Source organism: Canis lupus, chromosome 14 (genome assembly GCF_003254725.2).
Source record: "Canis lupus dingo isolate Sandy chromosome 14, ASM325472v2, whole genome shotgun sequence".
NCBI classification, from domain to species: domain Eukaryota; kingdom Metazoa; phylum Chordata; class Mammalia; order Carnivora; family Canidae; genus Canis; species Canis lupus.
The window spans coordinates 47,061,388-47,205,566 of NC_064256.1; the positions used below are offsets into that span (position 1 = coordinate 47,061,388).

A 144,179-nucleotide genomic window follows, 5' to 3' on the forward strand; every position below is an offset into this window, starting at 1 on the left:
CCCAGAGGGCCAGTGAGCTGAGAGGTAGAGGAAAGCCACTTCCCCAGGCTCACCAAGAGTTGCTGTCCTGCCCTCCCTATCTCATCACAACAATGAACAGTCTGACTTGCTGTGGATTTATGGAAGAAAATATGTATTTCCTAAAATGTTATAAACATTAAATAGAAGAATACCATAGCCCAGGGATGCAGTGTTCCAGTGATTCTCATCAAGACAGGCTTCCACTAAGCCAAACAAAGCAGCATTGGCAGAGCACATACTCTATGCCAATGCTGGGCAGAGTCCTGGGCGAATAGAGACCCACAGGAACACGAATTCTGGGTACTGTCCGTGTGGAGGGCAAGCAGGCAAATGAATCATCACCTGCCATGCTGGCTACGTCACAAGCAGGACAGAGGGAGAGAGAGAGAGAGAGAGAGAGAGAGAATCTCCAACAGACTCTCCACTGACCAGGGAGCCCCATGCGGGGCTCCATCCCTGGATCCTGAGATGATGACCTGAGTGGAAATCAAGAGTAGGATGCTTAACTGACTGAGCCCCCCAGAAGCCCCCCAAGTGTTTCTTGATAAGACCTGCAGGTTGTAGGAAATCCTGACATATTCTAACATAAGATATGATGAAGGAAGTAAAAAAAGCCCCCTGGGAGTCCCACCATCCAGAACAGTCACTGTTAGCGTCTTGCTTACCTGTTTCCAGATGTCTCTGCCCAGCCAATTTTAATACATTATTGACCCTTTGCTTGGCACCTTGCTAATTTTATCTTCTGTACAGCAAGTAGAATTAGAAAGAGAGGCGGTAATACGGAGATTGGCATGAATGTCAACCTCATTTTACAGGTAAGGAGACAGGGAGGTTTACAGGAAGTAATGACTTGCCCAGGCTGCCCAAGTTGCTGTGTCAAGAGTTACCTACCCCCTGGCCTGCCTGACTGTGGAGCCTGGGGTCCTAACCTCCAGCCTGGAGTCCAGGGTGATCTGGAGGGTGAGGGTGGAGAGAAGCAGGGTTATGACTGATAGAAGTGAAACTGGGTGGGGAAAACAGAGTACTCTGCTGAAAAGTTTGGACTTCAGCCTGAATGCAATGAGTGTCTTCCAGGATTCCTAAGCATAAAAATGATGATATCCATTTCATGTTTTAGAAAGATTCTGTTGGTAGCTGTGGCATGAGGGCATAACCGATAGCAGGGCGAGTGGTTACAAGGAGACCCTCAAGCGGAACAGCAGGCTTGAGGAAGAAGAGACAAGAAATCTGTCTAGGTGGAATCACTCAAGGCTAAGGGAAAAGATGTGAGGGACAAAGGAGAAAGAAGAAATCAGGAGGACTCTAAGCCAGGGTCCTGGTGTTTCAGTGACTGAAGGGACACTGCTCATGATGACCCCTTCCTGTGCTGAGCGCTGAGCTAGATACTAAGGCACAGAGCTGAAGTAAAACTAACTGTGACTTTGGGACGACAGTAATTAGCACTCTTGAGTGGATCCATGGCGGGACCACCTTCTGCTAGATTCTACTTGGTGGAGAAAACTGGAGTTTTGAGGCCCCGTGTGTACATTTCAACTATTAACATTATTAGAAATAAACATGCTACAGATTTTCGGGAGCAGCCTTTCTCCGTGGTGAAGCCAGAGGGTTGGGCTAGAGTTGGTTTTTAATCATTTCCAAAATACCTAGATGCCGTGATGAATTGGGGCGGGGGGGTGGGGGAGGAAGAAAGAAACCATTTCTCTTCATTTCCTTAATGTCATCAACATGAACTTTGAGTTTTTATGACCCAGACCTTGGTGCCATGCAGGGACACATTCAATCATATTCTCTTACAGGGTTATGATTTAAAACTCATCTAGACCTGAGCTCTTTGTGTTATTAGGGAAAAACGAATCTTAGACATACCTTTGGCAGAATTGAATACTGGTATTAATGGAATTAAATCTAACTGAAAAAGATTTAATAAACTCTGATATTTTATATAGAGTGACTTGGCCCCATGGAAGTGGAGCTTCCATGGTTGGAGCAGCTTTCAGCTTTTGGGTATCTCCTGGCCTCATCATCCTATGCAGTGGGAATTCTGAACCACAAACTCAGGTAAGCCGAAGGCTGCTTGCTTTATTTCCTACCACTTCCCTTGATTTCTGACTCTCAGTCCCATTCCAATGGGATGGCACATCAGTCTTTCTGGGCATTTCTCATTCCCTCCCCTTGCTCTGCACACCGGGCACATGCCACAGGACTCTCAGCGGGACAAGGTTCCCATGTATTCCTCACCACCATGCACAGGTCTTGTGCCATCCTGCTGTCAGCCTGGTCCACGTGGCATCTGAGTGTGGAACTTCCCTGTCTGCCTGGACCCGAAGCCCCAAACTTAGAGCCCACAGACACAAATATGGCCTACAGGGGTACAGAGGTGCTTTTTTTTCCCTTTGGCATACACATTGATTTTTTTAATCAGGACTTTTCACATTTGTGAAAACTTACATTTCCAGCTCCTCTTAAAACCTGCAAGATGGAGGAACTCTGGACCCACATGATCTCTGGACTGATCAGCTGTTGCTCAGGTGGTAGATGTCTCCTTCAGAGAGAACTGAGTCCTCTAGCCCGTCCTGTTCATAAGACACCCCAACCACCACCCCCATATCATTGTTTGGGTAAGTGGAGAGCCAGCAACATTCGGTTATGCTTTTCTTGTCTTTTGTTTTTCTCATGGGACAGAAATGGTTTTCTGTACTTGTGGTAGCCTGGGTTCCCCTGAAGCTGACAGGAACATAGATTAACATGGAAGAAGCAGGAAGTGTTCTTGGAGTCAGCACCTGTGAAAGAGTGAGAAAGGTACTAAATTGGGCAGCGGGTCTCAATGGTGGCCTCAGCCAACCTGACAGGGGGCTCTGAAGCTCTGATGGCCCTTTTCCTGTGGTGAAAGGAACCGGGCTTTATACTTTGGCACCCACCAGTCATTGGATGTGGCTGCCCCTGGAGAGGAGAGTGATCTTGGCTCAGGTGGGTCTCTTCAGCTGAGGGCAGTTCCTTGCAGCTGGGGAATTGGTCCCTCAGTCTGATGAGGGATCTGGATGGCATGTGATGGCATCAACTGTACCATCTGCTGTTGTGCGGGAGGTCTTTGGGGGGGTGGGGTTTGCAGTCACCTTGACTCATTTATACAACTTTCCAGGTCCCTGTGAACATGTGAATCTCTGAGGCTCCTCTCTGAGGTTTCTGCTAGAAGCCCAGGATAGCTGCCTGAGGAGCCAGCAACTTTTGCTCATGCTCCTCCCTCCTCTTGTGGTCTGCCCCTAGCCCTGCACCACCAAAGTCATAGGGACTTTTTCCACCCTGGGAAAGCTGACTACCATTCTATTTCTTCCACAGATCCCCTCATCACTACCTCTCAGCCCCTCTGCAAAGCCTCTAAGCTCCCTCAACAGAGGATTTTAGAACACAAAGGTGAAAAAAGAACTGCTGGTTATGTCTGCTTCCCTCCCTACCACAAATCTCCTCGAGACAATGAACACAGAGACAGCTAATTGTTGGACTAGGAGGAAAGGAAATGAGAAACGACAGAGAGATAAGAAAAGCATAACCGAATGTTGCTGGCTCTCCACTTACCCAAACTCAGGCCAGGAAGTTTGGCTTTGCTTCCCACCAAGCAGCATGCCCATGTGAGATGCCATCCTACCAACCAGGACCGTCTTCAGCAGCCACTCCCTAGCCAGAGTCCAGCAGCAGGAAGGGACTTTATTCCCTCTGAGAGCCCAGACTGAAGGTAGCTTCCTTCCTCTTCACTGCTCCCCACCACTACCCTGTCCATCCTCAGGCCCATCTAGCCTCGCTATTTTCTTCACTAAGCCTTCCTGGCATCACATTATAATTAGGGATCATTCAGAGGCACCATCTGCCAGGAGGCGGAGGATCAAGAATGCCAAGACATGGGAATGCCACCTGATGCAACCACTATGGAAAACAGTATGGAGGTTTTTCCGAAATACCACATGATCTATACATTTCACTTCCAGTTATTTATCAGAAGAAAATGAAAACACTAACTTAAAAAGATATGTGTCCCTCCGTGTTCTTTTACACATGCATCACTTACAATAGCCAAGACATGGAAGTAACAGAAGTGTCCATTGATGGATGAGTGGATGAGGAAAATGTGGTGTGTGCATTTATATATATATTTCACATTTGTGAAAACTTACATTTCCAGCTTCTCTTAAAACTTGTAAGATGTAGGAACTCTGGACCCACATGATCTCTGGCACTGATCAGCTGTTGCTTGGTGGTAGATGTCTCCTTCAGAGCACACACACACTATATATATATATACCATATATATACACGATAGATAGATAGATAGATAGATAGATAGATAGATAGATAGATATAGATATATAAATATATGCAGGAATACATTCAACCACCAAAAATGAAGGAAGCCCTGTCATTTGGGACAATATGGATGGACCTTGAGGGTATATGCTAAGTGAAATAGCTCCAACAAAGGAAGACAAATACCACATGATTTCACTTACATATGGACTCTAAAAAAAGAATATAAATGAAAAAACAAAACACCAAACTCACAGAGAACAGATTGGTAGTTGCCAAGGCAGGGTGTGGGGGTGAACTAAATGGGTGAAGGCAGTCAAATGTACAAACATTCAGTTATAAGATCAAGTCCCGGGATATGATCAATAGCATAGTGTTGTATATTGGAAAGTTCTAAGAAAATAGATCTTAAAATACTTATCACAAGAAAAACATGTGTGTCATACACCTGAAATTAATATGATGTTCTATGACAATTATACCTTAATTTAAAAATAATTAAAAATAAAAGAATGCCAAGTCAGCTCTCTGAGGACATCTGGTCAGTGCACTAACTTGTAGCCCTTCGTACAGCTTTAGCACATTATGCTGCTGTGCCCACAGTAAGCAGAGGCTGGTCATTCCTTCCCATTTGTTTTGAAGATTTATTTCTTTATTTTAGAGACAGAGAGAGGGCAAGCAAGCAGGGGGAGAGGGGCTGAGGGAGAAGGAGAGAGAGAATCCCCAAGATTTCCCACTGAACTCAGAGCCCCACACTGGGCTCCATCTCAAGATCCTGAGATCATGGCCTGAGCCAAAATCAAGAGTCGATGCTTAGCCTCCTGAGCCACCCAAGCGTCCCTCTCCTTCCCAGAACTCACTTCCTGATGTGCAGCTCCATCCGGCTAGTTCACAATTCTCTTTATCTACCCTGGGGTACTTACACAGAGAAAATACATGCCTATAATTCACAGAAAGATATGCACTATATAAAATTAACAGATGGCTGACAACCAAGTCAGGAAATATATGTCCACATTTTCCAGCCATATCTAGACTGTTCCATGGAGATGAGGATCAGTGATCAGTCTAGTGCTGTTTAGGGAGAGAGGACTGTCCTTCCATAAGCTGGATTCCACAGGCTATTGTTTGGGTCAGAAACTCTTTGCAATGGACCCCAACTTGGAGTTCTTATGACATTTTCATGGACTAGTTTGTGTGAAATGGGCAAAAGTTCAAGAAAATACCAAGCCTGGAGAATGGACTTAAGGGGAAGATGAGCACTCAGATGACTTGGGGTGGGGAAGGCCTTCCAGCAAGTGACCGCTCTAGGGATCCAAGGTGTCTCGGATTCAGATAGGCTAGACACAGGACACTTAAGGAAAATGGACAGGTGGTAGGGCCACATCTGCCCTTTTCCAAACTCCAAGAGCAAAGATCTCCTCTCTGGAAGCTCTGACTAGAACAAGGAGCATAGACAACAAATGCTAATCCCAATAGACCAGGAAGGTTGGACACAGAGTTGGAAGAGTGATAGATTAAGTTTGAGGGATGCAGGGTGGGATTCCAGGATGATTTCCAGAGAAGGCGACACTTGCCATAGGCTTTGGAGGATGAAAATTATTTCACCAAGCAAAGGGTATTTCTTCATGGCTAGAGGAAGAGGGGAACCATTATGCCAAGGACCACTCTTGGAATATTGTCCCTTCATCTCCCTCATGCTGGACTGAAGAAGGAATGGAAAGAGATAGATTGTGGAGGAGTGTCCTTCCAGGATTCTTAATTCTCCACTCTTCCCTACTAAAATACAAATATGAGACCAGCTCTGGAAAAGGATCTGCACACCCAACTTCTACTTGTTTTAGATGTTCTGATGGAGACTTTAGCTGCCAGGAAGGGAGATACCTGCCAATTTCCCTTAGAAAATGAAGGCATAGACAGCCCATGAGGAAGACAAAATTGTACTTAGTCCATTTTCATTTCTCTCCAGCTTACCAAATTTATATCAACTGTCATTGGGTGACCCATGAACTTCTCTGCTCCCTGAATCAATCACCCATATCACATCGTTCATGATGAATGTGAGATGAAATGAGAGAGTCCATTCAAGAAATAGGATTTGAGGACTTACTATGTGCCAGGCATTGTCAGAGAGCTGGAGAGTCAAAGATGAAAACTACAGTCAACGGAGAACCAAAGTTGCAAGGAAGGGACCTACACAGACCACCTTCAGTGATGGAAGTGTGTTGCATGAATAATAAATACACCAATGTACAGGAGTTGCCCTAGTACACAGTCACCAGAGCCCAGAAGTCCAAATGGGACAGACAATAGGCACCATGGAGAAGCACTGCATACCACCCCACTCCAGGGCGGCTCCTCAGAACTCTGTCCTCTACAGGAGTTGGACTGTGACTACAATAATTGTTTTGGAGTATCCACTGTAAAATACTTTCAGTTCTACTCCATGTTTGAACTGTTTCGTTTAAAAAAAAAAATTGTGAGGGGCACCTGGGTGGCTGAGTGGTTGAGCGTTTGCCCTTGGCTCAGGTGGTGATCCCGGGGTCCTGGGAAAGAGTTCCACATAGCTTCCCCACAGGGAGCCTGCTTATCCCTCTGCCTGTGTCTCTGCCTCTCTGTGTCTCTCATGGATGGATAAATAAATAAATAAATAAATGTGTAGAATATTCTTTTAAACCAGTGCCTCTTGGTTTATGTCTATGGTTTAATAAACATAATTGGCTAATATTCATAAACAAAACACTGATTCTGGGGCGCCTGGGTGGCTCAGTCAGTAAAGTGTCTGCCTTTGCTTCAGGTCATGAACCCAGGAGCCTGGGATGGAGCCCTAGTCGAGCCTGCTTCTCCCTCTCCCCACTGTTCCTGCTCCCTCTCACTATCTAGCTCTCTCTCAAATAAATAAATCAAATCTTAAAACAACAACAACAACAACACTGGTTCTGATTCAGGAGGTGAGGGCATGACATCATTTCAAACCAGCTTCCAGGTGATACTGATGCTGCTGATCCAGGAACTACCCTTTGAGCAACAAAGCGTTAAAAAGACTAAAACAACATCACAAAAGTGTGGGCATGTTCCAACAGGTCAAATCGACTCAGTAATAAACGCACAAGGAAGAGGTGCCTGAAGTGGTGAGCAAGGGCAAAGTGCCCTTTCCAGGGGACATGGAAAGCAGAGGGATCTGGACATTAAATACACTCTATTTGCAGAGGGGGGAAGAGAAAGCGAGGCAAACCAAGAAACAGACTCTTTAAAAAAAAGATTTTATTTATTTATTCATGAGAGACACAGAGAGAGGCAGAGACACAGGCAGAGGGAGAAGCAGGCTCCTTGCAGGGAGCCCGATGCGGGACTCGATCCCAGGACCCCGGTTTCACAGCCTGAGCCACAGGCAGACACTCAACTGCTGAGCCACCCAGGTGCCCCAAGAAACAGACTCTTAACTGCAGAGAACAAACTGATGGCTATGTAACGGGGTCAGGGGGTGGCAGGAATAGGGGAAATAGGTGATGAGAATGAAGGAGGGCATTTGTCACAGTGAGCCCCGGGTGTCGTATGGAATTGTTGAATCACTATATTGTACACCTGAAATTAATATTACACTGTAGGTTAACTAACTGGAATTTTAATAAAAACTTAAAAAAATACATGCTATTTGCAAGAAGGAAAGTGATTCCACCCAGGATCTCAATGCCGGCTGCTCATTAGAATCACTGGGATATGTTTAAAACTAGGATACCTGGGTCCCACCCTCAGAGATTATAATTTAACAGATCTGCAATATCTATGCATTGATATCTTAAAAACATTTCGCAGAAAAAATAAATAAATAAATAAATAAATACATAAAGAAATAAATAAAATAAAATAAAATAAATTAAAATAATAACACTTCGCAGAGAACTCCAGTGTGCATCACCTAATGTGGCGATCAGTGCTCTCCACTGGTGGCGTCACTCATGCATTTAGACCTGGCGAGCTGAGAAGTAGGGAGCGCTCATAGTGGGCATCCCCTCCGTTCTGTCTGTGAAGACTACAGCACGGTAGGAGCGTGACTTTTTTTATTTTCTTAGCAAGGAGGCTGGGCTGCGCCAAGCCACCACCAGTCACATCATGCATTGTGGGGCAGTGATTGCTTCCACCATTAGATTTGTAGGGCTGGCAAAAAACTTGGGAACCGTGAAGCAGTAGGTAGCAGCAGCCCACACCAAGACTCGGAGTGGCTCTGTGACCTCCCTATCATCACATCGCCAGGGAAAAAAACACAGCAGGAATGGCATGAAGGCCCTGTGACTCCTGACCCAGCGCTCTCTCTACCTCAAGTCTGGCAGAGGGGAAGGGGAATCCCTTTGACCCTCACATGCAGATCTTTCCGGGTGCTCTCCAGGGGGAGAAACTGTCCGGCCATGCCCTGGCTCATTGGAGTGCAGGGAGAAGGGAAGACAAGACCGTGAGTCTGCTTGATTAGCTCTTCTAGGTCACGTCCCTGGCTCCCTGGCTCGGAGCGCATAAGCCTATCTCATCTGACCCTCCCACCCAAGGTCTTGAATGATAGGACGTGCCCCCAGACCTTACCTGGCTAAGACCTCAAGGGGACTCTCTAGTGTAAGGGTAGAGCCCAGGTAAGGAGCCAGGGTTTCCATCTCTCACTAGGGGGATCCGCCCTTCCATACCCTGCAGCCTACCCAAGACTGAGAACCCACGGAGTCAGGGGCTCTCCTCCAACTTCTGCCTCCTAGTTGTACAGCAGCTTGATTTCATTTGGCCAAACGAGGCCTCTTCTGGTCCAAATCCATGCTCTGTTGCAGACAGCAGAGTCCATTAGAAGGTCAAGATGAATTGTCAGTGCTTATTTGCAGCTCTGAAACCAACCAGGCTGAAAATCAGCCACCTCTCATTGAACAAACTCAGAGTTAGGTCTCAACAATATGGGGGCTCTTGCTGGCCCTTTTGACCTGCCATATTACCACCTGTGTGTAATGGGGTTTGGCAAACAGGGCAAACTTCTAGCCCATAGGCCACTGCCCCTCAACAGATACATGGCCCAAACCCACAACTGAAGTCAGATGAAAAGCAATGTCCGGGGCAGGAAAGCCCCGCTTACTGCCAAGCCCAATGCAACTCTTATCAACCAAGGCCACGGCAGCATCTTACATGAAACGCAAACCACGGAGATAGAAACCTGTCTCCAGTGCGGTATCAGCACTTCCCAGGGCAGTAACAGCAAGTCTAGTGGGATGAAGCCTCCCCTCCACACCCCGAGGAAGAGGGGGAACTGAATGGGTGGGTGGGTGGGTGAGAGACAAGTGGTGTTCATTGATCACTGCTCTAGCCCCAGCACTCATATAGGGTACCCCAGTAAAGCCCCAGGCAAAGTAGACGTACTAAGACCCCAGATAGAGCACAGGGAGGCTGAACAGCCTGTCCGAGGTCAAAGTCACAGGACTGAAGGGTGCATGAGAACTGCAGGATGTGCTAAGGGCAGGGGATCAAAGGGACACTGAGGGGGGTCACTTGATGGGATAAGCACTGGGTATTATACTATATGTTGGCAAACTGGATTTAAATTTTATTTTATTTTTTTATTTTTAATTTTTTTATTGGAGTTCAATTTGCCAATATATAGCATAACACCCAGTGCTCATCCCATCAGGTGCCCCCCTCAGTGCCTGTCACCCAGTCACTCCAACCCCCTCCACCTCCCCTTCCACCACCCCTTGCTCGTTTCCCAGAGTTAGGAGCCTCTCATGGTCTGTCTCCCTCCCTCTCTGATATTTCCCACTCATGTTCTCTCCTTTCCCCTATGATCCCTTTCACTATTTTTTATATTCCTCCAAATGAATGAGACCATATAATCTTTGTCCTCCGAGCAGAGCAGGCCCCGAATTTAAATTTTAAAAACATAAATTTAAAAAAGAAGAAGAAGAAGAAGACCCTCTGGAGTCGTCTGGCCAGAGCACCTGCTGGGCCCGAGGGCCAAGCTGCCAGGAAGCTGGCCAAACCCACAGGCACCGAGCGCCTCGGTGCAGGAGGTCTGGGAGGGCGGGGCTGTGGCCAGGGTCGCGGGACCCTCTCTGGGCCAAGGACAGGCAACGGACCCGCAGGACGTGGGGACCCCCTGCCCAAGGACGGATGCTCTTTGGGAGGGGAGCTGCGACTGCCCTACCCGGTATTGGGGGCGGGTGGGGGGGGGGTCACATCAGAAGCATGCAAAGGTGGGGAGGGGGTTGGGGGAACCTTGAGCACAGCCTGGGGGTGCCTAGGGGGGCCTGAGGGCATCTAGGGGGGCCTGGGGGCATCTAGGGGGGCCTGGGGGTATGGGGGGACCTGGGGGCATCGAGGGGGGCCTGGGGGTGTAGGGGGGCCTGGGGGCATGGGGGGCACCTAGGGGCGTCTAGGGGGGCCTGGGGGCATGTGAAGGGTCCTGGGGGCATCTAGGGAGGCCTGGGGGCGTATGGGAGGGCCTAGGGGCATCTAGGGGGGTCTGGGGGTGTGTGTGGGGGCCTGGGGGCGTCTATTTGGGGCCTGGGGGCATGTGGGGAGTGGGAGAGTGAGTGCGGGCGGTGGGGAATCGTCCTCAGCGTCCCCCCACCCCTCCCCAGGGGTGTCTGGCGCATCAGCTAGACACCCACGCCATCTAGTGTCAGAAGCGTCTTAGTGGTCACTTTCCCAAAGCTTGGCCACCCTAGTCACCAGCTTGGGCAGAGGCGCCCTGGAAGCCCGGGGCCACGGGAGATTTGTGCAAGGGCAGGCCAGGAGTGGGGCCCGGCCCCCCAGAGCCGCTGGCTGCCCCCCACCCTCCCTGGCCAGTGAGCCAGGCCCCCCGCCCTGCTCCCTCCCTCGGCCACCAGCTCCCCCTCTCCTTGGCCCCCGCCAAATATGCATCCACCGGGTACTTGAAGACCCGGAAGAGAAGGATTTGAAACGTTCAAAGGAAAATGGAATGTAAAAGAAAATAAAACTCCCTGCAGCCTCCCCGCTGACAAACCCCAAGGGCAATTGGCAGGACTTCAGGCTTCAGCGATAAGATGGCGCCTGTGGACTCGGAAAACCCAAAGGCCTGCAAATCGTGCACAGTTCCTGGAAGTCCTGATCCCACCCCCTTTCTCTCTCACTCTGGAGAGATGAGGGGAAACCAGTGTGTAAGGTGCGGTTATTATTCACGTGTGCCCATTTCTGAAGCAAGTAAGTCCTCCATAAGCTTTGGTCTCCCAGCACCAAGGACGATCGCAGTGGCCCAGCTCATGGCTGAGTGTGAGGCCTAGCGGTGGAGGCCGCGGCTCCGTCCTCTAACAAGCAGTTTCAAAAACCAGGCTCTGGGGACGAGTGTTAGAAGCAGTGGTCCGACATTTCCTTTCTCAGGAAGGTGAAACGTGGTTCCCACTCGGTGGGCACATCCCTCCTTCTGTGGGGAGAGACAGCTTGAACCCAGGCAAAGACACAGGCTTTGCCACCACGATCCACTGCTGGGGCTGGAGAGACCGGGGCGCTCTCTCCCCGGGGTCGGCCTCCTGGGGTGCCCACCCGCTTCCTGGCTCACGTCTCACCAGGGCTCCTGTTCGCCCACAGCATCACGTAATAACATTCAGTCAGAACTTGCCATTTAAACCATTGTGTGGCTTTCCGTTGCTCTTGGGATAGAAAGCGAAGTCATTAATAAGGCCCTGCCTGGTCTGGGCCCTGCCCACCTGCCAGCTCTCTGGCCTACCAACCCCCCACCCTCCACCCCTTGCTCTCCACTCTCCAGCTTCACCCACCCTCTGCCTTCTCAGGCCCTGGTTCTTGCCTCTCCAGGGTCACTGCACATTCCATACCCTCTGCCTGGCAGGCTCTTCCTTTCTCCTTGACGAAGCCCTCTCTGACCTCCTTGACCGGCCAGGTCTCCCTGTCAGAGGTTTTTTGGGGGGTACCTTTGTGGAACATGTTCTAATTCGACTAATGTCTCTCTTGCTGGCAAGAGGGCAAGCTCTGTGTTGGGTTTTGTTCATCTTATACCCCACAGGTGCTATGGCATTCCATAATAATGATGATGACGACAACTGACATTTATTAGGCGCCTACTCGAGCCGGGCACTGTGGAAACGTTTCACCTCTTCATCTTGGAGCAACTCCATGAACCCTACTGCCCTCTACACAGGTGAAGATAGTGAGGTTTGGGGAGGGTAAGCAAGGTGCCTCACAGTTAAGTAGAGGAGCGGGGATTGGAATCCATGGACTTCTAGTTGTAAAACCCATACTCAACCACTACTCTAGCCACCCGACTATCTCACAGCTCCCCTCCCATACATCATATTTCGCCATCTCTTCACCCACTTTGTTCCATCCCCACCCACTCTGTGTAACTCACGGCTGCCCCAGAGCAGGGATTCGGTACCTGCCCGCTTGTTGAAGCCAGGCCTAGTAATCTGATACCGACATTCCTTCTACATAGGCACAGTCAAGCATAGGATTGCCATCGAAAATCATTTAAGGGACACATTCAGTCAGCATCAGTCAGATCCCCTATCCCAGGCATCCTCCTCATAAGCAGGCATTAGACGAGGGGACTGAATGACCGAAAACATTATTTGCCAGAGGCATTTCGGCAAACAGCACTCCCTTAGGACGTCATAAGCACAAAACTTGGGTTCTGTCATCAAAGTTGGCAAGGCATGCATTGAACAGACTTCCATGGGATCCCTGGTGGTAAGGTAAAATTTCTTAGTCTTTTACAAGCTAATGTGTACTGACAATCCCCACAAGGGATTGAGGTAGGCACCTTTTCCTTAAACAACTCTGGTGCCAGAACTTTCTCTTCAGGGAGCGCCACACCAGCTAGAGTTCCATGGAAATGCTCCGAGTGTCACCTCACCCATGGTACAACTCTGCTCTTTGTCAGTGAAGTCAAGATGGCTCTGACATCTTCGGTGCTGCACTGGCCCCTTGTACTTGGCAGTGGCAAATCTAATAAATACTTGAGTATTCCATGATGCTTAGCTACCCGGACTCTATCTACCAGTTCTTGCCAGCTTTAAAGTCTGGTATACTTCAGCCAGAAACTCACAAGGCAACGGCTTCTGTTGCTTCCCTTCTTGGCAGTGGCTCTCAACTTTCTTGGTTTATATATGATCCCCATTAAGTGCAAAAGTCCCCATGGGCTTCCTTTTCCAGGTATCCTTTTCCAGGACACCTCAGTGGAAAGTAATGAGAACAAAGGAGTCTGCTTAGATGAGGCATGGGGGAGGAAATACTAAGATAATACCTCACTTTTAGGAAATAGTGAACAGATCTGCCCAATGACCATGGTGGAAAGAAGCCCATCTACTGGTTAAATGACCTTAAACTTCTGAGGGAAGAACTGAAGACCAGAACTCTGACAGCACCATCCATTCATTCAACACACATTTTGCTAGGGGATGACTATTTTTACATTGCTAACGGTCACATCCTACCTTTCTCTCTTTCAATAGATAATTTTAAGAACTCTACATGCCAGGTGCTGGTGAGTTGATTGTTCCCCATACCTGGCTTTTGAGAGCTTTGAAAGAATTCAGTACAACTTGGGGAATAAAGAGAACATCTGGCCAAGAAATAGACTGTATTTCCAAAGAGGGTTTGTGAATCAATTGTTTGGAGCTAGCTCAAGATGTACTTTCTAGAGGAAATCTCAGGTGGTTGCTGCTGATAATAATAATCATAATCATAATCATAATAGATAATAGAAATACTAATTGAGTGTTTATTATGTGCCTGGCACTTTACTAAGCACTTAGTACTCATTTTCTCACTCAAGCCCTGCAATACTTCTGTGAGTCCTGTGACAGTTGTCTCGGTCTTCCAGAGAAAGATTCAGGCTTGCAGAGATGGGGTAACTTATTTCAGGTCCTACATTTGGTAACTGGCAGAACTGGAACTGCAGCCCTGACCCAGCCCAGAGCCACACCAACAAAAGGCTGTGCAACTCCAAGGCAGTGCTGACATATGGCAGAAAGTGGACAGTTATAAGTGCAGCATCCATTATAAGGAAATAATAGCATTTAGTAAGCAGGTCTCTTTTTTAGAATGGGCATTAAAGGATTTAAGGAAAGAAGCCTTGGTTTGAGAAATCTGGTTTTTTACCAAAGATTTCTTAACACATGCTTTGCATTTCCCCATTCCTGATTCCTACCATCCTAGGCAGCTTTCATTCTGGTTTATCTCATTATGGTACATTATGGTTTATCTCAGGGACCTTGAGAACAAGCCAAGTACAAGCAGACTGGCCAAAGGACCACAGGGTAGCTCTGCTCTCCGCACACACAGGTAGGTTCTTGCAGCCATAATGGGAGGAAAGGACATCACCTCCATCTGCCCAGCCTGAGCTAACCAGGAAACAGATCAACCAATTAATGGACTCAAATTAATTGATAATCAAATGGATCAATCCAAATTCTTTAAAGGAGAACACTGCAACAGAAAAATAAACAGGGAACATGAAAAAGCAATCCACAAAAAAATAAACACGAATGGCCATAAACATAAAAAGACTGCTAAATTCTTCAGGAATCACTGAGCTACCAATAACAATGAAATACACTGGGCCATTACATTTGCAACATGTGGATTTGTTTTATTTTGTTTTTTAAAGGTGGCAGTATTCCTGAGGATCCATGGGGAAAGGCACTTCCATTTTCTGCTGGTGAACGACGGTGCAACTCTTCTGTACAGCAGCTGGAAATGTGCACCAAACATCCTTACTGAGTGCATACCCTTTGTTTAGCAACTTCACTTCAAGGAGTCTATCCTGAAATAAATAAATAATAAATAAATAAATAAATAAATAAATAAATAAATAAACAAACAAACAAAGTAAAAAGAGTCTATCTTGAGGAAATAAATGGGGATGTACCATAAGATAAGCTACAAATAACGTACCTATAGGACTCCATTTTTTGTTAAAAAAAAGAAAAGAAAGAAAGAAATATATGTCTATAAAGTATACATACATACATGTCTTTAAGACTAAGTCTAGGAGAATAGAAACCAAAAACTAAACTGTAGTTACCATTAGATTACAGAGAAAGGACCGATTTTATATACTCCATCTTTTTGTTTAACGAATATGTACTAATACTGCAATGTCTTAGGTTGCATATATACAGGTTTTATACACACACACATATGGAGACTCTGGTCTCCAAAGTAGCTTATGTGCATGCCAGGGTGCACAGAAGATGATCCGTTGAAATGTGGGAAGAAAATCTGAGACTTTCCATTTATATTTTATTTTTCACCAAAAAATAAGAAAGAGGTTAAGTGTTAGTAACATTTAATGGCCTAGCTGACACTGGCCTTTATTGGGTCCACAGGTGAGCCAGGCATGAGTCACATGTGACCTGAGGGTGCCCAAGGAGGCGGGGTCCCACGGCAGAGGCCTCATCTAACTTCCTCACTTGCCTTCGGTGCCTCATGTTGGGCCGCAGTTGACACGTGCCCAGTGACATCTGATTTATGACTCTGGTATTCAGATTTAACTAAACCAGCCCTCAGGAAATAGACAAGTAGCTTTAAAAGAGTCCTGCCAAGAAATGGCCGATTGCAGACGATAATGATAATATTGCAAGCACAGCAAATGGCAAGAGAAAGCTCGCCGTGACACTTCTGCTCCCCGTGAGAGCAAGTCCTCAGTCACATTATTAGATAAAAGTAATGACGATCTAATCCGATCTGACAAGAAGTCAGCCAGAAAGAGCCAGAGCATCTTGAGGCGGAGGTGATGTTTTAACAACAAGGATAAAACAGACAGAAACCAAGTCCCAGCTTCTTGAAGAAATTATATTATTGTGTGAAAAAGTGAAGTGCAGAACAGAGAATAATAATTATCAACCATGGCAAGAAGGGAGGGAAATACGATCTGTACCAGCTTGTACATGTATGGAAAAACAACACTGGAAGAATAAACCAGACACAAACAGCAGTGGTAACTTGCTCAGAAGAGGCGACCAGCAGGGAAAGAGGGAGACATCTCAGTGTTTTACTTACAGCTTTTGAAATTTGCACCATATGAATGTATTACCTCCTCAAAAAAGTAAAAGTAATATTTTAATTACCTGCTTTTTTAGGTCCTTTCCAAACATCTCTGAATCATATTCTACAAAAAGCCTTCTACTCTTAGAGTCTGCCCTCCTAGTTTATGATATCCTGTGTAAAAGCTGTGAGAGCAGATTAGATTTGCCTCATTCCTAACAGTTGCATATTTACCCCCAAAAATCCATTCCTCAGAACTTTTCTGAATGTGGCAATAGAAGGAAAGAGAGGGAGAAGGGAAAGAAGGTTTGAATGGATGCCACTTGCCTTCAATCCAGGGAGCTACCAATCTGTTCCCCCCAAACCTATTCCATCCCTTACCCCCAATCATCGGTGACAAACTTGCCTCTGGGTATTTGGCAGAAATTGTGCCACTCTCTTCTACATGGCACACAGGTCATTGGATTAGAAATACTACCCCTGGACAACGGAGCCCATCCCAGTCTGATTGCCCGAATAGGCAAGCCTCAACCATCCACTTGGACAACGTTTTTAATACTATCCTAGGAAGTGGCTTAAAAAGAAAATATGCTGAGACTACAAGTCTTACAAAATCCCCAGGCAATTTCTGGTTTCAGGTCCAGCATGTAAGGAGCTTGAAAGTCTTGTCATCCCTTGCCAAAGCAGGACCCAACCTCTTCAGAGCAGCACCTCGCCTGCAAAGGATTTCCAAGGGTCTTCAGGAAATTCTGAAGAGGTCAACAAGTCCAGAACCAATGGAGCTTGTGTCAGGTGTCCTAAAAGTTACAAATCAAAACTCAAAAGAGACTCTCCATATCATCATCCTCTTTGTCCTTCTAAGTGAATTTTGTGACTTTCTTTCTTTTTAAATGTATACCTGAGTCTCTTTTACCATATCTATTTTGCCGTTTCTAATGTAGCTGACAGTGTTCTTTAAAAGCTATATTTAAATTCCCTTTCAAACAGAATGGCCTTTACAAGGCCCCCACTTTCCTGTGGATTCCAAAGCAGTTCCTGGAAGGAAGAAAATCCCCCGGGGGTTGACATGTTAAGGACTGATGAGTGTGCTCAACATCACTGGTCATTAGGGAAATACAAATAAAAACCACAATGAGATACCACTTCACACCCACTAGGATGGTCATAAGCAAATATATGGACTGTAACAGGTGTTGGTGAGGATGTGGAGAAATTGGGAACCTTGAACATTACAGGTAGGGATGGGAAATGATGCAGCCACTGTGGAAAACAGTTTGGCAGGTCCACAAAAAGCTAAACATAAAATCACCATATGTGCAACTCTACTCCTAGGTATTTATCCAAAAGAACTGCAGATATTCAAACAAAAATTTGCACTTAGAAGTTCATTCAGCGCTATTCACAATCACCAAAAGGTAGAAATAACCCAGACTTATATCAACAGATGAGTGGATAAACAAAATGTGGCATGGCCGTGCAGTGGAATATTATTCAGCCATGGAAAGGCATGAGGTGTTCACACATGCTACAACACAGATGAACTTTGAAAACACTAAGTGCAAGGAGGCACAAAATGACACATCTTTGATGATTCCATGTGTAAGAAATAGAATAGGGAAATCCAGAAAGATAAATTGGTGGCAACAAGAGATGAGGTACATGGGTGAATGGGGAGTGATTGCTTCATAGGTATGGGGTTTCTCTCTGCAGTGATGAAGTTTCGGAACTATCTAGTGGTGATGGTTGCACAACCCTGGAAATATACTGAATGCCATGGAAGTGTATACTTAAAAATGGTTAATTTTATATTACATGATTATTTTGATTAAAAAAAACCTAAGGGGTGATTGTCCCCATCCTTTGGTTTGTAGTCTCCTCATTTCTTCTCCATGTAGATCTTGGGTAAATGATAAATCTAACTGCAAAACTTGTGCCTGTGGTCTTGTTTCCACCCCAGTTCTCACTTGTGCCCAGAAGCAAGCCTGGTCGATTCCTCTGCCATTTCTAAACTTCATCCCCTTTCTGCTCTAATTCTTTACAGACATCGCTGACACTTCTGCTAGGTGATCATTTACACGGAGCACCTCTTATTTCCAGAATCACTACGCTAAACACTTAGCATGCACCAGCTTAAGTAATCCTCCCAACAATGCCATCAAGTGGGATTATCATTGCCCCCTCTTTACACTTGAAGGAACAGAATGGGACTTTCCCCAGGCACCTGGGCATTGGCAAAACTAGGCCAGGAAGGCAGATGCCAATGATTCCAAAGCCATGACATAAATCTATTCCCCGAGATGTTAATGGTGTTCCCTGAAAAATAAAGTGGGGATTTGTATTTGTGTGATAAAGACTCTGATAAAGAATCCTGCAGGAAAGGGACTTTTGAATTTCTTTTTCCTGATGTTCTCCAAAAATAGTTGACCTCAGAGCTCTCTCTCCATCTCTCTTTCCCCTCATGCTCTTACCCCCTCCCTTTCTTCATCTCTCTCATTCAGAGAACTTCTCTTAACACCTCAGGGGACACCTGTGTTTCTGGGACCACAGAGTGGAAAATGCTGCATCAAAAGCGTAAACAGTCGGGCCAGAGAGGCCTCACTAGCTTAGCAATGTCAAAGAAAACACTAGTTGTGACACTTACTGGAAGACACACCCACAGGCTGCAGGTTTCTTGAAGAAAAGCTGTCCTTGGCAGCTCTGACCTCAAGAAGCTAAGGTTCTGACAAGGCCAGGATGAGGAAGGAGGGAGGCAACGGCATCTTCCCCATCTTCACAGGAGCCAAGGCCAATAAGGCCATTCTTCTCCCCGGAATCCCCACACTCACCGTGGAAAGCCAGAAACAGGATGAGTGATTATAGTTCCTACAATCAAACCATTTCATAGGATCTCCCTTTCATTTATTTCCTAAAGAAGCGCATTTTGGGGGACACCTGGGTGGCTTAGCTGTTGAGTGTCTGCCTTCAGCTCAGGGCATGATCCTGGGATCCAAGATTGAATCCCACATGGGGCTCCTTGCTGGGAGCCTGCTTATCCCTCTGCCTGTGTCTCTGCCTCTTTCTCTCTCTCTCTGTCTCTCATGAATAAATAAATAAAATCTTTTTTAAAAAGCACATTTTTGGAAGGATGGATGTATTGCCGTTCAATCCTGTCAGCTCTCCATATCATAAATGTATATTTTCTTTTACGGAGTATTTGCTAAATTCTGTTTTTTGGAAGTGGCTTGAGATATCTGCATCCTACAGGCTTAAAGAATGTCTGTTTTATTTTGTTGTTTTCCTTCTGGCTTTTGGGGTGCCCATTTCCTGGGCATCTTCTGCCTTTATATTAATGTTTTCAAAGTGTGTCCCAGGACCACCAGCCGCAGCAGCAACAACAGCAGGGAGCAGGTTAAAAATGCAAATTCTTGGGCTTCACCCCAATCTACTGAATCAGAAACTCTCGAGGGTGGAGCAGCAATCTATATTTTAACAAGACTTCAGGTCATTCAGATGCACAATACGACTGCTTTCAATTATTTTGCTTAAAACCCTAAAAGCCCACACTTTGCAGGAAATGGTCTGTGTTTTTAAGCACCTCCCTTAGATTTTCAGGCTTCAGTTTAATCATACGTGCAGGGGAAGGCAAGGGCGTCTATTGAGCACCCACTTGGGCTGGACTTTGAGAATTTACAACACTCTGATAAGGCTTGACTTCATTTTAAGATGGAAAATGGAGGCCTAAGTAGTCAAGCCACTGCCAAGGTCTCAGCTGATGAGGATCAGAGCTGGGTCTCAAACCACACCCATCTGCAGCCAAAGCCAAGGCACCCCCTGAACCTCTCCCAGCCTCCAGCTCCAGAGTATCCTAGCTCCTAGGGCAGGCCTGCCAACAGGAAGATGCCCAACTGCAGATCCTCTGGTTCATTAAAACAATCAATCTTGGCTGAATGGAGGGTAGGTGGGGTGGTCAACAGCAGTTGAATTCGTTCAGGGAAAAGATATCACAACAAACCTCTTCCTGCTCTCTGCTACACAGCAAGCAACCCTTTTCCCCTGAAAAGACGCTTCCATCCATTCAATTCATGCTTCCTGAGTACCAGATGCTCTGCAGAGCCTAGGGAATCAGCGTAGAGAACAAGACAAAATTCCTTGGTCAATGGTGATAAGAGCCTGCACTTGTTGAGCACTTTTCATGGCCCAGGCACTGTGCAAAACAAGTTCATTTAATCCTCACACAGACCTATGAGTTAGGTAACCGAGACTCAGAGAAGTTAAATAACTTGCCCAGGGGTGAACAGCTGGGAGTGGCAGCACCATAATTGAATCCAGATTCTTCTGAGAGCCTGAGCTCTCAATCATGATGCTGTACACATCACCTTTAATGTGTTTCTTCTGCTGCCTGTGTGGTTTTCCAATAGCCCTACAGTGTTGTCATACTTCTCTTTGGTAACCATTGCTCTGAGCAGGCTCTGAGCTGGGGTCAGTATGCAGGGCCTGATCACTTGGGCCACAGGAGCGAAAAGAGAATGAAACAAGAGCACAGAACCAGCAATCAAGGAAAGAGAAACCAGGGGCTCCCAAGCTCTAGCTGCCAGAGGGAAGGAAATGGCAGGGCTGAGCTCATGCAGCTGAGCGTCGGGAGGGCCGACTGTGGTCCACACAGTTGTGGTTGATGCCCCTACTCCCTGCCTTCCTTTCCACAAACTCACTGGCGATCTGCATCAGGTCCCAGCCTATTAGGCACTGGGGATCGGAAGTCTAGGATTGGGCAATGTCTCCCCCCCCACCCAGGGGGGCTCCCCTCCTTTCCTCACCAGGGAAGCAGGGCAAAGGAATCCAGAACTGCAGGCTAGGAGCTCTTTCTACTGAGAATCTGAAGCCTTTGAGAACAGGAGAAAGACCCAAGGGCATTTGCCCTGCTAAAGAGGCCACCAGCTGGACAGCCTTGAATGACCCCCAGATTCTCGCTGATTTGGGGAGACACCCCTAAATTCCTCCTTTTAGAAACACTGTCTCTACTAAGGCAATGTGGTTCCGGAAAATATTTTTTATTTTCTTTTTTTTTTTTTCAGAAAACATTTTTTAAGTAAATATCTCATTTAGAATAGTCTAAACCAGGGATCCCTGGGTGGCGCAGCAGTTTAGCGCCTGCCTTTGGCCCAGGGCGTGATCCTGGAGACCCGGGATCGAATCCCACGTCGGGCTCCCAGTGCATGGAGCCTGCTTCTCCCTCTGCCTATGTCTCTGCCTCTCTCTCACTGTGTGCCTATCATAAATAAATAAAATTAAAAATTTAAAAAAAAAAAAAGAATAGTCTAAACCAGAGAGGGAGCTGGCATGGGTAGAGCACCTACTGTATACCAGATTCCTTGTGAAGCACACTACACACATTGTCTCGTTTATTCCTCATAAGCCTGAAGGACAGGTACTATTTTACCACCCCACTCCATTGTACAGATGAGGAAACTGAGGCCCAGGGAGTCTGTGCAAGTTGCTGTATGTCATAAAACCAGGAAAGGCCAGGATCAGAGGCCCCGGGGTATGAGGAACTTCCTTAGACCACTTCCTACCTTCATCCTACCCACTCACGTCTGCCTACAAAAACCTAAAAGCAGATGCCCCAGAAACCAAGCTGGATTCTTTAAACAAAGGAATAGAAAAAGGATGGAAAAGGGCCAGATATTATTTTGAGTGAGATCGGGTCTTTGTAGCACACAAGAATGGTGAAGCCTGGGGACTCCTGGAGGGCAGGGCTGAAGGTGCACTCGTAGCCTGCAAAGCAAGAAGAGGGTTCAAAGCAGCAGGTGCAGGCACGTTGGTCTTTGCGTCACTCTGACCCATGCACTTCCAAGGAGTGCGACTGTGAAACAGAAGACTTTTGGAAGGCTTTGGAAGGGAGAACAATGCTCAAGTAATCCCTGCCTGCTGAAGAGGATCTATCCTATCCAACTCCCCTCCTGGCCCCAGAGACTTGAACAACAAATACTGCTAGCAGAGATCACCTGCTCAGTGCGCAACATAAGCCACCTGACTCTCCTTCTGGGCAGAATGCCCTTTCTCTCCAGCAGGCCTACTGACTGGGCAACCCGAACCCCACCTTTCTCACCTCCCCAGCCTCTGGGGTTCCCAGCCCAGTCCACCTTGGCCTCCCACTGCCAGGGAAGCCCAGAAAGATCACAAAGCCACCCTGGGACGGGGAGTGAAACCTAAGAGGCACGTGCTTTTGGGAGACCAACACACAACCCATCTTTGATAGATTTTGTTCCACTTTTGGGGTGGCAGTTATGGAATACGCTTGAGGATATAATTTTCAACTGAGGCAAATTCATCCTTCCCTGCTTCTTTCTAGGAGATGTGTAATACAATTTTAGGGGTGTGGAAGCGTGTGCATTATGATCAGAATCACAAACCAACCCAGAGCTCAAATGGATGCCAGGAGACCAGTCCCCCCAGGAGGGCAGGGTAATCATAGGCAGAAGCGTTGGGTTTCAGTCTCAGGCTTTTGGTAAGGGATAGATTCTTCTGAGACCACTGTGCTATTGGCATCATCAGACCCCCTCCCTCATTCACTCCTTAGCACATTCCAATCAGGACTAGAGAGCCCGCTCTTGAACATCTGTGGGAGGGGAAAGTGAGTGGATCTGGTGGCTAGTCTTGGAGGACTCCAGGCTCAAATCTCATGGTGGAGAGGAGGCTACTACCGATACCACCGCAGCAGAAGGGATCTGGGTGGGGCACGCGGTGGGGATTCCTGGGTCCGGCCAGAGTTTTAGATGGTGCCCTGAGTGGGGTTACACCAGTGTCCTTTTACTTCACAGAAGTTCACTCAGCTGTATATTTATGTTTTGTGCAGTGGAATGTTTGTCGTATTTCATATTTTTTTTTTGAAACATGGCTTTAAAGAAAAGGCATCCTGAGCATTTCCAGTTTAATCACAATATTGCTGCCAAGGCCTCCTGAAAGTGATGCCGTGCATGAGTCAGGAAACGTCTGTGAAAGGGAAATGTCACTCTCTAAGCACTGAAAGAGAGAGGAATTTGATTTCATTCTGTGGGAGGTGGCAGATGGGAGATTTACCCCTTCTAGGGTGCAGGAACCTGTGCCTCCAGCCCAGAGGGATGCAGAGCTGCAGACAGCCTGGAGGAGGGGCCTGAGGGCACCCCTCGGGGAGTCCAAGCTGGTGAGTGTTGGCACTGGGAGAGGCAGAGCGGGCCATGCTGGCAGCTGCTGAAAGAAGGAGCCGCTGGGGCCTCCCCAGGAGCCCGCCTCCCTGATCTCTGCTACCATCGCAGCAGATTATGTGAAGCAAAATGTGTTTTTATAAAGCCACTCCCAACTTTTCATTAGCTTGCTTTTTTCCTTAACGAGAAAACTAATCAGGAAAAACCACAAGAAAGCCCCAGCTGGATTTGAGCTCTTTCCAGTGTGGCCAAATGTGGCTGAACTCAGACCAAATAAAGATGTTTACTGACAGCCTAATAAACAAATGGGCCCCTTTGGATGTAACCTTGATGAATGGAGCATCCAGGTGTTTTCAATAATGGCAATAAGCACTACAACTCAAAGTATTTCTGATTCAAGTATAATGCATTATTAGGCCATTAGAGGCTGAGCACGGAGGACCATTTGGACACAGCCCTATCAATAATGCTGCTTCCCAGCCTGCATTTAGGCCCAGGGAATTAGTCATCCTGATATTCTATTTAATAAAAACCTCAAGAAGAAGCATCAAAAATCACATTACATTTTAACAGGGTTACAGCAGCCCAGGAGAACCACAAGTTTAATTTTCATAAGAGCATTCATTCCTCAATTATGTCAGACATGAAAATGTAAATGGCAAATTTAATGCTAACAATATCCCTCAAAGCACATTGGCAGGTAAAGGCACATTATGTTGAGTAGATGCTGGCTGCATATCAAGCAGCCCCCAAAGTGAGACTTGGGGTGCAGAGAGGAGGAGGGATTCAGGCCACTTAGCTGGAAGAGCTCCAGCCCCTTAGGTGGGGGGAGGGGAGGGAATACTTGCGAGTCTTAGGGACACGGGCTCCTTGGCTTCCACTCAGGGCATTGCTAATGGGTGCCAAAAGCCCAGTTTGTTCAATGGCAGCCATCAAAACATGCCAGTGAAGGCATTCCAGGTCCTAAAAGTGAACAGAACCCCTAAGGGATGACCAGGAATCATATGGAGTATATGAGATGGGCACCTGTATTTTCAACAAAAGTCCGTGTTAGAGATTCCTCCTCCTTCAGAAGACTAGAACACTTTTCTGGTCAAGAGTGTGATAGAAAGAGAGGAGTAGGGATCCCTGGGTGGCGCAGCGGTTTGGCGCCTGCCTTTGGCCCAGGGCGCGATCCTGGAGACCCGGGATCGAATCCCACGTCAGGCTCCCGGTGCATGGAGCCTGCTTCTCCCTCTGCCTGTGTCTCTGCCTCTCTCTCTCTCTCTGTGACTATCATAAATAAATAAAATTAAAAAAAAAAAAAAAAAAAAAAAAAAAGAAAGAGAGGAGTATTATTTCTGTTTTTAGTGGAAGCCACTGACATCAACCACCAAAGAATTTCACCGCCTTTTTCCATAAAGAAAATTGCCTCTGCAAGATGTCCATGATATATTGATAAATTTTTTTAAAAAGGAATCAGCTATAGCAAGAAAATACCAGATATTAATTGTATAAGTATATGCATAGGAAATCATCTGAAAGATTATACACCAAATTAAGGGTATCTAATGAGCGTGCATTAGTTTTGTAAACAAAAATAATAACATTAAAGATTTTTTTTTAAGAGAGAGACCCCATTAGAGAATGGCCATTCATGGATAGAGCCATCTCTCCAGTGACAAGCAATTATACCATTCCTTCTGAGTTTCTCTGTGTCTATAATTAAATCAGAATCATAAGCCATGGGAGCAGAAAGAAGGCTCAGATACAATCTGGTCTCATCCTTTCCTTCCCTCTGAAGGAAGCTAAGACCCAGAGAAGTTCATTCATTCAGCAAGGATTTGCCAAGAGTCCAAAATGTGCCAGGCAGGACTCGAGGCTCCGGGCTTCCCTCCAGGGCTTGATCCAAACCTCAATCTGAAGTCTTGGAACAGATACATCACTGATAACTAGAGTCCATGCAACCTGATACATGACAGCAAATTTTACCATTCTTGCCCTTTGGGGAATTTTCTTGGAAACTCGCCTCTCCAAAGATCTACTCAAATGTTTTTATTTCAAATAATGCAATGAGTCACTGTTATAAATATTCTTTGTTCTTTTCATAAGAGGAATACTTTATAAAGATTTAATAAGAGGAAAAATTTCAAAATGTATTATTTTCTATGGGAAAGGTCCCATAGGAAAACATAAGAAGGCACAAACATTAAGTTGACATCAACAAACTTTGAATGGCCCAGGTAAAAAAGAGGTAAGGGTCTATGCTAGGGCTGTAACTGAAAGGTGAGATGGGATGGAACAAATGAAAGAGATCCTTAGGAGGTAAAGCCTTCAAATATATCAACGGAGTGGATGTGGGGATGAATGGGGGAAGAATCAAGAATGAATGTGGGAAGATACGGCTTTGGAAGCTAGGGAATGGTGATGTCTCCAAGTACCTGGGAAAAATAAAAGAAATGCTTGGTTAGGGTGGGGTAGGGAATTAATTTATCTTTTAATTTTAATTTAATTAATTTAATTTAACTAGGTTGAGTTTGAAAAGTCTTTGTACATTCGAGGAAAGATTTTGATGGACATGAGATTCTGGAGCTCCAGAGAAAATTCTACTCGGAGACACAGACTTGTAACATGACTTCATCACATGACAAGGGTGAAAACTGTGATAGTAAATGAGTGTTTTGGCCCAGGCAGAAAGTGAATGAAAAGACAAAGAGATTGTCACTGTTTACTTAGAAACAAAAATGTTAAATCCTTAGGCAGAACAAGAAGAACTAATGAAGGTGACAGAGAAAGAACAGAAACGTAGTAAAACTCCAGGACAGTGAGCAAATTACAAACACAATGAGCAGTTTCTGGGGATGAACTGGAGAATCATGCGGGTGGGAGTGGAGGGCTCCTGTGAAATCTGAGGCAGGAGCAATGGGAGAGGTGTCAAATTTCATAAAGGGTAATGGAGCCCATGTCCAAAGGCCATACAGATCACAAGATGCCAGCAACCAAAGATGAAGCAGTCATTAGCATTATTGAGTAGACGTGGTCCTTTGGGCTTCCTCGAGTAACTTAGCATTTGACAAGACTCACCAAATCACAGAACATTCACCGTATCATGATTCCTGGGTGGATCCCAGGGAAGCTGAGGAAAAGTGTTTTGTAAAGCCCCAGCTCCCAGACTTGTTGAACAAGGCTTAATTTTTTTTAATTTTTTCAAAAGAAAATACTCTTCTCCCATGACAATATATCATGACTCACTCCCAATTCTCAGCTCCTCCCCAACACTGAACAACCCACACCCTATGGAGGGGGGTAAGGAAGACCCTATAGGGAGAAATGGAAGATTATCTGCCAGCCATAGTGACCTTCACCTGTCTTGCCATGTCTGCCTTCCCTCCGTCAGCCCTGAGCATCTGCTAAATGCTGAGTATCCTGATGCTTGGGTCCTTTCTCTGTGTCCAGCAGCAAAAGAACAGAGGAGGTTAAAATCACATAGATCCTACATGTCGGCTGGGGAGAGGGTAAAACAGGAATATTCTAAGACAAAGAATCACACACTGTCTTCTTGTGGTGGACCAGAAGACGACACAAGCAGGATGGGGGAAGAATCTTACTCATCCCAGTCTATCAGTGGGGACATTTTAACTAGATGTTTGACCCTGGGTTCTTGACACATAATCAAGATCTGAAAGCACCTCACCCTTCCTCTCGGAGCCATCATTCTGCTGAAGAGCATGGTGCTGCTGAAGAGCATGGTGAGAGAATAGAGGGGCTTAAGAATGAGGAAGTTCAAGGATAGCAAACCCCCTGGTATTGGGCTGGGAGGGTAACCTCCTGCCCTCTAGCTTCTTGTTTCCACATGAGAGACACAGCTGACTCTCTTGGCCACTCCATCCCCGTTGCGGAATAGAAGTGAACCATAAGACTGTATAATTGGAAGCAGACATTTGTCTGAAGCTGCACCTGTACCCCCAAGAGCCTGTAGAAATCCCCACCAACGAAAGGTATTGCTGCTTTTGTGGGTTCCCTGAAGAAACATGTAGAGAAACAGATTGTACTGGGTGGCAATGTCAGTGGAACAGCTGGAAGGGCTCCACTTCACTCAAAATAAATCTGCAACATAATGTAAGTCGTGACATGCACCAAGAACTAGCTTCTCCTGGCAAATACACTGATGTGGCTAGGACACCGGTTTTGCCCAGAAGAGACTGACTAAAACAGCAAACACACACACAGTAATGGAATGAGAATAGGGACACTGAAAGAGAGAAAGAAAATATGTATTCAGGCCTTCCTGTGTGCTGAGCCCTGCATTTTATGTATGTTGTAACCATCACATCTGCATGATACTTTCCTTGGACAGTTAGGGAAACAGCATGAGAGAGACAGGGCAACTTGCCTGAGATCACATGTGAAAAGAGGCAAAGCCAGCATTTGGAGGCCTCAGGCCTAATTCCAAAGCTTCTGGTCTGTCCACTTGTGCACAGCCAAGGGGCAAGCAATGTGTTTTCCTCATCTCCTCTTTCCTTATAGTTTCAGCCCTATGCCAGAGCAGAAAGCCCATCGTCTAGGCATAGCAGAGCAGAAGTGTGTGAGTTTGTACTTGGGCTTCAGAAAATTCCTAGGATCTGGTAAGGGACTTAGCTGTTGCTGCAAGGGAGGTGGCAGGAGCATAGGCTTTGAGGAAGATAGGCCCAAGTTCGAATCCTAGCTCTGCCACTTCTTAATTGAGTGACAGTAAGTGAGATCCTTTAACCTGTGAGTCTCAGTCTCCTCATCTGGAAAATAAGGCTGATGGTAGTTGCATCAGAGAACTGTCATAAGTGCTAAAAGTATACCTGTGTGCTATCGTACACCTGCTCGCTGCAGTGCACCTGCGCGTTGTAGTACACCTGTGCGTTGCAGTACACCTGCACACTGCAGTGCACCTATAAGCTACAGTACACCTACAAACTAGAGTACACCTATATGCTATCTATTATAGTCTGCCCTCATAGATGTTAGTTCCCTTTCTCCATGTGAGATAATTATAGGAACCAATCACGATGACAGGGACTGTATCTCGAAACCAGTAGTTAAAAGATGACACTAACCATTCAAATCTGCTCAGAAGAACTAAAGCCAGGCTTTTTTCATGGAGGCTCACATCCTGGTGAGAATCAGTTCCTCATCAATGACTCAGGAAAAAATCTATAGAACCCAAACCTGAATGGAAGTGCCAAGCGTAGTAAACCACCTTCTCGGATGATCCCCAATGATCCCTGTCTCCCAGTGTTCATACCCTTGTGTAATTCTCTCCCCTCAAGTGTAGACTAAACTTAATACTCACTTATAACAAATAGAATACAGCTAAAGTAATACAATGTCATTTCTTGCTGGTCTGCTCAACTGTGCTCCACTCTCCACCCCCTATTTAGGTAAAACCAGCCGCCATGTTGTTCTGCCCTATGGGGAGGCCCCTGTGGGAGAAATTGAGAGTGGCTGTCAGCCACGGTGGAGACACCTTGATTGCAACCCCATTGGAGACTCTGAGCTGAAAGACCCAGGTAAGCCATGCCTAGATTCCTGACTTACAGAAATGATGACATGGTAAATGTGTGTTATTTTAAGCTAAGTTTTAGAGTAATTTGTCACACAGCAATAGATAGCTAAAACACCAGGGAATCTACACTCGCACAATTTTTCATTTGAGTAAACATAGTCCAGAAGCTCTGAATAATTAAAATCAATCCCAAGTTTGAGGCACCTGGCTGGTTCAGTTGGTAGGGCATCCTACTCGTGAGCTCTAGGTCATGAGTTTGAGCCTCATGTTGAGTGCAAAGATTACTTTTAAAAAGTGATAAAAATAACAATCAGTTCTTTATTCAAAAAAATCAATCCCAAGCTTTACTGGCATTTTGTGAAGAAAGTGAAAGCAAATACAACTTTACAGCCACTGCCACACCACAAATCCTCTTTGCCATTTCATCACACCAGTTATGTCTCCCAGCCAGTGGCTGCTTCACAGCTTCTCTCCTCACACCTCACTCTCAATCGCCTGCTGAAAACTCAACACCAAATGTGGGCCCTCATGGCCCTTCTCTGGACTTCCACCCTACCTTTCCTTCAATACCTATTCCTTCTTCTCTTTGGTAAGTATACCTGGGCCTTATCAGACCCAAGTCACCAGTAACTCTCTTTCAGTTTTGCCTCTTCTGGCCCTAAAGCAGCCAATGAACTGAACAAGCAAACCAGCATTTGCCTTAAGAGAAGAGGGTGCTGGGAAGACAGTGAACACACAGGATGAATGTTGGACCCTGTCGCACCTGTGATGGGCCTGGGCTGCCGGTTCACTGAGCAGCCCAAGCTCCACAGCATGCGGTATTCGCTTAAAAAAAAAAAAAAAAAAAAAAAAGGATCAGGTCCTTAGAGAAGTTGCACCTGCCAGATGATAATTTAGGGGTATCAACCACCACTTCTAGAAAAATGGGGCCTTCTGGAATGAAATTTTCCTCTAAGAAAATTTTAGTTTCTCTTTCCATTTGTGATTATATTTGGAAAGGGTAGATTATAGATATTTTTGAGCTAGACATATCTTACATACTCATGTATTGGGTAAGGGTTTTATCCTACAAGCCAAATTATTAAAAATAAGAATGTCTTAAAAATAAAAAAGAAAAGAAAAAGAATAAAAAGAAGAATATCTCAGGCAGGAAGAATGCCAAGTTCTACCAAGACTGAATTTCTCAAGGCCTTGCTAGCTAGCCAGTGTCTGATTGAAAATTTGCTACAGCCTCATTTGGGGCATTCAGATAACTCTGAGTATACCCTGATAGGCTGTGCAGAGTCATTATCTCCCCTAAGTAGATCTAGTTCCAAGAGCAGGAAATTAAATAGCTTATTTTAGCCAAGAAGACTGCCGTAAATTAGCTAACTCCATTACTTTCATTGCAGGGCTTATCTTGCCCTAAAGGACAGCCTTGGGGTAGCACAAGAAGCTCTTAACCACTGAGAGCAGGCGTGGCTCACGCTGCGTGAGGGTTGAGCCTCAGAGTGTCTGTATCGAGGCAACAGTGCCATTTGGTGCCCCAAATGCCACCACTTTGGGTTCAAATAAGAACATCTCGGGTTATTTTCAACAAGACAGTGAGCTCTGTGAGGATTAGGATGGTATCCTTTATTTATGAATACATTGTAAGGTGCTCTGTTTTTAGCTAAGCCAAAAATATTTGATCTCTAAAAGGGGGGTAAGATATGCACACATTAGGAGCTGCAGAGAACATGACAAATTGTGCACACTGGGCTTCTAACAGTTTCTGACATATAGTAGCTACTCAATATTAATGAATGAGGAAGAGAATATCACAAGAGGGATAATGGAAATAAAATTAACCATAAAAACATATCTTTATTATTATGTATGCTATTTGTCAGACACGATTTTCAATGGACAGAGCGCATCAAAATAAATAACAGAGAGAAAGTATTTTTACCATCTTTAAACTTAACATAGTGAAAATAACTGATATGTATAATTAACTGTTAACGATTTATTATCATGACCATTTTATTTTTTTATATAAAGATTTTATTTATTTATTCATGAGAAACACAGAGAGAGGCAGAGACATAGGCAGAGGGAGAAGCAGGCTCCATGCAGGGAGCCCGACACGGGACTCAATCCCGGGTCCCCAGGATCACACCCTGGGCTGAAGGCGGTGCTAAACCACTGAGCCACCCAGGCTGCCCCTATAATGACCATTTTATGAGTGAGAAAACTGAATGTTTCAAAGATTAAGTAATTTGCTGAAGATATTCTTAAATATATAATAAGGTTTTTATAATAACAATAGTATCTTTTGAATACACACTATTTACCAAACACTTTACATACATTAGCTCTTTTAATATTTTCAGCAACCTCCTTATTAAGCTAAAGACTATTACCCCACTTAACAGAGTAAGAAACAGAGGCCCAGAGGAGTGTCAGACCATATGCTTCATCCTGACAATATCCCTGATGAATATGTATATAAAACTTCTCAACAAAGTTCTAGCAAACCAAATTGAACAACACATTAAAAGAATCATATACTCTGATCAAGTGGGACTCATCCTCAGGATGCAAAGATGTTTCAAACATATGAAAATCAATAAATATGATACACCACATCAATAGCATAAAGGATAAAAGTCATACGGATCCTCTCAGTTGATGCAAAGAAAGCATTTGATAAAATGTGATATCATTTCATGATAAAAGCTTTCAATAAAATCGATATAAAATGAACATACCTCAACATAATAGAGGTCACATATGACAAACTCACAGCTAGCATCATACACAGTGGTGAAAAGCTGAAGAGCTTTTCCTCTAAAATTAGGAATAAGACAAGGATGCCCACACTCACCATTCTTACTCAACAACAACAAAAGGAACAGTCAACTTGAACTGACATTTAGCAAGGGGTCTCTGGGGGTTGGGTGCCTTGGTGTAGAAAACAAACAAAGCTCAAATGTGAGGCTTAGATCAAAAGTCCCAAGGGCAGGTGTTCTGAGGATCCAGATTTGCAGTTGAATTTGCTCTTCCCCTTAGGCCACCCTGACATTGTGATGAGCAATAGTATGGAGTCTCTCAAGTTACCAGGGATAGAAGATTCTCTTGAGCAATATGGGAAGCCAACTACAATAAGGAGAAACAATTCCAGGTGGTGGATACAACAAAGAAGGAAGAAAAAGAGATAAGTACACAAATTGCTTTTCAAGTCATTGAAAACAATCATTTACAGTTCTTGCCCTTTCCCAATTAAGTGTGTGTGTGTGTGTGTGTGTGTAAAACAATTCTTAGGAATAGAATAACACTTGTTAGAGGTAAGAGAAAGAAGGGTTATTTAAAAAAAAAAAGAAGGGTTATTTTTCTCAGATGATAGAAGGCTTGCAATAAGAAATAATATATGCACAGGCACAATTAAAGCACATTTTTTAAATAATTTAAATTTTCTTAAGATTTGTTTAACTAACGTATTTATTTTAGAGAAAGCGTGTATGCATGAGTGGGGAGAGGCAAAAAGGAGAGGGGTAAGGAGACTGATAAGCAGACTCCGCACAGAGTGGAGAGCCTGACATGGGGCTTGATCTCACCACCCTGAGGTCCTGGCTTGAGCCAAAACCAAGAGTTGGATGCTCAACTGACTGAGCCATCCAGGTGTCTCTAGAATAATTTAAGATTGGATTTTATATAGTTTTCCAGAAAAATATCTTGTCTGAGGTAGAGGAGAACTTTTCTGCCAGCTGGTAGATATTGTTTAATATAGTTCAGCCTGCTCCCTCCTGATGGGACAATATTGTCCCTATCATGGAGTTCTGGCAACAGGGACTGTAGAGGCTGACCAGGAACCTAGAATCCTGAGGAAAACTACCCATCAGTAAGATGCTTTGGGTGACTACTGTTTCCAAGTTGTACGGATTACATGATACGTGACCAAAAGCATGATGGTTCCTGTGAGTTCAGATCAAAGCTCTGAAGGACATATCAGAAGCAGCTCAGTGTGAGAAGAGTGTTAAAGGGCAGGGAGGGAGAGTAAGAACACTAGAAACTGTTGAGCGCCTGCCATAAACTTGATACTGCGTGCTGGCTTTCATGCTTATGCTTTACCTGCCCATTGGGCACTTACTTCAATCTGAGGTTTCTCCAAACTGCTAGGTCTTTGGCCTCCCCAGGAACAACCATCTTAAAGAAATTGAGGTAACATAATGGTAATTAAACAGCTGGAAGGAAATGAGTTCCTGCCATCACAGGATAAAGCCCCTCAAAGACACTGGTTTGGTTGCTAGAAAATATGCAGCTCAGTTTAAGCCTAATGTGGGAAAAAAAAACCCACAGTATCAGAATGCTGAAAAGGTCAAGCTCTTTCCACAGTGGGAGCTGCGGTGGTTGGCCAGCCAACTGTTAGTTCCAATTCAGTAACGAAAGATAAGGAAGTCAGTGCAAACCCATAAATCTCTCCGCCATGCAGCCTTTTATCTGAATACGTCAAAAAAAAAAAAAGAAATAGACAGGAAATATGTAACCCTAAAGCAGTAGCCTGATACATTTATTAGCTATAACTGGGTTTTCCAAACATGCAGCATAAGTTAATTGAGAGTTTCAAGGGAGGCCTTAAATTGCTATCCTCCTCTACCCATTTAAATTTTAGAAAATCACAATGTTCCTGATGAGAATCAAGATAGTTGTATTGTTGGAAGAAATAGACCCAAGAACCACTCAACACAAGACGTCTTCTTGAAGACACCAACAGCTAATCCCTGACTGGGTACCATTTTGTAAATGATGAGTCAAGTAAATATGACTAGTCCATGCGAAGGCACTAACTGTGCAAATGCCTTGTCATTCAGTGCCCAGATAAGGCCCAAGATGGTCAGCCCTGACATATAACTTGTCTGCCAGTTCAGATCTCTCCTCTAAAAGGTTTCTTTTAACTTGATTAAGAAACTTCAGGGATCCCTGAGTGGCTCAGCAGTTTAGCGCCTGCCTTCAACCCAAGGCATGATCCTGGAGACCCGGGATCGAGTCCCACATCAGGCCCCCTGCATGGAGCCTGCTTCTCCCTCTGCCTGTGTCTCTGCCTCTGTGTGTGTGTGTCTCTCTCTGAATAAATAAATAAAATCTTTTAAAAAATAAAATATAGTTTTATTAGAAAACCCATCTAATTAATTATGCATAAAAATATATATTAAATAAAGTGTCTTTAAACAGAAACACACATAAAATAAGGTTCTGGATTGATCTGTGACCAGAGGCAAATGCCAGCCCCACCCTGTATTTATTTCCTCTAGGATAATGGTTCCATATTTGCTAATTCAGTATTTGTGGCAACTTTACAGGACATAACTGCTGCAAGTAATGCAAGAATCCACTGCATTTTAGGAAGGACCCGCTCATAATCAACATTTCACAGAAGTATAAATTCCTGATGGTGCATACTTTCCAGATGGCATGTTTGAAGGCTTACTGAGTGGCTGGTGGGAGGTTCGCTGCAGAGAAAGAGAGGCAGGTCCAAAGAAAGGACAAATGGGAGGAAAAGACAAACTCCTCCTACTTCCACATAAGATTATGACTTTTGCCAAAGACCCCAAAACCCAGCAGCTCCTGGAGTGAAAACCCCGTGAAATTATAATGATTTGCCAAAGACCAAATACCTCAGTGCTCATGCCTGGAGTTTGATTCAGTCTTTTCTGCACTTGCTCCATAGAGTTACAGAAAGATTTCCTCATGACAACATGTGAGGCCAACAACATAATATACAGTCATGCCTGTAGGCACACCAGCCATGTCAGGACTGCCCATCAGCAGCTAGCCACCAGCTAAAAGTCCTGGAAAGGACTAGCACTATGCAATATGATTCAGCCTAAGACTATGTATGTATGTATATACGTATGTATGTATGTATGTATGTATGTATGTATGTATTTGAGTGCAAGCAAGGGGAGGGGCACAGGGAGAGAGAAGCAGAGATTCTCAGCACAGAGCCCAACTCGGGGCTCAATCTCACAACCCTGAGATCATGACCTGAGCCAAAATCAAGAGTTGGACACAACCAATCGAGCCATCCAGGCGCCCCTAGCCTAAAGATATTTTAGAAAACAGCCAGGCTGATAGATGAGCAAATCCCTGCCAGGGGACTAGCTATTCTAGGGCCTAAAACCATTACAGACTCACTCAACAAAGAATGACATTTCTCAATCCCAGAGAATACACCCAAAGGTATACGTCTGGTAATATTAACATCAACAAAAATGAGAACAACAAAAATGATATTTATTGAGCCCTTCCTCTGTGGCAAGCATTGGATTCAGTGCTTAACTTGCTCCAAATTGTAAAGCTTAGTGCACATCAAAGTCGTGCCGACTCAAGCAGCATTTTGAAGAACAGGTTTCTATGGACATGGAAGTTTCTTTCATGTTGATGTAAATGTAGGCAGTTGTCATTTCTGAAAATCTCACCTCAGAGACGTGTGTCCTGGCAGTAGATGATCACTGAGAACTCAGCAATGATTGTATTACATTATATCTGTTCATGGAAAACTATTTCTGAAGCTCCCAGGGTGAGAAAGGGAGCGGGCTGGGTGCCAAGCACACACATTGGGTAGAACAAGGTCTCTGCCTGCAGGAATTACAGCTGACAGAGGACAGGAGTCATGAACTGCAGTAACTGAAAAGGAAGTGATATGACTGTAAGAAGTGACCTCTGGACGTGTTGCTAGAGAGGTCCAGAGGATGGAGTAATTTCTGCTATGTAGGAGACACTGGGATGGCTCTTGGCAGAGGGGGGTGTTTACACTGTAAGTGAAGAGAGAGCAGTGAAGATGGGGTGGGAGACAGGGGGTGGGGCTCAGAGGCAGGTAAAAGCTAGAGAGAGCGCCACAAGGCAAAGGTAAAGAAGAGTGTCCAGCATTCACCATGTCCCAGGCCCCGTGAAAGAACTCTGACCCAAAGATGGTTAGGATAAGGCTCCAATCCTTGAGGGGCTCCTGCGCTACAGCAGTGCTTCTCAAAGTGCAGCCTTTGGTGAGATAAGGAGCGCTCACCGGAATGAAAAGCAATCCGCTGATTCTTTTATTAAGTCTGGTTGGAAACCAGTGAGCTGATATAGGGACAGACTTGATTTACATGTTGGTCCAAAGTGACTCTATCTCGGGCCAGGAGCTGGTGTGCCATCCTCTGAGTCTTACCTCTCTAGGGCAACGGTCTCCAAAATGGGTCACGTGAGGGAAGACACATTAAGGCACAGAAAGAAAATACTGAAATTTCTTCTCATATAGGGCCATGATCTCTTAGTCAAAATCTTTGGGACCAGATGTGTTTTGCATTTTCTTTTGGGTACCACAGAGGCAAATGTGCACACACTGGGTATTACATCACACACCCTCACTGGAGCTAGGGCGACACCAATCAGACACATGAGCATTTCTACAGCAACATTTGTGACTGATTCTCAAACAGCATAAATACTGATTCCAAATAATCTTTTATCAGCGCAGGTCAGGTTTTGCTGATGTTTGGAACAATTTTCCCCCCATTTCCTGTCATTTCTACACAGTCTGGTTTCTCTGAGCAAAGGCATTGATGAGCTCTGCTCAGAAATTATTGAACAGCAAACACTCCTTGGAAGCTGGAAAGAGTGAGCATATATGATAAAGATAGAGGATATCTCCCTCCTCAAAGACATTCCAGGATTATAAAGCTTCGAGATGCCTCCTTACTCAGAGAGGTCCCAGGGGAATAAAGATAATGTCTTGTCTTCCTCAGAGGCATCCAAAAATAACAGGCACCATCATTACTTCACCCCAGTGCTCCTTCCCCAGAGCTTGGGCTCAGCAACGTTAATCCAGCAAGGTCACACAACCAACAAGAGTGGGACTGGGGTGGAACGTGGTTCTAAAGGGTTCGGTCAGACTTCCAGCTCTGCTTTTACCCACTGAACTCAGATGAGGATGTGCCAAGAGCACTGGGGAAATCACCAGCTATTAAACCTTATTTAAGGCATATCTTTTAACTTCTGTTTCCTTACTTGTAAAATGGGGTGAATACTTTCTGATTTTTGAAAATTGTGAGGATGTAGTAAGATGATGATGATGTGAGATGGTGCAGGCTGAGATATTCTGGAAATTGGGAAGCAGCATAAAATGTAAGGGATTATAATTCACATTACCGCCATCATTACGGTCCTAAAATACACAAAATACAAATGAGTAAATGACCTAATAGTCTTACCACTGTCCCCCATCGCAGCCTGGAGAGGCCTAGCAAGACACCCAAGGGCCCAGCCGTGGTGAGTGGACAGGCCTTGGCTGACAAGACTTCCAGAGCATGACCACACAATGAGGGGAAGGGAGATTTGGCCCTGCAGAAGCAGAATTGTTCCTGCGTTCCATTTCTTTCATTCCAGAAATAGCAAGGCCTTCTTAGTGGGGAACCGCTATGTTTTGATTTTACCCAGAAGTTATCCACAGAAAAGAGCAGTTCCAGAGCCCCTCAGAACAGGAATGAGGATTGCGCACTTAATTCCCACTTAGCTAAACACTCTCCCTTGGTCAGTCTGACGGAGTTTAGAAAGAGTAAATATTTCTTGGAGGATCAAGAAAGTGATTTTGTTTTCTAAATACATGCTGATATACAGTCTGGATAGAAGAAATATAGATTCAGATTAGGTCTAGGGAACAGGAACTCACATTTGGGTTCCAACTATATATCAGACACAGCGCTGGGCATGTACACAGTCCTCTCCTTACTCTTCATAGCAGCCCAGGAAAGAAGGAGTGTCACCCTTATTTTATCACAGATGAAGGAGGACAGGCTAAGTGCTCTACCACGGACACAGGTGGCAAGTAATCAAACTGGGGTCTCAACCCACCTTGCCGGCTACAACACCCATGCTGTTTCCAGCACACTCTGCTTGGCTGCCTTATTTCTGATCCCCTTTCACTGCCCGATGACCGAAGAACAGATGCACCAGCACCTCTTCATCTGTTCAAAACCATAACTCTTTTTCCCTTGGCAGATTAGAAAAGTTGCTCTTTAAGACAAATAAACTGGTGCTGTTGACTTTTTTTTATCTTACCCTAGAATAATACTGGGCAATACCTTTAGAGGTTGACAGACATGGCCTGCTTGCTGTGATTTCATTTAGCACTCTGTTGCTAGATTTGATCTGCACATGTACTGCTGCCAAAAGGTGGAGGGTGGAGATATCAGAGCAAGTCAGCCAGGTAACAGAGGTGGTGCACCTGAGACAGGGTCCAGCCCCAGTGAAGGCCACAGCTCCTGGGAGGAAGCCAGGCTCCTCCACCAACAAGCCCTGTTCCTGTAACCCCAGAAGCAACAGAGTTCCCTCCTGCTCATGGTCACACCACTCCTGTTTACTGACACCCCCTCCCAATCTTCCTTGCTGTGACTTGTATTGTAACCCAGCTCTAAAAGTTCTGGGTACAGTTTAGACTTGAAATGGAATGGGAGATCTGAAAATGTTCTGGAAGAAAGCATTAAGCATTGTTAAAGAGTTCAAAAGTCAAAGAGAGAAAGAAAGAGATGGGGAAAGGGAGAGAGAAAGAGAGAAAGAAAAGAGGAGGGAGGATGGGAAGAGGGAGGGAAGGAGAATGGTCACTTTGCTTAGAGAGGGGGGCTACTGTGGAAACACGGTCAACTCTTTGTGCTGAGGTGCATTGTTTTTGTTGCAGAAAATTCAAGGAGAGATCATCTTTGTTTTACCATTGGACATCAACTATACAGTAGGCACTGGTCTGGCACTCTATCCACATTATCCAGAATGGGGTGCTCCTTCCAGCACACCCATATACTACATATCCACTGATGCATTTAGGGAGAAAACAGGAATGGAAACAAGGAGGAAGAGGAGGGAAAGGAGGAGGAATAGGGCAGGGGAAGGAGGGGAAGAAAAAGAAACTATTATGGGCATGCATGTTCTAGCACTATGCCTGGCATGTTACAGGCATCCCAGCATCTTTCCTCACACCCACTCTGTCAACAGCGAAGTAGGTATGAATAGTGCCATCTAACAGATGAGGAAACTACAGCTCACATATATGGTCACACGGTGACCATTGCACTAATTTGAGTCAGAGCTGATGAGTGCACCAATAATTCTTCCAGGATAAAGAGAGGAATAAAATTCCTTTGCTTCTAAAATAATCATGTCATGGGGCACTTGAGTGGCTCAGTGATTGAGCATCTGCCTTTGGCTCAGGTCGTGATCCCCGGGGTCATAGGATCAAGTCCCGCCTCAGGCTCCCTGCAGGGAGCCTGCTTCTCCTTCTGCCTATGTCTCTGCCTCTCTCTGTGTGTCTCTCATGAATAAATAAATAAAATAAAATCTTTTTAAAAATAGAATATTTATGTCACTATGGCAAAAAAAATAAATGAGTTTTATTAGATTATTGAGATATGTGCCTTCATCCTAAACTTATTTTCCTATTCTATAGACAGTCCTGTTCTGATTCCAGTCCCATGCCACATGGGATAGTTATATCTAAAGCTGTACTGCCAAGTCTAGTTCCTTATACTTTTTAATGTTTTTTGCAGTTTTTATTGAAGCATAACAACCTTGAATCATATATTGTCAATAGAAGCTGCAACCAACCCTCAAGGCCAAGTAGACCTTGCCCAGGGTTGCATGCTTTGGAGGATGAACACCAAAATGCTTCCTGGGGAAGGGTCTAAGGTCAAAACCAAGTCCATGCTTGGGGTCAAAAAGCCCCAGAACCCCAGTCTAGAGTCAAAAGAAGGAAAAGAAGCAAAGAAATAGGAAAATGAAGAGCTGGCTGGAGTTAATCTCAGATTAACAAGCTGAAAATAAGTCTGCTCCTTCTGACATATATTTTACCCATTCCAAGTGCACAGTGGATGAATAAACCAGAATTATATAAAGGAGCCCATCCCTGACACACTCTAGCCTATTGAAGATCATATTTTCCATCATGTTTCACTAATTAGCCATTCTGGTTTCTATCCAGCTTTCAGTGCTATGCCTGCCATAAGCTCTCAATAAATATTTGTTGAAGTATATGAATCAATAATAAAATTTTTAATGTACCCAGAGAGTGAAGTTTCCAGATTTACAAACTCTGACCCCATCTGAGAAGAGACCCACCTGACTGGCCAGTTGGCAACTCACAATGATACCTCTACCTCCTTGTTAACCATCAAGAACCCCAGGCTATGAACAACATAGCCTTCCCCTCCCTAGGAAGAAGTTTCTCTGCATCAGCACAAGAAATTTGGGATCATCTCTCAGAGAGGAAGCTTGAAACCCTGTGACCTCCCCTTGTCCCCCAGAAACACAGTCATCATGTAGTGTCTCCTTATTTTCATAGTAATGAGTTATCAGCCTTCCCCAAATGCTTGATTACCCACTCTGAACTCTCACAGTGCAAGGACTCTGTATATGTGGAAAATAACTCTCAAATCTAATGCCCAGGTCTGACTTCTTTCCACTTCAGATAATAAGAAAAACTAGTAGAAAGAGAAGGAGACTTCATACAATGAAAGAAGAGCACATATGTCACTGAAAATGCCTCCCTTTCAAGATGCTTAGGGGTTGCTTGCATGGGTCAGCACCTGGAAATAATTCACAGGCTAGTAGAGTGCAAAATTATGTAATAGTATCAAATGCATTCAACTAATGGTGGGTTTTACTATTAAGTCACTTCAAAATAGCATTATGAAATATTTGTTATCTCCACTGTATAGGAGAAGAAACCAAAGCTGGGAGAATAAAGCTACTAAAAAGTTCTATTTGCTGGGATCCCTGGGTGGCGCAGTGGTTTGGCGCCTGCCTTTGGCCCAGGGCGTGATCCTGGAGAGACCCGGGATCGAATCCCACGTCAGGCTCCCGGTGCATGGAGCCTGCTTCTCCCTCTGCCTGTGTCTCTGCCTCTCTCTCTCTGTGTGACTATCATAAATAAATAAATAATAATAAAAAAGTTCTATTTGTTGCTGCATAATATAAATTACCCCAGAACTTAGCTTAAAACAATAAAACATCTACTATCTCACACAGTCTCTGTGGGTCAGGAGCTGGAGATAGTTGGGATGAGTGCTTCTGCCTTCGGATTTCGGTCACACTGTCACTGGGACCACAGTCTGAAATGCTTGACTGGGACATGGCTGGGGGGCTGGTGCTGATTGTTGTTGGGAGTCCTCAGTTCTTCCCCAGGCTGACCCCTCAACAGGCTGCTCGAGTGACTTTATGACATGGTGGACAGTTTTCATCAGAGTGAGTGATCCAAGATACAGACAGCCAAGTGGAAGTTACCCATTTGGCTCTCCATAGCATCACTTCGACCACATTCTATTCATTAGGAGCAAATCACTCAGACCAGCCCACATTGAGTGGAGGGGGAAATAGACTCTACTTTTTTAGGACAAGCATGTCAAACAATTTGCAACGTATTTTAAAATAACCCCAGAAGCAGAACTGGAATTCTCATTTAACTCTTTCTAACTTTACATCTCCGGCTCTGTCTCTGATACTCAAGGTAGGAAAAACGTGGCATAAATATTTCCACAGTTCACCGCCACACCTGTAGTGGACATCATAAGCAACCTAGTACTCATTCTACTGAAGCTAGACTTGGCCCCATGATCTCTCTCACTGTGCTTGAGGAGATCACCACAAGTCATCTGGAATTGGGACACAAGTAGAAATGTATTCCATCACTGCCTATGCCAGCCCCGTGTAGAAAAGCCTCACAGGTATGGTAGGTTTGGGCTATCTTAATTCCCTAATCTATGGATCACCTCTTAAACTCTCTGTAACAAACCCCTCTCACAAAGCCTTTTCTTTTCTTCTCTAGGAAGGAAAAGGGTTTAGAAAGCCTCATTTGTCCTATCTTTTAGAAGACCCTCCAATTTTAGAACTCCACTATAACTGTGCACTCCACACTCCAGGGATGTCATTTATCCTCTAATAACAGAACGGTGGGGCTGTAACACCCACGATTTTCTTTACTTGGTACAGGGGCCCTCACTCTTGGGTGTACACTGGAGTCACCAGTACTAGGGATAGACTCACACCCCAGGGATTCTGATATCTTTGATCTGGGATGCAGCCTAAAGCCTGGGGCCTTTTCAGAGCTCCTCACATGATTCTAACGTTCAGCTACATCAGAACAATTGACATAGCACTCCGTTTTCATGGTCAAATAAGTAATCCAGCTATGCATGCATTAAAGCATGCCACCTTGTCACTGGTTAAATGATCATAGTAATAGAATTTAGAGAGTGATTAATCCCCAAGCAATATTCAAAATTTGCTACTTTTTTTCAAAATGTCAGCCTCATTTTGACTTTAGATTGCCTTCCTCTTGGGCAGCCCGGGTGGCCCAGCGGTTTAGCGCCGCCTTCAGTCTAAGACCTGATCCTGGAGACCCGGGATTGAGTCCCACATTGGGCTCCCTGCATGGAGCCTGCTTCTCCCTCTGCCTGTGTCTCAGCCTCTCTCTGTGTCTCTTACTCTCCTAAATTAATAATGAGGGATTATTTACATAATCTAAAAAACAAAGAGGGAGATTAGATAATCTAAAGAATCTGAAACATTTATTTCAATTATCACATCTATCCTAAGAGGGACATATTGTTAACTGAGACATTTTTGCCTTTACACCTTAATCAAAGCAAGGATAGACCATCACCACAAGATACTGAAGGTTTCTCACGACAGAGGGAAGGCTACAGTTCCCTTATCACAGTTCCTAGGCTTTATTTCTCATTAAAATGATTTTTTAAAAGTCCTCATGACCAGTTGCACCCCAGATATTTAAATCAGAATCACTGGGAGTGGAAATCAGGCATTTGTAAAATTTGTAAAATTCATAAAAATTTTCTGGGTGGCTCCTATATGCAACAAAATTTGAAAACTATTGCCTTAAAATTTTAGTGCTAAATATGTATGGAACATAATAAATTTTCCACATTGTCAAACTATTTCAAGGGAAAAACACCTACTCGGATGGAAAATATTTGCATATACCAGTTCATAACTGAACTAGACTGTCACACAGTCTTGAACTTGAGAAATACATGTTTTTTCGCTTACCAAGATTCAAAATTAAAGCAAAACATATTATTTCAATAGAGTATTACCCTTTGTATTTGGAAGCTAAGCAAAAATGTAGTTTATCAGTGCTTTCTTTTTTCTCCCTTTGCTATAGCTTACTGACTTGTCTAGTTGTGTAATAAATGTCTCACAACCAAAGACCAAATTAAAATTGACATCAAGAATCAGGTTTTTAATCATAAAAATAAATTCCTTATATTTCTCTTATAAGAAATAACCGTGTATTAGTTGAACTCACAAAACTTATCATCCATACAACTCTTTTATTTCTTAATCATATACTAGTACCTTGCAACTACATTTATTTAACCGATTTATAACACTAATTCTTGTTCAGGATTTTTATTTTCAATGTGTGCCTTACATGGATTGAAAGAGAAGAGATCATATATTATCAACTAATACTTATTAATCATGTGCTATGTGTCTAGAGATATATTAGTCCATCAACGTTTTGTGTTCCCTATAGCTGTTATTCAATTTGCAGTTTACAATCAGTAATAAAATCAGCTTAGTGGTCTGACCACCTTTTTGTTAATGACACAGTATAAAACAGAAGAGACTAGAAAAGAATAGCAGAAAGCAACATGCTTCCCACATTTTAAGGGTAAGTTCAATTAAGTGAAACTTATTTCAATATGTGTGTGTGTGTAGAGTGGTAGAGCCTTGAAAAATCAAACAAAAATATATGACAATGATTAATATCCTAAATTAATTTAAGATGCATATTAGTTATTTGCAGGACTAAAACTCACATCTCTGTCATATTCAGGCATTTTATAACTCACTATTAGCCTATAATTGTCCACAACACCTGCATCCCTATGATGCTGATTGTGATGAATGAGGTCATTCATTCTTGCTGTCACCCATATAGTATACACAATCCATTTATGCTTCGAACTAACTGAAATCAGGGGAATATGGCTACACTCAATAACTGGGAAATTCTATATAGTGGTTCAGTAAAATGAAGCATCATATTTCACTACAATGCACACACAATTTGAATGCTGAAAAGACACATGTAAAATGATTCAACTAATCCGTATTTGTGTGCCTAACATATGCTAAGCACAAGAAATTAAATATGATTGTTTATACTATGGAATTATAATAAAGTCCTACCTGAATTAGTGGTAAGTCCAAGGAGGCCACTAATTGTTATGTGGGTACAAAATGGTGAGATTCAGAGCAAACATTAAGGTAATTTGAACAAATTTTAAAATACTGAAAACGTTTGCAACAATTCCAAGATTTTCTAGATCAAAATAATTCTTAATTGATTTTGAAATTGGATTTTATTTAGGATCAAAATTAGGACAAGAATAGGTATGCTTCTTCAGATACACTTGTGTCACTTAATGTCATCAAGCTTTTGGGCTCTCTGCAGCACGTGATTTATCCATAAAGGAGATGTAGTATTGTTACTTAAACTAATAAATGGAAAATCTTTTTTAAGTGTGTAAATAGTGTAGAAGTGTTGGTCTTATGTATTTCAAGTAAAAGTAGACAGCTGTACTTTTTTTTGCACATTGGATTAAAATAACTTCCATTAGCAGCAAACATCAGTCTGTTTTTTTAACCAATATTAAAGATTGTAAGACCAAATGTTTATTTCTTTGAAGTATATTCCATCATTGGTGGTTTAAGTAGAATTTGATTATCATTTCATAGCCATAAACAGAATTATAAACACTTCCAATTTTGGTGTATGAAAACATTTTTTAACCATTTCTTTAGGGATATATTGAAATACCAAAATAGTTTGAATTACTTTCTGTAACAAAGTATTAGTCAATTATTTCAGAATATACAATTTTAGAAAAATGTCATTTTTTTAAAACTTATGTTTGATTCCTAGGAATTTTTTTCAAGTTAAAATAATTTCATTTCATAAATAAAATAAAATAAAATAAAATAAAACAAAACAAAATACTGAAAACACAGAATGTCACAAAATGTGAGAAACCATTAAAGGGAGATCCCTGGGTGGCTCAGTGGTTTAGTGCCTCTCTGTGTCTTTCATGAATAAATAAATAAAATCTTTAAAAAAAGAGAGAGAAACCATTAAAGACAAAATTGCATAAGCCACCAACATACCTGACTCACATCTAAACAACAGACTTCAGATGAGGTTTTCTGGGTGACCACTTGCATGAATATGTATTGAGGGATAGAATTTATAGACATGTATAATGTGTGTATGTGTCAATTATGTTTCATTCTCAAAATATTTAGAAGTGGAAGGTAATATTTGGCATACTTGCTTCCTTATCAAGTCATGACAACATTTTCATACACTTTCCTTTTCTTTTTTTTTTTTTTAAGATTTTATTTATTTATTCATGAGAGAGAGACAGAGACACAGGCAGAGGGAGAAGCAGGCTCCAAACAGGGAGCCCGATGTGGGACTCGATCCTGGGAGTCCAGGATCACGCCCTGGGCCAAAGGCAAGTGCTCAACCACTGAGCCACCCGGGCATCCCTTTTCCTTCCCAAATCAACATTCACATGACTTACAAGAAAATAACCTGTGTCCTCCATGGTTTAAATTGCAGTGTTGATGCTCAGTGGCCTTCCTTTAGGTAAGAGGCAATAATTGGACAACACTGTCTTTGCAGAATGTGTTTCCCCTCCATTATTCTCCTCTCTGAAAACTAACATTTGCCAAATCCTTAGACATAGTGTGATAAGCAGGAGTGGTGTAATCAGAAATGGGCTCTGCAACACCGAAAAATAGCTTATGGAGGAATATCATCACAGTGTGTTGAGAGATCTGATGAAGGGTTGGAGGAACATTCGATCATCACTATCTAAGCTAGCTGAGTTCTGCCTGGAAGAGTCAACTTTGCTTTAGAACTCCGTTCTCAAAAAGATGGGAGGTTTTATTCTTGCCCAGTATAATCATGGTCTTCCAGCCTTTATCTCCCTTCCAGAGAAAGGTAAGATACTAAGATACTAAGTACTCATTGGGCTGTTTTATCAATATTTGCCCATGTATCCTAAGCTTTCAGTTTCTTCCAGACTTTTTCTTGCTTGTAGCTGTTGTTTCTCTGTCCTGATTATAATAATTATATAAATTTGCGATATTTTGTAATTACAGTTTGATTCGACATCAGTGTAAACTATACTCCACATTCAGCACGTCGGTTCAGTTGTCCATGAGAAAAGGCTGGAAACCAAGGGATCTGAGTTCCAGTTTAGCTCTGTCATGCTACTTTGTGATCGAGAGCAAGTCCTTGGCCTCTCTGGACCTGAGTTGTCTCATCTACAAAATAAAGAGCTTAGAAGAGATGTTTTCTCCTCCTTTAGATGTTTAAACCTCCTTTAGTGCTAAAACTATGCAATTTGGGCTTAGAATCATCTGCAAGCCCTTTATGCTAAACTTTGTGCATTGGCTATTCACATGCTATCTAATCACACCCCCTTTTCTCTTGCCTTCCTCAATCATAAGCTGGAAGCTAACATTCTTGATTCCCAAACTCCCTTGCACTTAGATGGGAAGGCCATGTAAGCATGTTCTGGCCAGTGATGTCAACTGAAGTCTCTAAGAGGAAATTCCAGAATAGCTTTTTAAAAAGAACAGTCTCACCTATAATATCCCTTCATCCTTTTGTCCATAAGGCCACAAGATAATGCTACATAATATGAAAAGAACTCAATTTGCAAATGCATCCCCAGACTATCATCCCAGACTTAACTTGTCTACATCACACTCTTGTTGCTTGAAACAAATAAACGCTTGACCAATTAAAGCACTACTAAGTGGGCTTTCTATGCACTGCAAATGAATGCAGCCATAATAAACCTTAAAAATTCTCTTTCCCAAATAGAAATGATTTTAGAACATGCTTCAGTACATGTTAGAATTAATCCTCCTCCTTGGAATCAATTTCCACTTTGAGATGTCTTCCTTCACCTTGTTTAGAGCTTCTATGACTCCTCCTCAGCATTCAAGACCCTGTTCATCCCCCTTCACCTGTAGAAGTGCTCTCAGACTCTCCCAAGTAGAGCTGATCACAGCCTCCTCCATGCCATCGCCTGGCACTCTTCTCTGTCTTTGCCCCATCTTATTGTATTAGGATTTACTTGGTCCAGCTTTTCTCCTTACCAAACCACAAGTCTCCAGAGAACAGCCAGCATATCTTACACTGCTTTGTTTACTTGACATATAGCTTTGAATCCAATATACATAGATGCCAATAAATTAATAATAGCATCAATAAATGGCAGTTTATGGGGCAGCCCGGGTGGCTCAGCAGTTTAGCGCTGCCTTTGGCCCAGGGCATGATCCTGGAGACCTGGGATCCAGTCCCACGTCGGGCTCTCTGCATGGAGCCTGCTTCTCCCTCTGCCTGTGTCTCTTCCTCTCTCTGTGTGTCTCTCATGAATAAATAAATAAAATCTTTTAAAAATAAATAAATAAACAAATAGCAGTTATTTAATTTTGAATGAGTGTATTAATTTATTAATATCATTCTCATTTGGCAAACTCATTCTTTATGGACTGGAAGTGATTGGAGACCAATGGACTTCCTGTGGATTGTTTCATGTAGAGACTGGATAGTCTATCTAGATTGTATAATTGCACTGTCATTCACTTCTGCATGCATTGCAAGCTTACTTTCAAAGAGGAGTTTCTTTCCAGCATCAAATCTATGTCTAACCCATCCAGTCTCCTACCTCTTCTGATGCAGCAATAAGATTGATCCTAAATTTGTTTGTTTAAGGAAAATAAAAGATGTTATTAAGGTCCTGACGCTTATGGGAATGAAAAATGAGGAGCTTTTAACAAACAATAAGTAAATATTTATAATGTTACATTTCTAATGCCTGGGAGGCATGCGTTATGGCTTTCCTGGGACAGCTTTAGAAGAAATGGCAAGATACTCACTCTTTCTGATCTATTGATTTGCTTGGCATAGCATAGGGGGAGATATTCAAAACTACAGATTGTGTATGTTTTTAAGGCAAGGACTACCCTAAAAAGGTCAAAAAAGTAATTGGGATGTAATAGGATTGTGTGAGATTACATTAAAGCCTACAGTTATTCAGTTTATTACATTTTGCTGTGAACCACTAAAATGTCTATCTATCTAAGCAAATTGAAGCTGATTCAGTTATGCTTAAGAATGCTCAGATAATTACTATTTTAGTGAACCTCATTCACTGAAGCTATGGATAAAACATGTTTTCTTAAGGGGAGTGATTTGTCTAGTGAAAAGCACCATGGCTGAGAAAAGCATTCTGAAACTTTAGTAAATCACATACTAAATTCACAATTAGGGCTAAAATCTTTGCCTGTATGACCATACAACTAGCGTACTGGTTGTTTTACTTCGGGAAAATTATTCTTTCCCTTTTCTACTTAAGTAAATTTGTTTTAAAAGGAGCTGCACACATTTATTTTTTTTAAGGAACTTCGCACATTTAAATAAAATACATGTTTGTGCACACACACACACATATATATACATACACAAACACACACACACACACATACATACATCCTTCAAAGCTCCCCAGCCTTGGGTAATACATATGTATATACTGGAGATACTGTTATCTGAAGGCTCTGAGCCTGAGGCCTGATCTTTCTTTCTTAAGAAGTGAAATAAGAACATCATAGAGACTATATGTTAAGTAACTAGAATTTAAATAAAAACTTAAAACATAAAATAATTAATTAAAATTAAAAAGTGCATGGTAAAAAAAAAAAGGTGAATGGTGTTAAATATGGAACTAACCTGAGACCTCTTCAGTGATATATTAATAAAAATAATTGAAAAGGGAATAGCCTTCTGTGAAAATGAAATTTAGTATTGTATCCACATGACACATCAAGTCCACTTAAATACCATCAGACATACACATTCTACAGTTTGGCAAGTATGAGTAGAGTAGAAAGAGCATAGATTTTTGAGCCAGAGAGATCTAATACAAACTCCAGACCCACCACTTCCCATGCAACTTGGACAACATCCCTTCTCTCTCTGTGCTTCTGCAAAATGGGCATAACAAGGCACCACAGTGGCATACAGTTAGAGAAGAGAATGTCATAATTTGCAAAAGCATGCCGATGTGTGAAGAGACGTAAAGTTTAGGTCAAGAAAGAGTTCACATAAAAAAAAAAAAAAAAAGAGTTCACATGCAATGTTTGTTAGAAAAAATTTCAAATATCACCAAAGCAAAAGAATACAGTGAACACCCATGTACCTATTTCTTATATTCAATAACGTTACCGTTTTGCCATTTTGCCATTCTCTTCTCTCTCGCTCTCTCAATCTATGTGAGTGTGTGCATGTGTGTATTGCGGAAACAATAAATTTTGCAAAACTCTGTCCTTAATCTTTCCAGTTTTGTAAATCTAACTACTGACTCAGTTCTCCACTGGCCATTTCATAAGCACCTTAAATGTAACAGAAATCTTGATTCATCATCTCCTACTGCAGACCTGCTCCACCCTTGTCTTCTTCACCCTAGGAAAAGACACCACCATCCCCTCAGTTGTTGAGCATGAAAACCTTGGAATCATCCTTGATTCTCCTCTAAGAGGGGACCCTTTGCAAAAAAAAAGAAAAAAAAAGATTTAGGGGAAAGACCCAGAATGGGAGGGAATAGCATGGGGGTTATGAGTATGGTGACCTGGGTTCACTGCCGGGTAGCTAACTCATGAAGTTTGTGAATGTGGGCAAGATAGTAACTTCAGGTTTCTCCTATGAAATATCAAGATCACAACAGTATCTAGGACTTCACAGTTGTGAGAATTAATGACCTCAGTGTAGCAACTGTCCAAGGTCAGCTCACCCAGGGCACTAGAGAGTAAGCCTGTTTCTGATTCACAGTCTCCTCCTTGCAGTGATGCCAGAAAGACAGAATGAGAGCTACATGACTTCCCACCTACAATGAGGTGAGTAGCATCAGCAGGAGACAGGACTCATTGGCCCAGAAGCTCCCTCTGTAATTACACTTGGATTTACATACTTTTACCAAACCAAACCGTTTCCTTTGTTTATTCCCTCTTCTGTTTACATTTCCAACCAGAGCCCCTCTAAGGGTGGGATGCATGGTGCTGCCCCCTTCCATGCTCACGTTAAGCTTCATCACCTCTCTATGTCATGCCACTACTTCCTGGACCCTAATTTAGGATCCTTTCCTGCCTTACTTGGAGCCTGTGATGCCTCCTCAGTGGATATGATTTAATAGTCTGCTTATTAAAACGAGTGTATTCAAGTGATAAATCCAAAATTATAATGACTTCTGGCTTACTCTCAACCATGCAAGAAATAAGTTTTCTAATTTGATTAAGTGTCAGAAGCAGATGTATTATCATTTAAGGACCAAGTTTCATGCTATTTCATTCACTGATGAAATAATCGTTTAAATACATATGTATGATAGGAAAAGTGTTTAAGATAAACCCAATATAATATATACATTGTTTGAAAATACACAATAGGTTAATTATATTTTAAAGTTATAGTTAAATATTTATATTTATCACTGATTTTTATATTTATGTATCTCTATATATCTAAATACAGTCACAAAAGGTTATTAATAAATCCTTCACTGCAAATTATTACATGAATAACTTACAAAATGGGTAAAACTAGAAGTAGGGTTTTGTTATTCAATAAAGTCTGTGCCCCTTACAATATTACTTTTATGTACACATTATCTCTACTCTGAAACCCCAAGAAAACTAGTTAAGTTTACTAGCTAAGGGGGAATTTATGCTAAGGTAAATACCTCTTACCTTGCCAGCATCAATACAGTTAAAGAAATGGAACAGTCTATGATTAGACTTTTAAAAAAAAGCAAGACCTGGATCTCTGGAGCCGACCCACCTGGACTTTAGGGCATGTTTTCTTGGTCTGGGATTAGTCATCTGGCCCTGACTTTACAGCTTATTACAAAAACTAATGTCGTCTTTCATAATTGCCTGTATCCCACTTGACTGGTGCATTCTGTACGGTCAAAAATGCACAAACACTGTCAGATCAGATCATTCAACAATGCATCCTGCAATAAAAGGAGCAAGAAGCACTACTTTACCCAAGTACAAATACTGTTTTTCTGGACGACCTCCTGATACACAGAACCTCAGTAATGGTGAAAATCTCAGTATTGTGAATTAATGTCCCATGGCCTAATTTTATCTGCCCTTAACCAGAATGTGAATGAGAAAAAAATGATCTCTGGAAGCCAACAGCCGGCACTAACAAGTGAGACCATGAGGTTCTCCTGAAGAGAAAGAACTTCACTGAACGGCAACATCAGATGCGATCACTATGGGATCATGTCAGTGAGATAAAAGTGAGGTTCCTTTGCAATGATTTCAGACAGCAGACAAGAACAAGGATACTGGGGAAAACCATGAAAATAATCAAGGGACGCCCGGGTGGCTCGGTGGCTAAGCGTCTGCCTTTGGTTCAGGGCATGATCCTGGAGTCCCCGGATTGAGTCCCGCATCAGACTCCCTGCACGGGGCCTGCTTCTCTCTCTGTGTGTCTCTCATGAATAAATAAATAAAATCTTAAAAAAAATAAGAAAATAATCAAATGTCTCCCCTTTCAGCTAACAGGAATGGCCACTGCCTCTTGGTCAATTTCATCTTTCACTCCACTCCATTTCTCCCACCTCCTAGATAAAAAGTATTAAGTTATCCAGGCATAGATTTAATTTCCCTTCCTTACAGTATCCAATCCCGAAGAGTGCTCTGTTTCTTTGAACACTCCACAAAATCACCTAACACGGGCTCCAATCCTGACTTGCTTCCTGGTGTGGTCTGCTTTGTTGTAGCAAGTAACACAGACAAAACTGTCCCACTACAGGTATGTTCTGAGGGAACTCTGGCTCCGGACAGTGTTAACACCAAGAGCTATTCTCAGTCATTTGACCCAAAAAATAACCCAATGACAGGGAAAACAGAAGAAATTGGAAATAGAAATTGGCATTTTTACATGGTTGCCTTTATCTCACACACCAACCCCGTGATTTTTTTTTCCTTCCCTCACAGCCTCAGAGCAATCTATCAGGAGGCCTCCTTAGCTCCACCTCACAGCAGGTCCCAAACCTGCCCACTCCTCATCACCTCCACTGCACTCACCCAGCCCAGTCATACTCAGCCCCCATCAGCTCCACTGCCACAGTCTCTGGACCTCGGTTGTGGCCCCCAGCTCCCATCCATGGCCCATTTGTCTCACCATAGCCAGAGGGCACTTAACAAATAGGAAATATATATGTATGTGTAACATTGAGTTTACAAAAAAGTGCTCAATGTCAACAAGCAACTCAATGTTTTTGAATTAAAGGAACATGTTGCTAAGCGTAGTGCTTGGCACAAAGTGACTACTCAGTGAGTATTTATTGTATACACAAAGAATAATTTTTCATCTAACAATTGGCAAAGATTTAAAAATAGAAATTCATAGTATTGGCAAGGACTCAAAGAAACAGCACTCCATGCACTTCTGGAGAGATTGTGCATATTATGAGAACATTTGTCTCAAAAGCCTGAAATGTCCATACACTTTGAGAAAGCATTTTCATATTTAAACTTTTGCTCTAAGGATATAATTAGAATGTGCACAAAGCCTGTATGTATATTCAATAATCCAGGAACTTTCTCTTTTTTTTTTAAGATATATTTGTTTATTTGAGAGAAAGGGAGAGAGAGAGAGCATGCAAGAAGAGGGAGGGGCAGAGGAAAAGAATCTTAAGCAGATTCCACACTGAGCGTGGACCCCTATGCAGGGCTCTATCTCATAGCCCATGAGATCATGACCAAATCCAGAGTCGGTCGCTTAACCAACTGCACCACCCAGGCACCCCGATAATAGTCCACAGGCATTTTAACTGGCTGTTTAATCTTATATGTTCAAGAATGGATTTTTTTTTAGGTTATAAAAATTCATCATGAAATAAAAAGACACATTTCTGTTGTTGAGCAGTGTATTCAGTCTCTGTTGCTGCCATAACTGTTTACCACAAACTTGGTTTAAAACAGTAAAATTTATTACTTTAAATAAATGGAGGATGGAAGTCAGAATTGGATCTCACTGAACTAAAGTCAAGATATCAGCAGGACTGTGTTCTGCCTGGAGACCCTAAGAGGAAATCCATTTCCTTGCCTTTTCTAGCTTTTATAGGCCTCCTACATGTAGGATGCCTACATTTCTACGTTTCTTGACTCGTGGCCTCTTCTCCCATCTTCAAAGCCTGTACATCATCATTTTCAAATCTCCTGTGATTTTGACCTCCTCTTCTGCCTCCCTCTTCCAATTTAAAGGACTCTTATAATTGCATCAAGCTCACTTCCATAACCCAGAATAATGTCCCAATTTTGAGGTCAGCTGATTGGCAACTTAATTCTTCCTGTAACCTTAATTCTCCCTTGCTATGTAACATAATGTGCACAAAGCCAGAGGTTCTGGAAATTCAGCTGTGGACATTTTTGGAGAGCCACTATTCTGCCTACCACAGAGGGTAAGAAAATTTTTCTAAGAAAATTATGACCCTTCCAACCTATAGGTAGGTTTTGAAACTTCAAAAGAAGGCTGGAGTCTGTGGCCTCAGACTGCAGATAATGAACAAGACTTCTCAGCACACTCCGAATACCTTCATGACGACCATAGTCATGGTGGTTGGGAATCAGTGTTGCTCTTTATTGCTTGGAAATCCAAATATTAAGGCAAATAAGGTGGTCTGACCCACTGACTAGCCCTAGTGGGTATTTGATCCTCAGGCCCTAGGTTCAGTCTACTTAAAGCAATCAGGAGGGGAAGAAGGCCAGAACTTGAGTTCTTAGGCCATCTAAGAGTCAAAATTGAGGAAACAAAGTTCAAAAACAAAAATCCATGCAGCAAAAGTAGGGTTGACACTGTGAGACAAAGCCAGTAGCAGAAGCCAAGTATAACCGGGATGAACCTGGAATTAAGCATCCAAAAAGTGAGCCCATTCAGCTAACACATCCACCATGCAGCTATTTGCCAGCTGCTCTCATGGTGTTTGGACCTGTTAGCCTGGTTTAAAGGCATAAGTTTGACTGACATAATTTTTCTCAGAAGAGAAACTAAAACCATACCATTGTTTTGATTTATTTTCCCTTTTCTTCCACAGATTGAAGAATCTCAATAGTTAGAAGATGAAACCTTGGCCCTATGCCTAATAGTAATCTGAATGTGGAAGTAGCATTTGGAGCCACTGGCTCGGGTCTCCCCCCACAGCATCTCTGCAGGTGACTCACTTGTAGTGCATACAAGCAGAAGGGAGAAGGGACATGAGATGGAAACTAGCATCTAATGCACACCACTCACACTTTTCCAAAGAATCCATATTGTACCAATCCCCCGTCCATCCAGGTTTATCATCATACGTTTTCTTTCCTGCAATAATGGAATACCATTGGTAAAGGAAACGATGCACAAAACCTCTAGTTCATTCTGCTGTGGTTCAGAGAAAAGAGCTTTAGTGTTCAGGCTTCTGACTAAAATGCTTCCTTGATTTGAATGAGTTAAAGGAGGAAAAAAAAGACTACAGCTAACTTCACTCTAAAACATGGAAGGTGGGAAGGATTGTATGCGATAGAGATAAAGAAAGAAAGGCAGCTCAACTAATTCTATTTTTCCCAAGAAATCATCAAGAAAACAAAAGGTCAAATCTTTACCATAAACTACTGGGTGCCAGAATCCTAAAATTCTTAGGACTTCTGAGCCATTACTAATAAGTTGAAGGAAACCAGGTCAGTGTAGAACAGTCTTGAGACCCCATCACAAACACTAGTCTCCTTTCTCATACCCTCTGATGTGACTGGTTGGTAGGAAAACAAATTCTCCCCATTTGGCTACAAACTAAGCTCACAGAAGAAACATTTCCTTCGACCTCAGCCCCTGCTTTGTCCAGTACTTATGATTCACTCAGGGCCAGAGCCCTGGGATCAACCTCAGGGGTGAGACTTCTCTTTACCCTGCATGAAGGAAGCAGTGTTGAAAGCAAAGTATTTGATTTCAAGAGAGGAAGGCCTGTTCTCAAGGCCTAAACATTTAACTGCAAAATGTGTAAACCGTGCCATGGAATTCTGGCTGTGGTATGTGTCAAGCTAAGAAGGCAACATGCCATCTTGCCACTCTGTGTTACACAGAGGTACAGAGAGCCTGAGATAGATAAACACATACATAACATTGTTCATTGTGATATTAAAATAAGGGAGCCACTCGGACAACTTTTCTGCTGCTGAAAAATTAGAGCTACCATTATATAAAAGCCATAGACATTCTGGCTTAATGTCATCATCAGTTAAGCAGGAGTTATTAATTTGTTGCCAGAAATGTATAAAGATAACGGAATACCTTGTTTTTCCATTTGACGGGTTTCTGAAAATGTGGAAAGTAGATTTTTGTAAGTGAGGTCATCTAGGCATACCACTGTTCAAAATTTTTTTCTGTAGCACTTACTACCTTCTAATATATAATTCGCTTATTTGTTGCACTTACTGTTTATTCATTCTTTCCCTCTATTGTAACACACAGATCTTTGCCTATGGTGGCTGCTGCCACTGCTGTGGTTTTTGGTCAGGACCCAGCTAAAACCTCAAGCCCGGGGCTTCCTACACCACACCTGAATGTCTTTCTTTTTACCACTCCACCCTGCAAGCCTAGGGTGCTAACCCTAACACTTCATTATCCTAAAGGCATTACAGGGCTACTTAGTCCCCAGACACGGAGAAGGCTATCCCTTTTATCAACCCTTCAGTGCAACCAAGATCCCAGGTTGGCATGATGTTCCTCACACAGACATGCCCTGATTTACTACTTCAACTTCAAAATTTTTCAACAACTAATTATGAGCACTTACTATGTGCAAGTTACTGTCCTGGGTGCTTGGGATACAAACAGATAAAATAGGCAAAAACTCTTGAATTAATTCAACTAATATTTCTTAAATACCCATTGATGTTGATCCTGTATGCAATGCCTCTCTATAAATTTACCCTATATGTCTAAATCTGTGCTTATGATCAATCCCACATTAAAATCTCAACTGGACACTAATTTCTGACATTTGCCTTTAAGATAAGCAGACAAGAAGGCCGTTATATTCCAGATCTCTAGGGTTTTTGTTAAAGTATCTTACTTCACACTTACTGTAAATGAACAGGTACTCACCTCCCATAGGGCCTTAGGGAAAGAATCATTGAGTGTAAATATCACAGATTGTACAAATCTCACTGTCACTTCAAGGAGACTCCTCACACTCCCAAAGTAACCAGAAAGCCAAATGGAATTAATATGGACTTCTGGAATAAATCTTCTAATCCTTTCAGAGATCTCTGCCAGTCTGCTTCCATCTCATCATACTGGTCCACGATCCACTCATGTGGAGACTCTTGCCCAGGCAAACCATCGGACATTTCTAGTTGGAGTGTAATTTATGTGCCAAGTCATAATAACTACCTTGAAAATATTATGAAAAGTCAATATAATGAAAAGCTTTCCCTTGTCTCGTTCTTGAAATTCTTCTCCAGCTTAACCCAATTGCATAAGTCACTTAGAGGCCTTTAAACAAAATGAAATCCTAATGACGTCTCTGCCATGAATAATTAATTGTTCGTGTACAACCTTCTCAACAAAATCCATTCTCATTAGATTAGAGGTTTCCTCAAGATGCGTGAGTTCATTATGGACATTTTTACTTCCTTCTTGTACCTTTCTTTCTTTGTCCATCTTATCTGTGTCTGTGATCTGAGAATTCACCACTCTGACAGCCTTCCAAAGAGGAAGAGTGGGAAGGCATTTACAGACCTTTAAGAAGTGGTCAAATGTCTTACTGTTTTAAACATAGTGGCTTAAATGAGAGAGTAAACAACAGATAGTGAAGGACTGAACTTACCATGGTAAGGAAGGGTAGTTTGCTCTTTCAGTGGGAAAAAAGGGGGGGGGAGAGTAAGGTAGGTATGTTTAGCCATATTCTTAGAAACTGACTTTTTCATCAATGAGTCTTCTGCCTTCATGAGAAAATCCTGATGACCAAAAAACCTTGGGAAAAAAGAAACATAATAAAATCTTGTAATTTCTTTTCAGATGATGGAATGCAAGGTCATAGACACAAGAGGAGAAACTTCAGAGGTCATCTTCTACTCATTTGACAAAGAGCTGAAATGCTGCCATCTGTTACAGTTCTAGCCACTGGACTATAATGAACCCTGTCCCATTCCATTCACAGTCCTGCCTTTCCGCTCTTCCCTTCTCAAGCCTCACACACAACTGTGTTCAATTATTCCAGCCCTGTTGCTGAATTGAATCAGATTTATTAAATCTGCATTTGAATTTCTCTAACTACTCTAGAAGAAGAAAAGGATCTCATCTCCAACTTCAAACACATCTAAAAGACAGAAACACATTTCTATCTTCCTCCCAATCATAAGTTATACATACTGGATGATGCCTAAATTATCATTGTTGTTCACAGTAATAGTCTAAACGCTTAGGCATAAAACGGACTTGGTAGATATTAGGCACTAGAGCTTTTGTTTCATAGTTTTTTAATATAACTATATTCATCCAACAGACAAGATTTTGTATCCCGTCCTTTTTCATCTAGCATAACATAAGCATTTTTGAGGTTACACAAAGGCTTACAACCACCTTTAGAAAAGCTGATTAACATTCCATTGGGTGGACGCACTCTACTTTAACAAACCATGCTCTTTTCTTCCCATTTTTCATTATCCTTAATAATACTGGAATGAGCAACATCTTTCTTCATAAAACTTTTCCAACATTTAGTATTATTTCTATAGGTTCGATTCTTAGAAGTGTAACTACTGAATTAAAGGATAATATTCAGGTTGTTGAGATATATCGTGAAAAACTTTCCCAAAACACTACTCCAACTTATACTGCTACATATACTATTCAAATTAACAGGATCAATTAATTTTCAATTCAAGGGTGGTCAACAATATACAGAAGAGGGTGACTTTAAATGTTTATTGTGAAAGGTATCTTACATACAGAAAAATACATAACATATATGCAATCTAATGAATGAATAATAATAAAATTAACACTCTTGTACCCATCCCCCAATTTAAGATATAGAATGCTCTAGAAGTAGAAGCCCCCTTTGTATACTGTGGCATTCACATGCAGATTTCATAATATCACTAGCTTAACATATATATAGAAAGACACATATATTTATATTCCATTCACATCACAGCCCATGCTGCCTAAGGATGTAATTCTGGGGTGTTTCTATCTTACGATTTTACCATCTTGTACCCTTTTTTTTTTTTTCTGCCTCTAGTCAAGTATGACAAATAAGAGCAACAGCATGGAGAACTCTGCTTTGAACTGCCTTTCTCAAAAAGTGACATATCTTTGCTTTCTTTGTGAGAACTGCCCCATGGCCTCATTTTTACTGTAAAGGAGGTTGGCAGATGCAGCTTCCCTATATACACAAATGGAGCTGCCCATTGCATCTAGCCTCCGCAACAACACCCTTCCCCAAAAAAGCAGTCCCTTCCTGACTTTTGTGTTAATCACTCCCTTGCTTTTCTTTAGTCAAAAAAAATTATCTAGGAAGCATAAACCTAATTGTGTGAGAGAAGTACACAAAATCATATTCATTCTAAATAAACAATCTATTGTTGATTGAATTCTCAGATGCATTCCTTCTTTCATCATTTTTTTAAATCACTACCTTCTATATGCAAAATCTAGAAGGAAAGATGCAATTAATTTTCATGCTGTCACATAGTACTTGGCTCCAATAGTGCATCAGCAAACTTCCCTCATGAGAAAATTCTAACTGTAATCAAGAAAGCAAATATCTCCCAAGAGCTCCTGGGAGAAATAGCTGATTCTAGGCCTGGGGCAGGGCATATATAAGATGAGCCTGAAGCACCTTGTTATAGCAGGAAGTAAAGGAATGTTCAAAAAAAATCCCAGTAATGGGAGTGTGTCATAGGCATACAGGGGCCAACTAAAAGCACTCACAATGGCCAAAGCTGGGACAGTTTGAGCAACAAAAATCAAGTAGTATTGGATTAAAACCCAGCATATCATATAGGTAAAGATCCAAGTCCAACTGATATAAATAAATGATTGGAAAAACAAATGGGAGAGATAAACCTTCCATGCAGAAGAATTTATGTAGATATTCCATCTACAAGGTGGTAGAGCACAACTCCCTACTATTTAAGTGTGGGCTGTACACGGTGACTAACTTACAAAGAGCAGAGTATGGAAAGGGAGTAACTCTACAATGGAGAAATCTGGCGAACACCACCTCAGCCAGGTGATTATGGTTAACATGAAGAGTGACAAGTCATGTTGATGGGATGTACTCTTGATATGATGCAAGGAAAACGTCAATTTACCTCTGTGCTCATCCCCAACAGCACACATAAGCCTAGTCTAATGAGAAAACATCAGGCAAATCCCAAATGAGGAACATCCTACAAAATGCCAGTACTCCTCTGATTGTCAAGGTCATCAAAAAAAAGCGAAGTCTGAGAAACTGCCAGAGCCTACATTAAGACATTAAGTAGGATTTCATGTTATATCCTAGAGGGGATTCTGGAATAGAAAAGGGACATTAGGTAAATATTAAGAAAATCTGAATAAAGCATGTATTTCAGTGAATAACAACATATCATTATTGGTGTATTAATTGCAATAAATGTACATACTTGCGCCAGCAAGGCTCAGGATCCCTGGGTGGCTCAGCAGTTGAGCATCTGCCTTTAGCCCAAGGTGTGATCGGGGTCCTGGGATCGAGCCCCACATCAGGCTCCCTGCATGGAGGCTGCTTCTCCCTCTGCCTGTGTCTCTGCCTCTCTCTCTCTCTCTGTCTCAAATAAATAAATAAATAAATAAATAAATAAATAAATCTTTAAAAAAAAAGAAGAAGCTAAAGGAAAAGATCAAAAGAAACATCAAGCAACTGTGGCCAATTTTATCTGTATGCTTGAGTTTTAGACAGTAATAATTAAACTTGGGTAATAAGAGATGAGGCCTGAAGAAAGGTGTCTCCTGAGGGAACTATGATGTAAGGCATGAGGCGGAGGGGTCATCTCATTATCAAAAGCTGTGGTCTTGTGGGCGAGTTTTCTGTGCATTTGTCCAAAATGGATGCTGTCAAAAATTTAAATGACCCTCGCCTGAAAAATAATGGTCCAGCAGCCAGCTCTGGACAGGAAGATAGTGAGACTGCCATGCTTAGCTCCTTCCAGAAGCACTTGCCTCTCTGGCGCCCTCCACAGCATCCTTCAGTCACCTGCACAAGTGGTTATTATTCTGTTTCTGTATGTTTGAAATAATCCATAATAATATTAAACTCATGTTTTTCTAGATTTTTTTTCCTATTGAAACTTCAATTTTGAAATACTTGCAGACAACTTGCAAAAATAGCTCACCCTTCACCCAACTTCCCCATATGATAACATTTCACATAGCTATAGTACAATGATTAAAACCAAGAAATTAACTTTGAAGAAATACTATTAATTAATCTACTAACTATCTTCAAATGCCACCAACTGTCCCACTAATATCCTTTTTCTGGTCCAGGATCACACATTGCATTTAGTTGCCATGTCTCCAGCCTGGGGCAGTTCCTCTGCCTTTTCTTTCACATCCTTAACACTTTTGAACCATCAGAGTAAAGCAGTTAAATTCATGGAGTTTATGGCAATCTCCCCAAAACAGTCTTATTGAAGAGAGCTCTTCAGATCGTTGCCAGCACATCAGGGAAGAGCCGTGATATGGGTTCTTATCTGAGATGTCTCTATCACCTCAAGCAAACCCCCAGAAGGAGCAAGAAGAGGATAAGGAAGTGTCAGAGCAGGGGCAGGACTGTCCTGCATCAAAATTACAGACAAACCAAGTTTTAAACTAAGGTCTCCTGAGCCTCTACCTCAGTGCCACGCTCCTAGATACCCAGAAACCTCACCTCCTTTGCTGGAATTTCTGAGGTGGGGGGGGCACTATGAGTAAATATCTGCCCAAGTCCATTCACCAGGGCTTGGTGGGGGAGTTCAACCCAAAACTGTCTGAGAGAGGACCAAGCTGTCAGTACTGTGCGCCCTGGAGCTGACTGGGGGCCTCGGTCTCCAGCCTTCCCAGAGTTTAGCATAAAAGACCAGACTGTCAGGGCCAAGAGAGGGGTTTCCTCTATTGCATGCTTTCTCAGGCTACTGTGAAATAGCATCCTGCCCCGCAGGGCCCGGAGCTAGGGTAACCCTCCCCTAGGGCTCACAGCAGTAGAGATAAGTGGTGCTACACCGCCATCTAGGGCTGAAATAAGAAAGTGCAACAATGCTTCCCTGGTCTTGGGGACCTAAACTAGTTACTGAGCAGAGGTTGACAATCTAGAAGAAGCAACATGCCAAGATTTACTCAGTTTACTAATATCATACTCTGAAAAGCCAATATGGTTTATTGGGTAGAAAGACTTTGGGGTCGGATGGACTGAGAGAGGATCCCTTCTCTGTATTCAGTGTGGCTTGTTCAGTCTCTGAATGTCTCTGGCCTTTATTTTCCTCATATTTACAATGAAGCTAATAATAGTTACATTTAGGGTTGTTATAGAAGCACCTGGGTGGCTCAGGGTTGAGTGTCTGCCTTTGGCTCAGGTCGTGATCCCAGGGTCCTGGGATCGAGTCCTACATCAGGCTCCCCACAAGGAGCCTGCTTCCCCTCTGCCATGTCTCTGGCTCTCTCTCTGGCTCTTATGAATAAATAAATAAAATCTTTTTTTAAATGGTTGTTATAACATACCTCGATGAGCACTGGATTCATAGTAGCCCCTCAATAAATGTATTCCGTCTCACATGTCTCTCCATCCCTTTGTGCACAATTACCATAACAACCTTGAGCCATAGAAATGGACGAGATAGTCCATGAGAGGTGTGATGACATTTATCCAAAGAGTCAGACATGCCGTAAAATCCAGAAGCCATACTGCATAGTGCTCTAAGCAGACACTGTGACAGGTGACCACCTTGTTTTCAATACCAGCTCTGCCAGTTGCTGGTTTTTCCATCTGCAAAATAGAAATGGTAATAAACATATCTACATCCTAGGATTGTTGTGAAAATTAGATAAATGAGGGAACTTTCCAGAATGCTCGGTGAGACGCAGAGGAGTGGCGGCTGCCCTTGCTGCACCCAGCAACACGCTCCTTCCCGCTCCCGTCACCGGCCTGGGCCTTTTCACTGGCTGTAGAAAATGGTGAAAGAAACCACTTACTATGATGTTTTGGGGTCAAACCCAATGCCACCCAGGGGGAATTGAAAAAGGCTTACAGGAAACTGGCCTTGAAGTACCACCCTGATAAGAATCCAAATGAAGGAGAGAAGTTTAAACAGATTTCTCAAGCTTATGAAGTGCTCTCTGATGCAAAGAAAAAGGAATTATATGACAAAGGAGGACAACAGGCAATTAAAGGAGGTGGAGCTGGTGGTGGTTTTGGCTCCCCTGCGGAGATCTTTGATTTGTTTTTTAGAGGAGGAGGAAGGATGCAGAAAGGAGAGGTAAAAATGTTGTACATCAGCTCTCAGTAACCTTGGAAGGTTTATATAATGGTGCAACAAGAAAACTAGCTCTGCAAAAGAATGTGATTTGCGATAAATGTGAAGGCCGAGGTGGTAAGAAAGGAGCAGTTGAATGTTGTCCCAATTGCCGAGGTACTGGAATGCAAATAATAATTCATCAGATAGGACCTGGAATGGTTCAGCAAATTCAGTCTGTGTGCAGGGAGTGCCAGGGCCATGGGGAACGGATCAGTCCTAAAGATAGATGTAAAAGCTGCAACAGAAGGAAGATAGTTGGAGAGAAGATTCTAGAAGTGCATATTGACAAAGGCATGAAAGATGGCCAGAAGATAACATTCCATGGTGAGGGAGACCAAGAACCAGGACTGGAACCAGGAGATATTATCATTGTTTTAGATCAGAAGGATCATGCTGTTTTACCCAATGAGGAGATCTTTTCATGCGAATGGATATACAGCTGGTTGAAGCCTTGTGTGGCTTTCAAAAGCCAATATCTACTCTTAACAACCCAACCATCACCTCTCATCCAGGTCAGACTGTCAAGCACGGGGATATCAAGTGTGTGCTAAACGGAAGCATGCCAATTTATCGTAGACCATATGAGAAGGGTCACCTAATCATCAAATTTAAGATAAACTTCCCCGAGAATGGCTTTCTCTCTCCTGATAAAATTTCTTTGCTGGAAAAAACTCCTAACTGAGAGGAAGGAAGGAGAAGAGACTGATGAAATGGACCAAGTGGACCTAGTGGACTTTGATCCCAATTAGGAAAGACGATGCCATTACAATGGGGAAGCATATGAGGATGATGAACATCATCCTAGGGGTGGTGTTCAGTGTCAGACCTCGTAATGGGGCCAGTGAATAACACTGCTGCTGGCATCTTAAATGCAGTAGTGAATGAGTGAAGGACTATAATCATAGCTCACTACTTGCTATTGTTTTTAATATTCAACTATAGTAGTGTTTTAAAAGTTAAATGAAGAATAAACTCAAATATAAAAAAAGAAAGTTACATAAATGAATATCTGCAAAGCACTTAGTAGAGTCAACATTTGATGAGTGTGATCAATTATTAATAATATTTCTGAATGTTGCCGACCCAAAAATGCAGGGCTGGGAGTGGAAAGGCTCCCAGCCAGCATTTATTTGATTTATAAAAAGAAAATGTTACATATTACATTTCTTGTCTTTTTGAATGCTTCTATCCCATCCCTTGTGTTTTCCCCTAAATACACACACACACACACACACACACACACACACACACATAATCTGTTTTCAAATAGTAACTGTGAGTCTGATGCCTCTTAACTGTTAGCTTCCTGGGCCAGACCACGAAGCAGCATGGCCTGGGCAGCCTAGCCGGGCTTCATAGACAGCCGGGCCCCTCAGAGAGCTGCATATGCCTTGTAAAGAGAATCTTCTATTACTGTGAAATCTCCCTCTTACTCCAGTTGCTTCTTACCTTAAAGTCCGCTTTGGAAACTAAAAACATCAGCTTCCTGTTGGTTCATAATCACATGGGAAGGTTTTTTCCACTCTTCTACTTTCAGCCCTCCCATACCCTTATACTGAAGGTTTGGTTTTGTTTTTAAAGATTGATTTTATTTGTTTGTTTGTTTGTTTGTTTGTTTATTCAAACATTCGTTCATTCATTCATTTGACAGAGAGAGAACACAAGCAGGGGGAGCAGCAGGCAGAAGGAGAGGGAGAAGTGGGGCTCAATCCCAGGACCCCGAGACCATGACTTGAGCTGAAGGCAGATACCCAACCATCCAGCCATCCAGGTGCCCCAACCTTTGTTGTTTTTAAGGCTCTTAAAAATCAGATTTTGTTATTTATCCAGGCCAGCAATATTGTCTTTATTTTTTTTCAATATTGTCTTTAGATTGTAATATTTAGTCCACTTCTGCATGATGTAAGTATTGATGCATTCAGGCTTAAATCTACCTTCTTGCTGTTTGCTCCATTGGTTCCCATCTATACTATGCTCCTTTCTCTCCTTTCTTGCCTTTTGAATTTTTAAAATTTCATATTCCCCTTATATTATCTGTTTGCCTTACATTTTAATTTTTTTAGTAAATACCAGAGAAATTGAAACACACACCCTGCTTTATTAATTCCTAATATAAATTAGTGCCTTCAACATTTCCATTGCCAAGACAATCTAAGGACCTCAGGATATTCCATTCTATTTACCTCTCATCAGACATCTAGGCTACCTTTGTCATAATTTTTAGTTCATTATACATGGAAGACACCATAAAAATCAGATTTCTACTTTATGGATTTTACTTTTTAGATTTATACACATATTTACCTTTCCGTGCCTTTTCAATTCCTTTCTGCACCTCCAAGTGATCTGTGATCATTCTCCTTATGTTCCAACAGCCATTAGTATTTTCCTTTTGATACTTTCAAATGGTGACAAAATCTATTTTCATTTGCTTGAAAATGTCTTTTGAAGGATATTTTTGTTGCCTATAGTCTCCCAGGTTGGCTGTTTTCTTTAAGCTCTTTGAAAATATCACTATTATGCTTACTTACTGTTACTTCATTGAAAGTTCTCCTCTGGTTACTTTTATAACTTGTCTTTTTCCAACAGTTTTACTAGGAAGCAATTGATGTGACTTTCTTTAAGATCAATAGCATTTCTTACATCTGTGGTTCAATGTCTTTATATTTTTATTTTTTTATTTTTTTATGGTTCAATGTCTTTAATCAGCTTTGGAAAATTCTTAGCCATTGTCTCTTCAAATATTGTGTCTGCTTTATTCTCCCCCCTATTCTCTCTCCATCAGTCTGGATATTTGTTGACCTTTCAGTTCACCAATTCTCTCTTAAACTGTGACCATCAAAACCATCTACTGATTTTTTAAATTTTAGCTATGGGGATCCCTGGGTGGCACAGCGGTTTGGCGCCTGCCTTTGGCCCAGGGCGTGATCCCGGAGACCCGGGATCGAATCCCACATCGGGCTCCCGGTGCATGGAGCCTGCTTCTCCCTCTGCCTGTGTCTCTGCCTCCCTCTCTCTCTCTCTCTGTAACTATCATAAATAAATTTTTAAAAAAAATTTAAAAAAAATAAAATAAATTTTAGCTATGTTATTTTTCAATTCTAGAATTTCCTTTTTATATGATTTCCAGGTCTCTGCTGAAATTTCTCCTTCTTCTCATTTAATTCCTTGAACTTTTTTTTTAATTTTACTTATTTTTAAATGTTTTTATTTGAGTCTAGTTGATACACAATGTTACATTAGTGTCAGGTATACAACACAGTGATTCCATGTCTCTGCTATACATCATGCTCTGCTCACCACAGTATAGCTACCATTGTCACCATACATTATTACAATATCATTTACTGTATTCCCTATGCTGAATATTCATTCTATAATTTTTATTCATTCTATCACTGGAAGCCTGTATCTCCTCCTCACTCATTTTGCCCATGCCTCTACCCAACTCCACTTTAGTAACCATAGGTTTGTTCTCTATATTTATAGTTCTGATTCTGTTTTTTGTTTGCTTATTCATGTTCTTTTTAGATTCCACATAAAAGTGAAGTCATAGGGACGCCTGGGTGGCTCAGCGGTTGAGTGCCTGCCTTCAGCTCAGGGCGTGATCTCCTGGAGTCCCGGGATTGAGTCCCACACCAAGTTCCCTGCATGGAGCCTGCTTTCTCTCTGCCTATGTCTCTACCTCTCTGTGTCTGTGTCTCTCATGAATAAATAAAATATTTTTTTAAAAAGTGAAGTCATACTTCTTAGTCTGACTTATTTCACTTAGCATAATACCTTCTAGGTACACCCATATTATCACAAATGGTAAGATCTCATCCTTTTTATAGCTGCATAATATTCCTCTGTGTGTATGTATCTTCCATATCCTTTGTCTATCATGGACACTCAGGTTGCTTCCATATCTTGGCTATTATAAATAATGTTGCAATAAACACAGTAGTGCACGTATCTTTTAGAATTAGTGTTTCCATTCTCTTTGGAGAAATAATAGTGGAATTACAGGAATATTTAGTATTTCTATTTTTAGTTTTTTGAGGAGGCTCTATACTGTCTTCCACAGTTGCTGCACCAATTTACATTCCCCACCAAGTGTACCAGGGTTCCTTTTTCTCCACATCCTCACCAACAATTGTTGTTTCTTGTGTTTCTTGTTTTAGCCATCCTGACAGGTAGGAGATGACAGCTTAATGTGATTTTGATTTGCATTTCCCTGATGATGAGTGATGAGCAACTTTTCATGTGTCTGTTGGCCATCTGGATGTCTTCTTTGGAAATATGTGTATTTAACGCCTCCATCCATGTCTTAACTGGATTGTATTTTAGTGTTGAGTTGTATAAGCTCTTTATATAATTAGGATATTAGCCCCTTATCAGATATATCATTTGCAAATATCTTCTCCCATTTAATAGATTGTCTTTTTTTTTTACAGATTTTATTTATTTATTCATGAGAGACACACAGAGAGAAAAGAGAGGAAGAGACAACAGGCAGAGGGAGAAGCAGGCTCCATGCAGGGAGCCTGATGTGGGACTCGATCCCGGGTCTCCAGGATCACGCCCTGGGCTGAAAAGGGCGGTAAACCGCTGAGCCCCCAGGGCTGCCCAAGTCTTTTGTTTTATTGATGGTTTCTGTACCTAGGTTAGGGAAATTTTCAGCCATTATTACTCAGATAAGTCTTCTGCCCTTTTCTCTCTTTCTTCTCTTTATGGGATCCCTATAATGTGAACGTTTGTTCACTTGACGGTGTCTAAAAATCCCTTAACCTAATCTCATGGTTTTTTTATTCTTTTCTCTTTTTGTTGTTTAGCTTGGGTGCTTTTCATTACCCTGTCTTCCAAATGGCTGGTACATTCTTCTATATCTGCTAATCTGTTGTTGATTCCCTCTAGTGTTTTTTATTTCAGTTTTGTTAGTCTTTAATTCTGGTTCCTTTTTTATATTTTCCCCCCTTTCCTGAAAATCTCATGGAGTTCTTCCCCTCTTCTCTCCAGCCCAGTGAGCATCTTTACAATCATTACTTCCAATTTTTTATCAGGTATATTGCTTATCTCCATTTCATTTAGTTCTTTTTCTGAGGTTGTGTCTTGTTCTTCCTTTTAGAACATATTCTACGTCTCCCCCATTTTGCTGGACTTTCTGTTCTTTTTCCTATGGATTATGCATAAGAGTATTTTTCTCCTGTACCTGAAGGAATGGTCTTATGTGTGGTCATCCCCTATGTAGACTGTGTGTGCTTGGTGACGTTTACTGGCTGGATGGAGCTATGACTGGCATGGGCTAGTGGCCCCCGGGCTCTCCACGTAGCGGGTGCCCTGATAGGGCAGCTGAGGCTGAAGTGAGTGCGAGGGGAGTGTTCTGAGGCTCCACCTACAGAGAGCACCTTGGCACGATAGCCGAAGCTGAGTGGGTGTTCTCTGAGTGTCCTGGGCTCTCTATGTGGAGGGTGCCGTGGCGGGCTGGCTGGAACTGATGCAAGGTACAGGTCAGGAGGTCCTGGGGCTTTCTGTGCAGTGGCAACAGGGAAAACAGCTAAAGCTGAAGTGGGTGCAAGCCAGGGAGTCCCAGGGTGCTCAGCTCAGGGCGTGCCTGGCCTGACCCCTGGAGCCGAAGCCAGTGCGGGGGCGGGGAGTGTTCCGGGACGCTCCGCACACGGGGCACCCGGCACGGTGGCTAGAACTGATGTCGGGGTCCTACAAGGGCTGGGGGTTCCCAAGCACGGAGTGCAGGGGGCACCCCGGCAGGGCAGCGAGATGTGAAGGCGACGTCAGCCGGAGGTTCCTGAGCGCTCTGCGCAGGCGTGGCTCTAGCAAGTCATCCGAAGCCAAAGGGCTGCGGGGCTGGAGGGCGGCGGGGCGCCTGGGGCCTCCGTCACCTTGGCAGGAAGGCCGAGGCCGGAGTGAGCGCGAGTCAGGGGTGCCGCAGCGTGCAGCGCCCTGGGGCCCCCGGGGGGACGGCTGGGCCCCGGCTCACGGAGGAGGCTGGCGGCGTGGGGCGCCCTGGCCGCGCCCTGGTCGGTGTCTCCAGGGCAGGGAACACGGAGCCGCGCAGCCGCGCAGCCGCGCCCACCCGAGAGCCGGAGCCCCGCAGCCCCGCCCCGCCCCGCCTGGCTTGCGCATGCTCTGTCACGGGGAGCCCAGCAGCCCCGCCCCGCCCCGCCTGGCTTGCGCATGCTCTGTCACCGGGAGCCAGCAGCCCCGCCCCGCCTGGCTTGCGCATGCTCAGTCGCCGGCCGTTCCCGTTCGGCGGAGGGGCCTGCTCCCGGTCGGCGCCGCTTACCGCGGTGGGTCTCTGCGCCGTCCTGCGCCGCCCGGCTTCTTCGAGCTCCCGTCGAGCTCCCAGCTCTTCCTCAGGAGGACGCGGCCCGTCGGCAGGTGTGAGTGGGCGCGGGGCGGGCGCGGTGCCTCCTGCGTTCCGGGCCCCGAGCCCTAGAGCCCCGGAGCATTTCCGTCCAGCAGCCCCTGGAAGGCCCGCCGGGTCATGCTAAATATCCGAACTTTCTGAGGGTCTCGATCTCTTCGCTCTGTCAGCTCAGTCAGATCCTGTGTTTCTGTATTCCGAGTTACCGTTCAATGAACAGACTTCCACAAAAAAAAAAAAAAAAAAAAAACTGGAGGGAAATTTGAGAAAAATGCATGTTATCTTCCTTCCATGGGAGTTCATTGCTTCTGGCTGTTACTAGGTGTCCTGCAAATGGCCTCCCTCGGGGGCTGAGGTGACTTGAGGTTGGGCTGCAGCCCCTGGGAGCCACGGCCACCGCAGTCGTGTACTCCAGGGGTGCGTGGCCCCTGCGATCCCGGTCGCTTTGAGGTGGCAAGAGGTGGCACCAAATGTAGGTCGCCTCTGTCTGGAACGCTGGCCGTGGCCTTCCTGACCGCTCTCGGATCTCTTACTAGACAATGTTCTGACTTTTCTAGTTTTCTCAGCAGAAGGGCTGGTGCTAAACAGGCTAATCGCCCATTGCTGGAGGCTGAACGCTCCGCGTGCCTGACGTGAATAATTCATTCTGCAGGGCTCACGTTCTGAGGTACAACAGACTACAGATCTGGACGCTGCCGCTTAGCAGCCGTGTGACGTCACGTGAACTCTGTAACTTCCTGGAGTCCTGGTGGCCGCATCTGGCACAACAGAAGTAACCGTGGCACCTACCAGGAGTCGTCTCAAGGATCTTTTTCAGATGCAGGTCAGAGCCAGGAATGTAGCAGATATTCAAATGTTATTCAAATCTTGGTAATAATAGTTTTCAGATGCTATAATAATTGTTATTACTAATTATATAAATTAATACAGAACAGCAGCCTCTCTCTTGCGCACCCTCTGTGAGAAGTGGTAACTGGAAAAGACCCTGACACAGATCTTAGTTTTTCCAACTTTTCAAACTGTGGCTTTGGAACCCTTGGATAGGCCGGCTCACTGCACCGCTCGAAATAGTTTAGGCAGGCAGTGGTATGTTCATTTTGGAAAGTAGATCCGTTGGTGTGAGAATTTAGCAGCAGGATCAAGGAAGCAGGCTTTGGCTAGAAGATTCATGAAATTAGCCCCCCTAGACTGTGGCCCCGAGGGTGTAACCAAGTGTAATGAGACAGTAATCACCATGGTTTGCTCTGGAAAAGGGAGACAGATCTTTTGCTGTCCTCACTGTATAAAGGGCTGAGCCCTCATTGTTCTGGGAAAAGCTTTCTACCTACTATGACTCCTGGACACAGAGAAGCTCCAGGTGCTAAGGAACAAGAACCTTAACTAGTTATCCTGGGTTCTCTTTATAAGAAAAACCTTTATTTCAAAGATTCCATAGTATTTTAATAAAAGGCTTACATTGCTTCACAACACTTAAATTCAAGAAGCATCATTTGTCTTTTAAATGTCTGAAATTTTTTAAATGCTACTGTATTATACACTTAAAAACCTGTTAAGGAAAAAAAAAAAAGGGATCCTTGGGTGGCGCAGCGGTTTAGCGCCTGCCTTTGGCCCAGGGCGCGATCCTGGAGACCTGGGATCGAATCCCACGTCGGGCTCCCGGTGCATGGAGCCTGCTTCTCCTTCTGCCTGTGTCTCTGCCTCTCTCTCTCTCTCTCTGTGACTATCATAAATAAATTAAAAAAAAAAAAGGAAAAAAAAAAAAAAAAAACCTGTCAAGAGAGTGGATCTCAGGTTCAATGTTCCTACCATAGAAAAAAGTTCAAAAAAATGTTTGAAGTACTTTTAATCGTTGACGTATTGAAACATCCAAACTATTTATGTCAGATATAAAATACCAGAAGCATGCTTTGTACTCACCATGCGGTCAGTTTATTTTACTTTCCCAGGTTACAGTTAGAGCACTCGATCCAGGTCGGGAGTGAGTTCAGCCACACCAGGACTCCCAGTAAAGACTCTGTTGTGGGGAGCACCACATTCCGGAACCCAGTGCAGTTTTGCAGACCCAGCAACACCACTCCAGATACGACAGGCCTGACGGTCTGATTTACACCAGACTTACAGAAAGCTGATCTATAAATGGGCACACCTTAGTCTTTCCACAGTGAAGCAAAAACAGTTGCTGAGACTATACAAATGAAGATCCAAACACAGCCTTTCCTCCCCTCATTTGAAAAGCCAAATTTCAATAGTGATGTTGGAGCCAGAGAAACCAGTTAGAATAATGGTGGATGGTGGCACTGAACAATGCCACCAAACTATGGCAAGAATGTCTCCAGCTTTCCAGCCCTGAGGATCACCCTTTCCTTTTACCCACCTAACGTAATCCGACCCACCTCACCCATATTGCTTGGCTGTACAAAGTCTAGTCTTTATTGTGATGTGTAAGGAACAGAAGTTCTAGGAAGTGCTTATATCCCACAAATCCATCCTGGATGTTGCTAGTCAGCATTTGACCTAGAGACTAGTGTCTGGGCTTCTATGCTGCTGTCTTGCCACCTGGAAACCATCTCCAAGCTACCATTGCCCCCTAGGCACCATCTGGCCCAGTATAGACACAATTCCTCCCTTAATTGTCTAAAACACAGCTGACAGTGGGCTGTAGTTTTTCACAAAGACTTACCAAAAGTGAGCCTAACATGAGGGAATTAATAATGTAGGGAAAATAATTAAGTTCTAACAACACATTCCAGTGTTCTTAGAATTCTTAGCCATGCGCCTTCTGAGGGCAAGTCTATGACTGGCATTTTTCTCTTCAGGCCCCATTCTGCGGCTAGACACAAAGACCTGCTCATTTCCTCCACATGGGGGTGTCACCTATAACGCTGTTCCCCTCTATGAATTCTATGGCTCCAGTTCTCACATCTCTGGCTCCCAACAGAAGATAAAAAGACTAATCTGTCTCATAATTATCTCTGCATTCTTACCTTACCTACCCATTCTGGTTTGATGTGACCAATGAAGCATTTCTTGCAGCTTTATTTATTTATTTAGCTCCTGGGTTAAAATCCAGACCTTCCCTCTGGATGCACTGACTCCATAAGCCCCGAAAAAAGCCATCCCTGAACGTGATCCAAACAGTATACAAATGTACCATAGCTCACCCTGTTGAACATCTATCAGTTCTAATTCTTTCCTGTTAAAACAATGCAAAGAATATCTTAAAAAGCTAGATCTCACATATGCACCATACTCTCAAACTTTTGCTGATTCAAAGGGTATGCAAATTTTCAATCACTCATTCAGTATCGAACTAACTTCTGGGCAATCTTCTAGGACTGGAGATACAATAATGAGCATAAATATATTCCCAGAGTCATAGCCCTCCTATCTTGTGGGACAGACAAATAAATGTGAACTGCAATGGTGTCACTTGAAAGAACAGTGCTACCAGGGAAAAGCTTCTCCACAGAACTGGCCTATAGCAAAGATCTCATGAATGATTAAGTAAGTGTGAACAAGGCAAAAACAAACAAAAAGAAATAAACAGGAAGAGACTGTGTTCCAAGCAAAAAAACAAAAAACAAAAAACAAATTTAAAATTTTTGGGGCTGGAAAGAGAGAATACTGGTATTGGAAGACCAGCCTAGCTAAAACAGGCATTAATGGTGAGCACAGATTGAGAGGGTGCAAGGACCCAACCTTTCAGAACTTTATAAACATGTTAAGAATCTTATCTTCATTCCAGGAACAACAGGATGACACTGAATGATTCTGTGCATTTTGAAAATCTCATACTTGCTGGAAAGGCTATGTACCATTTTATATTCCCCTATAGCTTCACCTACCTTTTTTTTTTTTTTTTTAACCCACACTATTATGATCTTAACAATTTGATAGTTTGAACTTGGGACTCATTACATCTGTTCTCATATTTATTGCCCATGTTTTTATCTATTAGAGACATAATGTTTGTGCCTCCTACAATTCATGTTGAAGTTGCACCCCCCAATGTGATAGTATTAGGAGGTATGCCTTTGGGAGGTAATTAAGCATGAGGGCAGAGCTCTCCTGAACAGGATCGGTGCCCCTGTAAGAAAAGACAGGAGAGAGAGCTTGCTTCTGCTGTTCTCTGCTGTGTGAGAATGCAGCAAGCTGGCCATCTGCAAGCAGGAAGAGGGCCTTCGGCAGACCCACAGTCCACCTGCACCTTGGTCTTAGACATCTCAGCCTCGCAGGACTTGTGAGGCTGTGACAAATAAATGTTCGTTGTGTAAGCCACCCAGCCCAAGATGACCCAAGAGTATCCTTGCCCATTTCCTACTGGGATATTGTCTTAACTAAATTTAAGACTTATTACTGTCTTTTTAATTTTTCCCCTAATTATTTGCCTTTAATTATGTATATCGAAATATGACAGACATAGCAACATTTTCTTTTAGGGATTCTGCCCCAAAGATATTTTGTCACCCCGACAGTATGTGAGTATTCATCTGTATTTTCTGTTTGTGTCTGTTATGTTCAGCTGCTCATACTGAATATCTTGATTCATATCTCTAGAAAACTAATTTTACTTTTCAAAAAGTTAACTAGCTATCCCTTGAAGTGTCACTTATAATAATTTACCATTATAAGTAGATAACTTAGAAAATCACGTATGAATGTTTTCTTAATCTTCTATTTTGTTCTATTATCTAATCATGTATTACCAGACCAGTACCACTATAACTTTATAACACATTTCACGTGAGATACAGTTCTTGCATGAACAACCCCATTTGTTCAGTTTCAACTGTTAACTACTCCTTTCTTATAAAATACTGACTTGGCTTTCACACAGGAATTTTTAAGTAGATTATCAAGGTTTCAAACTGAGAACAAAGATATCTATCTGGAGCACAAAGAGGTGAAAATGACCTCGAAGACTTGCAACCTTTCCCAACAACTACTGAAATTTACATAGATTCTTACATGTAATGAGTACATTACTGAAGGTCTGAACAAATACCCCATAAGACAGTTTACCATAATTGATTTTTTATTTAAAAAAATTACAGGGAGCAATTTCCAGCATATTTTATAAAAGTACTGCCTGTATCAAACATTTATATCACTATTAATTCCATTGAAGAGCTGCCTTTTTTTTAAGGTACTAATTCCAATTGATGGGATACATGCCCTTAAAATAGAAAGTTTCCATTATTTATCCAAATGTCAAAATTAACATTATTGAGAAGTTTATTGCTTTATGGCTGGGCAAGATGCTGCTAGCACATTTTATGTAAATAATATTCTTTATTAAAAACTATGAGGTCCTTCTGTTTAAAACTTTCAGGATAATTCACAGAAAATAGATATATTTATTCAAATTATACACTGAAGGGCTGGGCTATTGGCTATAGACATTTATATGTGAAGCAGCTCTTTAAAGAGATAAGACACACAAAATAGGTCTGCCTTGATATAATATACATAACTGAAATTAACAAAACCTGGAAGACCAATATTGTTATACTATGTTCTGTTAGGATCTTAAAAAAGAAATCACACATTTAGTAGTCCATTTGTGCTTAAAATATTCATATGCATGAGAAGCTTAAAGAAAAAACACCTCTGTACATGATGATGAAAAGAAAGTAATAAATTTTTTTGAAATTGCACTGTTATTTAAAACACTTTCCTAAAGTCAGACCCTCCTTTGTAGCTGGCACAGTTTTTCAGGTCTAATTGGCAACCTGGGGAGGCCCTTCTGGTATCAGTGAAGTAAAGAAGGTGGTGATAAAAGACCAAGCTGACGCCATTAATCCAGGCCTTTGAACTGCACTGGCATCTTCACCTGCATCTTCTCCACTCTCCTCTTCAAGCCCATCATCCATAAGACGCTCCTTTCAAACAAAACAAGAAACATAATCCTCGGGGATTTGAACAGCTAGCATTAACTCATGAAAGAAAGAATTAAATTCTTCCCTACAGAAAAGGAATATGAGCATGTAATAAGGAAATGGTACATATCTGGTCATTGTAAAGCTTTATTAAACCCAAAATTGATAAATTCCTCAGTGTTCATGTTCAAGTGGATAACTGCCAATTTAATACAATAAATTCTCAAAGTGTGCATAATTTACTTTCTAGGCTGTTTTCAGGTAGAATAATGTTAATTCTTAAGTCTTTTTGGGTATTTTTTTTTGTTTGAGTTTTTTTTTGAGAGAGAAAGAAGAGGGAAAAAGCGGATGGTGAGGGAGAGAGAGAGAATAGTAAGCAAGCTCCCTGCTGAGTGCAGAGCCCAAGACAAGAATGGATTTCATGACACTGAGATCATGCCCTGAGCCAAAATCCACAGTCGGACACTTAACCAACTGAGCCACTGAGGCACCCCTGCTTAATTCTAATATATGACTGACTCAGTATTATAATCTAAGTTCTCCCAGATAAAATCACACAATTTATGTGTTAATATTTCTTCGTGTGCCATTCCACAAAAACTTGTGGAACACCTCAAGATTTTTTATCATGTTGGTTTCTTACAAGTGCTGAGGAACATCTATATTTGAAGTATACAAAATACAAAACCCTCATTAGCATACCATTTCTTCAAGTTCTAGGTTGTTTGCATTTTGCCCATCGTTGTTAACTTCGGCATTATTGTTGGGAGCCTGTTGCTGACCTCCTTCTTGCCTAAAAGGAAACCATCCAGCTTGGTGTCTGTTCAGTAAAATAAAGAAAAAAAGAAGTTGCAATTGTTTTTATTTGTAACACTAAAACATTAGTGTCCTACAATAGAAAAATTATTTCAACTATAATAAATAAAAAGACCAAATCTCCTACTTCAAGCCAAGAACTACCCCCCCCCCCCAAAGCAATGACAGCAAAATAGGAATCAGCTTAACTCTAAAAATTTATCATGGACTTTAATGGCTCTATGCTAGATATCTTAATATCTAATTTAGCTATCTTAATATCATAACACATTGAGAGTCATAACATCTTTTCCAGTATTTTTCAAAATGAAATTCAACTACGTATTTCTTTGCCTCTTAGGGAAAAGGGGGGGCAAGAAAAAGCCTACTTAGGAAAAAAAGCCTAATGTATTCCCATAGGTCTTACTATTGATATTGATAACTATTACTAAAAAGAACATCCTTATGCAAAGTACATCAGACACTTCAAGTTCTAAATAATTGATATGCCAGGTCTAATTTTTATGAAAGATGGTAAAAGAAAAATCTGTAGACAGTTCTAATAAACATTCCTACTCAATATAACCTACTTTACTTTGGGTGCTAGATATCTGGAGTCCAAAACTCCTATCCCTTCACTCAACAGTCATGACAGATTACCATATGCCAAATTCCATGCTCAACAGTTTTAGAAAGTAATTAAAAGAAATCACAAAAAGTTAATGAGCATCACTCACAAATAAACCAGTAGCATGGCTCCCATTACCATGATAAACCGACTAAAAGAAGAATAGAAGTATACAATGCTAAGGAGAATTGCAGCTCGTGAGAACGTGTACATCCAGTCTAGCCAGTCTCGATTGAAGTCTTCTTCATTTAGCACTGGACCTCCCTGTGCATTCATTTGAACATTCTCATTCATGGGTCGATTTTCTTGGGCCACTAGGTTTGGAGCTGGTGGGGGTTCTTCTCCAGGAACATGTGCCAGATTTAGAGGCTGTGAAGCAGCAGGCTGCGCTGGGTTGGCATTTGATGTGGCCTGAGCTGAAACTGCAGCTTGACTGAAATATTCACCAAAATTAATATTAAAAAAAAACTTTATCATACTATATTTTGCAAAACTTCTTTGGGGAGCCGTATGTATTTTCATAAACCTAATATGGAATATCACAACTCCTATACCACATTTCTTAGGTAAGTACAAATCACAGTGAAAAGTGAAGCCAAGATTTGATGATAGGAGTGAGTAGCTCAAGAAAGGATGCTAATATCTCAGCTTCACAGTCTAAGACGGTAGGGGAGAGGTGGAAGAGATAAGAAAGCCATGGTAATTACTATCTTTTCTCTCTTTCATTAAAGTACCTTATAAAGTAATAACCGAATCCTTTACCAAATCTTTTCACTAGTGGCCCCTTTTGTTTTTCTGCATGGGATGACTACTACCACACCCACCACCTCTCCCTTAGAGCCATGTTTTGAAAAATATGTCTAAAAATGTACATTAATCATTACCTTATGTATCCAGTGTCAGTGATAAATGATTTGTATTTGTATTTTAAGATATTAACTAGATCCCAGATAACAACCCCTCAACCCCAATCCCGACTTTTGGGAACTCCATCTAAGAACTACTTGAATAGGTACTTGTAAACCTACGAGGAATTGTGATCCTGAAGATTGCCTATAATTTGATTGCTTGAAAGAATAAATTTTCCAGAGGCTCCCAGTAAGATGGTAATATATCTGGGATTTGCTTTAAATTATCCAGCAAAGGAAGGGAAAGTTCTAGAATAAGAATGCCATGATTTGATAAATGTTGAAGCTGGGTGGTGAGTACACAAGGATTCATTTCACTATTCTATCTCTTCACATGCTAAAATTTTTCTACAATAAAATATTTAAAAATCAAGATAGCAAAATATAAAACCAGAAATTTTACAAAAACCTATTTAAGTCAGTATGCTAATACCTTGTATCTGTAGAGGGTTTTTTAGTTACCAAAAATACTTCCTACCTAACAGATATTCTGATTCTTGGTGAGTTATTTCATTAAAGTAAGGAACTTGAGGCTCAGGAATTAAAATAATGTACATAAAACTGCATGATTTAGTAGCAAGCTACAATAAGCTCCACTCATCTCACACAAATTCTCAGGAGGTTATATAAATGAGATAAGGGGTATAAAGCATCTACAGTACAGTACTAAGCACAAAGCAGTCACTGGAATAATAACTATTACCACAGCAACAGGTAAGGTACAAATAGCCTGTCTGCAGCCAAGGGATAATGCAAAAGAACATTAGGATATGAGGTTCATAAAGCACATCAGCTTTATGGGGTAAGGTCTGGAGTAAGGATAAGGATACAAACTTCACACCATAGATAAGGGAATCATCAGATACTTAGGAGGAATACATCAGATACTGGCTCAATTCAGTGTTAGGCACACTAACCTGGCAGCAGTTAGAATGAAGTATAGTCAAGAGTCTAAAAGGAGAAAGAACAATTGCAGTAAAATAGGTCCAAAATGAGAAAAGATCTGGGCAAAATAGATAAAGTAAGATACGGGGGAAGAACAAAAGTGAAACAATATATTAACTCATCTTGGTAAATTGTTGGGTTCAGGGACAACTGAAGGCAGAGTCAAAGCTGATTTAGGTTAAGGGCCTAGAGGATAAATAAAAAGAGACTGTGTCACTGACGAAGTCAAGAAGGAGAGCACATTTAAGAGGATGGTGATGTCAACTCTGAGATGTCCTGAATTTAGAGGTAAGGCAAATGTCCCTACGGAAATCTTCCAGCAATCCGGATGAAACACAGGAGATAAAGAATAGGGGTCACCCACAGAGAACTAACAACTAAGGCTGCAGAAAAAAGAAATCCAAGAGAACTGGCCCAAGACTGGATCCTCTCTTCCTTACCAGACTGTCATAAGGTACATGGCAAGTACACAAAAATATCCATCTAACTGAACATGCAATGTTACCATTTAGAAGAAGGGGAAAATGGGCCATCAAGGACACAAAATAAGTAAGAGAAAAACAAAATGAAGAGGATAACAAAATCACAGAAATAAGAGAACATTAAAATGAAGCTGGAAATGTTAAATGAATGCATAGAAGAATGAAGGCTGAAAAATTGTGCTCAGTGCTAAGATCCATGCTGACTAGAAGAAAGACTTACTAAAATACTGACAGTCCAGAAAGCATATTAGTCCTGTGCCAACATGAACCTCCCTGGCATAGGACTCCCTTTTTCATTCAGCATCCTCTCTCTTCATGTAGATTTGCGGCCTTCCAGTGAAACTTCCCTAAGTTTTCTCTTCTTACATAGATAAAATGTTGTATTAAAGAAAGCATCTCACTACTGATAAATGTAATTAGGGGAAAGAGGGAGAAGCAGAGAAGTTTAGCTGATGTGAACTGGATGTGAACCTCTCCTCTTTAGCCAAATAATTTAAAAGAAAGTATCTGCTGAAATGCTGGCAAACTCATCCTCATAATTTTTAAAAACCAGTAAAATGAATCAGTACATGAAGTCCCAAGTCAACTTACCTAGGATGAAAAAGAAAACAAGTAGCACACTAAGCAAAAATAATGAACTCAAATAACTTACTATTGCATGTAATACTGATGAGCATACATCTGTTGCCACCACAGCATCTGCAGGGGGCTGAAAGCGGGATACACTGGGAATCCAGCTGGAATAGCTTGCCCAGGAAGCTGGTTGTCCACATTTCTGCAATAAAGAGATAAAGAAATGTCTTTCCATGCTCTAGAAGTTGAAAGCATTTCTCAGAATTTTCATTTCTTAAGTATAAGCCATCCATAGACAAAATATATTAAACCATACTGGAAAGAAAAATACTTATTTTCAACATTCTTCAAATAAGATATTATGGCTTATATAAGATGACTCAGACCCCAGGTGTATCAAACAACTAACAGTTCAGCCCAATCTTAGTAAGAAAACAAACACCAACAAAATGTGTGGCAAGCCTGAATATTTGCTATCTTCTCATTTCAGCAGGAAAGGCCAAAAATACTCTTAATTCTATTTTAAGTACATTCTCCTTAAGAACCAAAAGCCCTAAAACAAACTTTACAACAAAATGTTTTCAGAAATGGGGAACCTACCAAAATGATATTTTATGTTAGTAATATTTATATTAACAACATAGTAGATATTAGCTATAAAATAGAAAACATTATAAAAATCTGTAAAATATTTCTTTAGTTAAAAAAACAAGATTGGCAGAACATATTTATACGTGCATTTTTAAAGCAGGCTAAATGCCTACTAACTCAATAAAATTTGTGTAAGGTCATATTTAAGGGCTCTATGCCTCAGTTTCCTTACCTCTAAAATGGAGCTAATAATAGAATCTCCCTCATAGGATTGTTAGTTTGTACTCAATAAATGTTGGCTATTTTTATTTTTACTGTCCCCTATCCCTAAATCTGAATACAACTTGAAAGTGTGTATTTGCAGAATCTGTGTGCTAACTTTCCTTTTCTTCGTATTACTTGAATTTTATCTTTAGCTGGTATAAGCTGTTAACCAGATGAGACAAGAATCGTTAACAAATTCATGAACTTTTAATATGATATGCAAAAGACTGTTAGTGTACAATTGGCAATAACTGATTATAGAAACCTAATTTCGGGCACCTAGGTGGCTCAGTGGTTGAGAGTCTGCCTTTGGCTCAGGTTGTGATCCCAGGGTCCTGGGATCAAGTCCTGCATCAGGCTCCCCCTGGGAGAGCCTGCTTCTCCCTCTCCCTCTACCTATGTCTCTGCCTCTCTATGTCTCTCGTGAATAAATAAATAAAATATTTTAAAAAAAAAGAAACCTAATTTCTTGGAAGAGCTTGGGAGGCTAAAACTTATCAACAGACTATTCTTTTTTTTAATTTTTTTTTTATTTATTTATGATAGTCAGAGAGAGAGAGAGAGAGGCAGAGACATAGGCAGAGGGAGAAGCAGGCTCCATGCACCGGGAGCCGGATGTGGGATTCGATCTCGGGTCTCCAGGATCGCGCCCTGGGCCAAAGGCAGGCGCCAAACCGCTGCACCACCCAGGGATCCCCAACAGACTATTCTTTAGACAACTTGGTGCTAGGTTAGGTGCCAACTCCCCTTAATATTACCTTAACTTCCTCATCTTTAGAAGACTACTGGGAGCCATACTGCACTCACATCCTCAGAAAGTCCTTGTACCTCCTGAATACAGCCCTCCTCCCCTACTTCCCAAGCTTTCCAACAAACTGAAATAAGAGAAAAGCAGAAAAGCCTCCATGAGAGTTCATCCCAGCTCTTGATAAACAAGTCTCATATAAGAAAAGGAAAAGAAGCTTAACTCAGCTATTCCTTTTAAAAGGTATCAATTAGTGATCAAATCTGGAAAAAAATTTTAAAAAGTCATACCCCTGGAGCAAAGAAGTATTATTATAAAATACTTGTATAAAGATCTTGGCATCTCCAACAGTGAGCTGATCCATCTAAGCAAATCTGAAACCCACCTAAATCAAGTATAAGCAACAATGCAAGTCTGTATTTAGATATATACTTTAAATATTCTTAATATTCCCAACTAAGAAAAAAAAAAAACCAACCCCCTGAAAGTAGAGCTCTACCAATCTCTACCACTAGGAAGAAATATACCCCCATACAATTCCATGACTTAATTATGAAATGGGAAAGCTAGGCTTTGTCACTGTTTTTAAAGATTAAGGGAGAGCCACCAACAGTCATTTAGAAAAAATTACTATAGGTTTGTACCTCACCCTGTGGTTAAGACCATAACCACAGAACATTTTTGATTATCAAAAATGTTACAAAAAAAAAAACCTAATAAACTAGATGATTCCAAAATGATTCCCCTAGATGATTCCAACATGCTTCCTCCCTTAGTCTCCAATAAGTTAAAAACTACTGGACTATACAATTGCTAAGATACACTCCAGGCCCAAGCTGGTATACTACAACTTTCAGTTGTGCTGAAAAGATGTACTTGGTACTCTACAGAAAACAAGAAATAAAGGATTTATTTGTTACTAAACTACTAAGTTATTATTAATATATATAAAACATATTACATATTATGTATTACATTACAATATTACATATTAATAAGAATTTCATGTATTTCAGAGAATGCATCATTAAACAACACAACAGAGAATTATGTGGTACTGGGAAAAGTGATTACTAAACTAGTGGTAAAGGGAAGGGAGTTTAAAGCTTCATCTCATGGGGATCCCTGGGTGGCTGAGTGGTTTAGTGCCTTCGGCCCAGGGCATGATCCTGGAGTCCCGGGATCAAGTCCCACATGGGGCTTCCTACATGGAGCCTGCTTCTCCCTCTGCCTTTGTCTCTGCCTCTCTCTCTGTGTCTCTCATGAATAAATAAAATCTTTAAAAAATAAATAAAGCTTCATCTCATTCCAAATATTTAAGTAAGTATTAAATGGACTAAAATGAAAGTATTAAAAGTTAAACCACAAAAAACTTAGAAGAAACTGCAACTGATTATTTATCAAACCTTTGGAGGGAAGGAGATTTTCCTAACTTATAAGCAATAGAAGAAAGTGTTAAAAAAAGGAATCCATATATTTGATGACATAAAATTATGAGACAGAGCTTGGGAAAAAATGTTTTCAATAAATAATAGTTCATATATTTTCTACATAAAGAATTCAAAGAAAGGGAAATAATCATTAGGACACCAAATAAATGCAAACTAAAATATATTTTCTTTTTTGTCTGCCAATATCCAGTACTGGCCCTCAGGGGATACAAGTGAAACCCAACTCTTTCACTACTAACAGGATGAAATGGAATACAGCTTTAAAAAACAATTTTACAAATTAAATTCCTTTAAAAATGTTCACTTTTACCCAACTGCCCAAATAATTCTACTTCTGAGAAGAAATACAAAATATGGAAAAAAAATTCATATCTCCGTCCCAAATAATATTTTATATTAGTAACATTGTTAAAAACATAGCTGTTACTAGCTACAAAATTAAAAAAATTTTAAAAATCTGTTAAAAAAAAAAAAGAAGGGTGAAGGGAGTAAGAGATTAGAAGAGCTTTATGAAACATAATCTGTCAACCTCTCTGAATATGGACTCAATCAAAACAACTATAAAAAGACATTTGAGATAATCAGGAAAAACTAAACATGAATTGAGTGTTTGATGTTATTAAAGAATTTTTGAGTATTCTACTAGTATTTTGATTCTCTTATAGTCCGTATCTGTCATATCTGTTACACACAGCCAGTACTTACAGATGGAATTACAGAGTATCTAGGGGTTTTGCTTTAAAATATTCCAGCCCCTCTTTTTCCGGCTGGAACCATGGAGGGTGCAGAAGAGAAGAAGAAGAAGGTTCCTGCTGTGCTGGAAACCCTTAAGAAAAAGCAAAGGAACTTCGCGGAGTTGAAGATCAAGCGTCTGAGAAAAAATCTGCCCAAAAAATGCTTCGAAAGGCAAGGAGGAAGCTTATCTATGAAAAGGCTAAGCATTACCACAAGGAATACAGGCAGATGTACAGAACTGAGATTCGCATGGCGAGGATGGCGAGAAAAGCCAGCAACTTCTACGTGCCTGCAGAACCCAAGTTGGCATTTGTCATCAGGATCAGAGGTACCAATGGTGTGAGCCCAAAGGTTCAAAAGGTGTTGCAGCTTCTTCGCCTTCGCCAGATCTTCAGTGGCACCTTTGTTAAGCTCAACAAGGCTTCAGTTAACATGCTAAGGATTGTGGAACCATGGGGGTACCCAAACCTGAAGTCAGTGAATGAACTGATCTACAAGCGTGGTTATGGCAAGATCAACAAGAAGCGAATTGCCCTGACAGATAACACATTGATTGCTCGGTGTCTTGGTAAATATGGCATCATCTGCATGGAGGATCTGATTCACGAGATCTATACCGTTGGAAAACGTTTCAAAGAAGCCAACAACTTTTTATGGCCCTTCAAATTATCTTCTCCACGTGGCGGAATGAAGAAAAAGACCACCCATTTTGTAGAAGGTGGAGATGCAACAGGGAAGACCAGATCAATAGGCTTATTAGAAGGATGAACTAAGGTATCTACCATGATTATTTTTGTAATCTGGTCAGTTAATAAATGACTACTTTCAAATGGAAAAAAAAAATATTCCAGCCCAAGAAAAAAAAGAGGAAAAAGAGGGAATAGATGAAGAATGTTTAACAATTGAGGAAGTGGGTGTTAGGTAAAAGGGAGTTCTTTATAATATTTTCTGTATTTGGTGAACGTTCAAAAAGTATAATCAAATTTTTAAAAATTAAAAAAGCAGTGAATAAAAATATTGACTTACAATATTTTTAACATAATAATATACTATAATTGTTATAATATAACGATAAAAATATTGTTTACCCTACACACATACACATGTCAACAGGGAATGATTCATTAAACTATAGTAATCTGGGATCCCTGGGTGGCTCAGCAGTTTAGCACCTGCCTTTTAGCCCAGGGCGTGATCCTGGAGACCCAGGGCTCCCTGCATGGAGCCTGCTTCTCCCTCTGCCTGACTCTGCCTCTCTCTCTGTGTGTCTTTCATGAATAAATAAATAAATAAATCTTAAAAAAAATTATAGTAATCTATATAATGGAATATTATGCACTTAATAAGGAACAAGACAGGGTCTTGTGTATTAACAGGGGACGATGTTACTACATTTAGTGAAATAACAAAATGTAGGTCAGTGTGTATAGGATGTACACTACTATTTGTGTTAAATACACACGTCCATGTACCCACATATGCGAATGCACACACACACACACACACACACACACACACACACACAGTATTTGTCATGGATAATTAGGACACACAAGAATGAAACTGCTGCATACTTTGGTCACTTTTAAAATGGTTCCATTTGCATGTATCACCTCTTAGAAAATAACTAAAAAAAGAAATGATCTGTTCACTTTCCTATCTCTCTGATCAGATTCTGTGCTCCTAAGAAAAGGAAATAGGTTTCATTGTGCTAAACCCTGTTATTGTATCTCCAGGGCTTAGCACAATAAATATCTGTTGAACAACTACATATGCATAGCAAGAAAACTCTGAAATAAAGAGCTGATTATAAGCAACTATTTTATCTAGAAACTTGTAAGTTTCATTTAATTTTCAACATTAAATGAAGTGTAATGTTAACACAGTAAAAATTACAACTATATTAAAGAAAACCATTTGCAAAAAAAAAGGAAACACTAAATGTTAATAGTTGTCTTCAGATGATTAGACAGGGGAATACTTTTCCCCCTTCCTTTACTGTTCTTTTTCCCCAAAAACTCTTAATATACATATATTACTTTTATAATTCAAAATAATTAAGTAGTCCTTTTTTTGCAAAGAGCCAAATAAAGTAGCAGAAACATGGGGAAAATGTAACTATTTAGAATGTGAAATGTTTGTCTCCAAATAAAATGTCATACTCTTTATGCAAGGAAAGCAAAGTAAGAGGATAACCTGGTCTCTCCCTCTGGCCTTGGGAAAGTCGGCTGTTACATACCCGTGGCAGGAAATCATATGATGGCACAGATTCTGACAGCTTTTTTTTTCCCCTGACACAGACTATACCAGTTAATACTATTCAATAAACGCTAAACAATGGAAAAAGGGGGTGAAGGAGATTCATAGGACACGGAAATGGTTGAGTACAACAGAGACCATGACAAAAACCAAGAACCTGAAAGACTACCATTCACAAACATATACTTGAAAGCTATACCAAAAGATACTCATTAGTACGCTTTCTAAAGTTAAGAAGTACAAAGGAGAGAAGATAAAAGGAACTGGAAACTTCAAAAATCAGGAACAGATTCTTTAAAATAAACCCTGTGAAGTCAGCCCCATTTCCTTTACCACTCCATAAGATGCAGCAACTGCATGGAATCCCCACCTCGCTCCCAGAATATGCCTTCTCAAGCCTCTCCACTCTCAAGGCGGCTTTGTTCTACCTGCTGAACTTCCCTTAAAATCAGCTCAAACATTACCACGTACGAAGCCCTCCCCATCCCTCCAAGCAGAGACAGTCACTTCCCTCTCCAGGTTCCTGCAGAACTTTTTTCAAGACTCTGATAGACAAACAGATTACCATCTGCTGATGTGCTATCTGACCTACTTCCATTGAGGGCAAGTGCATAATTCATTTTCCTGTCTTCAATGTCCAGCATATAGCAAACTGTAAGGTAAATTTTTACTGAAGAAAGTCACAAGGTCCTCATAGAAACAGATCTGCTTACTCAGTTTGCCAATACTTAAAATCTAACCCGTAGATCTGACTAGAAAACAGGTTTTTTTTTGGTTGTTGTTTTGTTTTTAGAAAACAGTTTTAAATGGGAGGCTGGAAGGGAGACAAAAACCATTACAAATGAAGTCAAAATACAAACAGCAACCTACTAAAACAAATGATAGACAAAATAGGGAGTCACTTCCCCAAGACCATTAAGAACACAGACTTTTAAGTCAGATATGGATTTTAATTCTAGTTCTGCTGCTGACCACTTCTGAGAACTTAGGCAAGCTACATGGCCTTTACGCCTCCTTCTCATCTATAAAATGGGAGAAAATAGTACCTGGACTAGAGTGGATATAAAAGTCAATGTATAGCACTGAATTACATAGCATATATAAGTGCTTAACACAATGCCTAACTTTTGCTTAGTCCTTTTAAGTATTATTAATATTCTTTTAAAGAGCTGTCACATAAGAATTTTGGAAAATAGCAACACACCAAAAAACAAGGATTTCATAAAACAAAAAGAATGTCTCTTTATCAGGACTCAAATTAAAATAGGAACATTCTAATTTATCGCACTGGCAAGCACATGGGGTATCAGACTCTAACAACTGTTATTGGAAGAACAAACTAGTACAACTTTACTGCAATTTTGCAATAGTCTTAAGAGTGTGAAAAGTTTTAAGACACACTTTGACCCAAGAATTCTCCTCTTACAACTTATCCTAAAAGAATAACTGCTAATATGTTAAGTATTTAGGAATATTGATTGCAGTGAGGTTTAGTGGGAAGAAACTAAACAACTCAAACATTTATGATAGAATATTGCCCCAACTCTTCACTGTTCTATATCAGAATTATACATGCATACTGTCTGGCATACAGTGGCAAAATTCACTTATTCCAGCTGATACTGACTCACAAAGCTAGCTGCTCACGTTCAGGAATTTTGTGAGCCAACCCTAGGTATCTTGAAATCAGCAAATGCTACAAATCAGCTTTATTCCTGCCCCCCTGGAAAAGCCAGTTGGTAAAGCATTTACCAGCACACCACTGGTAACTTAGCAATACCTCAGTGCTATTGACCATGGCCAAGGGATTTGTTTTAGCTAATGGAATGTTAGTGAATGTGATACATGCAGAGGTTTTAAATGTGCTCAGGGGTTAGCTTCCCCTCTTGTATTCCTGTCATTTGTCATAAGGAGAAGGTGTCTAGTCCAGAGAATGAGAAACATGAAACAGACCAATACTCAACCTACAGCCTAGAGCAGAGCTGTCCCGAGTGACTACCAAGACTCATGAACAAGAAAAAAGAAGTATATTGTGGTAAGCCACTGGGATTTTGAGGTCATTATGCAGTAAAACCAGCAAAAGACATTCTTCATCAGTAGAGCAAACTGACATCCACATAATAAAATATCATACACTTTTTTAAAGAAATGGACACCAGATGCTGAGACAGACAGAGATAAACCTGGGAAGATAAGATGTTCTGGGTGCAAAGTAGTCTCCCTGGAAAGAACAGGCTTTGAACTGGGCGGTGCATAATAAGAATATGATTAGCAAAGTGCTGAGCAAAGGCTGTTTCAAACAAGAAGTGGGTACAGAAGATGACTAAGGGGTAGCCAAGTAGGATGTTCAACTAAGGCATTCCTGGAACATGAACAACTGGAGAAACTTGTACTCTTTGTATCTCTTCTCCTCCTGTGGAAGGAGTATTTCCATCAGCTGTTTGAGGTGGTAGGAGAGGGATTAAGGACCTTGTAAGCATGTTCATGTTCAAATACTACTACTCAATCTCTGAGTTTCCTGGCTAGCTGAAGGGCTTTTATTTGGCTGTTTGGGAACTGCCTCTAATGATCTCTCTCCCCATTCTTTATCCCCACCCCCAACTCTACTCCAGAGCTAAATCACCTTAAATAAATGTTGAACAGAAGTCTAAAAAATATTGGTGTGAATATAAGAATTCACCCAGAGTGCTACATGTCTCAAAACTTTTTTTTTAAGATTCTATTTATTTATTCATGAGAGACACACACAGAGAGAGGCAGAGACACAGGCAGAGGGAGAAGTAGGCTCCATGCAGGGAGCCCGACGTGGGACTTGATCCTGGGTCTCCAGGGTCACACCCTGGGCCGAAGGCAGCACTAAACCGCTGAACCACCTGGGCTGCCCTGTCTCAAGACTTTAAATGTGGTAGATTTATATTTGAATTGGAAATATGTCCTGGCTAAACTATGTTTTTAAGAAAGGCTTATGAAATATAATAGTATGATTTTTTATTTAAAAAGTTTACTTAGAAAAGTGAAAGGATATTACAAAAACATTAGCAATAGTTATCTCTAGATGGTGAGCTATAAGCAATTTTTACTTTTTTGGGAGGGGGCGGGCAGAGGGAGAGAAAGAATCTTAAGCAGGCTCCAGGCCCAGCACAGAGCCCAATGCAGGGCTTGATCTCACAACCCTGAGATCATGACCTGAGCCAAAATCAAGAGTCAGATACTTAACCAACTGAGCCACAGAGATGCCCCAGCCATTTTTACTTTTAAAAAAACTCAAACAATATGGAAAGGTACAATGAGTAAGTTTTCGGTTTTGTTAATTATAAAACAAAGCTGTTAATATTTCAGGGGGAAAAGCTGGTACACAAGACAGTGGGTATTCTATTCTATAAACCAACAATTTTTGGAGTTAAACTAAATAAAAGTGACAGCACAATAGACTTGAGTCCAAAACAGTCAGTCAGGATTTATAAATGACGTTATAAATGCACAGCCAACATGGTGATGTACATGTTCTGCTTATTGGTCTTCTCATATTTCCTCAAGACTTAGATATAGCAATAATCACTTGCATTAGGATTTCTCAAAGTGACATTTCCGGAGTATTAAGTTGGCAAATTCCTGAGCACAACCCCAAACTTAGGGATTCAAAATTCCAGGGAGAAGGGACCAGGATTTGGCAATTTTAATAAGCTCACTAAAGACTGAGAAGACAGACTCACCTACGTGGTAAAAAATATGTGACTAGTTAAATGTAAGCTGTACTGAATTTTGAAAAAGGAATGCAGAGCTTATATTCTGTTGGTGAGTTCATCAAGCTTACTAAATTATTGCTCTTGCACATTTAAGGCTAAAGCCTATGTTAAACAAAATCTACTTAAAGATGAATTTAAAGTCTTCATTAGTAAAAAAATTATAACTATAAGATTAAGTTAAATTATATTCCTTATTGAACTGAATAATCTATTAACTCTCAGAAATTGCTTTGTATATCACAAAGTGCTCTTCCCAAATATACTTATTTTCCAGCACCTAGTACTGGCATTCATACATTCAAATCTGTCTGCTGAATGAATGTCCAACATTCACTTATTAAGTATGAATGAATTTGCAAGTAACTGCTAACATAAACACCTTACATACATGTACTCTTTTAATCTACACTAGAATCCTGTATGATAAGTACTAGAATCCTGTATGATAAGTACTATTCTCTCCAGATAATGAGCAAACTGAAGCAAAGTGGGGAAAAGACTTGCCCAAGCTAGTCAGTAGATAGACCCAAACCAAGGTAAGCTGGCTCCAGAATCTGTACACCCCCAAGATATACTGCCTCCCTGATTTAAAAACATTATTCATCTAGTAATAGATTCCCTAAGTAAAGCTATCATTTCTTTAAAGATTTTATTGTTCATTTTAATATTTAGCATTTGACAAAATAAACACTATTTCAAATTTTTCTGATCTGTTTGTTTAATACATTCCTAAGAGCGGAATGCTTTCATCTTCTGTTGACTTCCTCAATGGAAATTATTAGAAAAATTATTAACCTTTTCCCAAGATATCTATGGTCTTATTCTGAAGACCTGCAACTTATAAGCTTTATTTTATTATAAAATATATTCACTATAAGTATGAGGAGTTAAAAATCTTGTCATTATTAACTTATCATTATATATTCTTCCAGGTTTATTATAGGCATAATACTCCCATTTTTCCAGCACTACTACCAAATAAGTAAAATCACTATATAAATTGAGAGGAACTGAAAATGTCTTACTCTGCAAAAAACGAGAGGAAATGAATTACTGTCATAAGATAAAAAATATCTTAAGCTACCATTCCATAACATAAATCCTGTGAACGTTACTTTTTACAAATACCTATGTTTTGGCTTAGAGTAATCGTTTTCTAAAAACCAAAACAGGGGATCCCTGGGTGGCACAGCGGTTTGGCACCTGCCTTTGGCCCAGGGCGCGATCCTGGAGACCCGGGATCGAATCCCACATCAGGCTCCCGGTGCATGGAGCCTGCTTCTCCTTCTGCCTGTGTCTCTGCCTCTCTCTCTCTCTGTGACTATCATAAATAAATAAAAATTAAAAAAAATAAAAATAAAAAATAAAAAAAAATAAAATAAAATAAAAACCAAAACAGTTTCATAGGTGCTTCATAAAAACCTACCAGCAATCTTACCTAAAAATTTACTTTTAGAGAAAAAGCTTCACATTCAAGAAATAGGAGACGACGAGTTTTCTTCTATTTTGCTATATACTCAGTTTTGTTTTTCAGCATTAAGAATTGAGTTTTAGTGTACACCTTAAGTTTACATAACGTTTTATATCAAATATTTCTGATATTTTTATATCAAATATTTTATATCAAATATATCAATATAATTCAATATAAAAGAAAAAGAATTGAATTATGTCTGAAGTTCTAAGTAAAAAGAACCTGAATGTTTATTCTACCCTGTGTAACATGGCAGTCAACAGCTACTCCTTGATTATGTCACTTACACTACCATTCTGAGGTCCTAGCCATTTCCTTATTTCCAGCACAACATAGACCTGGAGCACTGCCACACACCCTGCAAGACCATAACATGATATGCAATACAAAACGATCTCACTACCTGTTACTCATGTTTCCTTTACTTCAAAAGTAACAAATAATAGGACCCCAGTTAAATACCCTGGTTTACATAAGGCAGGTCCAAACCATATTCTCCAGGATCCTACTCTTTGAGGTGTCTGAAGAATGCTGTGGCTGTTGGCTGCATTTCCCCCTAGAACTGCCTAATCCAAGAGGCCTGCTATAATTGCTAAATATAACGTAGCCATAGCAAGTTTCTTGAGTAAAGTCCCCTAACAAAGACTCTAGATAACATGCAATGGTTACCATATCTTTATAATATATCACAGTTTTACCCTACGTCCGCTGTCACCAAGCCTGGCTGATCAGAAACACCTGTGGAACTTTTTAAAAACATCACTCGGTCTTACAGTCTTCCAAGAACACATTCACTCACTCTTCTGCTTCCCAAAGGCTAATTTGAGTAGATTGATAGTGAAACTGAGTAAAAAAGAATTTTTTTAGTCACCTAGATCCTTGCTATTCAATGCACGGTCAAAGCATCAGAAGCATCAGCATCAACTGGGAGCTTGTTGGAAATGCAGAACTTCAGGCCCATCAGACCTGCTGAACAGACTTGCAGCTTAACAAGATCCCCAGGTGATTAGCACAAGCATTAAACACCAAAAAGCACTGCCCTAGACGATTCTGATGTATGGCCAGCTTTCAAAAGATTAATCCCCTAACCCTTAAAATGTATAAGGAAGAATATGAATAAATTTCTAATGTACTTTGATTACTGTGGAGGGGCCCCCATGAAAGTCAAGAGTAACAGATTTTTAAGACGCCCAAAACTATGGTTTCACTCACCCTTGCATTACATATGGGAACTGATGACTCTGTGCTGGGTCGGTTTGTGCTTGTGGAAGGGTACGTTGCCTCAATCCCTCTGAGGAAGAACTGGCAGCTAAAGACAAGGTTTCTTGACTGGATGATGGAGTTGTTGATCCTGACTGATCTGAACTCTACAAACAAAAATGTAATTATTTCTTCTAGGAGACTTAATTCATCGCAATCATGAGATTAGAGACACATTGTTAAAAATGCATTTATGAGATCCCTCTGCGAAAAGTGAATCTTAGAAATATACTGATCTGAATCTTGTGCCCAGTGTAATAGGCTGATATTTTAATTCTGATGAGATTAAGAGCTCAGAAAACCAACAAATGCAGGTATGAACAAGATACCAATCAAGATCTTAAAATTCTCATGTTCCAAAAAAAAAAAAATTCTCATGTTCTGATGATGTCATTAACTCACAGATTCAATAACTTTAAATAATATAACCCCTTGAAGATCACCCCAATTCGTTGCTGTATGAAAATAGTTCGTCACATGTTTTATGTAAATTTAAATCATAATTACATTTGATATAAATTACAGTTATCCCACTTTAAATAGCTGGACACAATATAATTTTAATATCCTTCCAACTTCTTTAGATTCAGATTTTACCTGTACTGCCTTCCTATTGACTGGATGTCTTTTTGTATGTCTATCTTCCTAAATCCTGCCATATAAAAGGTCCCAAGGACACTGGTCTTTTTGCAAAACTAACAAAGCTTTCTTTAAAGATTAGTCTGGGGATCCCTGGGTGGCACAGCGGTTTAGCGCCTGCCTTTGGCCCAGGGCGCGATCCTGGAGACCCGGGATCGAGTCCCACGTTGGGCTCCAGGTGCATGGAGCCTGCTTCTCCTTCTGCCTGTGTCTCTGCCTCTCTCTCTCTCTCTGTGTGACTATCATAAATAAATAAAAATTTAAAAAAATAAAAATAAAAATAAAGATTAGTCTGCATAAAGTAGACACCAAGTAGGTGTCTACCTAATCAGACTGAGAAGTCTAATCCTTAGGGACACAAACTGGTAAAGGCCTCTTTTTTGTCAAGATCTCATTAAGTTGACCAGCATAAAATAGTATTCATTTATTTTTTTTTATATAAATTTTTAATTTTTATTTACTTATGATAGTCACAGAGAGAGAGAGAGAGAGAGAGAGAGAGAGGCAGAGACACAGGCAGAGAGAGAAGCAGGCTCCATGCACCGGGAGCCCGACGTGGGATTCGATCCCGGGTCTCCAGGATCGCACCCTGGGCCAAAGGCAGGCGCCAAACCGCTGCGCCACCCAGGGATCCCTGGTATTCATTTAAAAAGAAAATTAACAGAAGAAAGGCATAGCCATTTGGCAGCACAGCCTAATTTTGCTAGAACTAATTTCTTTTGACCTTAATATTAGATAACTCTTGCATGACTAGATTTTTAAGACAGTCTCAAATCCCATTGAAGGGGAATTCAACTTAATTTTCCCTTGATATTTTTCATATTTTCATTAACACAGCTTGAAAAAGCTGAATATATATATACTAACGACATGAAATCATGACTGAGAAACCATGAGACAAGTCAGGAGAGGTCTTTCTTAACAAAAACTGAAGCAACACAACTGTGTCCAAAGACTATCTCCTGAACTCTGTGCCAATGCCGATATTTTCTCCCTTCTTATGAAAGGTAGGAAACATAGAAAGACCCTTGGGTTTACTGACAAACTATACTTCAGTTTAACAAAAGCTAAATTCCCATAGCTAGTGCTAGAACATACCACTAAGGCCATACTAATTAAACGTAGTAAATAAAGGATCTAATTCTTAAAGAAGCAGTTAAATAGTAATTACTGAAAGATCCTTCAATTAGTTATCACCTCTGCCATCCATCTCCTCCCTAAAGTTTTCGCTAGATTCTTCACAAAAAGGAAAGTATATCTGGCAGTATTTAAGTAAGTTCCTTGCCCAAGAGGTTTAAAGCAACCTTCCACTCATCCAATCCTTTTCTCTCACCACCAAAGGTGTCATATAAAACCTTAATGAGAAATCAAAAACAATTTAACATAAAGAATTTGTCTTTAAAACTTACAGAGTATATCTAATTTGAAAAGTTCAACTATTTAAAATATTCCCAAAACAATTTTAGGCAGATGGAAAAATAAGAAGGAAAAAATGAATACTCAAGTTTGAAAGAACTGAGTAGGTTAAGTAATTTTTCCTCCTGAAGTTGAAATGTATGCCCAAATCTGGTCATTTGAAAAAACAAACTTCTTGACCAAGTAATCTACTTCAGGAAGATCTAGCATACTCCAAATTTAAATAATTTAATTCACCTTGAATAAAACACAGTATATAGAGTACTTTTAATATTTTTGAAACTTTACTGTCCCTGGATTTTAAATTATGCAACCCTATCATCAATCTGTTTCCTGGGTATTTTAGTAATTAAACTACTGAATATTGGATCTTCCATCCTTATAGCAAAAAACTCATGGGGAACAAGCTTCCAGGGACAACACTATGCACTGGTTCTCTAAAAACAAAGTTTAAACAGCCTAACTCAAGTTGTTCAAAACACAATCTCACAACCCACAAGCTCCAATTGTTCTGTTTTTCACTTAATAGGATAATCAGAAAACTTTAACATTTACTCCTCCCAAAACAACTCACAGAATTGCTGCTGGACGCCAGTGCTTCAAGACTTTCTCTAGTGGTGCTGGATTTTGGAGAACTGGGAGGAGTCCGAGAAGTACATACTAGATGAACCATATGATACTCATCTTGCTAAAATTAAAGAAGATTACATTTAAAGGGTAGTACTGGAAAATGTATAGTTCAAAAAGTTGGTAGCTAAGGTGAAATATTTAGCTCAAATTTTAAGTTCCTTTCTAGCATAGCCATTTTATACAATAAATTCTTGCCATGTGAAGGTACATTTACCTTTTTAGTATTTGGGGCCCTTCTGAATTCAACATATTCCCCATGCTTAGAAAATCGTCTAAATACTCAGTACCTACTATATGAAAAAATAATTACTTTGTATATCAAAGAGTCTTGAAGCAAGCAGGGCTGTGTAGTCATATCAATGCAATCTATTACTTCAACATAAAGACATCTAGCATCTTAATATCAAAACTAATAGTCACATTGAAGTTTAGGCCTACAAACTTCAAGTAGTGAAAATATTTCCATTACTTGAGACTACAGCCATAATAAACTCAACTGCAACTACTCTCATTTGCCTTTATTTTAACAAGGTGATGGATAGTGTTTTTTTTTTTAATTCAAAAACTAGTTTTACCTGTAACAATTATACACGTACAATTAAAGTGTACGTTTGACTACATTCAGTACATATTCCATGTGTTTCCATAAACCTACAACTAAGACTGAAGGAAAATATTCCAATAAGGATTAAGATTGGCATTTAAGCTTAGTGATTTCATGAGTTTATTTATAGTCAGGCATAAAGCTAGTATGGAAGATGGAGAAAGGAGAGAAAATAAAAGAGGGCAGAGAAGAATAAAGGATGCCTCAGCAACTTTTAAAGAAAGAAAGGAAAGAAAACAGAATGATAAAGAAAAGGGGACAGTAAGAAAACAAAGATGCCCAGTTGTGAGAAAGAAATAAAGCTACCAGAAACTAAGAATTTATCAACTGCCTCCCATAAACCTAGAATTGTGCTTAACTCTGAGGTAAATCCAAAAAAAAGGATCAGAGTCAGCCCCTCGCCTAAAGAGGCTCATATTATTAAAAGTTCAGAATAGCACATTAAAACACAATTAGAGAATAGATAAAGTCTTTTGCACAAAACAGAGAAGCAAAAATTACAATTGCTTGAGAAATTTGGAGAAAGGAGTTAATCGCATCAGAATGCTAGGGGAAAGGCATTCCCAGAGACAGCATGACATGAACTATGTCTATCAAGGGAGGTAGAAAGCACATCTGATTTAATATCCTCTTAGCTTCAGAATACAGAATACTAAAAAGCATCCAAGGATAAGATGTTTATCCTTAGAAACCTAGTTTCAAAGGTCATACTAATCATAATTAACTAGTTCTCATTCACCTTTGGGAATGTTTCTACAAAACAATTTATAACTAACTAAACAGCTAAAGCTAATAGCAGCATCTACCTGAAAAAAAGTAAAAGGGTACACTGACTTTAACAAAAATGCTTTAAAGGTCTATTCAAAATATAAACATATTGTTCAAAATGTTTTAAATAAGGGACACAACAGTCCTTTAACTGAAGCACTTTTATTTTAACTGTTCTCGTCAGAAATCATTTCTGAAAGCAAAAATCTTTTAAAGGAATATAAGGGAAGGGAGAAGAAATGTGTGGGAAATATCAGAAAGGGAGACAGAACATAAAGACTCCTAACTCTGGGAAACGAACTAGGGGTGATGGAAGGGGAGGAGGGCGGGGCTGGGGGTGAATGGGTGACAGGCACTGAGGGGGGCACTTGACGGGATGAGCACTGGGTGTTATTCTGTATGTTGGTAAATCGAACACCAATAAAAAATAAATTTATTATAAAAAATAATAATAAAATAAAAATAAAAAGTATTCACATGCATAGTCTAGCCATCCTTGGATTAAAATAATAAATAAATGTAGATTTCAAAAAGCATAGAGCAGAAATGTTTTTAAGTATAAACACGGGGAAAGGTGAACAGGTGGAACCCAAAGGATTTCTAGGGTAGTGAAACTATTCTTCAGGATATTATAAGGCTGGATACATGTCATTACACATTTGCAAAAACCCATAAATTGTACCACACCAAGAGTGAACCCTAATGTAAACTGTGGACTTTTGATGATAATGCTGCATTAGTGTAGTATTCTGCATACGATGCCAACTGTAACAAGTATACACTCTGATGTGGAATTTTGTTAGTGGGGTAGCCTAGGCATCTGTAGAGGCAGGAGGTATATGGGAAATATATGGGAAATCTCTATACCTTCTGTTCAATTGTGCTATGAACCTAAAACTGCTCCAAAAATTCCAGTCTATCAGGGCACCTGGCTGGCTCAGTAGGTAAAGCATATGACTCTGGATCTTGGGGTCATGAATTCAAGCCCCATATTGGGCTTAAGGCCTTCCTTAAAAAAAATCAAGTCTGTCTAAAAGGAGGGGGGAAGAAATCTGCTGCAATACTACTATTTTTGAGGGGGCTAGGGAAGAGAGGCTGTTATACCACTTTGGCAACCTAAAACTACCTGATTAAAATGAAAGTAATAACAAGAAGTCACACTGGCAAAGCTAAAATTTCAACTATCTAAACAGAAGAAATATACCAGTATAAGATTTTTTTTTATGTTTCCCACAGGTGATCATAAACATAGAGGAGAGGATATAGAATATAGATCTTCTAAATCAGATTAGAGATATCCAAAAGAACATTAAGAGTTAAGTCAAAGAGTTAAGGTGAAACATAAAAGCTATGTATTTGATTCTGCTACATTCACAAACAAAAAGTAACATCTCAAATGCAGGGAAGCTCTAGGAGTATAATTCCACAAATGAACATGAGGTAAGAGCTGACCTTACAATAACTAACATTCCAGCTGATTCTCAAAAAACTACATTGAAATATACTTTAAAAAAAAAGAAACATATTTTAGCTCTAAGCACCAACATTCAAAGGTTGCCAACTGATCGACCAATTGGACTTCCATTCATTTCCTGTCCTGAAATTAAACTCCTAACTCAAGCAATTTGTATTAAAACATCATGCAGTTTGGTCAAAAGGGGATTTAAGAGAGAGAAGATTATTAGTGTAAATCCTTCACTTCTATTTGAATGCCCTACTCCTGCTCTACTGATCAATCAATACTGCTTTCTGATACAAGATGTCAAATACCAGGACACATAATCCTATTTCATATTTAGCCATCACATAGCTATATAAAACTATTACCTAAACTAATTAGAATCTATTATTATGTTATTTTCTAGTTCATGTTTACCTGTTATGCTACCCAAAAGGGTTGATTTTAAGTATCTAAAAACTGAACCACCTGGATATCAATAACACTTCAGAACATATCTCCTCTCACACTCTGAATGTATCTGGTATCAAATAGTGGTAGAAAAGCTTACTTTTCTGAGAATGTCTTTCAGCTGCAGATGATCGGGAAGCAGTCTGCCCGAATACACCAATCTCTGATCCTTCGTCAACTAAGAAATGGGACAAAGAAAAGAATTCAACTTTTTCTAATTACACAAATTCGAAGTTGGGAATAACATGCCTAGAATGAGTAAAGTAAAACTCCCTTTAGGCACAGATGAGCAGAAAACTGACAGAATTTAAGAATTTTTTTTTCCAAATTCTACTTAAAACATTAAGAGCTCAGCATATGGTAGTCTATCTATTGAGGATATAATAAAACACAGACAATTACCATTTAAAAAAAAAAGGAAAAATGGTAAACTGGAAGTTTGCCTTCTCAACCATATTGCAATCCATGTATGACTATCATTAAAAACCTTCAAGACTATATAAATGAGAAAGTGGCTGGCCTTCTAGTAGTAATAGTCAACAATGGGATAAAATTTCAAGGTCACCATAGTTATTTTGAATTGTTTTGCCAGTATTTTTAATCTAAGAGAATACACAAGATTTATTTTCTTCTTTACTAACATCATGCAGAATAACTTAATGGTTTTGGTTCAAGATCCATTTGGATTTAGTTACAGTTTTACATAACTGTTCTAGTTTTTATTATTCCTGCCACTCTCACAAATACCTCCATACATTTTTCAAAAACACAAGATTAAGAAAAATCAACTCAAGTGCACGGAGATTCAGCTGCCATGTCTATATGCAATCAAGAATAGGAAATACATTCTGGTTACTTCTGCCCTATTTTGTACATAATAAATCTGCTAAGTGCTCATACTGCTAACCAGTAAAGTATTTAAAATCAAAGCATTTATGTATGGTCCCCATAAGACCTCCTATTTCATAACTGGAAAACAGGCAGATGTTCCATGAATTCTATTAAAACAATTAAATATTTAAAAAAAAAAAAAACAAATATTAGCTGTATCAACAAACTGCTAAATATGCCAAATCCAAGCAACAGCTGTAACAATTTTCAAACAGAATATATGTATTCAGTGTGGCTACTAAAAAGGGTCTTATATTAAAAATAATCATACTAGAAACTGTCATACTGAATAAGATCTGGTTCAGAGAATCTTAAGTAACCAAAGACGAAAGGAAAGGTATAGCTGTCTTTCCAAGATACTTAGCTGTTAGGCATAATCTAGATTCTCCTGGAAGTATTTTTGAGTGTGGCATTCCTAAAATGCATAAGTTCAAATTCCCATATATAATAACCAAGTCAACACAGGAGGTGATTTTTTAAAAATATATCTCGCAAATCTTGAAACTTCAAACAATACATGTAAATATTGAGTGTGTGATGAATAGTTAATTATATAACATAAGTTAAAAGCCAAGTAGATAATAATTGATTTAATCCTTCAACAAAATGAATTCTATAATGCTTTATAAGCTTCCATAACATACTTATTATTAATTCAGTTGGAAACTAAAAAAATTTTGATAAATACTACATCATAAACTATCATTTTTCCATCAGTACAAGCATTTAATAGATACTTCTATGTCATATCAACATTCCACATAAAGGACATCAGTCTTATGATTTTTTTTTTTACTTTACTATGAAAATTCTCAAACATACACAAGATAGAGAGAAAATGAACTCCAAGGTACCATCTTCAAGAATTCCTAAATATTCAACTCCAACAATTATCAATATTTTACTATTCTTGTTTCATCTATCCCCCATTGCCTTTTTGAGGAGAAAGAGATTTTTAAAACAAATATCACACGTCATTTCTTTTCACCGTAAAAACAGTATGTGTCTGGAACAGGTTTGAGGATTTTTTTCAAATAACTGAACATTGCCACAGTCAACAAAATAGTCAATTGGGTCAACTTCAAATAAATTTGTATCTTCCCACAACAAGAGAACATCAATTTTCTTGTTTTATTTTAAAGATTTTATTTATTTATGAGAGACAGAGAAAGAGAGGCAGAGACACAGGCAGAGGGAGAAGCAGGCTCCCTACAGGGAGCCCAACGTGGGACTCAATCCCTGGACCCAGGATCACCCGCTGAGCCAAAGGGAGATGCTCAACCACTGAGCCACCTGGGCAGCTCAAGAACATCAATTTTCAAAAAAGCAGAATACAGTAACAAAATATAACAAAATTACATGGCACGTCCCACAAAGTACAGGAAGCAAAAACAAGTATGGATGGGGATGTGGAGAAACTGGAACCCTCACACACTGCTGATAGGAATGTAAAATGGAACAGCCCTTGTGAAAAATTTTGACAGTTCCTCAGTTAACAAAGAGTTATTATTACCCAATGAAGGGCGCCTAGATGGCTCAGTCAGTTAAGCAGCAGACTCTTGGTTTTGGCTAAGGTCACGATCTCAGAGTCCTGAGATAGAGCCCCTAGAGGGGATCCATACTCAGCACAGAATCTGCCTGAGATTCTCCCTCCTTCCCCCTCTGCCCTTCCCCCTGGCTCACACGCTCTCTTTAAAATACATCTTTAAAAATTAAAAAAAAAAGTTACCTGATGACTCAGGGTATATAATTCCATTCCCAGGTATATACCAAAGAGAATTGAAAACTTATATCCATAAAATAACTTGCATAAGAATGTCCCTAACAACATTAGTCATAATAGCCAAAAAGCAGAAACAACCCAAATGTCCATCAATTAATGAATGAATAAACAAAACTCTTTAAATATGTTGTATTTATGACATGTAATAAATACTAGTTGGACATAAAAAGTAAAGAACTGATACATGCTAAATATGAGTGAACCTTGTAAACATTATGCTAAGTGAAAGGAGCCACACAAAAAAAAGACCACATATGCTATGATTTCATTTATATGAAATTTCCAGAATAGGCAACTATATAGACAAAAAGTAGATCAGTAGTTACCAACAATGGAGAGTGACAACTAGTGAGTATAGGTTTTCTTTTTTGAGGTAACAAAAATGTTCTGAAATTAGACATTCAAAATAACTGCACAACTTTGTGCAGCGGATTACTAAAATCCACTGAGTTGTACATGTTAAAGAGCAAGTTTTACAGAATGTGAATTATATCTCAATTAAAAAATTGTTTCTTGAAATATCCAAATGCCTTCAAGTGATCAGAAATTTTGAAAGAAGTGGGGCACCTGGGTGGGTCAGTGGTTGAGTATCTGCTTTTGGCTCAGGGCCTGATTCCCAGGTCCTGGGATCGAGTCCCACATCATGCTCCCCAGGGAGAGCCTACTGCTCCCTCACCCTATCTCTCTGCCTCTCTCTCTCTCTGCGTCTCTCATGAATAAATAAATAAAATCTTTATAAATAAATAAACAAGAAATTTTGAAAGAAAAAAAGAATCCTTTAATTTTACTGTGACTGAAAAACACAGTGCCTAACTTAGGTGAGAAGATTTGAAAATTTTTCGGTCACTAAAGCAATTGCCTCTTCACTTTATATATCAATGAATTAATTTAAATATCTGGAAAACCAGTGTTAGGCATAATAAACAATTCAGTAATCAACTGACTGAACTTTCAATTAGCCTTTTTGGATTATAAACTACAGTATTAGGAAAAATACAGATTTTGAGATCTCAATTCAAATTCAATTTCACTTACAAAAAGTGACAAAATTTTACTTATCCAGGCCTGCTAATAAAAGCATCGTTTACCTTAACTGAAAATCCATTTCTGTATTAGTTAAGGAAAAGTAGTGCTACCTGCTATGACAAACTCCATAATCTCAGTAGCTTAACACAATAAAAGTTCATTTTTCTCTCTTTCAATATAAAAATCCAGAATTCGGGATTGGTAAATATAAAACAAAGTACTGATTAAGTTGTCAATTAAAAGTCTACTGCTAAGATACTGGCTACACAGATACATATACACTTGACCATCTATGTTAACACCACCACCATTCTTCCTGTTGCTCACACCCTACATCCAAGAGTCAGCAAATCCTACCAGATAAAAGCTACTTTCACTGCCTCCACCGCTGGTACCTGGCATTATATGGTAGAGCAGAGACAGCTAAATTACCAAGTTAGAAACATCCTAATGGTACTGAGGAGCCCAGAGACAGAACTATGCCACTCCAAATAAATACCTGCTTAACTAGCTGGCCCAAAAAATTTTGCCACCCACGTAACAGACATTGCTAAAAACTAAGGTGAGGAAAGCTCACTACCAAGTATAACATGCAAAAATAGATTATCAACTCGGGAGATTTTTTTCTTTCTAAAAGATTTACATATACTTTCTAAAGTATCTGACCTTTTTTTTTTTAAGATTTTATTTATTCATGAGAGACACAGAGAGGCAGAGACACAGACAGAGGGAGAGGCAGGCTCCATGCAGGGAGCCCAACGTGGAACTTGATCCTGAGACTCCAGGATCAGGCCCTGGGCTGAACGCGGTGCTAAACCACTGGGCCATCCGGGCTGCCCAGTATCTGACTTTTTAATGTTTAATCAGACATCAAGAACAGATAAAACACTATGTATCCCTAATGCATTTAAAACATTCACAGGTAAAAAAAAAAAAAAAAGAAAAAACATTCACAGGTGTCTGATAGATGAGTTTACAAAGCCAACAACAGTTTCATATTTCTAGAAAGTTACCTCGTTGGTATTAAAAGGTGAAATTTTGTCTATGAAGAACTAAACAAGTCTTTCATTATGCATGGCTTTAAAAAAATCATGTCCTTAGTATATGCCATCAACATAATCAAATAGCTTAGTAAAAAATCTTCAACTTATATGTTGGTTCAAAGAACTAGAACCCAAATCCTTTCAAAGTGGTAATTACTGGTATTTCAGTACCTACATATAGTTCAGTCACAAGTGTCTAATAGCTTTAAAGAGGTGGTTCCCAGAAGGTGCACAATATATTTCTGTGGAAAATGAATTCTATGAATTTGTACTGTAACATATCTTTTTCTCAATTTGTACTGTAACATATCTTCTTCTCACTCCCCTAAATTCACTCAATTTAAAGCCCCAGAGAATTCAGAAGCACTGTAAACAGAAGCATGGTTTACCCAAACTGCCTCTACCCCTTATCTCCTTGGAACAATAGTAAACAAAACCAGCATACAGGAGCTTTAAAAATATAATTTTCTCTATAACTCCAAAGAGACATTCCCTGTGTAGCAGTTTCTACTCATAGACCATTTGCAAATCAGGTATACATACAACAGAGAATGCCAAAATACATGACTGCTATAGTTTATACAAACAAGTGAGGATGTGAAGATAAAGCAAAGCAATGGCTTTGAGGTCTTAAGATATTAAGTTCCCGTATCTTCCTAAAATTTATCAAAATAAACAGAAATAGCACACACTAAGATAACATGCATTAAAACACTATTAAGGCTAAGTTATCCATTCATCTACAACCTTCATATGATAAACCATCTGAACACATACCCCTCCTTTTATAGTTCACCTCTTTTCAGTTTGCAAATATCTAGCTAAGATGGCCAGGTCCCTAAATGCCTTTTTTTTTCATCTTATTACATATAACCATCATATACAATATGAATTATAATGGTTAAGCACTGAGGCTTGAAAGTCAGACCAACGTGGGTTCAAGTTCCAATTCTACTACTTAAGGAGTTCTATCACCAAGCCTCAGTTTCCTTATCCATAAAATACAACTAATAAATAAAACTTACATCATAAGGTGTCTGTAGGGAATAAACGTGATAAAACACATAAAGTTCTTAGTAGGATGCCGAATATACATGGCAATCACTTAGTAAATGGAAGTTTAAAATCTGAGCACCAAATATGACGTGAGAAACTTAAAGTTCTAGAAAAATCTGATTTTAAAAAGACGGATGCATGATTAAACAAAATATAGTACTGTTATTTTCCAAAAGAATATATTAGGAAGAGTCTACAAAGGAGTTAAATAAAATAAATTTAGTCAGCACTCATTCAAAACTTTTCAACAATCTTCACATTCAATTTAATAATATCCTTTATTCAAAGAGTTTTAAAAATATGAATGATATTGCTAGGGACCATGAAACTCTCTTAAACACAGGCACTAAAATTTTAAAGACAAGTCTTATAAAACAAAAATTATTTATGTGTATGGATTATTATAAGCTCCTTTAGGTCAACAGTTCTGAGACAGTTAAACGAGTAAGTCTTAAAAACGACCTGCCTGAGTAAGGTAATAGGGAATTACAAAAGTGAGGCAGATGTAAATCTTAAATTATATTATTATTACAAGCTATTTCCACTGCTAATGAAATTAAAACTTCCATTTGAACTGTGGGCAATTTGGTTATGAGATGTTATATCCTCAGAATACAACTGGTTCTATTCCTATTTCTTTAATTCTAACAGATCACGGTGCAGAGGAACAATCTGAAAAAGCAGAACCAACCTCCCTAGCTGACCAGGAGAGCGAGCAGATATAAGTAATGAAATTGACTGCTTTAGTTTAACAACTTAAAGCACCAAGACAAAGGAAACCTACCCAGAACTGAGGCATTTTGACCTCAAGACTGAAAAATGGAGAACCAAGGCATAAAATCCCCAGAAAGGTTTGCCCTCAAAACTGAATTCAGGGTGAGTTGGGTCCATCTTGGTTATTGTTTGTGTATGAGAACAAGAGTGAAAAAGAAGCGATAATGAGAAAGATGCCTACTCAGACTTAAGAGATCCTTACTTTTTAAGTTTTCTGTAGGATAGTCCATTCTACTGAATAACATTAAGTTCAACTATTTTGATATTTATATCTCTAGCAAATAAGCCTAAACAAGATCAGTCTGAAACTACTCAAGTAAAAGTGGCATTCTTGACAGATATCTTCATGCCCCAAATTAGAGAATAATTATTTCACACTACAGGCCAATTTCAGGATCTGAAACTCTAAAGCCATAAAGTGATGACAAATGTCATATTAGAACATGATTCACAATTACCTATATACACTATCAACATGCACTTTCCAGTTCTTACACGAAGTCCTACAGCAATTATCAACACCATTCAAAGTTAAAATTCCGGGGCAGCTCGGGTGGCTCAGTGGTTTACCACCACCTTCAGCCCAGGGCATGATCCTGGAGACCTGGGATCGAGTCCCACATCAGGCTTCCTGCATGGAGCTTGCTCCTCCCTCTGCCTGTGTCTCTGCCTCTCTCTCTCTCTCTCTCTCTCTCTCTCTCTGTGTGTGTGTGACTATCATAAATAAATAAAAATTTAAAAAATAAAATAAAATAAAATAAATATCCATGTGGAGATTATCTGGGATTAAGTCTGTATCTGACCAGATTTTACACACTCTTGCAGAGTTTAGCTAGAATTCTGTTAACGGCAGTATACTTTTGACCTACTCTTTTAGAGTTCCTAAAAGGACAACTTCAAACCTCCATTCTGCTCCCTCCAGCAGTTCCTGTTTACTTTTCTAGAAGCCACTGCCCACAGGCACCAAGGCCCTCTATCCACCTTTGGCCCATAAGACCTAATGGCAGCAGTACTGACCAAACCATCAACTTTCTACTCCTTACCGGGAAACACCTGCTTCTACAAGGCACTGGAACCGTACTCTGCTTCCAAATCACTCACTTCCACCCGGCAGATGTGCAAAGAATCAAGAATAAGAAATATTCTCTGTTAAACATCAAATAGCCCTTGAGACACCTAAACACAGAATCAGTGTTAAGCAGTCTTTGTGGCTGGTCATAAGAACCCACACTTCCCTCATAATATATTATTATAATATTGCCTGTATCATAAAAATGTTCTCTGTTCTAAATAACCATCTTACAAAGTGAACTTTTAGTACTCCAATTTCTAGGCTGAGGACTACCTGTGGGGTATCATTCAACAGTTGGTGTGTTCAATGACCAAGACACTTCAAATCAGTTCTCATAAATAAATTTGAATGCAAGCCTGTCAAATCTAGTAACCACTGGAAGTCCTCAGTGAAGTTCTAAGACAACAAACACATAGTCCTCACCCCCAGGGTCCACCCACTCTCATTAACCTGGAAATAAACTTCAGTATTACAATTCACTTAGAGAGGACTTGCTGGAAGAGAAGAAAAAAGCAGGTTTGCTACAGTTAAACATGAAAGTGTGTGTACAAGCAGCAGGTGGGTTAGGGGGGCAGGATGCAGAAAAGTTTGCAATTCATCTATCCTCCAGCAGGCAAATGATCCACATGGGCACTAGAGATTAGAACAAGGACAGAACCCCTGCCAAAAGCTGGCTTCTCCTGTGTCCAGAGAAGTCAAATGGGTTTCACACTCTTCTCTTAGTCACTTTTTGAAAAAAAGAAAGTTTTAGAAAAGTGATAACTCTTGGATCTATCGTCGTGTAAACCAAGTCCCTTTTGGTTTAATCATACAATATAAAGACCTCATATAAGCACATACTTGAGCATATACCTTGGTGTGCATATATACACATACTTACACTTATATATGTAAGCATATACTTCTATATTTAGGAATGGTAATCTGGCTATGTTATTAGCAGTACCACGGTAATCTATGACTTTCAAGATTGACTATTCTGTAAAGCAATTTTCCCCTTTGAAAATGTGTAAAACAAATATGTAATAGGGAATCTTCCATAAAGCAGAAAATATTAAAACAAATGTGTTACCCCCTGTGTAAGTCTTAACTCTCGAACAAAAGATCTGAAAAAAAAATGAGGATTCCATCTACTTTGTTTTAAGTACTTAAATACCTCAGGGTTTTTATTTCCCCTACTAAAAAAACTTGTAGGGACGCCTGGGTGGCTCAGCGGTTGAGCACCTGCCGTTGGCCCAGGGCGTGATCCTGGAGACCCAGGATCGAGTCCCACATCAGGACTGCATGGAGCCTGCTTCTCCCTCTGCCTGTGTCTCTACCTGTGTGTGTGTGTGTGTGTGTGTGTGTGTGTGTTTCTCACGAATAAGTAAATAAAATCTTTTTTAAAAATTCAAATAAAAACACTTGTATCAAAAGTGCTAACAAATAAGGGCAAGTAAGAGTTGTTTTTCTAAACCTGTTTTTGCCCTATTTCTGTAGTTCTTCTAAAAGTCTCAACGCCTAACTAAAGCAATAAAAGCTTTAATATAAATAAAAGCTTTAATATAGGTTGCAGTGTTTATCTTTTTCTTTTTTTTTAAGGATCCATCTGTCACTCCCATATTAGGCCAATGCCTTAAATCCAAAGAAAACGGCCCTTTTTCATGCCTGTCAATTCTTACGTCCCTTGATATTTCTGTACAAGAACTCTTACTAATTAACTGAACCTCATGAGGAAGATGTTAACGATGGTTAGGACACTCAAGACACACACACACCTCGGAACTCAAAATACTTCGCAGTCTGGCTGGGGACCTATGCGGCTCCAGAGGGGAGGGGAGGGGAGGGGAGGGGAGGGGAGGGGAGGGGAGGGGCGGGAGGGGCAGAGCGACGGGAGCGCATGGCACGAAGAAGTCGCTGGCCCGAGCGGCTGAGCCCAGCTGTTAGACACTTACTGGTTTGCTAGGGTACACGTTAGACAGATGCGTTTTGAGTTTCCCCACGGTCCAGTTCAAGAAGCAGCTAATAGTCTGGTCGCTGTATTTCTGATTCGGCGCCTTAATGATGAGGGTCACGGGAATCTCCATCCCGTTTTGGTCCATGGTGCCCCCCAGGGCGGAACCGAGTCCAGAGGAGGAGCCCAAAGGGGCCGAGGTGGTAACTGGCGGCTCGACCGGTCGGGGACGGCAGCAAGCGGGTGTTAACAGTCCGTGTTCGAGGCGGTCACAGGCGCATCGGGCGATACAAAGGCCATCGCCGGTACCAAGGAGGATGGGCGGCGGCGGGGTCGGGGTCGGGGTCGGGGCGCCCGGCCGTGGGTGCAGCTTTCCCCGCCAGGTCCGGGCTCCGCGGGCTCCGGGCTCCGCCGGGCTCCGGGCTGCGGAGAGAGGCCGGGAGGGAGGAAGAGAGAGAGAGCGAGAGAGCGAGCAATGCGGAGGGAGGGAGCCGCCGCCCCGCCCTGCCGCGACCCCCGGCTGAAACGCAACAAGGCCCCTACGCGACGGCGCTGCCGGGCGGCCAGCGAGGGGGCCGCGCCGCTCGGGGCCACCGCCGGGGCAGCGGTACCTGAGACGAGGCCGCGGGGCCCGCCGCCGCCGCCGCCCTCCGCGCCCCGCCTGGGCCGCCGGCCGCACAGTCCCGCCGGGCGTCCTCCGCGGCGGCCGCTCCCTTCCTGCTGCGCGGCGGCGGCGGCGGCGGCGGCGGCGGCCCCGGGTCTCGCGAGGCGGCGCGGCGGCCGCGGGAGAAGTTGGCCGAAGGGCGCGGCCGGCTCTCCGCCCGACCCCTCGGCCGGCACAGGGCGGCGCGGCGCAGGGCCGGGCGCGGAGGGCGGCGGCGGCGGCCGCAGGTGGCAGGAGGGCGGGGACTCGGAGCCCGGCGCCCGCGCGAGCGCGCCGACTCTGTTGTTGTTTTGAGGAAGGTCTGGGTCCCCTTTAAGCCGGAAGGAGCGGGCCGGAAGTGCGTCACGCGGGGCCCGCCCAGACGCCGGGTCCTCGCGGTCCCCGGGAGCCGCCCGCCAGGGGTAGGGCACCGCCCGGGTAAGGCACCGCCCGCCCCGCCCACCTGCCCGGGTTAGTGCACCTCCCGCCCGGGTTAGGGCACCGCCTGCCCAGGGTAGGGCACCGCCGGCCCCGCCCACCTGCCCGGGTTAGGGCACCGCGGGCCCCTCCCACCTGCCCGGGTTAGTGCACCGCCCGAAGTAGGGCACCGCCCGCCCCACCCGCCAGGGTTAGGGCACCGCCCGCCCCGCCCACCTGCCCGGGTTAGGGCACCACCCGCCAGGGTTAGGGCACCGCTGGCCCCTCGCACCTGCCGGGGTTAGGGCACCACCCGCCCGGAGTAGTGCACCGCGGTCCCCTCCCACCTGCCCGGGTTAGTGCACCTCCCGCCCGGGTTAGGGCACCGCGGGCACCACCCGCTAGGGTTAGGGCACCGCCTGCCCGGGGTAGGGCCCCGCCGGCCCCGCCCACCTGCCCGGGTTAGGGCACCGCCCGCCCAGGGTACGGCCCCGCCCGCCCCGCCCACCCGCCAGGGTTAGGGCACCGCGGGCCGAGTTCGAGTCCCCTGGCAGCCGCTCTGCGGTGCCGGAGCGCGGGCCTGACGGCCTGACCCCGTCGCTCGGTCCCGCCCCGCAGCCGCGCTCAGGCCTCCCCGCTGGCCGAGCTGGCGCTGGCACACCCTGTCTCACCCGCACCCGAAGATGAGAGAAGCGTTCCTCCACCCTAGGAGTCGTCTCTGCAGGAGTTAGTGACCTTCAGATGCGGGATCAGACGTCCGCTCCGGGGGTCTTGCGTCGACTGCCCGCGAGGCACGGTACGGGGGCTCGGGCGGAGAGGCCGCGGGGTGCACTGCGCAGGGGCCGAGGCTCTCCGAGAAACCTCAGGTCGGCCTCTACCTTCCGCGTGACCCTGGCTGCCCTTTCCGAGCCTCAGTTTAGTTCTCCGAGCGGCAAAGGCTGCCTAACTGCGTGTTGAGGAGTCGATGAGCTCCGAATGCAAGCCGTGGGGTACAGTGGAGGCAGGTGACAGCCCCTCGGATGTCGCTTGCCGTCTCTTCCCTCTCGGTCCTCCCAGAAGTTGGCACGTGTTTACCGAGCCCCCTACTGTGTGTTTCGTACTTCCCGAGATGAAGAGGGTTGGCTCTGGCTTTTCGGCGTAGAACGCAAAGGTTATGGCCACGGCCCGACGCAGCATGGGTCCCGGGGTCAGTAGAGCCAGTTAAAGTCGGGCGTGCATTTTCACGGGCTTGCACCTACAGGAGAAGGCAAGCGGAAAATACAAAGAGCTGGTCTTTTTCCCTCTGCACTTCAGAAGTCTGAAGGTTAGCTACCATTGAGTTAGTGACCTAGGGGAAATTCTTCCTCTCTATAGCTAGCGCAGCAGGAGAGGACCCCTTTGACCCTGACTTCGTTCACTTCCTCCTTTGGAGTACCGATCACATCCTAGCCACACCCTCTGAACGCTCTTCGGCAATAAGAGCATCATTTTTTGTCGCCTATTGAGGACAGCGTGCTATGACTCAGGTTTTCTGTAGCAGACCCTGGTCTCTTTCTACCTCGTACTTGGTCATCCTAGTGGAACTTTAATTTAATTCTAGCTAAAAATACTTTTTCAGACCCCTTTATATCTAGGGGTAGCCGTTTGACGCAGGTCTAGCCAAGGAGACAAAAGATGAAGTTGCCACTGGCTCTCTCACGAAAGCTTTTAGAGGGGCATGGTCTGCAGGCCGGAGCTCAGCCTGTCCTTGCTTGAGGAATATGATGCCAGAGGTGCAGCAGCCGTAGTTCAGTCGTGAAGCAACAAGCAGAATAGAGGCTTGCATTCCAGGGATGGCAGAGCAGAACAATTGAAAGAGGCTAGATCCTTTATGGCATCATTGTGGGATCATGTAAGTCCCAAGCTGTCCGTCCTAAGACTTCTTTTTTGTCCACTACCTGTTTGAGCCAGCAGGTTTCACAACCTCCTGTTAGCCACCACCACCTAACCAGGCAATTCTTGTCACTTATGCCTGTGACTCAGACTGAGTAATGTGGTCATCTCACTTGGCACTATGAAATATGCATTTTTAGTGAGATAATTAATAATTATTAAGGAAGAATGTGCATCTCACTATTTTTTTAAGATTTTATTTATTCATAGAGATGCAGAGAGAGAGAGAGAGAGAGGCAGAGACACAGGCAGAGGGAGAAGCAGGCTCCATGCACCAGGAGCACAACATGGGACTCGATCCCGGGTCTCCAGGATCGCGCCCTGGGCCAAAGGCAGGCGCTAAACCGCTGCGCCACCCAGGGATCCCTGCCCTATTTTTTTTAAAGATTTATTTATTTATTCATGAGAGCCACAGACAGAGAGAGAGGCAGAGACACAGACAGAGGGAGAAACAGACTCCTCGCAGGGAGCCCCATGCAGGACTCAATCCCGGATCCCGGGATCACGACCTGAGCCGAAGGCAGGTGCTCAACCGCTGAGCCACCCAGGCGTCCGGTATCTCACTATTTAAAGCTGAAGTTCACTAGTATGGACAAAAGCATTTAAAAAGGTAATGAACATTGAACAGATTGAAATATATGGGTATAAAGATGATATAAACAAAAATGATTTTTTTTTATTTCACAGCCACCTGATTTAAGTGCCTAGAAATGCTTTTGCTGTTGCTGAATTTGGCCATAATAAATGATACTGGAAAAAATAAAAAAAAATAAAAAATAAATGATACTGGAATGTGATCCCATTTTTGTTAAGTATATGTGTATGTAGAACAGCATGTGAAGGAGTGGTCCTCAAAATATTGATAGCGTTTACCTTGGAATGTGGGGTAGAAAAAATTGTTAGCATTGAGGTGATGCAAGGTTGCAGTTACTTAAAGGCTGCTATGAGCATTGAGCTGCCCCTTTAGATTATCGTACATGTTTCAGATAAATGGAAATGCAAAAGAACAACTGCACATCTGTACCACTTACTGATTAAAGATAACCTCCAATGAGAATACTTACAAGTGTGATGCTAATAGATAATAAAGGATTTGTAGTTCTTTTTTTTTAGGATTTGTAGTTCTTAAGACTAAATCTACTTGAACAATATTAACTATTCAGTATACATAATTCTAGTGGTTAATTCAGTAGTTCAGAGTGACGAGGTAGTTTTGTTAGCAAAATAAAACAAATCTAAAGAAAATTCTTTGTAAATAGTATGAATTGATTTCCAGTATTTGTGGGACATTTATTTACTTCCAATTCTTTTCATCTTTGAGATGAGAAAGAGGATAGCTAGAAAAGGGTATATTGACTCATTCTGTGAAATTCAAGTTTCTTCTAAAAACCTAAAGAAAATAAAGTGCTTGTTACTGAACTTTTCGTAACTGAAATTTGGAATATCTTCCAGGATGGTAAAATTCTCTATGATGTTGAATAATATAGTTTGTGATATTTGGGTATTTTGTTCTTGTGGGGTTTTTTTAAAATCTTGAGAGGAAAGACTTTAGTCAAGTGATGATCTTGCAGTTGCAAATTTCAAAGATGATTTTGGCCATCTGGTTTCTGATTCCTTCTATTTCCACTTATACCAAACTTGCCTTTTTTTTTTAAGACACTGTGCCACAAAGTATCCAATCAAATCTTAATCAGGTTCATTGTTTAAAAACAATGAAATCCTACATTTGAAGCCTAGGAAAATTAGCTCGTTTCAACACTACACTTTCAAAATCTTAATTGGTCCCAGATGTTTGATTATAAACCATATTGTAGAAAATGGAAGGAAGAAAAGCACACATGCACTAAGTGCCAAGTGGGTGATTTGAGGGATGTGTCATCTAATGAGTTCTCAGAACAGCCCTGAGAGGTAGTGAGAACAGTGAAGCTCAGAAATGCTAAGTGTCTTGCCCAAAGTCACTCAGCTAGTTCTGACTCCTCTATAATGCAGACTTTTCCCACTGAACTTTCTTATTTAAAGATATTCTCATACTTACATGGTAAAGATACATACCAAGACACATTCAGGAGGAGAAGGCTTTCAAAAGCAACATCTTAGAGGTTACCTAGATCAGTTTTCCAAGTACTGCCAATATTACCACATCTCTGAAGGGCAGTCAGCCAACTTTGGCTTGAACCCTTCCAAGGAGAAGGAACACTGTTGTTTTCACTACAGCAAAACCTGTTGTTAAGTAGCCATAGTTATTATAAGTGAATTAGAATCTGCCTTCCTATAATTTGTCATGAGGCAACTCTTCTCTTCTTGATGAATCTAAAATATATTTATTCTTACACCACATTCCCAGCTCTTCAAATGGATAACTATTAAATGCTCTCTGTGATTTCTCCAGATGAAATAGGCCCAGATCCTTAACAATCCTTAAGAACAGTTACCAGATTAGGGATCCCTGGGTGGCGCAATGGTTTAGCGCCTGCCTTTGGCCCAGGGCGCGATCCTGGAGACCCGGGATTGAATCCCACATCAGGCTCCCGGTGCATGGAGCCTGCTTCTCCCTCTGCCTGTGTCTCTGCCTCTCTCTCTCTCTCTCACTGTGTGCCTATCATAAATAAATAAAAAATAAAAAAAATAAAAATTAAAAAGAACAGTTACCAGATCACCCTGAACACTAACTCACCTTTGGACACAGTAGTTTGTATAACCCTCATCAATTATGGTGACTGCAATAAGCACTTAGACACATGATTTCCCTAGAGTAGTCTTCATAAGGACACACCTGTATTTCTGTTAGTTTGTGTATTAGTAGAAATCTTCATAAACTGGTTTACAGTTAGATTTCTGCTTTTCATAACCTGTATATCCAGTCAGTACTTAGAGTGACCATTTGCCTAAGACTGAAGTCTCTCTCTGATAATTCAATCTAGCAACCTACTTATGACAATCCTTGGAGAAAATTGTAGCCAAATGACATCTCAATGATTTCTTTAGGTGACCAGAGAAGCGAGGCAGGGGAGAGAAGTGGGGGACAAATACCTTATACTTTTTACCATTTAGAGAATTTTTACCTAAGTGTATAGATTGGTCTATTGCTGTAAAACAATATACACCCAAAACTGTGGGACAGAATTTTGGGAGCAGGTTAGTTGGTGGGTTTGGTTTGAGTCTCTCATGAAATTGTAGCCAAGATTTCAGCTGGCATTCAGTTACCTGAAGGCCATATTGGGACTGACTAAAAGTCCTTCTTCCAAAGTGGCTCACTCGTAAGGCTGACAAGCTGGACTGGTTATCTGTGTGAAGTCTCACTTCCCCCCCATATAGGTCTCTCCACAGGACTGCTTGAGTGTCCTCACAACATGGCAGCAGGATTCCCCCATAACGAGGGGTCCAAGAGACAAAGGCAGAAGCAGCAATACCCTTTATCTTGGAAATTACACGCTGTTACTTCCATGGTGTTCTGTTGGTCACAGAAACTATCCCTGACCTGAGCCCATGTGGGAGGAGTGCACATACAAGCATGAATACCAGGAGGTAAGGACCATCAGTCTCATATTAGAAGCCAGCTACCATAATGTACCTCACCAAAGCATAGCAGGTCATAATAGATACCCCCATTTCTTCTATATACAACCATCCAAGCCCAAATCCCAATAATAGTCTTGCAGTTGTTTCACAACTGCTCGCCTTTCCTCTAATATTCTTTATTTCCCCAGAGACCTTTCACTAATTTTCTCCCCCTAAAATTAGAACTATCCTTAACATTATTGGCTCTATTTCTCAAATGTTTGTAAATGTTTATATTTGTTACTAAAAAGCAAATCTAGTCGAATTTGGGGATATTATATTTGCTATTCTACATTCAAGTAAAGTCAAGAATAATCATTAAATTGAACCTGGAGAATAGTCATTAGGCCTTACCTGTGGCCTAATCTCTTAATCTGGGTTCAGAGATATACCTTGAATCATCTACAAAACTGTGCTCTTTTAATGTACACATGTGCATTTACCCAGAGGGAGAGCCCATGGTTTTAACAGCTCCTCAAAGGGGCCATTTGTAATGCCTTTCAGATGGCATTACAAATGCCATCTGAAATCCAATAAAATCCAATAGTTTTATTGATAGTTTAATTGTAATGCACTTACAATAAAATCCAATCCTCCCTGTAAGGTTTTTCCAGTTAAAGAAAGTGGGTTATTGAGCCAACTATCAAGTTTTTACCTCAAGTCCAAAAATACTCTTCATTGCCTGCTTTGTGATAATACAGATAAACCCTGTATATAGATTTCTCCTCTAGCTGTCATTAAACTAAGTTTTGTCAGTAGAGGGCACTAGAGGGACACTGGATAAAGAAGAGGTATCTCAAAAAAAAAAAAAAGAAGAGGTATCTCTACCTGTGTAGTGTCATATGCTTCTTTAGGTAGGCTCCTGCAGCATACATGGCTTCTGCAGCTATGGGATTCCACAGTGCCTGGAGGCTTGTGCTATGTAGCAACCTCTGTGAGCAACTTCTCCAGGAGCCCTCTCAGGCAACCTTGCAGCCATCCCTCATAAACAGCTTCACAAGTGGCTTCACAGTGTAGCACCACCAATACAACACCCTCCAGAAACAGCTGCCCCTCACACCCCTTAGGCAGCCTTGCACCTTCAGCAAGCCCCTCTGAATTCAAATGATCCATAGTCACTGGATTTCTTTAACAAGGGTCAATCTCAGGCCTAAGAGCATTAGATGATCCCTTATCTGATTTTCCTATATTCTTTAGAATTCACTTTGCTCCTACTAACCGTCTTTTTATCCTTCCAGTTCCCTTTTATAAGGAATATTTTTTTATATTTAACCTTCAATGTTCAAAATATTGTTTGATTTCTCTTTTGATTGGACCCTGATATACAGGATTGACATCAATAGTGGTCCCAGGAGATAAACATACAAAGAATTTAAGAATCGCTTTGGTCATGCCCTTTGGCTGAGCTCCCTTCAGTGGGAAATGAAATAAGGGCATTACAATTAAACTATCATTTGTGGTGGATTATGATGACATGCCAACTATAGCAAGGGATTGCTCAAGTGTTGCTGCACTTGACCATTAGGACAGTTAAGATCTCCATCAGGACAATGGTGTGGAACAGATTCTTCTGAGTGTACCTTAGCACTTATAGAAAGAAAATGACAAATTCATGTCTTTGAACTCTCAGTTCTAGTCACAGTATAAGACCAGAATGTTTCCATGATAGCTATAGAAGAATCTTTTAGTTCTTGCAGACACAAGGATGATGATGATGAAAATCAAATGCAACATTTTAAGAGTCATTAAATTATAGCAATAATTGAATTCACAATCTCATCAAAATTTTCGTGTATAAGTTAGGATATTGAATGGGAAAAATTTGGATCCTGAAATTGAAAGGGGGACATCTGCTTAGACCCAGATGAAACTGACAATCTTGAAACTACAAGTCACTCTAAGTCTCCTCCGTTAGTGAAAGTAACCTATCCTCTGGAGACTTGCCTTATTGCTTAAAAACTCTGTGATTATCTCATCAATGTCAGATTCCTTAAAAGGGGATGTTTATTCTCCTCGAGACCCACCATCACCATCCCCTATTGCTGCTAGACCTACAACTAGGGTTAAATCTCAGCATGATTCATGGGGACAGGTACACACTATGACTCAGGAATAAATAGCTTACACGCCAAAATAATGGCAAGCCTTTGGTAACCTGTGTCAGCAGAAATTGGGAATATGCATGGCAGTATATCCTAAGAGTGTCAGACTGAGGAGGGTGAAATATAGCACTAAATCAGGACAAATTATTCAGTATGAGTGTACTTACTAGAGATTCCAGAGTAAATGTGTGAGTTCATAAAACTGAAGGTGGCTCTCACGATTGATTGATTGATTTAAACTTAGACTCAACCATGACCTACATTTAATAAAACTGAGATACCAGAGCTTTCCTGGCATGATGTAGATAAAGGAATCCAAAGTCCTAGGGAGATAGGAATGTTAAACTGTATCATGTGTTATCTACACACCCACTCACCCCCTCTAACATTCCATGAACAGACCCAGAAAACACTAAGACATTGAGAAACACGTTAGTGAGGGGAGCACCCACATGCTTATAAAGCTCTGTGGTTGCTCTCATTTGTAGACCAAGTATGGCTGAAAGGGATGCACTGAGATGAATTCCCTAGTTACAGTGCCAGATGGGACACAGCACCCTGAGAGGATGGGCGTGTTTTCTAGGACACAGTATGTTTTGAATCAGAGGCCATTATCTGCAGAGAGGCATGTGGATTCTTAGCTCAACCGCAAAAATATTTAATGTCTACCAATTATGTAATTATGATTGTGCTAGTCACTGTTAGGACACAAAGAAGAGCAAGGTGTATTTGCCTTCAAGGAGTCTGCAGTTTAGTAGGAAAAAATAAGAAGCACACAAGTGACTATAAGACACAATAGGTAGGGGGAGAGCCTCAGGCCCTTCTGCACCCCAGTTCATGCCTCAGCCAAAAAGAAGAGGAAAGGGAGGGAACGCATGTAATCTGTTATATCAAAGTGGGGCTGGGGGCAACTTGCAAAAGGCAAACAGCAATTTGACAGGATCTTTCCTTTCCTCTACCTTTTCCAACTTTTCCTCACATTTCCCCCAGATTTTCCCCCTCACCAAACCCCATCGACTGCCTTTCCCCAGGCCCAACTGAGAGTCTCTCAGTTTAGCCACCAGGGAACCAAGAAGAGGGACCCCACCCTAGCAGGTGTGCATGCCTACACCCCTTATTAGTGCCTAGTTTTCACTGTGCCATTCTAAGGACAACCTCAGCCCCTCTCTTCACACTCTCTACCATCCCTCGCATTTTACTTTCAGGAAATACGGCAATTTCATTCTGTTGGTAGTGGCTTCCTAGTTAATTGTATTAAGATTCTGAGGCCAGATGTGGTATCAGCAGAATAATTGATTGGTTTGACTGACAAGAATAAAGAAAAGAGAGAATGGCAATTAAGTCAAGTATTTCAAACACTGTACACTAGAAACCCATTTGATTTACTCACTCATTCACTCATTCATTCATTCTATGTGTTTTCACATTCCAAAGATTTTGTACTTTTAATCTTATCTTGAAAAGTAGTTCCAAAAAAAGAAAGAAAGAAAGAAAGAAAGAAAGAAAGAAAGAAAGAAAGAAAAGAAAAGAAAAGAAAAGAAAAGAAAAGAAAAGAAAAGAAAAGAAAAGAAAAGAAGTTCCAAAAACATGTATAATAGTTTTTAAATAGTTATGAAAGTGGTCAGGGGAGGGGTGCCTGGATGACTCAGTCAGTAAGCATCTGACTCGTGATTTTTGGTTCTGGTTCTGCTCTTAGGCTCAGCAGGGAGTCTACTTATCTCCCTCTCCCTCTGCCCCTTACCCCTCTTCATCCCTCTCTCTCCCCTGCTCACATACACATACAGTGTCTCTCTCTCTCTCTAAAATAAATAAATAGGGCAGCCCAGGTGGCTCAGCAGTTTAGCACTGCCTTCAGCCCAGGGGGTGATCCTGAAGACCCGGGATCGAGTCCCACGTCAGGCTCCCTGCATGGAGCCTGCTTCTCCCTCTGCCTGTGTCTCTGCCTCTGTGTGTGTGTGTGTGTGTCTCATGAATATAAATAAATAAACAAATAAATAAATCCTAAAAAACACAGTGGCCGGGGAAAGGCCATAGTTTTTAAGAAAAATCTTGGCTGAGTTCATATTTTTTATCCTTTTTAGTTTCTTTGTGTATTTCTCTTCATTACTCCCTACGGTTCATCAACTAGGTGGAGTCTTTGAAAGAGCAAGCCAGCTTTAACCTAGAAAATTTAATAAATTCCAGGCTTTAGAGAGTAATAGGACAATTTCTTGAGTATAGTCTTTGTAACACTCATTCTTACAGAGTGCAGGATTTTTTTTTATAAATTTATTTTTTTAAGATTTATTTATTTATTCATTCAGAGAGAGCGAGAGAGAGGCAGAGACACAGGCAGAGGGAGAAGCAGGCTCCATGCAGGAAGCCCGATGTGGGACTCGATCCTGGGTCTCCAGGATCACACCCCGGGCTGCAGGCGGCGCTAAACCGCTGAGCCACCAGGGCTGCCCTATAAATTTATTTTTTATTGGTGTTCAATTTGCCAGCATATAGAATAACACCCAGTGCTCATCCCATCAAGTGCCCCCCTCAGTGCCCGTCACCCAGTCATCCCCACCCCCCACCCACCTCCCCTTCCACCACCCCTAGTTCGTTTCTCAGAGTTAGGAGTCTTTCATGTTCTGTCTCCCGTTCTGATATTTCCCACTCATTTTTTCTCCTTTCCCCTTTATTACCTTTCACTATTTTTTATATTCCCCAAATGAATGAGACCATATATGTTTGGATCGGAGAAGGAATGTTTGTCCTTCTCCGATTGACTCATTTCACTCAGCGTAATACCCTCCAGTTCCATCCACGTCGAAGCATATGGTGGGTATTTGTCATTTCTAATGGCTGAGTAATATTCCACTGTATACATAAACCACATCTTCTTTATCCATTCATCTTTCGATGGACACCGAGGCTCCTTCCACAGTTTGGCTATCGTGGCCATTGCTGCTAGAAACATCGGGGTGCAGGTGTCCCGGCGTTTGATTGCATCTGTATCTTTGGGGTAAATCCCCAGCAGTGCAATAGCTGGGTCGTAGGACAGATGTATTTTTAACTCTTTGAGGAACCTCCACACAGTTTTCCAGAGTGGCTGCACCAGTTCACATTCCCACCAACAGTGCAGGAGGGTTCCCCTTTCTCCACATCCTCTCCAACATTTGTGGTTTCCTGCTTGGCTAATTTTCCCCATTCTCACTGGTGTGAGGTGGTATCTCATTGTGGTTTTGATTTGTATTTCCCTGATGGCAAGTGATGCGGAGCATTTCCTCATGTGCTTGTTGGCCATGTCTATGTCTTCCTCTGTGAGATTTCTGTTCATGTCTTTTGCCCATTTCATGATTGGATTGTTTGTTTGCTGTTGAGTTTAATAAGTTTTTTATAGATCTTGGAAACTAGCCCTTTATCTGATACGTCATTTGCAAATGTCTTCTCCCATTCTGTAGGTTGTCTTTGAGTTTTGTTGACGGTATCTTTTCCTGTGCAAAAGCTTCTTATCTTGATGAAGTCCCAATAGTTCATTTTTGCTTTTGTTTCTCTTGCCTTCGTGGATGAATCTTGCAAGAAGTTACTGTGGCCAAGTTCAAAAAGGGTGTTGCCTGTGTTCTCCTCTAGGATTTTGATGGAATCTTGTCTCACATTAAGATCTTTTATCCATTTTGAGTTTATCTTTGTGTATGGTGAAAGAGAGTGGTCTAGTTTCATTCTTCTGCATGCGGATGTCCAATTTTCCCAGCACCATTTATTGAAGAGACTTTTTTCCAGTGGATAGTCTTTCCTCCTTTGTCAAATATTAGTTGACCATAAAGTTGAGGGTCCACTTCTGGGTTCTCTATCTGTTCCATTGATCTATGTGTCTGTTTTTGTGCCAGTACCACACTGTCTTGATGACCACAGCTTTGTAGTACAACCTGAAATCTGGCATTGTGATGCCCCCAGCTATGGTTTTCTTTTTTAAAATTCCCCTGGCTATTTGGGGTCTTTTCTGATTCCATACAAATCTTAAAATAATTTGTTCCAACTCTCTGAAGAAAGTCCATGGTATTTTGATAGGGATTGCATTAAATGTGTAAATTGCCCTGGGTAACATTGACATTTTCACAATATTAATGCCTCCAATCCATGAGCATGGAATATTTTTCCATCTCTTTGTGTCTTCCTCAATTTCTTTCAGAAGTGTTCTATAGTTTTTAGGGTATAGATCCTTTACCTCTTTGGTTAGGTTTATTCCTAGGTATCTTATGCTTTTGGGTGCAATTGTAAATGGGATTGACTCCTTAATTTCTCTTTCTTCAGTCTCATTGTTAGTGTATAGAAATGCCACTGACTTCTGGGCATTGATTTTGTATCCTGCCACACTGCCAAATTGCTGTACGAGTTCTAGCAATCTTGGGGTGGAGACTTTTGGGTTTTCTATGTAGAGTATCATGTCATCGGCGAAGAGGGAGAGTTTGACTTCTTTGCCAATTTGAATGCCTTTTATTTCTTTTTGTTGTCTGATTGCTGAGGCTAGGACTTCCAGTACTATGTTGAATAGCAGTGGTGAGAGTGGACATCCCTGTCTTGTTCCTGATCTTAGGGGAAAGGCTCCCAGTGCTTCCCCATTGAGAATGATATTTGCTGTGAGCTTTTCGTAGATGGCTTTTAAGATGTTGAGGAATGTTCCCTCTATCCAGAGTGCAGGATTTTTATCTCCCTGAAGGAATTTATGTTTCACAACTTTGATGTTGCCCAGTGCAAAATGCTCAGTTGTGGTGCAAGAGTTTGTAACTAAAATCATTTATGACAATAAAGCAACTTAACATTAGCAGAGTGCCTATTATGAATGTGGAGTGTGGTAGGGGCTTCTGTTTAGTGATCTCTTTGAATCACCTCAGGATAAACCCTGAGACCCCATTTTCAGACTTGCCCCATTCTCAGATGCTTTCTCTGTGCTTCATGTGACATCTACTATCACATTTACCATGTGATGGTTATCTCTTGATAAGTGTGTCTCTTTCCCTAGACTATGAGCTCCCTGAAGCTAGATAGATACTATGCTATAACCATTTTTTATCACTGTTGCTCAGCACAGTCCCTATTGTGTAATAACAATAAATATTATCAACTAAAATGATAACACTCATTTTACAGAGAAGGGAGAAGCACTGTAGAGAAGCTGAGTAATTTGCCCAAAGTCACCCAGTTAGTAATTGATAGAGCCGTTGCTACAAAAGTCCATTAATTTTATGGCATTTACTATTTGTTCCTATTTATTTTTTTTAAGATTTTATTTATTTATTAGAGACACACAAAGAGAGAGGCAGAGACACAGGCAGAGGGAGAAGCAGGCCCCATGCTGGGAGCCCGACGTGGGACCTGGTCCTTGGACTCCAGGATCAGGCCCTGGGCTGAAGGCAGCACTAAACCGCTGAGTGACAGGGTTTGTTCCTATTTAATACCACTTCTAGATTCTGATTCTGTAGGATTTTTGTGTAACTATCCATGTGCTCTTTCATATGTGCAACAATAGACAGTGGAGGGCAGCCCGGGTGGCCCAGCGGTTTGGAGCCGCCTTCAGCCAGGGTGTGATCCTGGAGACCAGGGATCGAGTCCCACGTAGGGCTCCCTGCATGGAGCCTGCTTCTCCCTCTGCCTGTGTCTCGGCCTCTCTCGCACGCTCTCTTTCATGAATAAATAAATAAAATCTTTTAAAAAAATAATAGACAGTGGAGTGTCTGGTAGAAGGATAGATATCTGGGCCAGTAAAGAGATCTACCATGAGATTAGCAAAAAGACTACAGAATTGTCACAAAGCTCCGAAGTGATGGGCAGACATGACTCTTCATACATCTGCTGAGAATCTGAAGTACTAAAAGCAGCATCCCTGATTAACTATAAACTTGCTGTCTACCCAGAGAAAACAACTACAGAAATTTCAGCATTATACCTAATTCTTCTCTCTTACACATTTCCTTCTGTGATTTAATGATTGGCCAAACCACAAGCATTTTTCCGCTAACTCCCCTGCCAAACTCAATATTTTAATCTATTATTTGTCATTTTACATGTAACTGGAATCTCCTATAATTATTATATACTCGTAGGCTTTTTCTTTTGTGTCTACGAAAGTCATTCTTTGGTTAATGCAACCATCTTCAATTCACTCTTACTCCAAAGTACGGCTTATAGAGTAACACTTCAGGAAGGGAAAAGTTTGAAGCACTTTCTATAAATCACCCGCATTTATGAGGAAGCCAAGGAACCAATGAAAATAAATCAGCTTAAAGAAGGAAAAGACCATTCTGCATAATTTGGTACTTTTTCTCAGATTGATGTGAGACATGATCTTTGCTCCCCACCAGTCATGTATTGGTTCTCTAGTTTTTTCAAAATTCCTTTAGAAACTTCCATTTGTATACATGGTTCCATTTTGACTTAACAGAAATCATTTTTAAATTGCTATTTCATAGAAATACAGAAAAAAAACTTCAGCTATGATTTTCTTGTATTTAAAACTTATGTTTTTTTAATTTATAAGAAATTTTAGCCTGATTTTTTATAATCTCACTATGTTAGCAACTATCATTTTTTATGTCTTCCAATTTTCACTATGTATATATACATATTTATAATGAATTTGTGCATATGTATAGTTTTAGAAGGCTGAAATAACAGTATACATACACCATTTTAGAAATGCCTTTTTTCACTTAAAAGTGTTTTTGTAGATTCTTTTTAGCTCTATTTGATTACTTTTTTATTTTACAAAATCGTATTTATTAGTGCTGGAGTTTCAAAATATAATATTTTAACATGCCATAATTTTACTCAGTTGCTTCTTTCAAGTGATAGGTGATTTCATAATAGTTCATTATTAAAAATAATGCTCCTATAAATATCTTGGTATGCTTTGCTCTTATTCTTGAAACATATTCCTAAGAGAACGATTGCTAAGTCAAAGGAACTGAACATTTTGTCACTCTTGATATTCACTGGCCATTATATTTTAAAATCAATTGAAATAAAATTTGAAATGAAAATAAGAATTCATTATTTTATTTTTAACTTGCTTTAGCTCAGCTATATATATAAAATGTGTAGTCATCAACATTTTGAAATTTTCTGAAAATATGCCACTTTGTCTATTTTGTTGCAAGTGATACTAACTAACTATCAAAAAGGCATGTCTGGATTCAATTCTCTCTTCCATTTTTTGCTTACCCAATAATGTATTGGTATCATTCCTTCTTGGGCTTTCTCTCACAGGAGATCTGAAGCCTACATCTTTAAGACTTAATAACTTCCATATATCAAATCTCATTGAAAGATTCTGATTATCCTTGCTTGGCTCTGATACCTACCCTAGATCAATCATTATGAAGATGTAGCACTCTTATTGGCCCAACATAATCACATGTTCATGGGCGGCACACCTCAAAACACTGTAAATGACAGCCCTCCTAGTACCTGTGGATTTGGAGAGGTGATTTTCTTAGAGGGGCTGTTGGTAGACAAAAACAATACATCCATTATATGCATGACCTATATTGTCTTTACACTTCTTTCAATCTATAAATGTAAATGTAGACTTGACTGTGAAGTAAGTTTTACTTTCTCTCATATCTCCCCTTTACTGCATCCTTCTTTCTCCTTTCTGTCAGACCTACCCACCACTGTCCAGTGACCTAATGTCCTTTCTAACCTGTTTCCTATCAAAACCTACTTTCAGTTACCAGGAGTTGAAAACAAAAATCAAATTAAGACCTGGGATTCAAATTCCCATCTTCCTTAAAGTTGGTTTGTTTTCAATTGAGGACAATCAGAAAGGAGTAAGAAAGGCAGAATTTTCAGGACAGTGGGGACATCGGAACACCTTCAAATACTCTCCTTCTACTAGGAATTCATTTTTCCCCCTTTACATTACTAGTCTATCTTTGGTGAAAAGGATGTAAGAGCTACCTGGGACCCAGGATCTCAAACCCTTGAATCCTGTCCATTGAACTAGTCGCCAGAGAAAATACACATGTAGAAGGCAAGGCTAGCCAATATGTGCTCTCTGTTGCTCTGACACTCTGTGCAACAAGGTAGGAGTAGTGAAGAGCTTAAGCTCTACAGTTAGATCAACCTGTGCTCAAATGTGGCTCTATCATTTATTACCTGTATGATCTTGGGCAAGTGAGTTAACCTCTGGGAGTAATAGTACCTTTGAATATAAAATAAGGATAGTAATTTCTACCTCATGAGTGCTGTGAGGGTTAAAAGAGATAAGGCATGCAGACTGCTGCCACATTTTAAGCCCTCAATGAGAATTGCTGCTGCTGCTGCTGATGATGATGATGATGATGAAGGAAGAGGAGGAGGAGGAGGAGAAGGAGGAGAAGAAGAAGAAGAAAGACGAGAAGAGGGAGGCGGAGAAAGACAAGAAAAAGAGGAGAAGGAAAAGAAAGGGGAAGGGAAGGGAAAAGAGGAAGGAAAGAGAAAGAAGGAGAAGGAAGAGGGTATCATTTTCTGACCTGAAAGGCCAAATTATCTAGAAACCTTTTCACTTGGCTACAGGTGAGCTTTAGGACCTTAAAATAGTAATCTTCAAAAATTTCTGTTCTTACCACTCCAAAATCATTTTTTAACTATAAAACCCTTCGTGAATTTTTTAATTGACATCTTAAGTTTTTAACCATGAGTTTAAATAGTTACAGAAAGAGATCATTCCTGGCATTTTATAGTTTTATTTCCAAATAAAACTATTACGTCACTTTTAGCTACTCAGTTGTTAGAGTCATTCACTTACTGTAATTACAGGGTAATCACCAAAGACATCAAGTCTCTATACCAAGACATCAATAATTAATTATACCCATTTTTCTTTCTCTTGAAAATAACTTGTTTAATCCACTAGATTCAGAAAGGGAAATTAAAAATGTGTTAACTTCAATATTTTGTCACTACCATATGTTTAAAATACATTTTCATAAAAAGATTTCACTCATTTATCTCATGGCACTATTTGTTATTATACTTTAATTACCAAAGCCAGCCCAAACAGGTATCAGACTATTCTTTTCTATAGGAAAAGATTAACTTCCTATTTGATTGATATATCCGGGTTGACCAAAGGGAAGTAAATTCTAAGCATATGGGGTATATATGTATGTATACATACACACATAAACCCCATACATCTACATACATTCATATACATATAGTTGGGAGATCCAGGCCCCATACCAATAAAAGTAGGCTGTGCTGTTTTCCTCTAATGAGCCCTTCTCATCTTAAAGCCTCTTCAGCATCCAGCGCTATATTAGTCTGACATCAAGAACTTACCAACCCAAGGGAAAGGACACGTAAAATGAGAAAATATTTTGAACTACAGCCCATGCCTATATCCAAACGATGTTGCACTTGTAGTAGACTCCTACTTAGGTGGGTGGGGCTTCCCTCATAGGTCAGTAAAGGCCCAAGATGTGTGTATGAAATATCACAGTAGAAGAGAGCTGAAATTCAAAACTGAGTTACATTTCCAAATACTGTATAGGTATCAAACATACAGTGTTTTTTTTTTAACCTTTAAAGTCTTCTATTTAGTGCAAATTTAAAATTCCATAATATACAGTAAATACAATTTTACTTTAAATTACAAATGCAAACCATTTTTCTTTTGACATGCTGGTAGTATTAATTTTTACAATGCAAAAAGGACTTTACAATTTCTGAGTCACAGAATATTTTACAACTCTAGGCAAACATATTTCAAAAAGCAAATACTACATGTTTTGACACACCCTACAAAAATAAAAATAAGTAATTTTGACTATAACATTTTTATAAACATTAGCTACATTAAGAGTTCACAGCTAATTGTTACGGAAACCTAAAACTCATTTAAGATCACATAATCTCCCTATTAGACAACCTGTATTTTAAAACACAAGTCAGTTTGATTTTTGCTGAACATAACAAAGCACTGAAAATTATCACCATCTACTGGAGAGATCCCTAGGAGCTGCCAGGTATTCAGTGTTTAAGCCACTAAGTTTAAGGAATTAGGAATGTACTAGGACAGTAAAGGATGAGAGAAATCTAAAAACAGACATGGAGATATGCTTTACTTCATGTATTTCTTCCTGAGAATGTAGAATTTGCTATTATGTTTAAGTTAAGACGCTTTAAAATGAACAGGAAAATGTCATGGCCAATGTGACATGTGATGTCATTCCCATCTGAGTTTTTACTATTGGGTTCATAGACCAACAAATTGCAGTTACTTCATGATTGTTCTCTCAGGTGGACACCTGATGTCCTGCTAGCAGGAGCGTAAATGAATTCCATATTTCTGGGGGTGCAATTTAATAATGGATATCAAAATTTTAAAAGAGGGCTGTAATCAGGAAAGGGTAGGGCCAGTAATGTTCTATTTCTTTACTTGGGTGGTAGATACACAGTTGTTTATTTTATAACTGTTAAAGTGTTTAAGTTGAATGCATTTTTATCTCTGTTATGTTCTATTTCACAATTTAAAAGCTGTTGCAGGGCAGCCCAGGTGGCTCAGTGGTTTAGCACCGCCTTCAGCCCAGGGCATGATCCTGGAGTCCTGGAATCGAGTCCTGAATCGGGCTCCCTGCATGGAGCCTGCTTTTCCTTCTGCCTGTGTCTCTGCCTCTCTCTCTCTGTGTCTCTCATGAATAAGTAAATAAAATATTTTTAAAAATAAAAATAAAAACTGTTGTAAAATATACCTACTTGGTTATTCACTTTAAATAATTCTTTCTTAGTTTAAAAAGGATGTAGGAATGATTCTAGATCATACTAAGGGTTTGGTTAAAGCATAGCATAACCATAAGCTGGAATACTATACAGCTTTTCTTTTTTCCTAGACAGCTTTCTAAATTTCATACAGGTAAATATATACTGAGATAGAAGTGGTCTGTGGCATAAGGTGAAAAACAAACTGCAAAAACAGTAAAATCTCTTTTCACTTAAAAATTATATAATCCAGGGACACCTGGGTGGCTTAGTGGTTGAGCTTCTACCTTTGGCTTAGGTCATGGTCCCAGGGTCCTCGGATTGAGTCCCACATGAGGCTCCCTGAGGAGCCTGCTTCTCTCTTTGCCTAAGTCTCTGCCTCTCTCTGAGTGTCCCTCTTGAATAAATTTTAAAAATTATATAATCCATATATGAAGACCAATTTCTGGAAATGCAGTAACCAAAATATTAACAGTGAAATTGTGGTGAAGATATTACTTCTTTATGCCTATTCATGTTTTCTAATTTTTCTAAATAAACTTGTTTTACTATTTTGATAAGAAAAAAAGTTATTTTTTAACGTAACTTTTGAAAGCTCACTTATCTTTTAGATTCAGCAGCAAGACTTGTTGGCATTATTCTCAATTTTGGCCTTTCCTATTTTTAAATAAAATTATACACTTTATAAGGACAAACAGTTCTTTTCAATAAGCCATTATATTTTAAAATATTAATGTATTTCGTTTATTGACAATTTGGGTGGTGTCAGACATTCTCAGGCTTTAAGTTAATTTCATGTTTTAACTTTTAATTTTGAATATTCTCGAAAATCAAAAGAGGTACTAAAAAAGGAACCTACTTTAGTGGTTTAAAAAACTACTTCTTTTAAGAAACGAGGTAACTTTTATTTTAAAAAGTTGCTTCCTTACGAATTCTTCAGTCTTTTATATGAAGACCTAATTTGAGGGTGATATTCAAGTTATGGATTTCATATTTACTATCACGTTATTAAATTTCTTCTTCGAGTCACTTAGTGTTATATTTTCATGAGGAAAATATATTCATTTGTAGAACAGGAAACAGAATGAACCATGAATGCACTATTGCTGCGGTTAACCACATTAGCCACTGGGTGGCTCTACTGTTTCACTGCATTCACTATCTCCAATGGTGGAAGTTTCCAAGAAAACCGAAGATGAAGAGTAAGGCTTTATTTACAGAATGCTTAATTAGGAACTGATGCAGCATTTACACTCTCGACATTTTATTTAGAAACAGTTTTGCTCGTGTATGCAGTATTTTCTTGTGTTCTTTGATAAATGGGCATTTGATTTGCCAAGGAAGGGAGGGGGGGAAGCTTTATTTTACTTTTTCATGTTTCATCATTTCCTATTCCAATTTTTTAAATCAGGACCAAAAATTCTTCATTTGTGACAACTTAGCTTTCATAGCTATTATTTTCAGAGTCCTATAATAAAATAATTCCAGTAAAAACAGGAAAAGTTACCACTAGACAGGAACTCGGTCTTCTTTTGGAAAGGGAGAAAACAACCTCTTTTGGAAAGGTAGCTTCTCCTGCTAAGAGATGTCACTGTGTTCTGGTAAAGACTCACGAATAGAAGACAGAAATAAACCACAGAGATGCAACATTAGCCTCTGAATAAGGAATCCTTAAAGATTCTTTGGAATCTCCCTGGAATCACAGATCTACATCTTGGATCTAATCAGAATTTATTAACCTGACCTCGATTTTTATTTCTAGATGCCATTACATTTGCATTCCATGCATTTATGATAAGCTTCTTCTAAAAAAAAAAAAAAAAAAATAAGCTTCTTCTCCTTCCTGCTTTCTTTTAGTCTATGTTTTTCAACCCCAAATCTATCACTTTCTTCTGTGTTCCTGGTTCCTTTTCAATCTCCTATCCCCATCTTTCTTTTTTTTTTGCTGTCCCTTTTCATTTGCTAGGTTGAACATATAACTTTTGAATGACAGTCATTGTTTTAAAAATTCTACTTTAGCCCTGAATCATTCCTTCAGAGGAAAGGAATTCTAGAAATCTAACATAAATTGTTCAGAGTTTCAGATGCCCCTAAATGTGAACATAATTACATGAATACTTGAGTTAATAATCAGTCATTTAATAAATTAGCTGTATAACAGATTTACTAATCTGCTTGGGGAAACTAATGAATGATGGAATCAGATTTAAAATAAAAGCATTTGAATTCCAACAGCAGTGAAATTAGAAAGAGAACATATTTTTTATTCTGCACGCTATAAATAGAGTAACTAAAAACAGAACTTGGTGTAGATGAGAAAACTCCAAGGGAGAAAGGAGAAATTAAACAGTAAGCTCACCTTAGCAGGAAAAAAATACAGTCATGACTTAGACAATACACGATTTTAAACATATGCAAATAGACAAGGAAGAAGTAATGCAGGATCTTGGACCCCAAGTTTGGGAATGATTTAATCTCACATAATTCAGAGTTCTCTGCAGAAGGGGAAAGGAGTAAGGAATCTGATTGCTGATCAGGGAAAGAGAGTGAATCACAGCTATCATCCTAGCCAAAGAAGATAAATGCACAAAAAACCCTAGAAGCCCATTCATGCCATTTATCCCAAGGGTGGGTCAAAATCCCGGTACTACCTCCTCAGTCAAAAACAAGCATATTTCCATAGTGTGGGAGCCAAATGGCAGCAACCACATCTACCCCAGACGCTTCAGTATTTCCCAAGTCTTCTGGGATTAGACTTCTATATTTTGTGAATAAAACTCTACAGTGGCTGGATCTCATGGGACACCAGTTTAGATCTGAATTACAACTCTTGAATGGGGCTAAATCTATAACATTCTTTATCTGTAAATAGACTTGTATCAACAAACTTTTAGATCGAAAATGTATGTTAATATTCCTAGATGTCTCACGTATTTGTGCAAATACTTAGTTTCCTCTTGCTGCAACTTGAGTCCATTGTTACTTCTTTCTTTTTATTTTAATACTGAGATGTTTCCAGGATACAGAAAATTATAAAGAATCATAGACTGAACTTCCAGGTGCCCATTATACAGCCAAGACAAATTTTTAACATTTTCCTTATTTGCCTGAGCATTTTCCTAAGAATTTTTTAAAACAACTAAAATATTTTATTTTTTTTTAAGATTTTATTTATTTATTCATGAGAGAGACAGAGAGAGAGGCAGAGACACAGGCAGATGGAGAAGCAGGCTCCATGCGGGTAGCCTGGTATGGAACTCGATCCCGGGACTCCAGGATCATGCCCTGGGCCAAAGGCAGGCACTAAACTGCTGAGCCACCCAGGGGTGCCCTAAAATATTTTAAATACAGAAGAAATCCCTGGTTACTGTCTCTCCCAGCCCCACTGCCCATCGTCTTTCCCTTCAAGTAAGCACTACCATGAATTTTGTGTTTATCATCCCATGCATGTTTTTATAGTTTGACAACATATGTATGTGTTCCTAAATAAATATAAATGAACATTTTAACCTTTTGGTAAAAATATCACCATATTGTATATAGCCTTCTGCAATTTGCTTTTTTTACTTCACATTGTATTTTTAAGATTTATCCATTTTGAAAATATTACTCAGCCATAAAAAATGAAATCTTGCCATTTGCAGCAGCCTGGATGGATTGAGATGTGGATAATGCTAAGTGAAATAGAGAAAGACAGATGCCATATGATTTCATTCATATGTGAAATTTAAGAAACCAAACAAGCAAATAAAAAAAAAAGACACAAACAAAAAGAACAAACTCTTAACTACAAAAAATAAACTGATGGTTACCATTGGGGAGGTTGGTGGGGAGATGGGTAAAATAGATGAAGAGAATTAAGGAACACTTACCGTGATGAGCACTGAGAAATGTGGAGAAGCGTCAAATCACTATATTGTATACTTGAAACTAATATAACACTCACTGTATGTTAATTATGCTAGAATTAAAAATAGATAAATGATATATCCATTTTTACTACATTTACCATAAATCTTCATTTGTTTTAATTTAGACCTGCACCTCAGTTCTCTCTGACTTTGCTTATTCATTAAATAGTTCGGCCTTACAGAAGTTTACCATTTAGTGGAGAGAATGAAGAATTGCAAACAATTTTGAAACAGCCATGATTTTAATCTTATCTGTTTACCATAAAGAAGTAGATGAAGAAAAACGGTCTGTTCTCAGACTTTTTCAAATAGTTTCTAAAGATGACCTGAGCTGTTCAAGTAATTAATACCCCAAAAAGTTTTTCTATGTGTTTTGAACACCAATAAATGCATCACTGAGCTGCTGGGCTGCAAGATAAAGTGGAGTCCGAGTCCTGCTCCTAGGAGTTAGTGGTCTTATAGTCTTGTCCTGACACTACTGTCTTCAGAGCTTTGTCTAACTCCCCTGGGGCCTCATTTTTCTGGCCTATAAAGTGAATCATTTGGACCAGATCCTGTTGGTGCTAATATCAGTGATCTATGAAATAATTAAATAAAAATCATAAAGGCTTAAATTGTAAGTCCTATACTTTAGAATTTCATCTTCTGTCTGAAATAAAATTTTATTATAGTACTTTGATAAGGAAACTGCATAATGTATGAATACCCATTTTTTAGGACAGAGTATATTTAACTATTTAAATTAGTATGTAGGTGTATAGTTACAATTTGGACTTCATGACACATGTTGTTTACATCTGTAATCTATTTAGTACTTCCGAGTCCTTGTTACTAGGCTCCCGCCACAATTATGCCCCTGTTCTTGGGGAAATAAGATCCACTTCCATGATCTGATCATGCAGGTTCAGGAGCACATGATAGGGACTCCTCATATATGTGTAGGCAAGGACTACAGATTATTTGGCGGTTTCAGTTACCCTTCCTGGACCGTTCAAATACAAGAGTAACGTCTTTTATTAAAGCCGAAACCTGCAGAATCCTCCTTCAATCTTTTATCAGAAAAAGAATAAGTCATTTAAGAGGATTTTTGCATTTCTAATAGCAGACATAAATATCAGTCTGGAAAATAGCTGAGTGTAATAAAAAATATAGTCTCTTATAACACTGAAAACTTTATAGTAACACAAAAATACCATTCCTCTACCTCATCCTCCCACTCTTAGCAACTCCTGTCCACAATTTCAAAAGTGACATTAGAAAATCCTTTTAGGGACACGTGGGTGGCTCAGCGGTTGGGCACCTGCCTTCAGCTCAGGGCATGATCCCAGGATCCAGGATCCAGTCCACTGTCAGGCTCCCTGCGAGGAGCCTGCTTCCCCCTCTGCCTGTGTCTCCGCCTCTCCCTCTCAGTCTGTGTTTCTCATGAATAAATAAATAAATCTTTAAAAAAAAAAAAATGAGGGGGGCAGCCCGGGTGGCTCAGCAGTTTAGCGCCTGCCTTCAGCCCAGGGCCTGATCATGGAGCCCCAGGATTGAGTCCCACATCTGGCTCCCTGCATGGAGCCTGCTTCTCCCTCTGCCTGTGTTTTTGCCTCTCTCTCTCTCTCTTTCTCTCTCTCCCCTTCTCTCTGTGTGTCTTTCACATGAATAAATAAATAAAATATTTTTTTAAAAAGAAAGAAAGAAAGAAAGTCCTTTTAAATCACCTTTTACCTTGAAGTCAATTTAAAAAGTGTGATCAGGAATAAAAACAACATAGGTGCTAAAAGTCTGAAAATAAATCTTGATGATTGCCAAGTATCTAATAACCTGTCCACCAATACTCTGTTTAAAAAATATAGATTTTCATGGTGACTGGGTGGCTCAGTTGGTTAAGCGTCTCCTTCAGCACAGGTCATGATCCCAGAATCCTGGGATAGAGGCCCCTGTTGGGCTCCATGCTCAGTGGGGAGTCGGCTTCCCCCTCTGCCCCTCCCCCTGCTCATGCTTTCGAGCACATGCTCAATCTTTCTCAAAATCTTTTTTAAAAACAAAAATAATAAAAAATATTCATATTTATGAATAATGGATTATAATGACTCACCTTTGTTTTATTTTAATTTTTTTAAAGATTTTATTTTTTATTTATTTAGAGAGAGAGAGAGAAAGAGAGAGAGAGAGATTGAGAGGCAGAATCACAGGCAGAGGGAGGAGCAGGCTCCATGCAGGGAGCCCGATGTGGGACTCGATCCCGGGTCTCTAGGATCACACCCCGGGCTGCAGGCGGCGCTAAACCACTGCGCCACCGGGGCTGCCCAATGACTCACCTTCGAACAGCCTGTTTCACACTCCTTTTTAGCTTTTAGAAGCACCCCAAACTTATTGCTACGGGGAATTGCCCTATTTGGCCTTGTTTCAGAAAGAAACCACCTACTTTTGTGGAAAACCATCCTCATCATGTAATGTTTCAGTCCATTTTTCCCCAAGATTTTTGCCCTCAAACAGCAATTATATCATCTCTTGGGAATATGATAAATTTATGTTAAAAACTCTTGTTAAGATTTCCTTTCCTGGGGGATTCCTGGGTGGCTCAGCGGTTTAGCATCTGCCTTTGGCCCAGGGCATGGTCCTGGAGTCCCAGGATCGAGTCCCACATTGGGCTCCCTGCATGGAGCCTGCTTCTCCCTCTGCCTGTGTCTCTGCCTCTCTCTCTGTCTCTCATGAATAAATAAACAAAATCTTAAAAATATATATATATTTCCTTTCCTGCTCTACATAACATCCTTACTGCCATAGAATTCACAAATTACATTTAAGGAATAAGGGACTTTCATTTCTTAATTTTACTCTCATTAAATCTTCTAGAACATTTATTAATTAAAGAGGATTGGTTTACTGAAGTGTGTCCATTAAGTGTGTAGGGCATGCTACTAGTCAATTGCCAGGGCTCTGAATCAGTAGGGTTTCATGGTCAAGTATAGGTCTCTTCAGACTCACAGTCTCCTTCTCATCTCCCCTCACTCCCACAGTGTTTCATCTCACTGCTATTCGTTCTTACTCCTACTAATAACTCCACTTAGATTCTCGCATCCCATCTCCTTCCCCATAACTCCTTCCGCACAGTAAGTTTCACTCTTCCCACCTACTTTAGTCGCATCTGCCTTGATCTGTAGGCATATTTTGCCTTAAACCCAAGGCAGGTGGACAGAGGCAACACTATCAGCCCGTCCAAGAAGCGCTGCCATCGTGGAGGGTGGATAAGCAGGTGGTAGCAAGAGCATCCAGGTGAATCTGGGCCAGGCCTGGGGACATGCTGGCCTGGCCCACTCACAGAAGGCAACATGAAGTGGGAGGCGTTACCATTACTGTAGCCAAGATTAGATCCAGTGCCCGTGCCATGTCCAGCAGTTGGGGGAAGGACCAAAGTCGGCGTGGTACAGCCAAAAGTCTACTTTGTGTGCGTTGGCTTTAACAGTACATGGGTGCATGTAAGTGCCAGCAGCTGAGCCGAGAGCTGCCAACACCAGCAGAAATCAAGAGCGTCAGAGAAAATGTGATGGCAGAGGAGCCCAGCCCAGGAGTTGCTGAGGCACAGGTTTAGAAAGCAGACAGCAAAACTGGCAGAGGCTGCTGGACTGATCAGGCCCCAGGAATGAGAGAGAGGCTGGCACAGGTGAATGGCAGCTGCGGGGCAGGACAAACCAGCTGGGCCAGTACCACAACTGAGGCTCTGATCAGGGAGGTTGAGGCAAGTCTGAGAAAGTAGAAGAGACCTAATAGAGTGGCCAGGAATGAACAGACACAGGGCAGGCCGGATGGCTGTTCTGATGTGTCCAATTTTCCAGCTGTGATCAAATAACCAAATTAAAATCTAAGTCAGTTTAGGCCAAGGTCAATTTGAATTCTGTGCTTTGCTGGAGATACAGGATCATTAACTGTATCGATAATGCCCTTGCTAAACCCATTCTGAAATGGGGGCAGTTGTATCCCTTATTATTGGTCTGGATGTGTTCAACAAAAAGGAAATGATGGAGGCAAAACCATGCAACTATTTTTTTTTTTATCTTTAGAGAGAGAGCACACACATTCGCAAGCAGTGGGGGAGGGGCAGAGGGAGAGGCAGAGAGAAAATTTTAAGCAGGCTCCACGCCCCGCACAGAGCCAGAGGTCCAGCTCGATCTCACGACCCTGAGATCCTGACCCGAGCCAAAATCAAGAGTCAAGACACTCAACAGACTGAGCCACCCAGGCACGCCACCATGCAACTATTTTTAAAACTGATGCTCATTAATGAGGTCAAGGGAATCTTGAAGAGATTTAATTTGACAATGTTGAGATTCATATAAATTTATGTTGAGAATTCATGTTTCAGAAATTATTTATTTCAATGAGTCCCATTTTTATCTTACAATAAAGTATAATTTAGTGTAACTACCTACCATTTGAATACTAGCGTCATCTTTTTCTCTACACAAAAAATAGAAGAATGTTTATGCACGTGTACATGTATGCATCAAGACCAAAAATTAAATGTAGGTTAAAGTCTTTGGCTAAGAACAAAGGATTGGCAAATTCACAAACTAAAACTTATAATTGTGAAGTTAGCTAACTTGTTAGTATAATTAAGATCGTCAGCATATAAGAAAAGGTAATCCTGTCTCAGCTGTAGCTACAGATTGCAAATCTTGGGTCAGTTCAAATTTTTACCAACAGATGCCAATGACTTTGCTGAAGGCAGAAAATATTTAGAATAGAAATGGAAGCATAAACACAATCCTGGTTGATTAACATGTTCCTTGTATGTCCTTATTATGATACTAACAAATACCCAGCTTTTGAGTTGATCGGTGATGTATTCGGCATATCACAGGAGCATCATTTTTTATTTTTTTATTTTTTGGCAGAGGGAGCATAATTTTTAAACGATTTGTCCAAAGTTTCTATCAATCCATCCTAGCAACGGAGCCAAGTGTTAGAGTTACTGCCGCCTGAGTTACAACAGCTGCCCTGGGAATCTTGCCCAAACAGCAAGTTAACTGCTATTCACGGTACTATCTGGTCTTTCCCACCCCCAAACATACACAAAAGATTTTTGTCATTCTTGGCATTGGGCAATAGAAGTAGCGAGACATGCCAGGAGAACTCTAAAGGCAGAATGTCCTTCCACCTGTTTTATGCTGTAAGACAGACTTGCAAGTGCGAGGCGGTGTGGAGGGCTGTTTCCTTGAATGGCAGCTGAATGCACCAGCAGGATCCTTGGCAGCAATGCCCAGGCACCGAAGCTGGGCATTCAGGGGAGCTAAATGGAGAAGAGAAACTTGAGCAAACTGCTTCCTGGAACACTGAGAACCTAAATGGGAAATTAAGAAGCACCAGATTCTCTCTATCCTAACACCAGCCAAGGTCAGATTTCCAAGCCCCTATTTATTCCAATCTCCCCCCTCCACCCAAAAAAAAGTACTATGACAATTTATGAAGGTAATAAAAACTTTTTTTTTCTTTGAGCAAATTGTGTTGCTCACTGCTTTATTATGCTCGCTCTTGAGAATTTTTCCCCCATCCTAAAGTAACAACTTTAGACCACAGAAGAGGTTCGTCTAGGAAGACAAGTGACTTATGCTACATCTCAAAGGGACAGCTCCTTAGGCAAAAGGATTTGGCTATTCTGGTTTACTGGTTGAACATTCTAGATGTATCACATTCACAGAAAGCTGGGCGAAAGTCTGGCCTCTGCCTGCTTGGCAGACAAAAATCTCACCCACCCACTCACCCCCAGCAGGACACCTAGACAGAACTTGGGGCAGGAATAACTGCCATGGTGGAGACCTCATTCCCAGTCTCGAGGACAAGCTGATAGCCAAAGGCCTACAAGTCACAGGCTTGTGTTAATTCTGTGCTCTCCCCCTGGTGCCATCCGGAAGGCTAGTGTCAAACCTAGAAGCTTAGCAGTTTCAGAAAGTAATAACCGCAGTCGGAGGGGCCTGGGTAAAATTCCTCCAGCTACTTTCAGTTTTTCAGGAAGCTTGAAAGTAATTGTTTACTCAAAGCCTCAAGGATGACTTTTAGTTAGGAAGAAAAAAAAAAAAAACTTGATTCCTTGATTTCCATTTGGAAAGATAAATTCATTGTTATTTAACAAATGTGTTTGTTTGCTTCTATTCAAGGCAGGGGTTCTGTGGGGGAAATCACATTAAAAGAGGTTTTCAGTGGGAAAGAGATTAGAATACATTGTCCTACAGAAAACTGTCTTAGAGATGTAAATGCTCAAATTGTTTTCAAAAATATTTCACAAACAGTGGCTTACTTCCCATTGTGCTGTGCATCTGATTCAATCAAAGTACTGAAGATTTACAAAGCTTGTTGGAGGAGTGGCTGTGGGAAATTCCAGAGCTGCTGCCGCCTGTGGAGACTTCCTTTACTGAGCGCCTCAGATCCCAGACACTCAGATCCAGATCCCACGGTCTTATTTGCCAGAACTGCAAGGAAATGATAGAAATTCAGTAGAAGTAGACCTTGCTGCAGCCAGGCGGCCTTCTCATAAAGTTAGGGATGCTTCAAAGAGGTTTTAACCAAAGCAGAGGCAGAGCATGCTTTTGGACTTTCACAGATTCAAGAAATGTTTCTTTCTTGTTTGCCCTGCTCTCATTTCATCAGCAAGAACAAAATTAGTTGTTTTCAACTGGCACAAAAGTGTATTTATTCATTAACCCATCAGGCGTTGCTCATGTAGCCATCATTTGCCAGGCTCTGAGTTAAGTGCTGGGGAAATAAAGATGGATAAGACTTTCGGTGCCACAAGCGGGATTGTCAAAAGCTGTCCTCATTCTGGGTTGCTTGGACAAGCCTGTTGGGACCTGGGCTCCTCACTTCCCACAGAAGGGATTGATTGCATCCAACCTTCCAACAGAACCAGTTTCTCCCTTCCATAGAACCAAGGTCCTCAGGTGCTGGGCAACTGGTTTTCCCAGACAACTGAGTATCTAACCTCAGACTTGGTGGTACCCAAGAAGTTAGATTATCCCCTCATCATCTAGGTCATTCTCACTCTTGCCCTATAAAGTGAGAAGCAAGGGAACAAGTTCCCTTCCTGGAAGGTCCACCCAGGGTGCGTCCAGCAGAGAATTGTGGCCCATCTCTTCTGTTTTCTTGTTCATTCTTGCTTTATAAATTTCCCCAGTAAAGCCTGTGAGATTTTGTGAAATTCATCAGAACCTTGTTCCATGACAGGTGATGAGCATGAAAGCATCCCTCTTACAGAACAATGCTTCTCACCTTCTGTAAAACTACGCAGCACAGTGCTGTAATCACCTGTTCCAGAATGAATCCTGTCCTTTGACACAAAGGATTTAATTTTCAGCTCTGGTGGGATCTGGCCAAAGGAGGGAGTTGGGATATACTGCAGGGGGTCAGCGCTAGCTTCTCAGTAGAGGAGTGAAGAGTTGGTGCCATGGAAGCCCAGGGTTCCTTCTCTAGCAGCTCAGCTCCTGTGGAGCCTGCCTGCATTAAGACTCCCACAAACATTGATCACATCCATGTTTGTTTCATGTGTTCATTGGTTTATTTTTTTAAATATTTATTTATTTATGAGAGAGAGAGAGAGAGAGGCAGAGACACAGGCAGAGGGAGAAGCAGGCCCCATGCCTGGAGCCCGATGCCGGACTCGATCCCGGGACTCCAGGATCGTGCCCTGGGCCAAAGGCAGGCGCCAAACCACTGAGCCACCCAGGGATCCCCTGTTCATTGGTTTAGTCACTTAATCAGAGCTGTTTTAATACTTAAGGACGATAACTGGAAAGGGCCTTGAAAAAGTGTAATGCTCTAAGATTATTTGGATATCAAAGGTATATTTACTATAGATTACCAGTGCCATTTTTTGTTGTTGTTTGTTTTTGAGCTAAGAACTTATTCGCCAGATGAAGGCTTATAATGAAGCTCAGAATATAAAATACATGTTCGTGGACCTGCTCCAACTAAAGTGAGGTAGAGGGGGTAGGACTTCAAGGCCTCCAACAAACACTGTTTGAAAAGCACTGTGAGAAACGCCAAAAGTGTTAAAGAGTTTAGAAGTTGCTTTAAAAAGTAAACCCCAGCTGTTCTACAGCTTGACTATGATGGCGAATACACAAGCCTACGCACGGGGTAAAATTGCATAGAACAAAATAGGCTCACCCATGAGCAAGTACATGCAAAACTGGTGAAATCTGAGTTAGGTCAGTGGATTGTATCAATGTCAATTTTCTGGTCGTGATATTGTATTATAGCTTTGTAAGATGTTGCAACTGGGGAAAACTGGCTGAAGGGTACACCAGGCCTCTCTGTATTAGTTTTTCCAACTGCATGTGGCTCTACCATTTATCTCAAAAAAATTTTATCTTAAATAAATAAATAAGTCCATGGCATGAATTCCTTATCCTGTCCTTTTCCTTCTTCTGAAATCAAAGAATGGTCAAACAAAAACTTACCTATGACCACCAGCTGAGATTCTTTGGTGTTCATACTAATGGACCTAAGCAAGTGAATCAGGAAGACTTCAGGTATAGGTAACAGATAATGCTGACCCAACTGACTTAAGCAATAAGGAAAATCTGGTATGCTATGTAATGAAAAGTCTCGAGTAGGGTGGTGCCATGATCACTTGGATTCAATAGCTCCAATCATCAATCAAGGACCCACGTTCTTTCCATCTTTCTACCCTACCACCTACAACATGCTAATTCTGTCCTTACCTAAGCTTCATTAGCAACTGGCTGCTATCACACCATACTATAGAATTATCTTAAGTTTCATTGTAAGTAAGAGTAAGGAAACATTTGTGGATCTTTCTACCACTTGCTTCACCCACTTATTTTTATTGACCAGGATCAAGTCACAAGCACTTCCCTACATGAATCACTGGGATTGTTTTACCATTATCCTTAGAAAGAGTCCCTGTGGTGGGAGATGATTACATCTGCAAAAAATCAGCACTCCACCAGTAAGAGCCAGGGGTCAATGGGCAATGGATAGGCAACCCATCCTAGCAGATCCCAGGCACTTTTCAATAGTACAGCTATTGAATCTCCTAGAAAATTTTGAGGCAGGTTCAAGTGATGAAGATGGAGCAGGCACCTTCCAGCACCCAGAAATACTGGAATTTTACAGCCAATTCCTGATCCCACACCAAGGAGAATGATGAGTCCTGCTTCCCATGTAAACCTGGGGAACTCAGAACTAGGAGGAGAGCAAGGTAAAGAGGCTGCCATAGCAGAAACCCGGAGAATGAACGTCGTCCCAGGAGTTGGCAGCGCTGTCCTTGTTGCTAACGAGCCTGTCCTGGTTTAAAAGTGAGCAATCTTTTTTTGCTTTCTTTTGTTTTGCTTGAGTGAGAGTTGAGTTAAAGTAAAATAATGTATAAAGGTTATTTTTTAAATAAAACTATTTTAAAAGTAAGGACATGCATCAGCTGCCTTTCAGATGATTGATTTCCTGGCCGTCAGAGATTTCCTTTTTATTTACCCCAAATTTCTGACCTATAAGCATGGCACCCAATGCAGTATTTGTCATTAACTCCTTGCTTAATTGTTGTGTAAGATAAAACTCCTTGGAACTGGGGTTAGGGTTTGAGGGATATGAAGACCAACCAGGGACAAGGAAAGCCTCTTCAGCTGGTGCCAGGAGAGTCCGGGAGGGAACAAGGAGTCAGAGTGTGTATTTGAAGATATGACCATATTTGGTGAGGTTGGAGGGGCACAAAATGGGGGCAAATGACACCATTTTACTGACTCTCCCACTGCAATGTCAACCTCAAGGAGGCAGAGCCTCAGACATCTTCCCCAGTACCTATCTGTATGCCCAATGCCTCTCACATAATACATGTAAATATTGATTTAATCAATCAGAATTTTCCTTCTGTACTTTCAAACTATAAAAGGCCTAGAAGGGTATATTCTTTGTGGGCCATAGTCTCAAGAAGAAGGGAAGAGAGCTGAAGATAGCTGTTCCAGTCATGCTCTCCAGTCATCTGTGGTCCTCTATCAGGACATACACTGCAGAAGCCCAGTCCTAGAGCAGGAAATGGTGGGCAAAATGGAATCGCCCAGTTGAGGAAGACCTTCTCCAACCATGCACTTGAGTAAGGAGTGGGGGTGGGGATTTATTACTTACAAGTCTAAATCTTAGCGCTGGAGTTAGACCTCCTGCTATGTCTGCAGACCTGGGGGGCCTATCAAAGGCTGTTCTGCCCAAGTTCTGGGCAATGGAAACTGTGTGAGCTGAATGGTAAGCTCATCTAAACGTTGAAAGGATGGGGAAGTCTTGTTCCTCCCCCTCTGAGGGAACTTTACAAATGACCTTGACAGCCCCTCAAAACCTACAGAACCAAATTTTTCACAACCCTCTTTATTTCTCCTTTTGTTTTCTTTCTTTTTCCTCCTTTTTCTTCCTTCTTCATGTCTTTTCTCCCTTTTGCTTCCTGTATTTATTCTTGTCATTCCCTCCTTCTCTCCTGTTTCCCCAACTCTTCTTCCTCTTCCCCAGGAAAGGTGATACTTTGGTTTAGTCACTTAATCAGAGCTGTTTTAAAACTTAAGAAAGATAATGAGGGGATCCCTGGGTAGCTCAGCAGTTAAGCGCCTGCCTTTGGCCCAGGGCGTGATTCTGGAGTCCCAGGATCGAGTCCCACGTCGGGCTCCCAGTATGGAGCCTGCTTCTCCCTCTGCCTGTGTCTTCACCTCTCTTTCTCTCTATGTATATCATGAATAAATAAATAAAATCTTTATTTTTTTTTTTAAATAAAATCTTTAAAAAGAAAAAAAAAGGAAAGATAATGAACTGGAAAGGGCCTTGAAAAAGTATACTTTAAACTTACACAATGCTATATGTCAATTATGACACTTTGCTCCATTTTTCCCCCCCACCCCTCTCATGTCCCATCCCTGGCAACCACCAATCTGTTCTAAGAGTTTTTTTAGACCCCACATGTAAGTGAGCTTGTACAGAATCTTTCTCTAGCTGACTTATTTCACTTAGTATAATGCCCTCAAACACTAAGTCTTTTAAAATTGTAAGTTTCTGTAGAGTATATTTTATACCTTAAAAAATGTTTCCAAAAAATCCCCAACAGGGGCACCTGGGTGGCTCAGTGGTTGAGCGTCTGCCTTCAGCTTGGGTCGTGCTCCCTGGGTCCTGGAATCGAGTCCCACATCGGGCTCCCCGCAGGGAACCTGCTTCTCCTTCTGCCTACGTCTCTGCCTCTCTCTGTGTCTCTCATGAATAAATAAATCTTAACAACAACAACAAAAAAATCCCCAACAGGAAGAGACATGGTGAGTGTTAAAAGGTGAGAACGATAAATGTCTTGAGAGGTCAATGTCCCACCCTGACCCATTCTCAGGAGTATTTGTTTCACCAGGAAACAGGGGAAGCTCTGGCTTGAAGTGAAACAGGGCCCCACATAGGCAAGAGCATTGCTAGACCACAGGTCTTGCTCTTAAACCACAACTCCACACCCCAGCCACACATGAGATTGGGGCGGAGCTCTTGCTTCATTCCTGTAATAAACAGGTTCTCACCTTTGCAGTTCTTATGAGCCTTTTTACATAAATATGCACATGTGTTCAGTCTTTCTTAGCGATGGCATTATGATATGAGTATCTCTCTCTTCAGAATCTATTTAAAACTAGGTATTTCAGCTGTTGGAGTGAATTAAAATTATTAAGTACTACATAAAATATATTTTGGTCAGCTGAGCCTAATTTTAGACCATGACCATAGACACTCATCAGCACAACCACTGCCCTCACAGCACTGCAGCATCTGCCTGCCTCTACTGATGTGATTGGCAACTTTTGTGACTTGGAGAGTAGATTCAAGTGTAGCTGCTTGGATAACCAGAACCCAAAAATCTATGAGGGATGATATGGATTCGCTTCCCACCTGGCGTTTTGGACTTGGTTTTAAGCATCAGTGGTTGGAAGTGAGGGCCAGGAAGTGGGGAAAATATTCATAAGAAACCTTTACTTTTCTCATTCTCAAAGATTATTGCATCAGATCCCAGGTGTTAAGGTGTATAGCACAGACCTGAGAGGCAAGAAGCCTTATTCTCTGCTTGTTTGTGGAATGTCGCTCTGCTCAGACAACCCAAGGGCTGATGGCCTTGGCAGCACCGGGAAAGACTATGGACTTGGCACCAGCTCTCACCAGCATCGCTCTCATGATGGGCGGTTACAGCACTGGCTCTTTCCAAGTGACCCTGCGGGAAGCAGACCAGGAGGAGCCAGAGCAGGAGGGAAAGGACCAGGTGGGTCTGCGTGGTTGTGGCGGCTGGTGTGTAAGCACGAATGACACATCCTGTTGGGGACGCCCTGAAATAGCTGGAGGACACGGAGGTCAAGCTAAGATCCTGTTGTTACTTTTGTAATTTGGACATCAAAAGGAAACACGGCCTGATTTTACATCGTCTGGGAGAACTGGACGTGCTGTAACTAAACTATAATTGTAGTTAATGGGCTACTTTATAAGTAACCTAATTTCACAGAATAATTGGTGGCTTACAATAAAATGAGATTGGTGACTTACAATAAAATAAGGAGGTTATAGCCATTGCCAAAAATGTCTATGGATTGGAAAGATTAATACACAAGCAAAAAATGTGAATTAAGTTCTGCAAAAAGAGAAAAATACAGAGCTTGGAAAGAATGAGACTTGCTTCATGGATAGCTTATTACCACGAGTTCTAGCATTTCTTTTTTCTTTTTTTTTTTTTTTTTCTAGCATTTCTTTTTAAGAAGACCCTTGGAGTGGAAATGTGGATGGAAGATGGATGGAGGACTGTCTTGGCATTGACATGTCACTCTACATTTTTTTTTAGATACATTTTTCTTTTTTAAAATTTTTAAAACTAAATTCAATTTAGTTAACATATAGTATATTATTAGTTTCAGGGGTAGAATTTAATGATTTATCAGTTGTGTTTAATGCCCAGTACTCATTACATCAAGTGCCCTCCTTAATGCCCATCACCCAGTTACCCCATCCCCCCATCCACCTCCCCTCCAGCAACTCTCAGTTTGTTTCCTGTAGTTCAGAGTCTCTTATGGTTTGCTTCCCTCTCTGTTTTTATCTTATTTTATTTTTCCTTCCCTATGTTCATCTGTTTTATTTCTCAAATTCCACAGATGAGTGAAAATACATGGTATTTGTCTTTCTCTGACTGACTTATTTCACTTAGCAAAATATCCTCTAGCTCCACTCACATCATTGCAAATGGCCATATTTCATTCTTTTTGTTGGCTACGTAATATTCCATTATATATATATATATATATATTATATATTGTCATATCTTCTTTATCCATTTATCTGTCAATGGATGACTGGGCTTTTTCCATATTTTGGCTATTGTGGACATTGCATGCCACTCTACTTAAGACTGAGAAAACATCAGTGTTTTCATCAGAGGATGGGTGTCGATGGAGATGAGTGCCTTTGGTATCACTGCTGACCCCAGAGTATCCTTAGCTTTTGAGCCACTTCCAAACCAGCCTTGTCAACTACCACAGGACACGTGGCATTAGCTTCCTTTCCTCCCAATGAAAGCCACCTGGGGTGTAAGACAGTGGGTCCATACCCATTTGGGAGGCTTAGCCACGGCAGTAGGAGACACTCCTACATAATCTTTGTCCACTTCCAGTTGGC

The 144,179-nt window shown here is 41.1% G+C and overlaps 2 protein-coding genes, 2 long non-coding RNA genes and 1 pseudogene across 6 annotated transcripts; 3 read left to right on the forward strand and 2 right to left on the reverse strand.

Moving 5' to 3' along the window:
* Nucleotides 1-14,900: 14,900 nt before the first annotated feature.
* On the reverse strand, nucleotides 14,901-71,732 carry LOC112670716 (uncharacterized). Of its 3 annotated transcripts, XR_004804781.2 has the most exons (6): nucleotides 68,915-69,020; nucleotides 61,838-62,102; nucleotides 59,749-59,906; nucleotides 56,943-57,088; nucleotides 54,371-54,439; nucleotides 14,901-15,079 (listed from the first exon to the last, which is right to left on the reverse strand). It is a non-coding gene; the product is annotated as an uncharacterized LOC112670716 (long non-coding RNA). The 3 variants fall into 3 exon arrangements; XR_007402103.1 differs by lacking the exons at nucleotides 54,371-54,439; nucleotides 68,915-69,020 and adding an exon at nucleotides 70,913-71,732; XR_003143158.3 differs by lacking the exon at nucleotides 54,371-54,439.
* On the forward strand, nucleotides 62,288-63,464 carry LOC112670888 (dnaJ homolog subfamily A member 1-like; annotated as a pseudogene).
* On the forward strand, nucleotides 68,870-75,841 carry LOC112670719 (uncharacterized). Its single transcript, XR_003143159.3, has 3 exons — nucleotides 68,870-69,009; nucleotides 69,648-69,818; nucleotides 74,697-75,841. It is a non-coding gene; the product is annotated as an uncharacterized LOC112670719 (long non-coding RNA).
* On the reverse strand, nucleotides 74,013-107,852 carry HERPUD2 (HERPUD family member 2). Its single transcript, XM_025464617.3, has 8 exons — nucleotides 107,276-107,852; nucleotides 97,797-97,874; nucleotides 94,360-94,473; nucleotides 91,683-91,837; nucleotides 79,285-79,407; nucleotides 76,407-76,730; nucleotides 75,577-75,694; nucleotides 74,013-74,877 (listed from the first exon to the last, which is right to left on the reverse strand). The coding sequence occupies exons 1-8, from the start codon at nucleotides 107,420-107,422 to the stop codon at nucleotides 74,716-74,718; spliced, it is 1,221 nt and encodes a 406-aa protein (XP_025320402.1). The 5' UTR covers nucleotides 107,423-107,852; the 3' UTR covers nucleotides 74,013-74,715.
* LOC112670718 (60S ribosomal protein L7-like) lies at nucleotides 81,014-83,834 on the forward strand. Its single transcript, XM_035698373.2, has one exon. It carries the CDS (start codon nucleotides 83,151-83,153, stop codon nucleotides 83,757-83,759), a length of 609 nt encoding a protein of 202 aa, XP_035554266.1. The 5' UTR covers nucleotides 81,014-83,150; the 3' UTR covers nucleotides 83,760-83,834.
* Nucleotides 107,853-144,179: the final 36,327 nt, after the last annotated feature.

Excerpts from the sequence above, each read along its gene's own strand:
- HERPUD2 (XM_025464617.3), bottom strand. The coding sequence starts at position 107,422 with ATGGACCAAAACGGGATGGAGATTCCCGTGACCCTCATCATTAAGGCG. Across the intron at positions 97,875-107,275 it reads ACGTGTACCCTAGCAAACCA|TTGACGAAGGATCAGAGATT; the intron begins GTAAGTGTCTAA and ends CCCATTTCTTAG. Across the intron at positions 79,408-91,682 it reads TTCCCATATGTAATGCAAGG|AAATGTGGACAACCAGCTTC; the intron begins GTGAGTGAAACC and ends TCTTTATTGCAG.
- LOC112670718 (XM_035698373.2), top strand. The coding sequence starts at position 83,151 with ATGCTTCGAAAGGCAAGGAGGAAGCTTATCTATGAAAAGGCTAAGCAT.